The 144179-nt window shown below is 44.9% G+C and overlaps 1 protein-coding gene across 2 annotated transcripts; it reads right to left on the minus strand.

Moving 5' to 3' along the window:
* Nucleotides 1–16956: 16956 nt before the first annotated feature.
* On the minus strand, nt 16957–89683 carry LOC138492068 (prosaposin-like). 2 transcript variants are annotated; one of them, XM_069619029.1, is made up of 11 exons: nt 89494–89683; nt 78057–78202; nt 61029–61208; nt 59574–59742; nt 56595–56743; nt 47286–47498; nt 27195–27402; nt 24961–25118; nt 23016–23096; nt 19664–19783; nt 16957–17122 (listed from the first exon to the last, which is right to left on the minus strand). In XM_069619029.1, the coding sequence occupies exons 1-11, from the start codon at nt 89549–89551 to the stop codon at nt 17087–17089; spliced, it is 1518 nt and encodes a 505-aa protein (XP_069475130.1). In that variant the 5' UTR covers nt 89552–89683; the 3' UTR covers nt 16957–17086. The 2 variants fall into 2 exon arrangements, with proteins under 2 accessions (XP_069475130.1, XP_069475131.1); XM_069619030.1 differs by having other exon boundaries at nt 56595–56740; nt 89494–89682.
* Between the last annotated feature and the right edge of the window lie 54496 nt (nt 89684–144179).

Raw genomic sequence — 144179 nt, forward strand, 5'->3', positions numbered from 1 at the left:
TCTGTTGTTAAGGAAGGACTGGATCCCGGTGTTCACTTGGTCTGAATAAAAATGTGCAGCAGATGTAAGGTGTTTGCAAAGAAATGTATGGTTCACACAATCGAATGCTGCTGATAAGTCGAAAAGAAGAAGCAGGGCCAATTTGCCTTTGTGTTTGAGGGTTTGGATTTGAGTCTTGAGGTCGATCAGCACGGTTTCAGTACCATGTCTGGGTCTGAATCCTGACTGTCTGAAACCTAGCAGGTAATTAGATTCAAGGTAATGTTGTATCTACAGATAGGCCGCTCGGTCCAGGATTTTCAGCAGAAAAGGTACCGTGGTAATAGGTCTATAGTTTGATGGATTATTTGGGTCTAAGGTTGGCTTTTTTAGGAGCGGAAGTACCCAGGCGTCTTTTAGGTTATTGGGTACTGTACTAGATTTAAATGAAGCATTAATAAAGGATGTGATGAATGGGACCAGTTCCTTCACAGTCTCCTAGATAATAGGAGTGGGACAAGTATTTCCCTGACCATTTGACGGTTTAAGTTTCATAATGATGGTCTCGACCTCTTTGATAGAGAGGGGAGTGAAGTTAAATTGAGAGTGTGTATTCCTGGTATGAGTAGGTGGGTTTAGATTAGGATCAATATTGGTGATCTGAATTTCTTTGGTTTCAATTTTTGTTTTGGAGCATAGTCATTTTATCTTGAAGTGCATTCTGGATGTTGGTGCACCACTGGATATCTTTAGTACAAGTATCAGGTTGTGGGACAGGGGATTCTAACTCTTTTAAGATGTTAAAAAGTTCCTTAGTGCTGGATTTGGCTTTGGTTATGCAGTCATTATAATTGTCTTTTTTAGCTTGGACAATGGCTTCTTTATAATTACGGGAGGCTAGTGAGAAGTTGTCGTTATTGGCTAAAGATGGAGTGCTTTTCCACAGGACCTCTGAAATTCTTTTCAATTTCCTAAGGATTTGAGGTGTGGGGTGTACCATGTATTAAAGTGTGCACATGGTTTAGATTTATGTAGTTTGATTGGGGCTAATGTGTTAATGGCAGGGACATCATTTGGGGGTCGCCAGAGGTCACAAGTGCAACCTCTGAGGTCTCCCTTGCAACCTCTGTGGTCTTCCTTGCAACCTCTAAAAAAAAAGAAATATTGTATTTTTTTTATTTTTATTTTTTGGCAATGCAAGCTCCTGGGCTCTGGCCAGCACCATGTGGCTCTTTAATTCAATTCTGGAGTGGCTAGCTTTCTTGTTCGGGCCCCTTAAAATAGAAGAAAAATAAGAACATGAGGGCCACAAGTCTAACACTTCCAGCACTGAACCTAAATAAGAAAGAATAGGAATGCCAAAAAATGTGTCTTTCTGGTATTCTATACAATAATTGCTAGACTCATTAAAGGTTTATTTCAGGCACACTTCAGGGGGTGAGTCACTGATTTAGTCTGTTCTCAAATGCCTCAACTCAGCCTTTCATCCTTCTGAGGTCGATAAATGGGTACCAACACTGGTTGGGTGATATTGGGTGTATATTTCTTCAATGTAAAGTGCTTAAGCTTAAGTGCTATATAATAACACATCATTTTCATTTGGTCATGGACGTCTGCTTGTAATCACAGTAATTTGGTTAAATGGGCCTATATACACTGATCATAACGATACATATGGCGATCCATTCAGGTATGAAATGTACATCACATTATAGTGATATCGTAGCCATATTTTTTGTAGTGTACAATGCTATGTGATGCCACTTCTTGTTTTGTCAACGGGCGAAAGGTCGTGTTCCATCGCTTCACGTGATATCACTTTGGGGTGAGGTCAAATGACATCACTTCCTGCGATGTCATCAGGGGTCAAGGGTCGTGTGATATCACTTCCGCTACCCCTGGCATTTTGGTGAAATGACGTCCCTGGTTAATGGCCTTAAGGATCATATGATTGTACAGGTCGACTAAGGCGATGGGATCTGAAAGAGTTGTGGTGGTGTCAATGATTGGTTGAAGTAGAGGTATTATTTTCTCAATGGTTATATTGTGTTTATTTCTAGTCATCGTGGCTGGTGCTTGATTTTGTTGAATAGGTGGAGAGAGTTCTTTTATGATGAACGAGATTAAGTGGTGGTCAGACCAAGCACAGGGAGTGTTAGATTGGATATCTATGTTGCAGTTAAAGTCAGCTAACCAATCTAAGGTTCTGTCTTTATTGTGTGTGGGTTCAGTTTTATCTGGTGTGTGAATCCTAGTTCAGTGATGGTGTCTTTAAGGGTGCAAGATTTGAGGTCTTTAGATAGTAAGTGTGAGATATCGTCTTCGAAGGTAGAAGTTGGTCCCGTGGTTGGTAGATTAGGTGGATGTGGGTAGTTTGATGGATAATAATTCAGGGCATGGTTTGGTTGTTGATGCTTCTTAGACCAAGGCAGGTTTTTTAGATGAACCAGTACTCCCCCCAGCCCCTTTTTGGAGAGGTTGGAATCTCTGTCAGATTGGATGATGGAAAAATTGTCAGGGATTGCAAGGGCAAGAGATGGATCTGATGCAGCATGAAGCCAAGTCTGTGTGATGGCTATAAAGTCGAGGTCTTGAGAGGTTATATAGTCAGCGATATCTAATGTGTGAGCAGGTAGTGATCTTGCATTAATGAGGGCAGCTTTGGTTTGTGTTGACGGGTTGTCCTGTTTACCATTAGGTGGTGTAGGGCTGTGCTTAGATGCAAAGGAAGTGGCAGCTAGGTTTACTGGTGAATTGGCTTCTAGAGAGGTGACTTTAGTGATAGGGGCATTATGCAGCAGTGGGAATCTAGAACTTAGTCTATGTACAGTGGACGTGTGCTGAACTTTAGATTCAGTATGGATACATTGAGGTAGGGGCCTTAGTGTGATGTACAAGTGTATAGGGGTAGGTTCAGTAAGTAGGCATGGTGGTAGGAACCTTGATGGAGGTATAAGGTCAGATGGAGGAAGGCTAGATGCCATAGACATACGAATGTGGGGGTCCATAATGGGTAGCAGATGAGGGCTAACAGTTACATTAGCCAATACATATGTTTAGATATACAGGATTAGTTACATAGGTGATAATGCCACACAGGGTTACATATTGAGCTGCATATCATAATTACATATCAATTCCATACGGTTGTTTGTCATCAAACACACAGGAGTCGTTGGGTAAGGGCCTTGATGGCGGTGTGTCTGAGGTTTTTAAGCAAATAATCTGGTTTTGATGGCTTTGCGAAAAGTGAGGTGTGAAGGTTCAGCTCTGAGGGAACATGGGAGAGAGTTCCATTGACTGGGGGCAATGAAGGGGAAGCTAGTACCCCCACCTCAGGCACGCATAACTCTAGGAACAGACAGCAGGTTGTCGTATGGTGTTCTTGTGGGTCTGGAGGCAGGAGGAATGATGACTCTGAGATTTAGAGATACATGGTGAAATTTCATTAATGCCATGTACATGTGGGTTTTATTCCATACCTTTTAGTAATATATGGAATGATGTATACATCTTGCACATGGATAGAATATCTAAAATTGTCAGACTGATGCAAATCTATACATTTCTTGAAATTAAATGTTATTTATGTAAATCAAAGGGAAATAAGTTGTGATTCCAAACTATTTTAGACACATCTTGAAACATTTTCATTATACAGCACACTCCAGCCAGGGACTCCTTCCCCAACAACGAATGTGGCGTATAATAAAGCGCTTTTTATTTTTAATAAACCACAGATTCTTTTTTTTTAGTAGGACTCCAACCGGTCTCGCACCCAACCTCCACAAACACTCCATGTCACAATGGACTAGGAACCTGGCCAGTGTGTTTCAGGCAGCCGACGCGAGGTGAGAAAGGCCATCCGGGCCCTGCACACCTCTATTGGTGGCAACTAGGCCCCCAGACCCCCGGCGCATCCCTCTCCCACCCCGCACCCTCTTCCTGGGTCCCGCTCCCCTCCCGCCTCCCATCCCGCCCATCCCCGCCCTGATTGGGCCGTGAGCCCTGGCTGAAAGGGTCTAGCGACCCTCCTCGCACCGGCCCCTGCATTCACTGCAGGCAGCCGATGCGAGGTGAGAAAGGCCATCCGGGCCCTGCACACCTCTATTGGTGGCAACTAGGCCCCCAGACCCCCGGCGCATCCCTCTCCCACCCTGCACCCTCTTCCTGGGTCCCGCTCCCCTCCCGCCTCCCATCCCGCCCATCCCCGCTCTGATTGGGCCGTGAGCCCTGGCTGAAAGGGTCTAGGGACCCTCCTCGCGCCGGCCCCTGCATTCACTGCAGGCAGCCGACGCGAGGTGAGAAAGGCCATCCGGGCCCTGCACACCTCTATTGGTGGCAACTAGGCCCCCAGACCCCCGGCGCATCCCTCTCCCACCCCGCACCCTCTTCCTGGGTCCCGCTCCCCTCCCGCCTCCCATCCCGCCCATCCCCGCTCTGATTGGGCCGTGAGCCCTTCATCACTGGTCCTCCCAAGGCAGCCCTCTGCCCGGCAGCCCCAGCGGCTAAGGGCCCCATGGCCAAGGGCGGCTCCAACAGAGGCGGCTCCAGGAAGTGTCAGCAGGTGTCCGCAGGGGACGCCAAGGAAGCCAACAACCAACAGACACCACCAAAGCCGTGAGTGTGGTATGGGTAGGGGAGTAGAGCAATCACTCCACTCCAGAAAGCCCATGCCACTCTATCTTACTAGACGGAATTGTGAAAGTTAGCATGTCCACTCCTAGACGGAATTTGCGAAAGTTAGCATGTCCACTCTAGAACTGTGAAAGTTAGCATGTCCACTCTAGAACTGTGAAAGTTAGCATGTCCACTCCTAGACGGAATTTGCGAAAGTTAGCATGTCCACTCTAGAACTGTGAAAGTTAGCATGTCCACTCTAGAACTGTGAAAGTTAGCATGTCCACCCTAGAACTGTGAAAGTTAGCATGTCCACTCCTAGACGGAATTGTGAAAGTTAGCATGTCCACCCTAGAACTGTGTAAGTTAGCATGTCCACTCTAGAACTGTGAAAGTTAGCATGTCCACTCCTAGACGGAATTTGCGAAAGTTAGCATGTCCACTCTAGAACTGTGAAAGTTAGCATGTCCACTCTAGAACTGTGAAAGTTAGCATGTCCACCCTAGAACTGTGAAAGTTAGCATGTCCACTCCTAGACGGAATTGTGAAAGTTAGCATGTCCACCCTAGAACTGTGTAAGTTAGCATGTCCACTCTAGAACTGTGAAAGTTAGCATGTCCACTCCTAGACGGAATTTGCGAAAGTTAGCATGTCCACTCTAGAACTGTGAAAGTTAGCATGTCCACCCTAGAACTGTGAAAGTTAGCATGTCCACTCCTAGACGGAATTGTGAAAGTTAGCATGTCCACTCCTAGACGGAATTGTGAAAGTTAGCATGTCCACTCTAGAACTGTGAAAGTTAGCATGTCCACTCATAGACGGAATTTGCGAAAGTTAGCATGTCCACTCTAGAACTGTGAAAGTTAACATGTCCACCCTAGAACTGTGAAAGTTAGCATGTCCACTCCTAGACGGAATTGTGAAAGTAAGCATGTCCACTCCTAGACGGAATTGTGAAAGTTAGCATGTCCACTCTAGAACTGTGAAAGTTAGCATGTCCACTCCTAGACGGAATTTGCGAAAGTTAGCATGTCCACTCTAGAACTGTGAAAATTAGCATGTCCACCCTGGAACTGTGAAAATTAGCATGTCCACTCCTAGACGGAATTGTGAAAGTTAGCATGTCCACTCCTAGACGGAATTGTGAAAGTTAGCATGTCCACTCTAGAACTGTGAAAGTTAGCATGTCCACTCCTAGACGGAATTGCGAAAGTTAGCATGTCCACTCCTAGACGGAACTGTGAAAGTTAGCATGTCCACTCTAGAACTGTGAAAGTTAGCATGTCCACTCCTAGACGGAATTTGTGAAAGTTAGCATGTCCACTCTAGAACTGTGAAAGTTAGCATGTCCACTCCTAGACGGAATTGTGAAAGTTAGCATGTCCACTCCTAGACGGAACTATGAAAGTTAGCATGTCCACTCTAGAACTGTGAAAGTTAGCATGCCCACTCCTAGACGGAATTGGGAAAGTTAGCATGCCCACTCCTAGACGGAACTGCGAAAGTTAGCATGTCCACTCTTAGATGGAATTGTGAAAGTTAGCATGTGAAAGTTGCATTTAGAAAGTGTGCCCTACAGCCTCTCCGTCAAGCTTAGAAATGTGCCCAATAGCCTCTCTGGTAAATTGAATTTAGATGTGTGCCCAAGATCCTCTGTGAAAGATGCATTTAGAAGTGAGCCCAATAGCCACTCTGTGAAAATTGCATTCAGTAGTGTGCCCAATAGACACTCTGGAAAGCTGCATTTAGAAATGTACCCAATAGACACTCTGGAATGCTCCATTAGAAGTGTGCCCAATAACCTCGCTGTGAATTTAGTAGTGTTCCCAATAACCACTCTGTGAAAGTTGCTTTCAGAAGTGTGCCCAACAACCCCTCTGTGAATTTAGAGGTGTACCCATTAGCCGCAATGAGAGTTACATCTAGAGGTGTGCCCAACAGCCTCTCTGGTAAATTGAATTTAGAAAGTTCCTAATAGCCTCGCTGGAAAACTGAATTCAGAAGTATCCCCAATAGCCTCGCAGGAAAATGAAGTTAATAGTGCGCCCAGTAGCCTCTCAGTGGAAAATTGAATTTAGATATGGGCCCAATATCCTCTGTGAAAGCGGCATTTAGAAATGTGCCCATTAGCCACGCTGTGAAAGCTGCATTTAGAAGTGCTACCAATAGCATCTGTGAAAATTGATTATAGAAGTGCATCCAATAAACACCCTGGAAAGTCTCAAGTAGAAGTTTGCCCAATAGCCTCTCTGGAAAATTGAACTTAGAAATGTAGCCCAGTAGACGCTCTGTGAAAATTTGCATTTAGAAGTGTACCCAATAGCCTCCGCGAATGTTACACTTAGAAGTGTGCCTAATAGCCTCGCTGATAAACTGAATTTAGAAATGTTCCCAATAGCCTCTGTATGGAAAATTGTACTTAGAAGTTCGCCCGGTAGCCTCTCTGGGAAAGTGATTTTAGAAGTTTGCACATTGAAAGAGCATATAACCATTCTTACCACACCCCACGCTTACTCTCTCCTTTACATCACCACTCAACTAGAACACAGAGATACTATGACACCATTCGGTATAACTGTTCCCATACGAACATCCACCGCTTACTCCACATCATTCTATGTAAACACTGCTGGTCTCACACCCCCAGCCAGGCGTTTTCCTCAGGCCTAACGCAGCCACATCCGTTCCGGATAAATCCTGCCAGAACGAACACATTCTCCTGATCTCTCAACCACCACACCTACCAATAAGAATCAGCTATTACATGTGTACCGCACGAGCTGCACACATATCCGGTGCACACACGCACCTTTTGACTCTCCCTACTCTCTCTACTGATCTGAACTTCGGTTCCCAAGGGCGTTCAACCTACCAGCGTCTTCAGACCATACCAATGGTATATAAGGCGCTATATAAGTGCAAAATAACAATAACAATAACAATAACAAGATATTTATTAACGTATCATTTAATGAAAAAGGAAAATTGCCAACAAATAGCATTCACCACAATTGTGGAAACACAAATGCAATATACTATCTATAGCGACCAAGTGGAAATGGGCTGTTACACTCACTTTTGTTATAATGACAAACAGGAAAATACCATCAGGTTGAAATGGGCTGTTGCACTTGCTTTTGTTTTAATGACAAAACAGGAAAATACCATCAGGTTGAAAGTGATAGCGCCACCGTTTTAACACTCCCCCCTGCAACACTCACCCCTAAACATCAGTTAAACTTGATTCCTTTGAATGGAAGGCAGTGGCAAGGAGTAGGAATAGAGAGAGAGAATCGGATTTGTGGTAAATCCCACCACCCCCAGACGAGAAACCAGCAAAGAAAGTGAAAACCCGTTTTTGGAGCAAAATGGCAGAATGGGATTTTGATTCTTACTCACAACTGCTAGGGGACAGAATCAAAGGAAATTCGGATTGCTTACACTTAGGAGATAAGTAAAGCTTACAGAATACTAATCAGCACACCAGGGTAACAATAGAAATGAAGTGGGAAAATCAGCTTTGGGAGAAGGCAAATGCAAAGGGAAGGCACACTGGCAAATGGACATTCATTTACACTGGGTTTACAATGACAGGGAGCAAAGGGAAGGGGTTTATCTTACACTAGGATAATCTGTTTTCAATGACAAGGACAGAGGCACATAACAGGTAGACTTCTAGGCAAAAGGGATTACTCACAATGGAACAATGGTTTGGGTTTTAATAGAACAGATACAACTAGGAATTGGTTGGGTAACGCACACAATACATGGACAAATTTGGTTTTCAGTTACAAGGAGACTAAGTCTTATGAGGCAACACTTTAATGACACCAGGGACAAGATGGTTGGTTTCGAATGGCAACGATCTTGCACCATGAATTTCAAATAGGGAAATTAATTGATTTACTTTAAAACAAATACTAAGGATTTACAGACAACTGAGAGGTTTTTAAAACAGAGATGCTAACATACACAGGCTAACAATATATTCTTCTATGGGAAGGTGACTGAATTACACTAGCAATTTAGGGTTTTCAATGGGGATTCCAATGGGGTTTTCAATGGGGGTTTCAATGGGGGAAATATTGGATGCAATGGTACAAAAATGAAGGACTTATACAATTTAGGGCTGGGGTATATGCTACTTACAAAGCAAGCCTTGATTTAGGATTCAGGACTGCCAGCTGGATCTCATCTCAGCACACTCTGGACAGCTAGGGCAAAGGCTCTGGTCACTGCACTCTCAAAGATAGTAAGGATCAGCCACCTTCTCTCTGTCCTCATTCTCCTGTCTCTGCGGATTTTGGTGTGCCTGTCCCTCTAACTAGTACAGTCCCCCTTATATTGCATGAATGACATCACTAGCTTTACAATCTAGTGCGCTGTAATTATCCCTGCCACTTGTAGAGTACAGTTTACCATTCCTCTCTCCGCACCTTGGCATGATTGGTTCAAGGGAAGAGAGCACCATCTGTCTGTTTGCATTTATTACACTGCTTTGTTCTCATGACCATGTTTTGGCAAAAACCAGTTATGTCTCATAACTTCATACTTCTATTAGCCCTGGCCATATGAAACAGATATGCGGTTTCAGTTGCTCATAGGGAATTAGGTAAGCCGATCGCCAACTCCGTACGAGGTAACATGGCCCTTTGGCACATTTTTGGTCATTTCCATAAAATGTATAACAGCTATGACTCTGCAAATCCAGCATGTTCCTAATTTCATCTTCCATCTTTTCATCCACTGTCATATTTGTCACCTGTTCATTTCAGCCAGAAACTAGTCTTAAATGGCCATTTCAGTCCCCAAAGTCCTAGGGAAATGCGATTAGTCTCTTTAAAACCACCTGGAAATTACATGAAAAAATAGCATAAAATAAAATTGATTCTTATTCTGATTGCTGCGAAAATGCCTAAAATAAAATCAGTCTTTTAATGTAACTTGGGAGTGTCTTGTTCCTCCTTGTGGTGGGCCGCTTCCTGCCCCGACAGCCATCTGTCTCCCTGGACTCAGCCTGTAACCAGAGTGTTTTATAAGTCTCTTTGAAGTGATATGGGTTCCTTTGAAGGGGGTGCAACAAGGAGCTCACACCTCCTGGTCAGGCTCTAGCCACAGTTTGCCTCCTTTGAAATCTTTGGGCTCCTGAATTCATGAATGCAGAGCAGTGAATGATGACACCCTCTCCAGCATCACATTTTAAGGCGGAATGGTTATAGGATACATGTGATATTCAGTGTGAGGTGGGGCTTTGTCATTTGAATCTCCTGCCTCAGCCCAAACTGTTTTTTCCGGCAGTAAGTGTCTCTGCAGAGGTGACTGGAGGTTTGTGGGTTGGAACATAATGTACATTGGCACTGTCAATCCCTCACATCATTTTTCCTTGCCATTTTCTGCGTGAGCAGTGCCATCTTTTCACTGTGGCTTTTTAAAGCCGTTTTTCTTTTCACGCTTGTGCAGGCTTTCTGCTTATAATGGTTAAAATCCTGTCTTGTAGGTCCCAGGATTCTTTGATTGATTTCTCCTTTTTGCGTAAGTTTGCATTTGCTGTTAGTCCATTGATAATGATAGATAGGCCCCCTTCCACATGGTTATTTAATTTGATGTGAACAAAAGAAAAAGACAGTCCGTTTTTTGTTTGCAGTGTTTAAAGGGCTGCTGTTCATGTGAAAGGGAAAACAAAAGCTGTTTTTCTTTGTAGTGTTGAAATTCCTGCCCCTCAAGTGAAATAACAGTAAAGCAGGGCTGTTATTGGTTGCAGTGTATAACTTCTCGTCATTCAGGTGAAAAGAAAGTAAAGCAAGGGTGGTTTTTTGGTTGCAATGTAGAACTTCTTGTTATTCAAAGGAAATAAAAGCAAAACAGGGCCGACTTTGGTTGCAATGTAGAAATTCGTGTCATTCAGATGAAAAAAAGCAAAACAAGGCCGTTTTTGGTGGCAGTGTTTAAATGCTGCATTCAGGTGAGGGGCTTCTGTCTAGGGCATTTAAATGCACCACACAATCTACTGTGGGAGTTCACCATTTTTTAGAATGTAAGGGATAATGTATGTGCATTTTAGACAATCATGGGGTGCCTTCAATACATTTCAATTTGATGGAGGGCATTTTTATGGATTTTAAGTGGATTATGGAGATAATTGAAATAGATTGTTATGTTGATATTACCTCATTTGTCGTTTGCTGAGATATGACATAGTGTAAGGACATGTTTCAGCCTTTCTATAGATTTGTAGGGGCTTTTAGGGTATTGATATATTCTGTTAAGTTATTGGTTTTATCCAGAGCACTGCTACCATTTTAATCGACCCATGGGTCTACGGGAATTGGTGGAAATGGGTTGACTTTGGTGAGTAGAAGTAGAAGGAGCAGTACACGATTGCTTTGATATTCGCTTGATGTATGCAGATTGGAAGGTCCTGGGCATTGCGTGCTGCTATGTGTCGAGGTGGGTTCTGGTTGAGGGCACTTGTGACATGCATCAAGAAGGAAGGTCCAGGTGTAGGAATCCTGATTGGTTTGCTACTAACAAGGTTTGTCTTAAGGGCAAAAATGGGTAGAAGACTGTTGGAGGAGGGCTTTGTGTGCCAAGCTGATAGCGGAGGTTTTCAACGTTAGATGTCGTTAGTGTGTGCAGGGAAGGAGAAAGGGGTAGCTGGTGTTCACCTGCAGTGTGTTAGTGGTTAGACGATGTGCATCCTATACAGTGAAAAGTAATGCGTGGTTGGTTGATGGACCTTTCAGCAGTTCTGATTCTGTCTAAGGTAGTCAGTTATCTGGTAATAACGTTTGTGGAGGTACTTGGTGCCGCAGATTGCAGGGATGGGTAACATTCAACCATGTGTTACTTTAGCAATAGGTAGGGTTAAAGGTGGGTACACCCCTATGCAAGCGCTCCAGGAAAAAAGTAACTAGTTGCATATACAGTTAGGTTACAGTTTATTAGAGCAACATAAACTGAACTATTCTTTTGTAATTAACAAAACCACATGAATCATATCTTAGGAGATTTGTGTTAGTAAGTAATTACATTTCAACATAATGTTGTAGACTCCAGTTTGTGGTGATAAAACATGAGAAGCAATTGCCAATTGCGTGGCCAACAGTTTCGCCCATCCAGGATTTGTAAAGGAAGTTTTGGTCAAGTATTGTAATTTGTACAGTATTTTGGAGTCACACGCATCATAGATATGGATGCTTGAGGTGGACTAGGTGGTACATTTAATGTATTGAATTAATTCCTGCCATTAGTCTGGCTTTTCGGGGTTATCAAAACAGTTAGGAAGGCTATGCGTCATGCCGATGGCCATAACCTGTTGGTATGCTCTCTTTTGGACGTCTCGGTGCTCCAGTGTGCCAAGACATCCAAGAGCAGGTAGAAATTAATTCAATACATTACATGGACCACTTAGTCCACCTCAAGCATCCATATCTACCATTCATGTGAGGCAACTTTGACGTACTCATTGACTAAATGTAATGTGATACTATATTGTGAATTCATGTGATAGTACAGAAATATGTACACATGTGTGACTACAAAATACTGTACAAATTATAATACTTGACCAAAACTGCCTTGACAAATCCTGGATCGGCGAAAATTTTTGGCCACGCAGTTGGGAATTGCTCCTCATGTAGTATTGCCACAAACTGTATACAACATTGGGCCTCATCAAGAGTTGATCGCTTACTCCGGCGGTATTACCGCCGGGGCTATTAGCCCTACCGCCAAACCCCCTGGTGCTATTAGCACCGGATCATGGGTTTGGCGGGAACGGTTGGCTCCCATTCCCCATTGGGCCCATTCAGGAATTTCCCATTCCCCATTGGGCCCAATGGGGAATTTTGCGCTATTACCACCGGTGGTATTAGCGCTGGTGGTAATAGTGCCAAAAATCGGCAAAATTGGAGCGGATTTGCCCCCAGCTCAGAGCTGGGGGCAAATCTGCCAAGCCCATGGTCTGGAGACCCTTAAATGCAGTGGTAATAGCGCTACCACCGCATTTAAGGGTTACAGCCAGACTCGTGATGAGGCCCATTATATTGAAATAGTACTTTATACTTGTCACTTACAAACACAAATCTCACAGGATATGATATGTATGGCTTTGTTAATTACAAAAGAGTAGTTCCGTTTATGTTGCTCCAATAAACTAGATACCTAAATGTATACGCAACTAGTTCCTTTTTCTTGGAGTGCTTGCATAGAGATGTACCCACCTTTAACTCGAGAGTGAAAAGTAGAATGATAGAATGGTAAGCAGGTGTGCAGGTTAGTAAGCAGTGCAAACCACACACAGCAAGGCATAAGATGGCATAGCAAGACATGGCAAGACATGGAAGGCATAAGAATGTTTTAAACAGGTTAAACAGGTGTAAACATGGTGTCCTCCACATACTCCTACCACTGGACTCTGCTGACAGCTCGATTTTCACACTCTCACTTTGCCATTCTCTCTCCCTAATAGATACATTGCCGTGGTCTCCAAACTGTGGGGCTGCCCCCATTTTTGGAGGCCCAGAAGATATTTAGGGGGTGGGGTGGCTGACGATCTTCCAAATTGAAAGTCAGTAACTGAGTTTAATAGAAAATATCAACTGTTCTGTTGTTTGAGGAGCCCAACAACAGTATGTTTGATCATCCACAAGACTGTCTGGGGCCTGGGACCTCTTTACATCCAGATCTCACTCCCTAAATAACTCCCTGCAAGAGTCTGTTGGTCCTCTGGCTCCAACTCTCTGCAGGTCAAACGTTTCTTCAAGCAGAGAGTGGGGGGGGAGCAGATCCTTTTCCTCAGCTGGCTCCTCCCTCGGGAACGGCCTCCCTCTCCCCCTGAGACTTGATCCTGATCTTCTTAAGTTCCAGAAACTTCTCAAGACTTTCCTTTCCTCCTCTTCATTCCCTCTCCTCCTCCTGTGCTTACTCTCCCTCTGCTGCTGCGGCTGGCGCCTGGACCCTTCAGAGTCATACAAGTGACAGACCACCCCCTGCCAGTCCCCCAAGCATCCTCTGCCAGCAATTGCCTTCAGGTTCCCTTTCCAGGACTAGCCAAACTTGGTCCTCCGTGTCCACCGCACTCATCCTTTCTTCCCCCCTCTTCCCCTGGTACTTGCCGCCTTAGCCCGGCCAGCACTTGCCCGCTCCCACGCTTGGGGGGGCACCCCACTCCTGCAGTTCTCCCTCTACCCCGTCCCCCGTGCACTTACCACCTTGTCATGTACTACACAGTAGGATTCTTCTTGTCTTGTAGCGCCTGGAAAAACTTGTGTTTAGGCTCCATACAAACGTCCAATACATAAATAAAATAAATAAAGGAGGCGTTCAGCATAGAAAAGTTTGGAAACCATTGAGACAGTGTAATCAATATGTAAACAGGACTGGCGAGTGGCAGACGAGTGGAGGGGCCTAGTGGGACCCATTTCCTTACCTTAAGTGAGGTGCTAAGCGTTTCTGGGAAACAGGACCTCTTTGGTTCAGATGCCTATTCACCTTCCTCATTGTGCTGGTTGGTAAGTTAAGAGACATCTCAAACCTCACTCTAATTTGTTGAGAGGCTGTACCCACTGTGATCCACTGGCACATTTCCTGATGAGGCAAAGAATGTTTTTTTTGGGGAGTTCGTCAGGTGATTGGGACAGGGGACAGCCAGCGCCACTGGTCTCTTTTCCGAGAAGTCCATACTGTCTTCAAGAGGTGTCAAACACCTCACACACAGCACACACAAATAAAGGCCTCAGGGGCCATCTTGCCTTTCTTTTCATCTGCACTCACCTGGTGTTGGAGCATTTCCTTGGTGGTCAGTTTGCATCCACTGGGCCTTCAGTTTTGTGTGAGATGGGTCAGACAGGACAGATGTAGGAAGTGGGAATCTCAAGGGTAAGATTTGGCAAACTGGGTCTGTTTGTGCTGGGTTTTGAATGGCACCAACCTAGAGGTGAGTAAAAGTAGTGCTGCACAACAATGTGAATTCAGTAACAGGGTATATGGATATAGTCAGGCAATAAAGGGCCCATATGGATGGACTTTAGATAAAGGGGCTTTCTAGGTGTAGGTTAGAGAAGAAAGGGCGGACCGCGTGTATACATTGCGGGAAGCTATGGATTAATTTCCATTGTAGATTTCAAGATGATAGTACGCCTTTTCTATACAGGTTGGAGAAATGTTGACGTTTCCTAACATTTCTACAGACTTCTTTAGTTAGGAATGGTTAAAATGAGTACAGACGATGAATTGGCTTGTGTTCTAAAAACGCGACAGCAAGATTTTTAACGTGCAACTTCGTTAAATACCTTGGCGTAGTGTTGCAACAGACAAGCTATGTATGTGCTCGTGTGTGCTAATTTCAACGATTCCTAACTTATTTTGGACGACATGTGAATTGCACATTGTTTGTGCTAATTTCTTTGAATTTCAGGGAGTTGTGATTATAAATATATTTCAGGGAGCTCTGAGCTCATTGATAAATTTCCAGTTAAATTCATGGTGATTTCTAATTATGTCAGTAACATATGGGTGTTAGCTGTATATTTTGGTGTGATTTGCGGCTGTTCACATATTTCAATCCAGTTTGGGTGATTGCTGTGCATTTCAGTGTGATAGAGTGAGTGATGGGAGCGACGTGGCAAAGTTCAAACATTTCTGGTGGACAAAGGCTAATATCTATAAGCTGAGCTGTAGAAACTTCTGATCCACATGCGCAAACTTCTTTATTAATCTTTATTAATTATTCTTTAGTAATCTGTAGTGCAAAACCCATGTCACCCACCCAAAATCATGCGCCATATACTCTGTAGTTTATCTCCACCTAAGTTCTTGAGCTTCAGAGCGCACAGTCAAGACTAATCGAGGACTTTTACAACAAACATCGTTGCCTTGATAAAGCACTGGAGTACGAAACATGGGTGGGCAGGTTTCAGATTGCCATTGGCCATGTCTTAAACCCCATCTCAAAAGGAGCACATGTTTGTTAAAATCCTTCTCGCCACTAATTTGACTGCAAATAAAGAGTATATTTTGCTTTTTGCAAGTTGCAGTTATAGCATGTTTATCTGCTGATACATATGGTGATCCATTCTTGTATAAATGTATATCATGTTACAGTAATATTGTAACCATATTTTTCATAGTGTACTTAGAATCAATGCTATGTGATGCCAATTCCTGTTTTGTCAAGGTCATGTGCTTCCTGTGATGTCACTTTGGGGTGGGGTCAAATGTTATCACTTCTGGTGATGTCATCAGAGGTCAAGGGCCATGTGATGTCACTTCCGCTACTCCTGGCATTTTGTTGAAATGACGTCCCTGCATGTGTTTTGGAATTTTCCACAGCCCAGTGATTTTGCCAAAGCCGAGTCGCATTTGCCGAGCAGCAGTGCACTTATGCACAGTAGAAACAAGCTCAGCCACCACCTGAAGGAACTTATAAATACTTAGGGCCTGATTCATGGAATATTTTGCACAGTGAAAAGTTCTTTTAAATGTGGACTGCCAACAAACACCTTGATTCATGGAACAGTGCAAAGTGTATTTTTGCCACGCAAAGTGCCTTTGCACGGCAAAAATACACGTTGCACTGTTGCATGAATCAGGGTGTTTGTTGGCAGTGCAAAGTCACTTTGCACCAGTGAAAAGGACTTTGCACCATGCAAAATATTCCATGAATGAGGTCCACAATTTCGATTAACATAGATGCAGTCAGATAGATGTGTATGCATTTCTGGGACAATCTGGGAAGGTTATTTTAAAGCCACGGGTCAATGCGCTCACTATCAAAGTCAGGGGTAATATTATGGTGTTCATGGAACCTAGACTACCCTAGCTGCTTCTGTAACGTTTAACTTGTAGTCTGTTATCTCATTCTAATACATCAGGTATTACGTCCCAGTACGAGAGTTTATTTTGTGGGTCAAAAGCACTGTACCCGTCCACAAGTGGTCAAAGTTGGCGGGAGTGGTTGGAAGCAGTGCTCCTCTATTTGTTTTTAAAAAAAAAGTTTTACTGTTCCTTTACTTTTTCTTTTTTTAAAAAAACATTCTGGAATAGCTTAATTTTAAAATAAAAGTGTACAAAGAAGTTGAAACTTGCACTTGAGTGCAGCGCACTGAATATTCCTGTAAACGGCAGGTGTGTTTGTTTGGGGGTGGAGGGGTTGAATTGTGCATGGGAAGGGGCGTGGCGGTGGGGTTTGTGGGGAGAAAGCGCAGGCCAGCCGGGAACATAGTTCCACTACTTCTCTTCCTACACTTTGGCCACTTCCCTCCACACACATTCTGTCCCCTTTCCCAGTACCTTCCCTCACGTGCCTTCCCTTCCTATTCCCCTGACTGATGCAAAAAGAAAAAACTAAACACAGAATTCAGGAGGTGCAGAAATAAAGTTTAATTCTTTCCAGTGCAACAGCTGCATCTGAGTTCGTGGCAATATTGCGCCAAGTGAGTAGCGAAGCTTCAGTGCAGGTGTTCAGGCAGGACTCACAAGCGACAGGTCACTTATTCCAGTCCTTGATGCAGAAGGACAGTGCCTAAGGGAAGAGCAACAGTATGTGGCCGTCAGTGTGAGGCGAGTCATAACATCTTTTATGGTTCCCCGAAGAGGCGCAAATAGCAATGCAAAATAATGCGGCAAAGCGTGAGCCAATGAGAGATGCTCTGGTGTTGCAGTCAACATGTGCACAATTACCAATTTGGGCCAGTCATTGTACATGCATTTCCTCTCCCTTTCAATCTTGGACCACAAATCTGTAAACCTCCTTGACTATTTACCTCTCACTCTAAAAGTGATATGTCGCATTGGGACACGCTGAGAAAACTCCCAACAACATTGGGAAATTTCATACTGCTGAAGCCGTGCCACAAACCCATGACTACTTTACAGAGGCTTACTTGAACATATGTCAGGTCCATCACGCAACCACACACCAGCTCTGCCTGGTACCATGCATTGTCTGGTCTAGATGTTACCATCACAGTAGAGCCCGTGCTTTAAACCAGGCTTTACTTTCCTGAAATGTTCTCTCATGCTGACTGATAACTAATCACAATTAAGAAGCTCACTTCAACTGGCGTATTACCCTCATCCTGCAGACCTTTGCCTTTCTTGGCTTGCTCGTCCGGTGGCTAACTCCCTTTCTTATCTCCATCCCAAATCCAACCCTCCTCTTTATTTCCCACAGACTATGGTCTGGCGACACCCTGCCGAGGTCACAATACGCTATCTCTAGAACCGTAAGACCACTACGGTGGTGATGAGCGCAGTATAAATATTCGATAACATAAGATTTACAAAGAAATTGTAAATGTTGGTTCAAAACGAATAGGGGAACATTTTGGAATTCCACAAAGTGTGACCGAAGGTGCAAAAGGCAGATGTAAAGTTGTGATGCTTGTTTGAATGCCTCCATTTACTCTCCACTGCATTTTCATTGTTTTTAAAGGCGGAAGGTGGGGTGGATGAGGCATTACCTTTCTGCCCCCCTTTTACCCTCCGCCTTCAAAATTAATGTGAAAATCTCATGCTGGTGTAAAACCAATGATTTCCTATATAATCTGACCGCTTTTAACACCACCAAAAAGCAGGCCGTTTTTACAGAAATCATTGTAAACGCTGTCTGACCAGCATACATGGCAGGCAGTGTTTACTCATTTTGCACTGCAGAGTGCAAAAAACGGTGTAAAGATGCTTCTGCTGTCACTTTATCCCTCTTTTGCTCTCCGCAATGCAAATGACGAAAATTGCCCAGAGAGGACTTCTTTGATATAAGTGCAAACGTAAGTGGTCCCCATTTAGCAATGTCCACTCATTTGTAAAATGAGCGCCACAGTGAAGTGTTTTGCGAAAATTGGCGCTTACATAGCAGGAAAAGAGGTGGTAGAACAGGTGAAATCGGCATAACACCTTTTTTTAACACTCTTTTTTAGCAAAAAGTGTAAATGCGCCCTGCCATTTATGATTGGCAGACAGCATTTACAATGGATTCCGATGGAATCCGCTTGTTTTTACCAGGCACAAAAAAACGGTGGATTCCATAGGAATCCATTGTTTTGAGCGATCTTGAAAATCTCCTGCTGGCATAAAACCAGGTGGCTTTGCTTACGGAAAAGGTCATTTCAGTCTGGGCCTCCACTCCACTTGCAAAATCTTGCTAAAAGAGTGTAAATCAGGTGTTAAACCTGAAGTAAACCTTTTATGTTAGGATTTTACACCTGCTCTTGCACTCTACATACTTGGAAAATTTGCACTGCTACGATCCTGAGGAAAACATGTTTTCCCAAAGGAATTTTGTTATTTTTCTTGGAAGATTTTGGATAGGAAATGTCCCCCACCACTAATCCTCTCCAAAATAAGACAGTTTCAGCTCCCAAATCAAAGCAGACTCGTGTTTTGTGATTGGTCCAGGTTTCTCCAGTACACATTTGTCATTGTATGGGAAGGCAGGGAGCAAAGAACCATGTTTCTTTAGTGGCATCTGTTGGTTGGAGCTGGGAGTGATGCTAAGTTTGCACAGCCTGGGGGTGACGCCTTCAAATAAAAGCTCTAACAGTGACACCTGCTGGCCAGGGCTACACATGCTGCTGTAGCTTGAGCAGAGGTGCACTGCCCTTGACAACAAATGGCTCAGCATGGGGAGGCTGCAGTACCAAAGGGATGGTCAATTGGAGGAAACACCAAGTGACATTGTTACACTGACACCTGCTGGTCATGAATGGGATTGCTGATGAAGAAGAGCTGCTTAGGTAGTGAGTGCTAACTAATGATCTTATAGCTGCGTAGGTAGGTGAAGGCTGAGAGGAGTTCTGTTAAATAACATTGTCTTGGGTACAAGGGAAAAGAAGCTGGTGGTACTCAGGCACGGCTCTTAGTGACACCTTATGGCCAAGTTTGGAAGTTCAAATCTTAAAGTGAGGGAATTTGGTGACTCACAGGTAAAAAGAGCTGCATCCTGTACTTTATCACTCTGATACACGAATGCACCTGGTAGGTTCAAGTAGTCAAGGTTTCTGAGTATTCTGCCAACCTCATCCTAAGTTATGATATCACGGCAATAGGTCGCCCAGATACTCACGTTGCAGTGCAGAGCGGTCTCCATGCTTTGGCACCAGGCTGCTGGACCCTCCTGGCATTTCAATGCATCCGTTTTTTCAGCAACCTCTGCAATAGCCCCCGCCTTGCACGCAGAAACCTCCTGTCAGAGAAAACATCTGCCATGGTGAGGTTATTCATTTTCATAAAGTGCAAAAGACTCAGAGGTATCAGAGCGCTAGGTGACTTAAAAATCAAACTGGAAGACCAATTCCTCACTAGCAGTGAATAAAAACACGAGAAAGCTATTGACACCCGAATGGGCTTGCACCAGGGGTGGACTGGCCTATAGGGAACTCTGGAGATTTCCCGGCAGGCCTCTGCACCCTGGGCCTCTTTTGTGTGGTATTTTCAAATTTTCTCATAGGAAAAGCATTGGGCTTGCTGAAAATGTGTAATTTGGGGCCACTTTGAACTTTATTTCCAGGGCCTCTTTTGGTCCCCAGTAATTATTTCCAGGGCCTATTTTAGTTCCCAGTCCAGCCCTGGCTTGCACAACCAATCAGATTGCTCAAAACATGGGTTTTACCTGCCAATAGGCCTCTTCTTTCTGATCAATCGGATGCCAGCTCACACCTGGACGCCTGCCCTCTGCATCCTGCCCCTCGCCCACCTCTGCATTCGCTTTTCCTGGCCCCTATTTCAAAGTACAAAAAAAGCACCCGATTGCCTGCCCGTCCCTCCACTCCGTCACTGCCAGCTCTTCCATTCCCTGTTTTTTTTGGAAATGGAAGAGGGTCTCCGGCTGGTGCCTCAGCCTCCCTTTCTATGGCAGCCATCTTAAATGTACCTTTGTTTAATTTATTAGGACAAAAAAAGGGACACAGAGTCCCCACAGAAATTGCCCCCTGGTCCGCCAGATAGTTTAGCCTGGGAAGCTAATGGCAAGGTGGGCTGTTCCGTCCAGTAATGGCTTACCATTCCGCAGTGTAGCGCCATCATAATCTAAAGTTGCACCGACAGCTGGACTAGTGACTCCCGAGTCGAATGGATCATGTTGCTGTGCATGTTTAATTGGACTATAGCCCCGACTTTCTTTGTTATTATCACTGGAATACAAGTAGATTCTTTCCATATATACAATGAACTTTGTATTTAGAAGACCTCTACAGCAGAGAGGTAACTTGTCGCTGTTTAGCCATCGGACAGCCCCTTCCTTGGCAAACCTGTGGCTTCCATTCAGCATTGGGCAAAAGAGTGAGATACCAGCGAAATTTCACGGAGTCTGATGTTCCTGGAGGCTCTTGGTTGCAAGTCCGCACACTGAGCGAACAAGGCTTTTCACATGGAGACTCGCCTGACCATCCGTGATCGATATGCTTGTGCGGTCTGCCCTGTAACTTGACACTGGGGCATTAAAGTCAGAATTCCTCAGTAAAAATATATCCAGAGTGGGCCACCAACGTAGTCCAGTCTTGCCGCGTAGTAACAAAATGGCCACCAAGAGCAAAGCAAACATGAATCATGCCATGCCACAGTAGCAACATATATACAGGCTGGCCCACCGACGCAGGCCAGTCTTGCCACATAATAACACTTAAAAACACTCATTAAAACACGTATCATGTTTGCTTTCCTCTTGATGCCTATTGTTAATGAGCATGAAGGGAAAAAGCAACAGGTTCAGCGATCATGTTTGCTGTTAGCACAGACAGGGCCCTGTCTCTGTATAACAGAACATGACTGAGCCCTTGTGGAGAGTCAGCCAAGACAGTGACAGACGAATCTTAAACTGTGAAAGACTCTGCAGGACTTTGGGGCACTGTGTTGGGTGGGATAGAGGCTGTAGGGAAAAACTGAGGATAAGGGGTGGATAGGCGGAAGAATGAATGGTGTGTAGGACAGACGAGCACGAGAGGGCTGCCCCTTAGTATTACTCTCCCCAGACAGTTTTCTGCAGTCCTTGAGCTCTGGCGCATATGTGTTGCACGGATTTCCTACACAGACTTCAAGCAGTTAGAGCATGAAACAGATCTGTATGTGACAGTGTAACCTGTCTCTGAACTGTTTTTAAGGACAGCCCATCCAATGCTCCTTAATTAGACCCCAAACCAACCCATGTCTGCCCCTGAGCACAACTGCTTGCTTAGCCTTCATCCCTCAGCACACGGGTTGCAGTGTGTGTGATGTTTTCTTCCATAAGCAATCGGGGGGTCCTCAGCTCGCGGTGAAACGATGGACATATGCTTAATGGGAATGTTAGATAAAGACCTGGACTGGGTAATTGACAAGAGCTGAGAAATAAAGACTGTACACCTGGCTTGATGGTTTCAGTGTTTTTGTATTGGTGGCAGTACTTGTTTCTGGATTTAGCGTGTTGATGTACTGCATTTACCCCTATGGGCTGGTGAGCCTGTTCGCCCTATAGGGATAGATGTAGGCACTATAGCGCTAGCTCTGAGCTCATAGCACATTTTATATTTGAGACGTTAGTGCTGAGTTGGGGGGGCACTAGGGTGAGGTGTTGAGATTTCCAGGGGGCATTAGTGGTCAGTGTCATGCACAGACATACAGGTAGCACAAAGACACGCTGCTGAGTAGGTCTACAAATGTTAATCCTGAAATGTCTGTATAATTCCTAGGACCACTTTATGATGCATTTACCTCTGTGCTGTTCACTTTTAGTCCCAATATGTATTGTAGCTCCTGTAGTGGGCCTCATCGGTGGTTGGGCGGAGCGGCAAAAATGTTATGCTAATGCTATTAACGCCACATTACTGCTCCGCCCAATCACGATTTTGGGCGGAAAGCTTTCTGCATATTTTCGGGGCAATTACAGCCGGCGCTATTACCATCAGCGCTATTACTGCCAGCGGCAATAGCCCTGAAAAACCCCATAGAGTCCTATGAATTCTTTAAAAATGGGGACTTACAGCCATAACGCAACTCAGGATCTAGCGCTAATAGCAACCCGAGTTGCGGTAACGCAATTTGTGTTGGCGATATACCGGTGCAATTACCGCCGAGATACTGCCAAGGCTGTGATGAAGCCATTGTCACACTGCAACACATACTCCTGAATAAGGTGCTTGTTCTTGTAAGAATGTATACCTTTATGGTGTCTTGATTCTTAAACAGTACGTCCTACTCAACATAGCACATTGTGTGGGCAAGTTAAACCATAACCTTGCATTATCTGCATCTGCACATACCTTCATATACAGGTGTGATAGGACTATCACACCCTTTTGAAAATGTGTTTCATGCTTCTAAACACTCGCTTGCGGGAAATCCTGAAATCTACAAAAAAGTCACAGTGCTGCGACTGCAGCCTCTGTTACAAGGGGGGTTTCGGATACTCTGTTGCTGTGCTCATGAAGGGCCCAGTCTCTTACCAGGCAGGTGGTGACATAGTCCCAGTGCTTCATCAGGACATGTTCCATTTTCTCTCCATAGGTCAAGAGGAACTCCTTACACTGTAAGGAAACATAATAGTCAGACAGCGATACATAGGCAAGTAGGAATGGGGGAGCATTTGAGCAGATCAAATAACTAGAGTTTCCATGAGAACTTCAAGCAAATAGTTTGACCACACTTCTCCAGGTCCAGGGCTCTAGAGGGCGATGACATACCCTCAGTGACCTTTAGTCTAACCACACTGTCTCAGATCCCCTTACCATGACCTCATCCTTAACTCTCGCCAGAAAACATCCTCCCCATCAGACGTGTTTATGTTTGCCAGTGGTAGAAGTCAGCACCACAATCACACGGCCCCAGGCAGAGAGGCCCTCAGGATGACCCGCATTTGCCTGATCCGCCCATCAGTCTGGAATCCTTGTCTGGTCTAAGAGCATCTTGACCACAGTTGCTTGGTCTCCAATCATCTCAGCTCAGGCACATTCTCTCATCTATTAACCCTCTGTTTAGAACACTCCTCAATCTCATTGGTCCTCATACAGTCTCCGATTCCTTTTGTCCAACCACATTCCTATGCTATATAGCCCTTAATCGTGCCTCAAATCGTAGAAATTAACCCTATTATCCTTTCCCTGCATGATTTTCCTTTCCTATGAAAACATTAGCCCAGTCTCTGAGCATCTATAATAGACTACATCCCGCTGCCTTGGCGCCTACCATCTTTAGGTTTCTGTGTCCTTTATTCTGATCATGTTCCCTCAATCCCTGGGTCCTTTATTCTCATCATATTCCCTCAATCCCTGTGTCCTTTATTCTGATCATGTTCCCTCAATCCCTGTATCTTTTATTGTGACAATGTTCCCTCAATCTCTGTGTCCTTCATTTATTCTAAGCACTTTTTCTCAGTTTGAGCACTTCAGGTTGACTCCCCATGTCTTTTCAGAGCACATTACCCTTACCGCATTCCCATGATCGCAGAGTTCTCCACATAGTCCTTCATGCTATCAATACTCCCCCAGCACTACAACTCCTCAGCCTGACCACTCATCCCCAGTCTTTACCCTTCTGACCAGCTCAGTCAGTCTCAGCACCGTCCCCTGCCTCCAACTACACTTATTCAGTCTGAGTTCCCTAATCTGGCCACATACTCATAATCGCATAGCCCCCAACCAGACCACACGTACCCAGACTCAGTCCCAGAGCATCACAGCTTCATACACTACCAGAGTATCACAGCCTTCAATCCCAATCCAAGACCCTAAACCCACATGTCTCGAGCCTATGACCTCAATCTCAGAGCCCCTCTGACGATCAGATTACTCACATCTTTAAAAAGACCCCCTAATATACGAGCCCTTCAGTCTAACCACACATCCCTGGTCTGAGCCCCTTAGCCTGTCCACATTCCAAACTCTAAGTGCCCCTTAAGCCCCACAGTGTTCGGGACCCTCACTCTGGCCTCTATACCCCAGTCTGAGCACACTGCCCAGTTTCAGAGCCTCCCCTCTGGGTTCCAAACCATAGTGTCACAAACAGAGGCGACAGTCGGACTGTATTCCAATGCTCTTAGTGTCCAACAGCCAGATCCCACTCTTCCAATATAAGCCCCTCAGCCTAGACCCCCTCTCCTTGGCAGAGACCCATTCATCTAAACCACAGAGCAGACTCAGAGCTTCAGCGATCTTATGTAGTCATTCTAGTTGCATGGTCCGTGTTTCTGCGGTTTTTTTGCTCTGTTTGTTGGTTTGAGTTCTCTAGGAGGCCAAGCCATGAAGGGTCATGGGGAATTAACTCACGTCCCGGGGTGAGTCCCGTTCTGAGTGGTATGTTAAGCTTCCATGTCAAGCATTGTCAGCCCAGTTCTTTCCTACAATCATATCTATGTGAAGTACTGAATGGGAGCATTTCCCCAGGAATACTCACTACAGTGGAGTTGCCAAAGAGGTCCACGCAAGACTCTGCCAGCAGACGCCCAACGTTCTTCTCCGGGTCTTTATCAGCCAGCAGCGGTTTCACCAGGCTGGTGAATGACTGGCAAATGGTACACCACTTGCCAACACTTGGATCAGGGACAAAGGCACCTGGGGCAAACACAAAGAAAGGTAAGCTTACAGATGTGCCTACCTAGCTGGACCCTAGAACCTGTGAGCTCTATGACAGAGAGAAGCCTGTACCTGAATGATATGAGATATGATGGGTTATTCATAACACGCTTAATACCCAGAGGTTTCTAAGCGCGGACCCGGGGGATCGAACCTGTGTTGCTTCATGTCGTCTTGCTTCCAAGGCGAGCGCGTTGCCGCTGAGCTATCATCCAGTAGTTCATAGCGGGGAGTGGCTGCTTGAAGATAGACGAGGATTCAGTGGCACAAGTGGGGCTGGGATCTGAATAGGGCAGAGGGGTGGCCCAGCTCTTACCAAGGGCACTCCTGTAGATGTGAGGCTGTGAATATCCGAGACTCTATGGGTCTGATTCACAGAGTGCTTTCCTGTGGGATTGCGCCATTATAAAAGGCTTCTGTGAATCAGGCCCTACTGCTAGAGGAATTATTTGAATTGGGTGCATTTTCAATTCCTGTTCTGTGAGAATTCCCCTGGAAAAGGTGGGATCCAACATCAGGAAATGTGAGGCAGACTGATTCTGCTACAAAGTCATACATTATCAAATATCGACACACTCACGCTGTGATATTTTGGGAAACAGAGTGAGCTGCTGGTTATTTGTTTAGAAATAATGCCAAAAATGTGCAATACAGGTACTGAGAAAAACGTGAAGTTAAGAATCTTTCAAATGAGCGCAAACAGCAAAGTGGCTTGTGAGCTGCGCTGCCACGCTATAGGACCTGGAACCAGGCTGCAGCCTAGACCTGGGGTCGCAGCTCACACATTCTTAGAAGGCCCTAAATAACTAAATAGGCCTGTTACGGTGGTGAATAAGTTACGGTGGTTCGTTGAGCATTTATATATATTTTGAAAAAAGCGAATATGCTTTCCCTAACAAATAATAGTAGTATGAACAGGACTAGCAAGTGCGACTTTATAAACAGTGCGACTTTTTAAGCGGCGCGGCAAGGGGATTCAGTACTTAATGACGCTGCTAAAAGGAACATTCATTGTAAGGGAAAACAGTGTGTACACGGAAAACCCGAAACCCCGTGGCAAACATTGACAAGATTGCCAGTTTTCACAGTTGGAAGGAACCGTTTCCCCATCGGCTGGCTGCTACCACTCTTGGACCTTGTGACAGTATCGCAGTCTTGCTATCTGGCAATCTCTCACAATCACTTCTCTCTTGCTGCACTTTTCTTTATAGAATGAATGCATTCTCAGAATTGCAATCCAAAAGAACATTTCAGGGCTGAATAATTGGTGATTCCAATGACAAGGAGTCAGCTGGTCACCCTAACAACAGTGCCGTTCCCATGGGAGCCATGATTGGGCTACAGAATTCAAAAGAATTCCAGCCCTGAAGCCCACAAGAGCAACTAACTCACAGAGGAGGCCTCCATCTTGAGTGAGCCATAGTAACAAAACTGAAAGCACCCGTAACAAAAAAAGGGGCAGATCCCAGACAAGGCCTGATCCTGAGGTTAATGAGATCAGACAGCCCAGCCGCATTCATAGTGGTCAGGCTGGTATGTAAAGATCATGAGAGCACCATCCCAAGAGAAGAAATAATAGACCATGCTGCCAGTCATGAGGTCCACCAGGACAAGTCCCCACAAGAAGAGAGATCAGAAGCCATGATGGCAAGTATGAAGTCTGTGAATCAGATGGAACTTGTTGCGAAAACGCGCTTTATAAAAGTCACTTAGCACAACGCTCCTAAGATCAGAGAGAGTACCTCACTCTGGGAGCAAGGCAGACCGCAATATTCACCCTTCCAGACCTGAAAGCACCCTACTCATAGGGCAGGATTGAAAGCCCAGAAGCAAGGAAGCCAAGTTAAGCATTTCATAGGGGTTGTTGCTGACCAACTTTTAGGTTAGTGGCATTGAATGGGCATTAGAGCTTGTTTTATTTTCTGGGGGAATGAGCAGTCCTGAAACATTTGCATACCTGGCAACCGTACCCAGGATTGCTGAGACACATTTCCTAACTCAAGTGGTGACACCGAAACCTTGAAGTGTTGTGGGGGGCTGAAAAGAGTTACTTGCCTGCACCCCGCTGTATGATGTTACTCGGCCTCTCCTGTAGGTCTCCGTCCCCACACATCTGCAGCTCTGTGCAAACGTCTTTGGGATCAGCAGCACTCTTCACCGCCTCTATGAGGGCGTCCCTGTTCTCCTGCATCTTCGTGCACGTTTGGCTGCTGCTACCATCCACGTCATCACACATCGAATCGAGCGCTGCGTCAATGGCATCCTGCGACAATGCAGTCAATATACAGAAAATGTTGCATTGGGTGTCTCCTTTCGCATAAAAAGCATACAAACCATGACAAACTATCCAATGTTCCTTCACAGTAACCTTTTCATGGACAGACTTACAGCCTGCCTCCCTACCACCGCAGAACATTTCCACATTACCAAGAAATAGGAGTCTACGCCTTTGCTTAGTATTTCCTTGGTGATATATAGCATATGTGTGCCGTGTTTTTATCGAGGTCACTTACCTCGTTTACACATTACATCAGTGGCAGAGTGAGGTGGTGGGGGATGGATTAGATGGGGGTTGGGTGGGGAACCCCATTAAAAAAAGAAATGGACAAAAACGACCACGTGGAAAAATGAACTACTAATTTGCAAACGAGGAAAGATACCTTGTTAATAATAAGTACAACCGTAGCATAAAAAACAGATTCAATGCTGTTCCATGGCTCAATAAAGACCAAGGTAACTGCAGGTGTCCTGATATCCCCAAAGATGGGGAACAAAAGTTACAATGAACAGAAAATAGTCTGGTAGATGATTAATACAAAAAAACATTATTTTATTTATTCAATAAAGCAGAAGAAATCTGTAAACAAATCACAATGAATAATGAAAGCAAAACGACAGTGAATTAGACAAGACCTAACAAAAAGATCTAAAATAAATCACAAGCCAAATAACCAATCACACTCCAACAGCCAAACTAATATCAATGGCAACCAAATGACCACAGAACAAATGAAAACGACTGAACAATACCCACTTTATGGTGGGGTCAAATGACATCACTTCCGGTGATGTCATCAGAGGTCGAGGGTCGTGAGGCGAGGGGTGGGCCACTTTTTCTTTGGGTGACCAGGCCGACCCTGGTTTGATGTAGGCAGACTGGAACACTGGCAGTACTCTCCCACTTGAAAGTGATAGATTGAGAGGTTTAGGTAGCATTCCGATGTACCCTGTGTAAAGATTGATTTGTATATGTCTGGTGGACAGGGGTCCAAGGGAAAGCCTGCCTTTTTGCTTTTTTTCACCAAGCTGAGGTTTCGCCCAATTGACAAGAGAAAAATTCCTCAGCTTGGTAAAAAAAAGCAAAAAGGCAGGCTTTTGCTGACATCACCGGAAGTGATGTCATTTGACCCCACCATAAAGTGACATCCAGGGAAGCGATGAAACACGACCTTTTACCCCTTGACAAAACAGGAAGTGGCATCAAAAAGCATTGTGTTCCGAAGTACACTAATTACTGTGAAACCAAGCAAACGTCCAAGGCCAAAAGATAATATGTTATTATATAGCACTTATGCTTAAGCGCTTTTTTATAGAACAAATATGCATACAATATCACCCAACCTGTGTTGGTACTCATTTGACCTAATAAAGATGAAAGGCTTTTTGGAAAAACATTTTTTTTTTAAAACGCATTTTTTTCCAGTTTCTTTTCTTCCAAACCGGCCCAGGCATGGCCAGAAACCGGCCCCCACTCTCCAGGGACGATTTCAGCCTGGCCACGGGCCGAAAGGCCGCGGGGCTAATCCGACCCTGCATCAGACTGTTTCTCAAGGATACAACAGGAAATGTGGAAGAGCTCTCAAACTACAGACCGATCTCAAACGTTCCTTACCTGGCAACATTATTAGAGACCTATGTCTACAAACAAATAATAGAACAAGTAGAAAATACCCAACAATTGTACCAGGCACAAGTAGGCTTCAGACCCATGAGAAGAGAGGAGACGGCACTACTCTCTATATGGGACGACCTAAAGACCAACGTAGACACCAACACGAACTGGGCACTGATTCTATTCAACCTCTCTGCAGTATTCAACACAGTCAACCACATCATCCTCATCAAGAGACTGAAAGTAATATGGATTGTCAACATGACACTGCTCTGGATTCAATCTTTCTTGGCCGAAAGATCAGAAACAGTATGGATGAAACCATTCAAATCTGCATCGCAGGACAACACCTGTGGAGTACCATAAGGCACTTTGTTATCCCCACTACTCTTCAAAATCTATAGAACACCACTAATCAATCCCATTCTAAAGAAACAGCTTTGCATGCTACAACTATGCAGATGATATCCAAATCATCTACAAAATTGGCAATAAACAAGAGTAGAACACAACACTGATAGACTGTCTCAAAAAACTCTACCAATGGATGAACACCAATAACCTCAAAATCAACCTGGACAAGACAGAAATCATGATTACAACCAACAACCAAGGAAACAACAAGTACATCCCGTGGCCCACAGAACTGGAAAAGCCACCTGCACCATCCAAAGCAGTCAAAAACCTTGGAATACTAATGGACAAAAGTTAACTCTAGAAATGCAATTAAATGTGATAGTTAAGAAATGCTTCTTCCATCTATACATGATCAAAAAGATTCTACCATTCCTCTGCTTCATGCACAAAGCACCGACCATCATATCCCTCATCATTTCCAGGCTAGACTACAACAACAGCATATACCTCAGAACTCCAAACTATTTACTGAGGAAACTGCGACAAACACAGAATGCAGCTGCCAGACTTCTCCTCAAAATCTCATGAAGGGACCACATCACACCAGCGCTAAGGATGCTACGTTGGCTCCCAGTCAAAAAACAAATCACCTTCAAAACAATGTACATAACACACAGAGAAATCCACGGCCAAGGAGCAGAATTCATACAAAGGAAAATCATCTACAAGCCAACTAGAGCACTTAGATCCAGTGACAACATTCACTTAGAGCCTAAAACATACATCATGGATCAGCATTCTCCTGCATAGCTGTAAAACTTTGGAACTCTGTCCCCAGAGAAATACGAACTGTAAAGGACCATCTAAAGTCCAGAAAACCTCTAAAAAAAACTGGCTCTTCAGCTCTGAAGAGGATGAAAACGACTGAACAATATCCACACACCATGAAACGAACACACAACAGAAAGGGAGTGTGGAGTAGGCCTGACCAGAGTGGAGGACAGGGGAGAAGAGAGGCATCTGACTGGGAAGTGTGGGAGAGAGATGTGTCCCACTTAATCGGACGACCAATGGTGTGAAACTCGTCACACATAAAGCAATAGGGCTGGACGCAGAAACCAGGCAACCCACGGGGTGACCACAGGGCACAGGGAGCACAGTACCCCTGGAGGAACTCATCGGGGCAGCAATTGATACACGCTAGAATGATCGACAGAGGAAGGGATATGGATGGCATTTAGTCAGAACAGCAGGGGTAGGAAATGTACTGCCACTAACAAACCGTACTAAAAGCTCACCCATCTGTATACACCTAGCAAACTCTGAACTAAACACAACCCTACCTCTACAGCACCACAAACCACATGTACTTCACAACACCACATTGACGAAGCAAACCACATATAACCTTGCCCAACACCATATGGTAGTCACCAACCGAAAATCACACCTACACTCAGTGAACGGTCTATCCGAACTGAACCTGCCAACAGCACAACACAGCTGTCTTGCTCTTTTCCTGCTCATTCCTACTAACCAGCCCCCACCCTCCTTGCGTTACAGATCCGCCGGAGCCCCAAGAGACCATGCAGGTGCCAACAGTGCATGGTATAAGAGCCTTTAACATAACACAACAGATCAAACCAAACATACAGCTTACTAAAATCAACGCAAACACTGAAAATACAACATAATCATGACAAATCATAGTGGCCAAAACAAAGGAGATGGCTCTAAACATGGGAACAGCTGTGTAGTGCAATACTTAACAATCCATAGAGCCGATTCACAAAGAATGTTTCAATGGGACTTTCCCATTGAAAAACGCTTTGTTAATCGGGCCCATAGAAAGCTAAGAACTGTGAGTATTTCGAATGTTTCAGCACATTTTGTGTGAAATTTGGCAAATGCACCAAACCTCCATTCAGAAGAACAAGGAGACTTTCTCAAAGAGTGCAGTAGGACTTGTGGTGCACATGCATGCCATGTTGCTTAGTACATATGGAATAGGCAGAAACAAGTGGGATACTCTGCATCTTCAGGTAATGTTTAGCCTCAATTTCTAAATGGACGAAAACCCCCATAAAAGTCAGGTGGCTCAGCATCAAAGTAAGACTTCACCCTTACGTTGGTACAAAGATCATTGCCAGGTTACAGTCACAGGCGGAGTAGAGGACCTTATTCAGAGAGTGTTTTCCAATGGAATTGCGCCATTTTAACAATGCTTCTGTGAATGAGGCCCAGAGTGTTGCCAAAAGAACACATGGGCACAGCATTAATTTACAGGGTATGTTATTATATTTTATGTTAAGCGCATTTATAGAGCACACGTTCGCCGTGAGGCATCATGGCACTAGGATACTAAGTCAGCTACTGGCTCATCTTAAAAAAAGAGCGTTTTTAACAGGTGACGGTATTGCAGATGATTTTCGATGCTGCGAAGCCCTGCAGGGAGATCATTCCAGATCGACCCTTGCACCACAGAAAAAAAACCTGCCTCCCACCCTAGCTCTCTGAAAACCTAGAACATCCACCAAATTGGCCGTAGCCGAGCGCAGCTGGCAGGTGGGGATGTAGGATCGAAACTTTGCTTGCAAAAATTCAGTGCCTTGACCATAGAAGGCCCTATGCACCAGGCAAAGTGCCTTAAAGTTAATTATTTTGGCCACTGGGAGCCAGTGCAGGGCCCGAAGCACTGGGCAGATGTGAGCTCCATAGGGAGACCCCGTATCCACCCTGGCTACCATGTTCTGCAGCTGTTGCAGCCTCAAAATGAGGCATTTCGGCTTAGCCAGGTAGAGGGCATTACAATAGTCAATGCAGCTGGTGATTAGGGATGCCACTACCTGAGGGCGCAGATTAGTTGGAAGGAACGGCAGACCTTTCCGAAGCACCCTCAGGGTGAAAAAGCCCATCTTACAGACCACAATCACCTGAGTGACTCATTTACTCTTATGAACGCTAATTGATTGTTACTGTTTATAAACACTGATTGACTGATTACTCCCAGGAATGCTAATTGATTGTTACTATTTGTGAACACAATTTGAATGTTACTGTTTATGAACGCTGATTTGCATTCTGATTCATTATATTGTTGACTGTCCTATGTAAAGCGCTTTGGACAAAGGCGCAATATAAAACACAATAAATACAATTAATACAAATAAATACAAGCAAGATGGACACCCAGATTCTTGACTGAAGGCACTGCCCTTGGAAGGTCCCCAAGAGTCGGCGGCCAACAGGAGGCATCGCAAGGAGTGACCTTAGGGCAGGCCTTAGGGGAGCCCACCACCAGTACCTCTGTCTTATCCCCGTTCATTTTTAACCAGTTGCAATCCATCCAGCTCCTCACGGCCAACAGACACTTACCCAACCGAGCCAACACCCCCGCTTGGTCCTGGTCAAGTCTTACTAAGATTTGAGTGTCGTCAGCTTAGGCATAGCATCTGAAACCGGAGGAGCGGATGAGGGCCACTGGTGGCTGAACGTAAAGATTAAATAGCATGGGACAAGGCTGATCCCTGGGGGACACCATACGATACAGAGTGAGAACCAGAGAGGAAAGGTGCCAGAGAGAGTATCTGGGAGCGATCCGATAGAAAAGAAGAAAACCAGGCCAAAACAGTGCCTAAAATGCACATCTGAAAGGACTAAAAACATTGTTCTCTGGTCTGTGCAATGCTCTTATGCGTGAGAAAAATCACTTAAAACATAAAAGCAGAGCACATATTAAAGAATGCTCTTTTGATGCACAGGAGGAGTAGATGATGTGGTATTCTCTGTCCTTGTATTGTATTGAGTGCACGAAGTGTATGCAGGGTTGGAATGCCTGATGGAACTTGGAATGGAGGAGTCCTGAGATTCTACGAGTGAGGGTTGGGTGACTTCAGGATAAGAGATGAGACATGATGGATGCACTTACCCTGCCCCCCTGCTAATCCATCTTTTTGTAACCTGCAAAAAATAAAGCGCTTTTCCTTTTGTACTCACTTGGTCCTCTGTGGTTCCTGCATGCTGGCTGATTTACCACGTGACCCAGATGCTATACAGGACTGCAATAAGTATCTTGGCCTAAACAAACACGTCACCTTCCTTTTTTAAAACATCCACTTATAAGTATTTTTCATAATTTCAGAATAAGACAGAGGTTATCTTTTATGCACAGTTCCACTGCTTTGATCACATTTTGCCACTCTTAACTTGTCGTGTGCTGTGCTCTGATACGTTGCCTATTTTTTTCCCATTAGATCATGCAGGATGTAGACTTCAGAGTCTGAACTGCTAAAATCGTATTGTTAGTTCTTATAAAAGTCTTGTTGGCTTCCATTAACCAGGGTGCATGCTTTAATGCCCCCATGTACTGGATACCATAGCAGAGAAATTTGACAACGGGGACCTTCCTTTCTAAATCTGGAGGGGACAGGGAAACCGTTGAGTTACTGGAAAAGAGCAACCATTGTCATTCGGGTCTGAAATCTTTGGTCCAGATGGAGAGATATCTATCCTGGATCCCTTCCCCACCTGCCAGGAAATGGCTACCTAGATTTAGGTTTCAGTTATTCAGGCTATCTACCACGCATTCGTGACAGCTGGTTCACTGATCGCTGACGAACGCAGCAACAGCTCGGCAGATAGTAAGACAGCTTTAACGCTCTGCAGCTACGATCGTGCAGTAGGGCAGCTCTTATGAATCCCTGGTAACGAGACAATCCTGGAACTCCATTGAACTGTGGCAACTCCAACCGCCTTCGGTGGACCTGGTCAAAATAACTGTCCCAGATGTCCTACATACAAGGATCCAACCTATCTCTGCCAGTATTAAGAACAGGCTGAATATATTCATTTCAAGTTCTCCCAACGACATTACAAAGGTTTTCACATCGTTTGGTCCGCCAGTGACCACGTCCTGATGACAGTTCGGACCCTTCTGCACATCTGCTATCTCTTAGTATTTTCCGAAGGCCACTATCATCCCGAACCAGAAACACCAACCTGTTTATGTGTCGACAACAAAAGCATGCTACTAATCAAAAGTAGTACATGAATCTGCACAAATATCTATGCTACTAAGCCTCACTTTAATGTGGAGTGTAAATATTTGACTTTGTTGCCCTCCTGGTCTTACTTGTTTTTTCAGGTCCAATCTTGTGTATTTGGGCCTACATTTTTAGATGTGTGTCAGATTTTCCAATTTAATTAAAGTGTCTCCTTGAACTCTCCAGCCTATTCTGTGACCACTCTCAGCTAGTATTTGTTAATCCTAGCCTGCTGCCTTTCATAAGTAACTCCAATGCGTGGTTGAACAGGGGTAGATGTTGACTCCTCTCTTCTCTCTCTCCCTTCCGCACCTGCCAGGAAATGGCTACCTAAATTTAGGTTTCAGGCGAACACTTGGGGGCGGGACTAGCTCAGAAGAGCCTTTTACTCTTTGTCCCTTAGGGTAGAAGAAGGGAGTGGCCCTAATTAGTTTTATGTTTTTGTCTCCTGAACATTCTCCAGTCCCCTTTGTGCCCCATTTTCAGAGCCCGTGGCTTTAGGCAAATCATGGCCGCCTTAATTTATCTTAAATGGATCTTAGATCATGAAGTGGCTCAGGGCTTTAGAATTATACCTTTGCCCGATGCTAAAGTGAGAGAACAACATGAACTTGGAACAGATAATACATTTTTCTTTAAATTTTCTGAGCTTCGACTAATTAACTTTTTTGTAAGCGTTTTATACCCAATGCACTAAACGCATTGTGGTGCATTTAACTGTTTGACTCATTTCCTCTTTGATGCTATTTACAGTCTAGGGCATGTGTCTTTAAAGCAAAGACGTGAGATTTCTCCTTCCTTTTCAATTAATTCCTTCCAGAATAAATACTCATAATCAGGTGTATCTAAGGATAAAGAAACCACGGGTTTGGTCCTGTCGAAGGCGCTAAGCTCATAAGGGCAGTGGAGGTTTATGCAGGGTAGGAGGCTGCAAAATTGATACCCTAAAGGCCACCCGTAAGGCCAAAGAAGGTGAGCAGTCAAATGTAATGGAAGGGTATCTGATGTTAGCACTCTTCCTAGTTAATCAAAAGTATCATAGGAATGATCTCCACAGTTTACAACATGAACAGACCAAATCTAAATGAAAGTCAAATCAAAAATGTTCAGTTTAATCTGTGTTGAGTCAGCCGACACGTGTTTTGACCCTCTCTGGGTCGTCCTCAAGGCTGATAAAGAGCATAATGTTACACATCAAACAGAACATAGCCAAAAGTGACATATTAATCCAACCAAACATAGTTTTTTGACATGACCAAAATAACAAAGTCATTTGAAAAGGTAACAAATGATAACAATGAATATGAAATGTACATACCAAATTATTTTCATTATGCACAAGGAAAGTCATGGGGAACAGGCAAGAGTGAGCATGCACAAGTATTATCTATGAAATGCTTCATGGTAATGTATTTACTTAGTTAAACAGGATCAGGGTTGGCAAGAAGGCCAGGTAGGTGCAACCCATGGAGTGAGCCAAACATCACCCTCAAAACAGTAAGGAGCCTGGAGTCCAGGAGAAAAAAACTGGAAGAGCATAATGGATGAGGTCAAAGTAAAGAATGAATCCGTATGGTGTAAGGATGGACCAGAAGATAAGTATAGATATAAATCAATAAGGTGGAGATATGTATAGAGAATGAAGGCTCAAGTTACATCAGTTAAAGACGAAAGTGATTGAGAGTCAGCAAAGTGGAAGGATTGCATAGGCTTACCGAGAGATATGGTCAAAATAAGGAAACACCTGTAAGAATATGTATAAAAAGCATAGTATTGTCGTCATAAGTCCCCATATGACAACTTGTACAGATTAATTATAGCAATAACAGCTAAGGGCCACGTACCCTTATAATTGTGCAGTATCGAGTTGTCATCGGTTATGGTCTGTTGTGCGGATGAAAATATCAAAAGGTATTGGCTTATGATCTCAGGTGATCAACAAGTTGTCATCTGAAACGGATAGAATCCCATATCGTGAATAGATATAGTAAAAAATCCCTAAATTGGAAGTAATTATATAACAGGAACCATTTGAAGTGAAAGAAATACTGGTCTATCTTAGCGGGTGAAAGCCCTATGGAGAGAATAGGAACCATTTGAAGTGAAAGAAATACTGGTCTATCTTAGCGCCATGGTAAGTATAAGGGTTATCAAATAACTAATCTTGAAATTGACAGAATCGTAAAGGGCAAAGTGTCTTACCAGGAACGTAATATCAGAGGACCCCTATTCGGGACAGCCTTGTGCACGATAGAGGAATGCACGGTTAGCACCGTTCTGAAAATATACGTATGCGGACGTCATTGATTTATGACGTCACACGTTCAACGTCATGAGCTGTGTGATGCGGGCAGGTTATTCGGGTGATGTGCTTTATTTACTTTAGATAAGTGTGCTCGCGTGTTGATGCGAAAAAAGTAAATGTGACATTTAATTTAAAAAGCAAAGGAAAAGAAAGGTGCACGTTATTCGGGTGACGTGCTTTGTTTACTTAAGATAAGTATGCTAGTGTGTTAACGCAAAAGGATGTGAATGTAATATTTAAATTAAAAAGCAAAGGAAAAGAATGGGGGTTAACTGGTCCTTTAAAAGTAGGAATGAGGATCCAAAAGTGAGACTACTATAGAGATAGCGCGATGTGCTAAGCATAAAGTAGAAACAGCAGGTAAAATTGAGAAGAAGCAAAGAAAAGAAGGATAAGAAGCAAGCAGATGTGCAGTGATGAGAAAAAATGCTCCCTTTACAGATAGAGGGAGAGAATCAGACAAGTGAGGGTATGGATGGCAAACGCTTGGCTGCTACGATTAGTAACATGTGACCATTGAAAAGCCAAGTGGCTGCAACATTCTGCTAATGAGTCTATCACAGGTATATCAGACGCACTAACAGAGATCATATTTTATCATCAGATAAAAACACCCATTCCATGGTCCGTATTAAGACCTCTCTCTGTACAGCATAGAAAGCAAATGCATCTGCTTTCCATTTGTCTCAATTTGAGTCGAAGGTCACCACCTCATTTGGGCTTAGTTGCCTGCATTAGTCCTATAAATCTGATCTCCAATTTATTAGCCAGTTGATGGTTCTGTTGCCAATGGACTGCCAATGGTACCAATTGGTCCTGACTGTTAAGACTGGAAATATGTTCCCTGATTCGAATGCGTAACTGCTGTATCGTGCTACCCACGTACATCCTGCTGCAAACGCAGATTAGTGCATAAACGACATGGGTAGTTCTTCAGTTGATGAAGTCTTCAATAGTGATCGTCGTACCATAAGTATCAGTGAAACTTGTGCAATCAGAATGAGCAAAATTGCACATGGTGCAGGTTCCACATTTATGAAAGACATCTTTAGGTTTCAGCCAGGTAAGTGTATTGGATTACTTATTTTTTGTAATGTCAAAATGTGATGGACATAAATGATTTTTAATTGTACGTGCTCTGGTGTACACAAACTTCAGATGTTCTGTCAGGAAAGGGGATAAGTCCTTATCCAAATGTAGTATGTGCCAATGTTTAGAGACCAACTTGTGCATGTAATGCACATCTGATGAGTATTTTGTAATTATACTAAGTTTCTGTGCTGGTTTTTGAACTTTTTCCAAAACGGACATCAAACTGGTTCTGTCTAAGGTCCTGTATCCATGTAAGGCTTTATTAATGGTGGTAGGCTGATAGCCCCTGTTCTGAAATCTTTCAGACAGTAAGACACATTCATGCTCTATAGAATTCACCACTTGGTATATTATTGATTGTGGACGTAAGTGGCAGCTATTGGCATGAAAAACAGAGTTAACCTCGGTGGCTTTAAGATGGGTTTTAGTCTCAATCTTACCATTTTGTATGAAAATACATAAGTGCAAGAAGTTAATACTGCAATGATTGCAGGAACCTGTGAGTTGGATTCCAAAGGTATTATCATTGATGTATGTTTTGAAGTCATTAAATGAGTTTGCAGTACCATGCCAAATCACAAACACATCATCTATGTAACGTTTCCATGCTACTAGATTCCTTTGAAAAAATACATTACTTATAACACGAGTTTCTTTAAAAAAAACACATGGCCTGGGAGGGTGCGAATTTAGCTCCCATCGCAACCCCCCTCATTTGCAGATAGTATGTGTCATTAAAAGTACAAACATTATTATTGAGAGTAAAATTGTGGAAATCATTCCTATGATACTTTTGATTAACTAGGAAGAGCGCTAACATCATAATCAGGTGTACTTGAGCATTTGCTTTTTTAATCTATGCTTATATTACCCTTCCGACTAGATTATGGGCCTCATTCCGAGTTCGGAGGTAACCACGCCGCTATTTGCAGCATGGCTGCCTCCGAACTCGTCCAAAGTCCGGCATGGTGAATGGAGTAATTACCGCTCCATTCTGAGGTCGGAGGGACCAGTAATTCCCCATTCACCAGGGCCATTCCCCATTCCCATTTGAGGCCCCATAGGGCTCAATGGGAAGGGGGAAGGTGGCAATAACGGTACCGTAAATTACGGTACCGTTCTTGACCCCGGAGTCCCTTTGCGGGTCCCGTCCTTAACGCCTGCTAGAAGCAGGCGGTAAGGAAGGACCCGCAGAGGGAACTCGTAGTTGTCACGATGCCCGCTCCCGGGGATCCGGCTCAGGCTCTGCGTCCCCGAAAGCGGACATCAAGTCCCCGGGGAAGGTCCCAGCAACCCCTTATAGGGGCCCTTTGGACAGCGTCCTGGCGCCTATGGCGCCAGGCTCATAGAAAACGTCAGTCCTGGCGCCATAGGCGCCAGGCTCATTATGAAAGTGTTTGGGTGCACTTACCTGATGCAGACCATGCTGCAGAACCACCGGCCTCCTTGAGGCTTGAAAGGAACTACTTTACCTGTGGGACTCATTTACCACCCAGGCGTGGTCGGGGAAGGATACATACCTGATTGGAGGAAGGACACATTCTAGGAACTTCTTCCAAGGCTATTTAAACCACACCCGATCAGCCACACGTGCTTCGCGTTGTTCTGCATCTAGCAGCTGGACGCTCACCGTGTCTGCTCCTGCATCATGACTTCTGTCACACCTGCCAGCATCCTGAATCACCTGCAAAGGAAGGGAACAAGAGAACAGAAGAAGGAAAAGGCCTCACCTGCTAAATCTGCATCCCAGAGACATTTCGCCGACAATCCTGAAAAGGAAGACATTTATTTTTAAAAGCACATCGCATCGATCGCTGCAGCGCCGCATTCTACTCACCTTTACAGGGCGCCTCCATGTTCAGCAGCGACCATCCGGATTCGCAGTCGCGCCCCCGCGCCTAGGGAGAAAAAGACAAGAACAAAGGTGAGAGAAAGAAGGGAAAAGGGAAGCTAAAACTCCATGTCAGGATTTACCTGTTGGGTCATTCCCTTTTCATTTCGGGTCCGCGCCGCATCCAGGCATTTTCGGACCCCGGCCCCTAAGGGGAAAAAGACATCAGCGTTAATGAGTGAATGAAAAGACATTACCAAAACACTCATTAAAGACTTACCTGATTTCCACAAGGATTTCACCGCTCACCTCGGGTCGGTGCCTGTTCCCCGGCATTCCGTACCCCGGCCCCTATGGGGAAAAAGACACTAGCATTAGAACATTAATGCATGGACACAAGGGGAACCACTTATAGAAAAACTTACCTGGAAGCCAAGCAAGTTTGGTTCTCACCCATCCGAAAATCCAGTGACGTAACTGGATACCAACGCGCCCCTGCATCAGAAGCAGGATGGAGAGCTCGTCCTTCCAGACCCTAAGGTGAGACGCTACGGGGAAGCACAGAAGGGTTTTGAGGAGGGTGAGAGGGGTAAGTGGGAGGCCGATTGCATTACCCCGCAGACAGTTAACCCCCTATTCTCACCTACAGAAGGATACTTCTGCGAGTCAGACAAGCCAGATCTGGGGCCCGGTCCAGTCCGTCTTCCGAACCCTGCGCATCACCTTAGACGAGTTCACAGCAGCGCGAACCAGGCCAGCGCCCCCGTGGGACTCAGGTGAGCGTTACAGTAGTAGGGCGGTAAGGGTTTAACGGCCCCGGTCTCATTACCGGTGACCGTTAACCCTTACCGCCCTACTCGGAATGAGGCCCAATGTGTTTATATCTCGTATCACTGTAACCAAGTCAATAGCTCCTACGGTATTAGTATAATTGACCTAAAAACATTTGACCTAAAACATTGAATCAAATTATTTTGACCTTCTTTTCGATCACATTTATTTAAATATATATACACAAGACTTGCAGAAAGGCCTGTGGCGAAAATGCTCTTTCTGTGAAGGAGCAAAATGTACAAGTTATTTAAGGAAAAGTATGAACATTTGCAAAAACAAATGTAAATTACACATTGAAGAACGTATTCATTGTTCTTTGAGTATTTTCCTGAACAGTATACCTAATCTTTTGTGAATGAGTCCTTAAGTGTTGCGTGGAGTCACTTTTTTATATCTAAAAACAGACCCCTATAGCTACAATACCACACTTTCTGCTTACACTTCAGCCTAACAGATCTAGACTTCTGCTTATACGCTCACAACTTTGGATGAGAGTGATGTACAAAGCTGGATGCTGATCCACATACTCAACAGAAGCCTGTGTTTCCCGTCTGACTCTGGAGGATTTGATCATCATGCTCTACAAAGGCAATTAGGGGGACTGACCAGTTTAGCTTTACTTCTGATCTTTCGAGTGACAAGCAGGGACTAGATGGCTCAAACAAATTTATGTCTTACTGGAAGGCGTTTGTCGCTGGTCCCAAAAAAGACAATTAACAAGAACTTATGGCAACTAAAAAAGGGCTCGGAAACACAATATGTGTTTCAAATCATCCTAGAAGGCATGTATGTTACAGTTTTAGATATTGCTTAGATATTGATTGTCATTTTCCTGATATTTAAGGTACTTGCACTTCCCCGATAACACTTTGCCTGCTTATAAGGTGGTCCTAACTTACAGACGTGTTCTTAAATTGCAGTTTTTCAGCTGAGCTGCACATCCAGGTAAAATGTGGTGTTGTTTCCTGCTCCAGTCACAACTTTATTCTAAATCAGACGGTTGCCGACTAGGACCGAGATGAAGTTGGGCGATTGTAACAGGTTGTGGCATTCTGACCTTGGTCTCAACAAAGGCAATTTAACTTCTGTATCGAAGAGCCTTCGGTGTCTGGAATAATGCTGGTTGGGGATCCAGTCAGGGCAATAACCCACTCCCCTGGCTGAGGGGAAAGTGAAGGATTGGGGTTCGTGACCGACATTCCAGTGAAAAATGACAATAGTCCATGACCAGCACCACTCCTGGAGCCAATGATTTCAGCCCCCATGCTTGATCCCATTGGTGATCTGACTGAGAAAAGTTCTGGTTGAAGGTATTGTTTCTCACAAACTAGTTCACAAACCTGCAGATCACAGCATAGAGGTTTTCATTGCAGAGACGAGCGTGGACGTAAGATCCCTCTCGGAGATCCGAGGGTATATCTGGCCAGTTCCGGGATCATCCAGACCCAAAGAAAGGCAGATAGCCCTGCACAATTCCATGCAAAGTCCTCCCTCTCTCCTCACTCCGTCCACCTTTAAAGTGAGGATTTTATGGAAATTTGATGCCTTTGGAAATTCCCCTGAGAACTCTAAACCTCATCTAAAAGACAGTGGGGCTTATTCATGAAGAAATTACTCTGGCTTACTAGTGACCTAAACCTGGAGAGTACTACGAGTAATTCACACTTACTCCTAACTCACCCCTAGATGACTAGGAGCAAGGCAAGCGTAAGTCAGAGTTACTCTTTGCGAATCAGTGAATCCGGATTGTCATGTGGTTTTTGGCTTGAACAGAAAGTGTGATATTTTTGGCTTCTGCTGAAGAGAAACGGCTTCCGTTTTGTATTTGTAATTTTTGTCCAAAAACAATGTGAGTGACTGCCCTCCTTTTGATTTTGAGAGGGATTGCCCTCCTTTCGGCTGGCGTTTTTTTTTTAACCAAAAAGAAATGCTTCTGTTTGAGTGAAGATAAAAAATGCAAATTTTTTCAAAAAGAAAAATACTACTCCGAGTATTAAAGATAAATGTAGAGCAGCATCTATAATAAGATACACCAGCCAATTTCCAAAGCCACGTTGGCACTGGATGCCTTGCTGAAAGAATGCATTCTTCATGCACATTGCATGGTAAAACCAGAAATCATTGCCCCTATGCAGTGCAGGGGAAGGAACCGGCTGCAGGTCGTGCATGCCTACATGCCGGGTGCATTAGCAAAGGCTAGTTATGGATTGGCAGACTTATGCCACTTTGGCAAGGGGCTGCAACATCTCCTGCCCCCTACCAATGTGGGTGGTAAGCACATTTGCAGGAACAGGCCTTGAAGGGTGTCACTACAAATGCTATTTTCATTCTCCACCACTGTATTACAAGTAGAATAAATAGAAATGATCATGAAAATAAAGCATTCTATTTGGAGCGCACAGATGCTGGCAGGGGTTAGAAAAGACCCCTAGAAGCAGTGCACTTGCTTTCGAGGGTTCGTTTTGGAAGGCAATACTAGGACTACTTTGCAGAATTCGAACAACGATAATTAGGTATGAATTGGGTCTGATATCTCTATCAGCAGGAGTGACTTGGAAAATTCCAGCTCTTTATCACAAATGCATTATGCCGGCCTCCCCTTTCCCGTACCAGATTCTGAGTGAGGAATTGGTTAGGGGTAATAGGAGTTTAATGTCTCATTGGAAAACAATCTATCTCATCTCAGAGTACTTGGGAGCGGGCCAAGATACTCCAGTCACAAATACAGAAAGAGTAAAAAAAAAAATATAGGGCACCAGGATTGGGTGTTGCCGCTAGAGGCTAAAAGCAATTTGCGATTATACAATTTTTTGTAGTCCAAAACAAAGGCTTATAATAATCTCCCCAGGTACCTCATTAAGTAGATATAGATCCAACTTTTTGAGATCTCGGATAAATTCGTACCAAACCGAACAAATTCCACAGCTCTATATACAATCAAAGACAGCGCTTGTAGATTTTGTGGTATAAAGGGAGAGACCGAATCTCTAAAACATGTGGCCTTGTTCTCAACTAGCCTGAGGGCTTGCAGGACCCGATACATAGGGAGATTCATAGAAATGAAAAAACATATACCGCTGAGCAATGGTGGTCGCTCATGCTTTTTGGAGAAAACCTTCCATTGACCTTTGCCCTGATTATATTTCTAAAGGAATTGTTTTTATGTTTCTGGTCTAATTGAGGATTTGGCAGGGAGCAAACACTTGACTTTTCATGATTGACGGGATGCGCATTTATTTGTCTTTTCAACTCGCTGTGAGGGATGGTTCCTTTTCTTGCTCTTCCTTCTTTCTTTCTTCTGTGCAATGGCTGCAGTTCATGGATTCATTCTGTATTGTTTTAAAATGGAAATGAAACACGTTTTTTATAATTTTTCTTCTCTTCCCTCTTGAATATGCATTTTATGAGGTATAACGTGGATAAAGGTTTGTATTAAACCATATGCCTAATAAAAAAAGAAAAAAGAAAAATGTACCCCCGTTTTACATTTTTTTCTTTTTCCTCCGCCAGCCCGCTCCCTTCTAGCCCGATGTTTATTTATTTAATGTTCCCTCCTGCTCCCCCTATTGCCTATTTTATTATTTATTCCCCCCCACATCTCCCATTTCCAACAGATGTGTTATACTTTAAGGAATGTACCAAGCAGACTGTTGCAATATGCACTTAGTTATGTAGGCCAGCCTATATCTGTGCATTCTTACATTTGCTTCTTTAGGCCTCGCCCATCAAATCTTTGACCACAGCCATCATGTAAGCCACACCCCCAAATAAGGGCCCCCTCAATTTCTTACCCCACTTGATGCACTGGTGGCAGCCGCTCCTGAGTCGTGCAGGGGATGCTTTGCACAAGTGAATCTGGTGTACAAAGCACTTTGCCTGGGCAGATCCAGTGTCGTGAATCAGCCTGCTTGCAAAACCTGTATGTTTTCTTCCATGACAAAATTTTATTAGGTTTTACATATAGACATGACATCAACAACATCACAATGATCATTGATTGCTACAGTTCAGTAACATAGGTTCATAGGAATGACGAGGGATCGACTGATGATAGCCTGCACTCTATTTTCCGATACTCTGCCCACTCTTGGTGATTATGTAGGTATCCGTGAGTTGAGCTTCTATGATTTAAGTCTGTGGGTTGGTTAGTAGAGAGGGTTGCTTTGTAGCCATCTACTGATTGGTGGCCTTCTAGACAGTGCCGGGAATCTAGTTGCATAGTCCATCAATGTATCCCAAGTGTTCATGGTCTTATTGAAGGTATTAGTTCGGATTGCAGTAACCTTTTCCGCAACTGCGATGTCCCAACACTTGGACCACCATAGTGCTACTGAGGGTCCGTCTTCGTTTTTCCATAATCGGGCCATAGTAATTTTTGCTGCAAGGAGTAAGTGCGTACATAGACGAGCAATGTGCCCTGAGATTGGTAGTGCTCCCCCCCGTTTCACCCAGGAGAATGTAGGTTTCTTCACTTGTTCATCCGCAGTGCACACACACACACACACACACACACACGCAGAGAAACCTTTTCCGTGAATAGGGCCAAGAGTGAACATCTTTAACCAAAAAAAACAGTAAAACAGCAAAAAAACACCAACAGAAGTAATTCAGCAGCTTTCGAAATAACAGCATCCTGAGTATGCATCAAGAAACTGTGCATTTCTGCAAAACACTGGTTTCTGACTAGTACAGAAGCCAAATAGTTACACGGAGACCACACACGTGGAAATTTGGCAACAATAACAAAGTATTTTACTGAAGGCTACTCTTAATCACTTTTTCAACCACAGATTGAGGTGACAACCTGTTCCCTTCTGAAACTGTAATAACCGGTGCTGACTTTGAAATACATTGCCTTGGTTATCCAGTGGGGTACAAAAGTTATGTTCAACTCTATAAAATTGCTTTACGGGCTCATCTAAGCCCAGCTAATGTCTTGCTAGGCCAAACCAGGCCAAAGCATGTGCTTGCGTAGCTCAATAAGGCCAGACCAAGTCCTTGCCTCACTCAGCCATACAGAATGATTGTTTCCTTGGCTCAGGGAGGCCAGGCCATTTCGTATTACTTGCCTGGCTCCGTTAGACCAGACCCATTGCATGCCTGGCTCTGTTAGGCCGGGCACATTGCCTGCCTGGCTGAGTGAAGCTGACCGACTGTTTGCAAGGCTCTGCCAGGCTCCACGCAATGCATGCCTGGCTCAGTGAGTCTGCAGCCATTGCTAGCATGGCTAAGTGAGGCCAGACCCATTGTTTGCCTAGCCCAGTGTGGCCAGATGCAACGCATGCCTGTCTTGGTGCGGCCAGGCCCATTGCTTGCCTGGGTGACAGTTGGCAGACCCATTGAGTGCCTGGCTGGGCGAAGCCAGACCCACTGCGTGCCTGGTAGGGTGAAACCAGACTCATTGCTTTCATGGCTCAGTGAGGGCAGATCAGCTGCTTGCCTGCCTCAATAAGGCAAGCGAGGAGTTCAGAGTAAATGATAACTTCGGTAGTTTATTTATAGCTTTCATTCACAGCCCTGAAAACGAAGACATGACATTCTGTGATCAGCTGCAGATTTTGCTGCTCGCCATGTTGGACCTTTGCAGCACATTAGCCCTTTCTGCTTGCTCACCCCATCACAAATTGTGCCTCTTGAAAAGTGCCTTGGTACACACCTAGCATGTAGGAAGCAGAAGTAGATGTGTGTGGGGCAGGGAAAGGATCCCAGGGTAACACTAAAGTGAGAGTAGTTGGAATAAAGATGAGTAGCTGGGGAGTCTCAATTAACAAGGAGATGGGCCTCATTACACGGATGGCGGTAAGGATTTACCGGTAATGGTAAAATACCGGTACCGGTAAATCCTTACTGCCTTACTACGAGGTCCCTTTGCGGGTTGGGGGATTTAACGCCTGCTTTTCGCAGGCGTTAAAAACCAACCCGCAAAGGGACACAGGGAGCTAATTACGGTACCGCAATTTGCGGTACCATAATTAGCGCCTTCCCCATTTCCATTGAGACCTATGGGGCAAAAATAGGAATGGGGAAGGGCAATGATGGAAGGGGGAATTACCGCCCCGCCAACCTTGGAATGGGGCGGTAATTTCTCTTTCCGCCAAGGCGGTGCCGATATTTTACCGGCATGAACCATGGCGCTAATAGCGCCATGGTTCTCCGCCATCCGTGTAATGAGGCCCAATGTCAGAAGTGCATATTGTGTCCAGGGGTTGGAGGTTGTCCCCAACACTGAGGAGAGAGATGCAGAAGTGAAGTAAGGATTGGGTGCCCTCGAAAGCTGCCCAGCACTGAAGGACAGTCATAAAATGGTGGGGTGAGCCTGGTAGTTTAACAAGGAGAGAGTGGTAGAAGTAGGGGGCTGGGACTCGGGTGTCACAGAGCACTGATGGAATGATGGGAGGAGTGATCTGTGCCCAAGGGTTAGGCCAAGTGCTTAGAGCACTGTGGTAGAAATTGAGGGGAGTGCCTTGGTAGCTCAAAGCACTGAAGAGACAACAGTGGAAGTGAAAGGAGGTGTTTTGCGAGTCGCCACAGAGTATTGGGCTGGTGGCAGAAGCAAAATGTTGCACACAGAGCGTTGCCCATCACTGAGGACATGATAGAAGTGGTGGAAGGATGCAAATGGGGGTTCGCCAATCACTCAGAGGACCAGGGTAGAAATGAAAGGAAGTGCCAGAGTAGCCCCACACCCCCAGGTAGAGTATGGTTAAATGAAGGGGCTACCTGTATCCCATATATTAAGCTCAGATATCTCCAACATACAGATATAGCCAGCATCAAGGTTAGTTGGGCTCACCTCATCCGGATTCTCCCCGAGGGAGTCCTGCAGGTTCTGTACGATCCGGGTGCAGTCTGTGCATGTCTGGTCTTCTTTCCCTCTCTTCTTCTTCTTGTCCTTCTTCCCTTTCTTACCCTTCTTCTGCTTCTTGCTCTTATTTTTCTTCTTCTTCTTTTTCTTTTTCTCCTCTTCGGTGGAATCCTCCAGCTCACTCTGCCCAGAGGATTCGAGCTATGGGGATGAAGGGAGACAGATGGAAATCAGTGAAACAGAGAAGCTCGGGAGGAGGATTCATGGACTCCACTCAATCTTCAGGTGCTTCTAGGTTTTTGACCATGCATGTCCCCTTAGAGACACTTCCTGGAACAATAAACTATCGCAATCAGTTGTCTCGGCTTTCAGATTACTGAGTCCCCGATGGCCCAGGCTTTGTTCACACTAAGGCGGAGCATCACAATATGGGAGTGATTACATTAACTAACTTCTATTCTGGGGATCACTAGCCTTTGGATCACGACCACGTCAAGTGCTGTATAAGGATAGACATTTCTGTGACTATAGGCAGAACAGTTTTGTGCTAATGTATCCTTGTTGTTGATTTTATGTAATCAGGATTGTTGATGTCTATGTTTGATCAATAACGCTTTTGTGGAGCATTGTAATGTCACACTATTTTATTGAAATTGTTTGTCACTCTACAAACTGATCAATCTGTATAATTGTTGTTTTGATTAAATATTACTATCTACACGTGCACACCGTTTTGTATGGTACACGTATTCCATTGATTTGTGTGACATCTACAAGCAGAATGTTGCTATAAGTAGGGAGCAACTTCTCTGAACACCTCTAAAGGCTTTTCACAACATTGGTTGTTTTGCTCTACTTTTTTTGTTTTAAGTGTTTACCTATTTTGTATTTAGAACTTTGATGCTTGATAACACTTGTAATGGTGTGAACTTTATTACTGTCCTTTAGTCATAGCAAGGAGTTTACTCCCTTTTATTTGTTTACCTAAATGCTATCTTTGAATGGCCTTTCTTGAGGCCATTGAAAGTTAAGTGGCGTAGGATGTGCTTATATTATGAGTTAACTTGGTGTGAAATGTAATACTTGCTGTTGGTAGTATTTTATAATTATGCCTTTTTATTAGTGACCAGAAAACATTCAATCAATACAAAGCTTAATTGTAGTCATATTTAGTGGCTGTAGCAGGATTTTGCTGGCATTGTTGGGGCATTTGAGAGTGACTGAGGCTCATGTTGACAGCACCTGGACAGCGGGGCTACGCCTTACAGATGGTCACTATGCCATGCTCCTGGTGGCATTGGTGTGGCATTTCATGGCGCATTTGGCATAAGATGGCAGCACCTGCGTGGTTATACCTTGCATATGGTAATTTACAAGGCATATAAGTATAATTCTTGCAGCGCTTAAGGCTGCATTTCATATATGATGGCAGCACATTCATGTGTGTGGATGTACTTTTGCATATGGCCCACACTAGGCATGTTGTGGCAGTACTGGGTAATTGAGGCTGCACTTCACCTATGAAAGTAAAACAAAATTGTCTTTGCCAATGCTTTTTGAGGTTCTGATGAGGCGTAGATCCTCCCCCTCTGTCTGGTGATAGGCAGGTGAAAATATCATTTAGGGCATGTGCCCCACCCTCCTGTCCAACATTGTAAAAGTCAGAAGCATTGCCCCTTGAGGCAGCCAGGCTGTCCTTATTATAGACAGGTATAAATCAAAACAATTGAACCGTGATGGTGTGGATGGATTACCACATTACTCATATGATTTTATCAAAAATATTTATTCAATGCAATAGCTTTTCAAAATCATATAAAATACACCATACCATACAGGCTATTGTAACTCATATTACCAGAAACCATCACGGTTCAATTGTTTTGATTTATATATTCTTTTTGCCTGAAGAACCGTTTGATGTACAGGCATCCTTATTAATGACTTCTTATTATAGACAGGTACATTATAAAATAGGTGAAATTGTGCACATTTATTTAGGCCAACATATAAACATAAAGGAATGGGTATATTGCACACAACGTACAAAACATAGAACATAGCTCCCTGACGTAAGAAATATCTCCCACCCTCAGTAGACATTAGAGAAACATATCAGAATAAGGCTCATAACAATAGCAACGGGATCTATTATTTTCAAAATGTATGCCACATCATGCATTTCAAATAAACTTCAGGCCTTAAATCTCCTGGAAATTTAAAAGCGTTGAACAAATAAAAAATATTGGGCTGTGTGCAGTTCAGAAAGGGAGGGCTTGGACAAAAGCCAATGTGTAGTGATTCAGCAGTTTAAGTGGTAGGAATATAAGTTTTTTAACAGTGGTGTTCAACTTTTATTTATAAATAACATTTGGCAGTATGCTGAAGCAGACAATCTAGGAGAAAGTAGCCAATTAAAACTAGACAGCTAATCTATGACCTTGACAGATTGTGCTAGAAGTGTGGAGCAATGTTTCATCTGCAGAACTGTTCTTTTCCAGTTTTCAAGTTGCAAAAACATGTTTTATGATTTAGTAAATGTGGAAAAACAGCCACTCATGCTAATTAGCATAAAATTAGGACAATGAATTATTATGCCATGTTTTGCTTTGATAAAAGTGTGTTCAAAATGGGCAGCGTCTGAGTCTTTGCCGTGCTAACTGACATCTGTGGCATGGGTGACTGCTCCCAGCCGGCTGAAAAATAAAGGTGTTTGCTGCCTGCACAGTTCCGCCTCTGTGTATCTTTCGTTGAGTTATGACTAAGAAGAGACCTCCTCAACAGTGGTGTGCAGCATTTCCTGTTAGAAAAATTTGTATCCTCACCAAGCCTGTAACCATGCATCTGGGCTCAGTTGAGCACATACAGGCCTCTTTGTACTTTGACATAACCCCTTACTTTCTGTGCTGCTTTGAAGAATTATTGATACATGGAATTGGTCTTTCTCTTAAGTCAAATCTAGCTCGCATTTCTATGACACCGTTCAGGTAGAGTGAATGTTGGCAAGTTGCCGTCTCTCTGGAAAGGTCCCTCTGGGTCATGAGTAAGTAACATGTCCAGGGACAGTGGGGCGATGAGCGTTAGTGCATGTGGCAGCATCTTTTGCGCACGTGCTTATGGGAGTATTGCATTTTATAGGATAGCCTATTTAGAGACAGTCCCTGGATGCAAGCAATGGAACTCCACCCATGTTGTCCTCAGAGTAGCTTTAGGACCATAATATGGATGATAAGTGGGATATGCGGGGGCACCATCACTAATAGGTGCCTTCTATCAAAAGACCATGCCCATGCAAGACTTTAGAGCGAGGCAGAGTCCTATCATGGCTCAGTTGTACCAGCCAATAGAACTACTGCTTTAACATCACTGATTTCCAGGGCAGATTCACGGGAGGATTAGCGCAGCCGCCTTCTGGATGAACCCCTAGTAACCAGTATGTAACCAGGAAGTATGACCTTGTCACTCCATCTTTCTCCACCAATTTCTTCAAGAAGCTACTGTGGCATAAATGCCAACATTATCTACTCAATTTGGGAGAAGCTAGACCAGTCCTGATTTGCAGGATTTGAAGTTCCTGGATGTATACTGGGCAAATCCAAGACAACAAGTCCCAGAATGCAAAGTTAAAACCAGGACTGGGCTTGCATCTCCCGAATGGGATGAATAATGTTTGCATGAATGCTGTGGCGCCCCTCCAACAACACTTGCCTGCCGATTACTCCAGAGACACCACTTGTGCTTGTGAAGTGTACCATTAATCGCTTAGTTCGATAGGGTCTCTAAGAAAGATTGCAGGGTTCTTGATGCAATAGCCAGAGCCTTGAAGAGAAAACGTGTTTCAATCGTATTAAGCTATATCGTGGAGACAAAGTTCAATTATTGCGCCCATTTACTTTTTGTCCATCTCCTCATGGGTGCAATGACAATGAGTTAACTGCCTGCAGACAGACTCCTGTAATCAGGAAATGCCTGGCTGTCCCCAGCCAATAGCAGCCTGCAAAGAGGCATCATTTCAGAGACTTGCTTCGTGTTGCCCTATTGAGGTGTGTACCAATGTGTATGTTCTCTTGTACAACGTACTCACTGAGAAAAGTGCCAAACTTGTCTTAAACAGCATATATTGCATGCAGCCTGGAAAAGCCACAGGGACAGCAAAGACACAAAGGGTTACATGTACGTGCTTAGTTGTGTTTAAGTTCAAAACTGTGCCGGCCGCTGTGCCCTGACAACATGAGCTATGCTCCATTCTCTTTTCTTTGTGTATTTGGAATTAAATGTACAACCTTGCCACTTTTGTGTAGCACGCAGATCTTTGCCGGAAAGCTGTATAATTCCATTTGGAAAAGTTAATGTCCTTCCCAATATGGATTTTTAAGAGTTTAACAAATAGTACCCTTTTATAGCCGGACATTAAAGTAGACGTTGTACGCCGGTATGTCTAAAAAATCAATTTCTACACAGATGACACCAAACCTCCATCCGCCAGATGCCTACTTCGAGGAAGGCCGGCAAGATGCTGGTTGCCCTGTTGTCTGTGGGTATTGTCCTTCAGATGCCAGCATCGGACCACTTGCCTGGCTTGGGTAAAGGTTGTTCAAGGATTTTTATGCAAAGATTGTTTTCCTGCTGGATGTCAGGGCAGGTGTGTTTTGAAGTAAAAGGTGGCTACCAGCTTAAATGAAGGTTATGATGTGTGCCATTCAGGCATCCCTTTCCTCTTAATGCCATTCGGGGTGCCACAGTCCTTGTTGGATGTTGGAGGTCGTGTTGTTTCACTCACAAGGAAAGAGAAAATCTTGGTCATTTGTCAAGAGCCCTTGCCTAGACCAGTGGTCTTCAAAGTGTTGGGCTGGCCCTCCTCGTGGTCCTGAAGTGTGTCCAGGGAGGGTGCAAGCCTCTTCAAAGATTGGTTACAGTGATTACTTTTAATAGAAACTATAAGCATTTAACAGAACATATAATGAGTTATAACTTGTGAGGGGCATGGAAGTAATATTTGTATTCAAGGAGGCAAGTTGTAAAAACGTTTGAACACCATTGCCCTTGACTGATGAGTGGCAGCCAGGTTGGGTAAGCCAACTCTTTGGCATCACCTCCTGACATGGTGGGACTCTGTCTTGCAATGATGGCCTTCATCTGCCCTGCTGCTAGACTGGCCATACATACATCTAGAATCCTGACAGTGGAGCTGTGGAAATACAGGACAGAAGGAGACCACTATAGCAGCCAAGATGTCCGTGTGAGGACGAACACTTGAGCAGATTTTCGAAGCTGGCCATTGCGGCTCCGAACCCTGTGCACAGCTGGAACCGGAAGAGCTGGACTGACATGTTAATGTGAGTGGTCTGCCAGTAAAAGCCACGAGAAATTCCAGGAGGTACAACATTGACTCATGCATGCTTCATTCACCATAAGCTCTGAATGCATCTTCCTCAGCGTTCAACCTAGGAAGTATTTTGTTGCTAACCCCTGCAAGAGCAGAACAAGTTCTTTGCCCAGGAACTGAATAAATCAATCCCAAGGGAACCCTTGTTAGCAGTCAGTAACTGCTGCCAGGTTCCGCTCCCTTACTTCGGACCTGTGTTTGGAGCATACCTCGGTTAGGCCCTCTGGTGGACATTTGAACGCAAAGTTTTGATGAGATGTCTTCCTTTTCAGCTTTTACAGCTTTTTTTGTGGAACAGGTGAGTGGTTCTTTTATACCAAATAGGTACTTTTTGAAACCTTATGATATTTATGCATTTGCTAAAGATGTATTTTTTATTCTGATTCCTCCCAATTCATCATTAAGCTTTTTACTTTGCTAAAAAAAAAGTACACTATTTGATAAAAGCTCCTGTTTGGACAATTCAGGAGAAATTCACTAAAGTTTTGTCAACTTGCGTTTGCCAAGCCTGCATGCAACTGGATGATTCTCTCCTGAAGTATCTTCCTACTCGAGCCCTTCGCTCCTCCACTTTCAACTCCTTGAGGGTCAGGCGCTTTTCCAAGCAACAAGCTTGAGGCAGATCTCTCTCTTCGGTGGGGGGACCTCCCCCTGGAACAGCCTCCATGCGTCTCTGAAGCTTGAGCAGAACCACCTAAGGTTTCCGGAGCAACTCAAGACATTCCTCTTTGCTCCTGCCTTCTCTCTTCCTCTCCCCTGCTGATCTCCTGTTGGATACTGCACTGGTTACCTGGCCACTCTCTGAACCATGGGCCCAGTCCCCCGTCTTCCCAGTTGCACACCTGCACTTCCCTCAGGCAACCCTGCACTTGGGACTGTATCTGAAACCCTACAGTCTCCCCAGCTGCACTATCTATCACATGCTGTTCTGCACTTAACCTTGCACTACCACCGTCTGACCGCCCATCTTGTTTCTTATTTTAATCCTACGTCCTGCACTTCCCCTCCTCCCCTTCCTTCTGCACTTTTCCCCTTTCCCCTCCCCTGCACCTGCACAATCTCAATGTCACTGGGCCTAGTAAGATTGTTGTCTTGTCCCCTTTTGTTCCCCTCTCCTGCCTCTTCGCGTTCTGAAACACTTGTGTATGGACACGCTATAAATAAAATATCGATCATATATCCTATTAGTACCCCAGCAAGGGTCAACCAGAATGTAACACACATTCTGATTGGCCCTCGCTGGGGCATTACCTGGCCGGGAATCCCTCGGCCGGGATTCCATTCCTTTGACCCCGGCTTGGGGGTGTGGCAGCCCCTAAACCAATGAGGAGGCTCGAAGCGGGGCCATCCCCGCTCCGAGCCTCAACACAGCTGGAGGCCGCCACGTCCCCCGCTGGGGATTCAGGTATGTGTTTTTTTTCCCTCCCCCCTCTCCACCCTCTCCTCTCTCCCAACCCCACTTACCTTCTGATTTCTTCTTTTTTTCAGGAATGAATGCGCTGGGAACACTTCTGTTCCCAACGCGTCCGCTCCTGTTGGCTGCCATGTAGAGGGAAAACGGACTCCATTTTCCCTTTCCCGGTGGCCATTTCCCTGGACATTTTTTTTTCTTTTCTGTAACGCTGCAGTGTTTCGGAACAGAAAATAATGCTATTAGTACCCAGGTCTAGCGGGCTGCGATACTAATAGTGCTTAATAAAACATCCCATTCTTAGAGTAGTGACATTGACAAAAGAGAATCTACCTTTGCACCGGATGGATCATCTCACCTCCCACATTGTCGGTATGAGGCAATGTTACAGTAGGGGCTGACACATCTAACATTTCTCCACAGATTCACAAAAGAATGTGATGTGGCAGACCCTCCTAAATTTCCCCCTTCACAGGCTTCTTTGTGCCGCAGGCCGAGCACAGGGGAAAGCATATAGCTGCCAAAGGTCTGAACAGATCACAAATATTTTAGACCATAAATTAAATAAATCTGTTGTACAACAAAGCAAACCCACTTAGCACATGATCATTATTTTACATCATGGATAGTTATCGTATTCTATTATGCTCCCTTAGCAGATCATTGCCAGTTTCCCTTATCCCCAGAAGACGCGTCATGGACAGTTTCCCGTACATCCTTGTCTCACGTCATTGATGATTTACATTGTCTCTACATTGCACGTAGTTACCACTTTCCATTATGACCCATTAACATCTCATGACTAGTTTCCATTATGTTCAGTTAACTCACCACCGCCTAGCCCTAACTATCCTCCCCCATCATGTTTTAGCTTCTGCTGTTGATACCAGAAAGAAGATGCACCATTCCTTCTCACATGGCCTAGAGGACAGATGGGTAGCAAAGCTGCATCCTATGAGGGCCTCAAGCCAGGTTGTTTTTCTATTGGCTGGCGTGATGGCTGGACCGGCAGGTCTGGCACATCCTAGCCATCCATTAGCAGACAGGTTTGGTGAGGCCCCCAGCAATCCTACTCAATGGGCAATCTCCCAATTAGCACTAGAAAGTGCCTAGATTTCTGCTGGTCACTGCTTGTGAAATGATTACATTTGGGTGGCACCTGTGGTGGCAGAATATCGTGATATGCTCAAGTGGAAGCACTCGTACAATGGCCCAATATGTTCTTTTGTTAGCATTGCCCCTGATAACAACAACACAGCTATTCACTGTGCTGGCCTTAGCATCCACTAAGATCCCCTCTTTGTGCCAACCTTGAGAGCACATTTTGCCAGGAAACCTCCAATGTGCAAGCACTGCATGGAGGCTGCAAAACATTTTAAGACTCTACATGAGGAAAATGCAATACTGACCTGGTTTCCTAATCATGTGTTTTCAAACCTCACACTTCAGTTCGTCTTTGAAAATGACTTCAGTAATTTTAGGAAACCTGCGTGCCAGCCTTAAGACTGCCAGGGCCTAACTAAACCCTTACATGTGGCATGGATTTGCTTTTTCTCTTATTTTTTAAATACAACTCTCAGAATGTGCACTGTCATTATGTGTTCCCTGCTTCCAGGAGTTTTGATGGCCTTTTAGATAAGACAGCAATTCCAGAGACCCATATTCAGTCAATGAAGTTTAAAATGTTCATTTTATTTCTTTGTTTTAGTAAAGGTCTGTATCGTGATTTTCTTTTACTAATCATTTCACTCTGCAACATCTTAGGAAGAAGTCTCTGGGAGTTCGAAAGCTAATGCTTTCTTTCCATCTTTGCATAGCATTTTCAGTTAATCCAATACATGTTATCAAAACCTGCATCTTGGGCGACTTAGAAACTGGACTAACACAGTGTCAAATTGTTCTTTGCCAGCACTGAGAAAGCATGTATTGGATGGGAGCACAGCCAGTGCCATTTATTGCTTTAGTAAAACGGCCTAATGTTTATGGGTGAAGCCCTGGGGCCATGGCCATATTGGCTGCAGTTTAAGCACCTGAACTAAGAGCAGTAACACCCATGCAGATCTGGTCGCTCCACCAGCACTGAGAGCAGCAGAACACTGCTGCTACATCAAGTCATTTAGGCATGTGCTCTAAAAGTCGACTTGGGAGCCTACTTCTGCAAAGCTTGCCAATTTGCACAATCGCAGCATATCTCAGATTGACAATATCAGTAGACTACCAGTCAGAAAACTCGAGTAAACAACTACTTTGACAGTCCCAGTGGTCGCACTCCTAGGATATTCCTAGGGTGACCCTCCATGTATGGTTCTGATTGATCCAACCCTGGTATGGGCTTATTCAGAAGTGTGATTCAATTCCTAGATTGACCATCTCATTACATTCTGGTTAGTCTGAGGGTGACAACCTCGGAATGATTTCAGTTTGTGCACCTGAAAATACTCTCTCAGGTTGGACATAAGTCTATTTCCAGTCCCAGAGCCCGCTTGATCCTTTTTCTCACCTCCACTGCAGAGTTCGTCTGCAATTCAGTGCAGTAATCTTCTTTCGCGCACAGGACGGCCGTCTCCTTACTCTGACACCAGAACCCGGGACCCTCGTGGCACCGATCGTGGAGTTCTAGAGAGTCCAACTCCTCACGCGTCTCACCTGCTGCAAAAAAACATATAGTGGGAGGAGCACTTCACAGACAACAGCATCCCAAGAGCCCAAGAGACAAAGGCATCCCGCAGACCTAAAATAGGCAGCGTCCTCCATGGGCCCAACACAGGCAGCGTCATCAAAGGAATCTAACACAGGCAGCGTCATCAAAGGAATCTAACACAGGCAGTGTCATCAAACGAATCTAACACAGGCAGCGTCAGCCCGAAGAATATTACTCAGGCAGTATCAGCCTAAGGAATATAATACAGACAACGTCAGTATAAGGAATGTAACACAGGCAGCGTCATCAAAGGAATCTAACACAGGCAGCGTCAAGGCAGCGTCAGGCCAAGGAATCTAACACAGGCAGTGTCATCAAACGAATCTAACACAGGCAGCGTCAGAGAAATCTAACACAGGCAGCGTCAGCCCAAGAACCCTAGCACAGGCAGCATCCGCTCAAGTGATCTAACCCAGGCAATGTCATTCCACGGAATCTAACCCAGGCAGTGCTAGCCCAAGAAACCTAACACAGGCAGCAACATCCCAAGGAGCCTAACACAGGCAGCATCGGCCCAATGAAGTTAACACAGGCAGCCTGAGCCCAAGGAATTTAATGCAGGCAGCCAACGGAATCTAGCCTGGGCAATGACAGCCCAAGGAATCCAACCCAGGCAATGTCATTCCAAGGAATCTAAAAGAGGCAGCGTCAACCCAAGGAATTGAACACAGGCAGTATCAGTCCAAGGTATCTAACAGGCAGCATTCGCTCAAGTTTTCTAACCCAGGCAATGTCAGGAATCTAACAAGAAATCTAACCTGGGCAATAACAGTTCAAGGACACTAACACAGGCAGCACCAGTCCAAGGAATTTAGCACAGGCAGCGTGAGCCCAAGGAATATAACACAGACAGCATCCGCTCAAGTAATCTAACCTAGGCAATGACAGTCCAAGGAATCTAACACAGTCAGTGTCATCCCAGGGTATCTAACAGGCAGCGTTATCCAGGGGCCTAACACAAGCAGCACCATCAAGGGAACCTAACACAGGCAGCATCCACTCAAGTAGTCTAACCCAGGCAATGTCAGTCCAAGCAATCTAACACAGGCAGCATCGGCCCAAGGAATCTAACAGGCAGCATCTAAAAAGAAATCTAACCTAGGCAATAACAGTCCAAGGACACTAACACAGGCAGTGTCATCCCAAGGAGCCAAACACAGGCAGCATCAACCCAAGGAACCTAACACAGGGCGCATCAGCACAAGGAATTTAGCACAGGCAGCTTGAGCCTAAGGAATATAATACAGGCAGCAAAAGCCAAAGGATTCTAAAACAGGCAGCATCCACTCAAGTAATCTAACCCAAGCAATGTCAGTCCAAGGAATCAAACACAGGCAGTATCCACCCAGGGCCCTAACACAGGCAGCGCCATCACAGGAATCTAACAGAGGCAGTGTCTTCCCAAGGAATCAAACACAGGCAGCATCATCCCAAGGAACCTAACGCAGGCAGTGTCATCCCAAGGAACCTAACGCAGGCAGTGTCATCCCAAGGAACCTAACGCAGGCAGTGTCATCCCAAGGAACCTAACGCAGGCAGTGTCATCCCAAGGAACCTAACGCAGGCAGTGTCATCCCAAGGAACCTAACGCAGGCAGTGTCATCCCAAGGAACCTAACATAGGCAGTGTCATCCCAAGGAACCTAACGCAGGCAGTGTCATCCGAAGGAACCTAACGCAGGCAGTGTCATCCCAAGGAACCTAACGCAGGCAGGGTCATCCCAAGGAACCTAACGCAGGCAGTGTCATCCCAAGGAACCTAACGCAGGCAGTGTCATCCCAAGGAACCTAACATAGGCAGTGTCATCCCAAGGAACCTAACGCAGGCAGTGTCATCCCAAGGAACCTAACGCAGGCAGTGTCATCCCAAGGAACCTAACGCAGGCAGTGTCATCCCAAGGAACCTAACGCAGGCAGGGTCATCCCAAGGAACCTAACGCAGGCAGTGTCATCCCAAGGAACCTAACGCAGGCAGGGTCATCCCAAGGAACCTAATGCAGGCAGGGTCATCCCAAGGAACCTAACGCAGGCAGTGTCATCCCAAGGAACCTAACATAGGCAGTGTCATCCCAAGGAACCTAACGCAGGCAGTGTCATCCCAAGGAACCTAACGCAGGCAGTGTCATCCCAAGGAACCTAACACAGACAGCATCGGTCCAAGGAATTTAACACAGGGAGTGTCAGTCGAAGGAATCTAACACAGGCAGCGTCATCCTAAGGATTTAACACGGGCACTGCACAGGCACTGCATCCCAAGGAGCCAACGTGGGCATCATCATCCCAGAAGCCTAACTCAGGCATGAGCATCCCAGGGTGCATTCTAGGGCCCCAACAGACCTAAGTGTCCCTGGGACCAAACACGATCAGCTGCACCCAAGTTACACAAGCAGGAACATTGCAAGTACCCAGAACAGATATGAGCACCCTCTGGGTGTGACATGGATAGTTCCATGTTACGCAGCACCCCCGAATCAGTGGATTCACAGCAATGGAATTACAGGGACATAATGGCATCAGGAACATCACAGGATTTTCCGCAGGGACCCAACACACCCAAGAGCATCCAACGCATTGAACATTGACATTGAACTCACTGTTGAAAACAGCATCTAGCTGAAGCCTTTGAATTAAGGCGAGCGATGGTAACACCTATTGCTTATGTGATAAAAGATAACTCAGTATGTGTTATATAATTATATAAATGGTCAATATTCGGCATGAAGCCCCCTTACCACTGCGTAAGGAGATGCCACTTCCAGAATGCCGGAAGACATCTCACCTGTTGCGGCGCACAGGTTGACCTGTGTGCATAAGGTGGCTTCATCCGCATTATCCTGGATTCCCTGCACAATCTCTTCTCTGAATTCACTGACCACACGTTTGCAGGTCCCTCTGAGGAAGGATGTGATCTTATCGCACAACACCTCTAACGCGCTATTGATGTCCTCCTACGTTGGAGAAAAAGAGATTGGAAAGAAAAGAAAGAACCAAATGGGGATATGGCATCAGTTACTTTGGAATTCCAGGCTAAGAGCTTGAGAGAAACAGAGGGATGCAGAGCTGATCACTGATGGTTATCTGCGGGAAAGGGGCCTGCAAAGGGGCTACAGGGTATATCCTCTACCTATTGATGGCCTATTGGTTTGTGGTATTAACTGGCCATTGATGGAGAAGGTGCAACATGGTGCTAGTAGTTGGGGATCTAATAGCACTGCCTGCCAAATGCCTAATACGTATGCACAGGCTAAAACTGTTGGCTTTGCCAATGCTTGTTTTTAACAGGACTCGCGTGAAGGACTTGCATAGTGCTTGTAAAATTAGTTGCTGAAGGCAGACCCGGTGAAGACTTTTTTATTACACCAGTAGCACCTTTACAACTCCAATTAAGCCATAAACTCTCCGAAGACGGCTTTGACAAAACACTGGCAGGAACTTGAGTGAAACATTTGTTGGTAAGACTTGATTAAAGCGTGTTCAAAGAGTTCCCATGAGGAGGTGCTTTGCGTAGGGGGGAATGCAACTTGGTTGAAATGGCCACATGGTTTAGCATGGCCATGGGCAGCCAATGGGTGAGCAAATAACCAAAAAACTCCTACAAGCTGGCTGTCCCTCCTCAGATGCCATTTCTCTCTATCTGTACTCTAATGCAAGAGTTTTAGCCTATATGTGGGGCAAGAGCCACCTTAAAGTCTGAACTAATAATAAAGGGCACAGCCTCTGTATTCCTGTACCAAGCTCCTGAGCACATACAGTCCTTGGGGTGAGTAGCTCTGTATCCCAGTGGTAATTACCACGGCCTTTCACCCCTAGAGCTTTACGGACCCAGGTGATTAATACAGATAGCACGTTACCTCTCGGCCAGGATGAGTTTAGGGGGATTGGCAGAGGGATACAGAGGCTGTCAGCTGTGAGAATTGGGGTTCAGCAGATTACACCAGGTGTACAGAGGAGCCTGGGCCCACCAAGGCTGGATTGACTATGGAGGTGGGCATATGGGTTATCTCGAGAAGTTGCAGTTCGGGGGCTTTGCACAGGAGTAGAGAGCCTGCTGCCTGTGGGGCTGGATGGGCTCAGATGGATGACGCATAGACACAGTGCGTCACACTGTGCATTTGACGTTGTTGGGGTGTGGCTAAAGAGTATGGAACCCGTCACCGCCGCGGGCACGGGGGATCTGCGGCTGGTGGCACTGAGGGGATCTTTTACTTACTCTTTCACATCTCAGGACACTTACTTCACTCGTATCGCCGCCTAGAGATTCCATGAGTTTTTTCATGATCATTTTACAGGCCCTGCATTTGATGTATCTGACACTTTTTTTTATTTTGCTTTTTTTCCTCTTCCTTTTCGCTCCGTCGTCACCGGAGGGAAGTTCTCGGCTCCCGTCATTGTCTTGAACACCGGAGTCAAAGATCTAAAGAGAGCAAGAAGAGGTCAGTGCCAGGTCGCTCTTCCGGATCCGGTCAGTTGAGAGCATATCTGCTGTTCCCAGTGGAGACATATATAGGCCACACCCCTCGCCGTGTCCCCAAAATACTCCCGGCCTGATCTTCAGACATACCAAGGGTTCTCGGCTGACTTTGGTAGCAGTGGGATAATCTAAACTCCCGGTGGTGGCACTCTCCGTTTAAAGTTGTACCCATGCTCGTCGCCATTTTTATAAAACACCCCATTTCCTTGTTTTCAACATTCATTTGAAACACCCCTTATTCCCGAAATCAAGGAGTCCATTAACAATTACAACACCTTAATGCTTGACATTTTCTAACCTGAACAACTAGACATCTCTGTGTATTGCCCTACTTGTCTTCACATCACCGAATTGTTTAACAGAAGCATCTTCGGAATAGAATGTACAAGTGTACATGCATTACTCTGTTTCAGGCTTATTTGCTGCAGGCATTTACTGTGCAGTATACAGAGGAGGAGGGGCTTTGGGGTGCTAATGGCCCCTTCCCAGTGAGCTGTGACTTGTCAGGGAAAGAGGCCATTAGGACTCTCCATTTCACACTTGTGTCTGCCCCAGCCCAATAATAAAAGATAAGACATCAAAGAAACGGACTTGGGGAATGAACTGGGTCCTGTTAAACCCAGCTATGGCTTTAACCATCAGTGCCAACCTGCAGTATGCAAAAAAAGCAACCCTTTTGTTAGGATTTTAGGAGGCATACCTCTGTGTTTGAACTTTAAATAAGCACCCTTCTCCGTGTTTTTGCTGACGACGATGCGTACCCCAGAGCATTTGAGGGCCACCACCGGGTCTAAGCTTAGCTGTTTATGGGCTCATTTTGCTCATATGTACAGACGGAGACAAGCACTCTGCCTGTGGATTACATTCCAGGATATTTGGCTGTATTTTCCACGAAAGCGACAAAGCCAAAAAGCAGCTCTGCTTCTTACCCATACTCCAACCCGGAAGTACAAAAACATATCGGCTGCATCTAATTTTGATGAGGGAAGGGCTTAAATCGCTGTGGATTCTGCCTGTTTTATACCTGTGAAAGCCAAACAGATTCCTCATGCCGACTACCGTGCATGCACATGGCGGCCGCCATTACCGCTTAGTTCATATTGGTGGTGTAAAAATGCATGGGAACCTGTGCGGCCAGGATTGCCATGCCTCTTCACACCCACAGCATGAACAATCAAAATGACATGTAGTGTACTACAGGCATTTAAGTGTTAGTGGCCATGGTCCTTTCCATTGCATTTAGCCTTTTTGTACTAAAAAGGAGAGCTCCTTAGAAGGGTGTCCTGTTGAATAAGGACATACTCAGCCCTATCGACTTACCTGTAGTTTGTAGCTGTCGCCATCATTCAACCCTCGCCCATTCCCACCCGCTTCTTTTCACCCCCAACTGAAATCCAGTCTGTGCTAGGTGTAATCGAGGGGACTTCAGCACCCATTCTTTTAGGATCGGAGCTGCCATGTCTGCAGCACTGGTAGGCATGCCCTTGGAAACCATTAAGGGACTAGGGGGTTGGAAATAAAACTGTTTAAAGAGATTTGTGAGGCCGGAGAAAATGTGACAGGACAGAGTTCATCGTTATACCCCTAACCCCCTTTCCCCAAAACACAGGAGCGAGAAGAAACCGAAGAACAGTGTGGGTAGTTGGCCACTCATTTGTGATGAGGGCCAAGGCAAGGTGCACAATCCAATGGGAGCAAATGACTGCAAGACACTTCAAGGTCGAATGATGGGGAATTCCAGGTAGGAGATGGGCACAGCTTGTAGAGTATTTTGAAAGGCTATTACAGAAATACCCCAAACCCGAGAAATAATGGGAACCCTGCATAGTTTTGGGGCCCGCCTGGGAGACACGGAAATTATACAGTCAGAGATTATACCAAGGAAGATATGGAGAGGGGCTGAATCACATCAGGCGATTGAGGAGTTTCTAAGGAGGTTGAACGGAGCAATGGCAATGTTTTGCAAGGGCATGGGGGTCACACAGATCCACCATAGGTTCATCAATTTAAAGTCACCAATATTTTCGATGGGGTGCACCTGTCAGACAGCAGCATACATCTTTGCTTTTGGAACATAAGCACAAAATAGATGGAATTATGATATGTCACAACAGGGGGAGCCATAAATGGGTGTATACCCCTGTTTGGCGTGGTGGTAAGGGGCCAGTTGGACTCTAAAGACTATAAAGTGACCATGGCATGAATCAGGAGGGGTTACCGCTCCTTCTGTGCTCAGCCCTGCTCTGAGGCCCAGCAGCAAGGGGGCTTGAGGAAAAGAAGAGAGCTCAGCTTCCCCAGTCATGAATGGCACTCCTCCAGCCCAGTATCTCCTGCGAAGGAAGGCGGATTGAAGACTTTTTTTGGTTGGCAGAGCTTTGGCAGAACAAATAAAGGGGATTTGGTGGAAATAAGGGGGAAGCAAGAAATTTGTGATTTAGCGGGCTGGTCGCCGCACAAGAATAACAATTTTGCCAAAGTGTGTTTTGCAGTGAAGGCAATCATGAAGTGATTTGAATTAGTCTGACTGCTGTGTAAATGTAATAAACCTGCAGCCTTTTAAGCCACAAAGAATCAACTGTCTCTGACAATTTTGTATAGCGCTTTAATGAAGGTGCAGGTATGGGAGGCATATAAAGTAGGGGTTATGGTCCAGGAAGTGGCCAAGTGCCCATGTTATGGAGGGCAAGGAGCTGAGGGATAGGTTATGCCACCTGGCTACTGGTTGTAACTCTCTTCTTGAAGAGAGGCAATATAGCAGACCACAGAAATGGGAGAAGGACGAGATGGTGAAGAGGAAAAGAAAACAGGTTGGGTACACAGAGATACTGATGGCGGCAGAGGGACCTGGAGATTTAGCTATACAGACATGGGTGAGGGTAGGGCACAAATCGAGGGTTCACATGGGTGGACGGTTTCCGTATACTTTTTCGAATTGTGGACGCGTCCAAATATCTCTTTTTGGCATTTTGCTCATCAGGGACTATTTTGAGAGATTCTTGGATTTAAAATAATATCTCCTCTCTTGGTTATTTTTCGGGTATTGAGTTTCTGAAAGGCAAATGTGCATTTGTCCCATGCACTTTCTTCAACTAGAAAAGGCCAGTTGAATGAAATTTGACTATTTACCCTTGAAATGTACACTTCCTGTGACATCACTTCCTATTGCATACATTAATGAAGTCCCTGCTATGTTTTCCCAGGATTATGCCCTGGGTGGGTGAAAGTGTATGGAATGGAACAGAGAAAAGTGAGAGAAAGAAAAGGAGCGTTGAAGATACAGTGGTAGTAGAAAGGGAGAATGGGAGTGGTGCAGAGAGTGCCATGAGAGCAAAGAAAGAATGACAGACGGGAAAAGTGAGAGTGAGGGGAAGAGAAGTAAGCACATGTGAAAGGGGGGTGGAGAGGAGAGACGAAAGATCTAGAGATCAAGAGTAATGCAAAAACAATACTAATTGGAGGTTCACAGAGGGACAAAAGAACAAGTGAGAGGGCTAGGTGCAACGAGAAAAGGGGGCGGGAAGGAAGGCAGAGAGAGTGAGAGAGAAAGAGAGAACCTGAGAGGGGTAAGTAAAATAGATAAAGCAAAGAAGAGAGCTGGAATAAAGACAAAGCATGAGAGAAAGGGGGAACATGAAAGGGGTAAGAAAAATAGAGAAGAAGCGAGCAAGTGAATTAGCCAGAAAGGAGAGAAAGATGGAAGAGGGAGAACGTTTCATAGAGAGAGAACAAGGACAAAGAAGGGGGCAAATAAGAGTGCTATAAACTCTTGGAAATAGGAAGAGGGGAGAAGGGCCTAATGAGAGATGCAAATATCAACATTTTGTTTTTATATAGAGTGCGTCATGCAGGATTGATGGTGTGAGTGAGAGGAGCACTGGACGAAGAATTCACGCCTAATGTCTTTCATTAGGAAGATGTTTTAAGGGCCGTGACCATTTTAAATATGGATGAGGTTGTGGTGTTTGCTTTTCTTGTAAGCAAAGGGGGCACGTCTAGTTCCCGAGCAAGCCTTGGAAGCTTTAGCATAACAGCACCACCCGGGAAGAAGGTACCCCCTCATCTGGCAGCTACGAGTAAGACCTGCTTGAGGCAAGATAAGAAGGAAGATCAGGCAGTTGTTTGATATTTTGGCATAATAAATACGTGTTCCATGTCATTTGGGAGTTGCTTACACAGTTCTATATTTTCTTTACATTTTAGAACTTGTAGTTTGTCTTTTCTCACTATAAATCAATTACTACATGCCCAGGAATGCAAACAAAAAAACAGGACTGGATTAGCATCTCCTAGGTGACATGGAATATTTTGGAAAATATACTAATGTAGAGGAGGAGCTGCATGCCTCTGCGGGAAACCCTGTTCCCTTACCTCCCATATGTTGGAAGCCTGAGATCGTGCTCTGTAATGACACCAGTAGTTATGCCAATACCGCAGAGTATATTCGAAAGGAAATACCCTTTGAGACGACCCTATAGAATGTATCCCCGAACGAATGACAATATGAGGGAGGAACTCCATGAAGGAATATAAAAAAGAGCAAAGAAAGAAGCCTGTGACGTCATATGAGAGTATGAAAGACGTCTCATGATACTGGCTGAAGAGAATGTATGGATATTACAGAAACTAATGACGAAGTAAGGAAACAAGTGACATTTTTAATATGAAAAAGAAGATTACACGTGCACAAAGAGAATCAACTGTTCAACAATTGTACAGATGCTGAAACGCAAGGTAGACTAAGTCATCATACAAGCTGGCTATACATAATGAATAGAATGCAGGCAAAGCTGCCATTATATAGAAGCTGGACATCATTATCATGAATTTAGTAAGCCAGGACCCATGAGGGGGAAAGGGAAAATTGTGTTTTAGCAAGAATAAGCTGAATCTTGGAGCTGCATGGCGATGTTGTCTGGTCTGGAGACAAGATTGAAGCAGCCAAGGCAGCTATCTATTATGGAAAGGAGTGAATGTGCAAAGGATGCATCATCACTTATTAAGGTGCAAAGAAAGAACACCAAAAGTGCCACATGTTATTCATTTAGAGCATTTAAAACCTAGAAAATAGACCAAATCATGCTCTCCTGTCACATGGGCCAAGGATTGAACTAGAGCCCCGGAACATGATAATGAGTGTTCACACTCCCATATATTCTACAGACAAGGATACTCTTGCAAGGCCAAGTTCAAAGCCAATCTTCATGACAGAACGCTTGGGTGATGGGAGATGATGGGCTAATTGGGTGGGGAGGTAGTGTCATGCCCCATCTCCCTGCACCTGGGTCTGGGTTTACGTGCCACTAAGTGAACCGAATGTTCCAGAAATGGCACAAGCGTGCCAACCAATTGTAGTGGTCCATATAACGAAAGGACCTTATAGTTTGAAGACCATTGAGAAACTGTGTATCTAATGTTTCTGAAGATGACATGTTTTGGGAGGTACGCATATATTGTCCTCCTGACAGTGGGCAGTCAATCACAATCCTAGTTCCTTTAGATAATATACTAAGATGTTCCCCTTAAGCCTAACCCAAACCTTAGTAGGTTTTTCATTATTTGCCATGTAGTATGACATCACCTCTGGTGTATTTTACCATACATAACTCTTGCTTTGTGAAAAGATCGCTGAGAGAAATTGAGCATACGTCTGTTGATGTTCACTGTAACTCCCTGGTTTGGATAATAGTTAATAAAACAGTACGTTGCCATCTTCCTGAGTTGGTTCAGTTATTTGGATTTGGAGTTATATTGTGAACCCATCCATTGCATGCACGTTCCTAAAGGGCCATAAACTCACGAAAGACAGATTTTATCTTTTTTTTTAAATTAAATAAACTTTCAACATCCCAAGCTGTAGGGGGTTTTGTCTTACTGTCAAACGGGAAATTATATTGTACCTCCTATTTCAACGAATATATGTATATTGGCCTACGCCAAGCTGCTTATAAGCCACTTGCGAAGAAATCCGTGTTGCAAGGTCCTGATCTTAGAATCAATGTAAGCCGCCATTTTAGGTCAAATCCGCCATTTTAGGTTCTCTCTGTAAAGTCACCCTGTGAGTTAAAATGGTGGACGATGTCATTCCAAAATACAACATGGCCGTCTTGACCTCTGTGTGTAATTAATATGTAACTTGCCTGCAGGCCACTTATTGGGGTCGTGAACTGAGACCTTGTCCTTCGCTGACCTGTGTATAAAGGATTACTCGTGCCAATGAAACTAATCCGCGAGCATATGTAAAGAACAATGTATCCAAATACTGAACTAAGAACACTTGTTTAACTACATTGTATTAATGTTTGAGAAGACCTTTATGAGAAATCCTAAAATACACTGTTACCATGTAGAATTGCTGGCAAATGTATTAAAGGCAATCCCTATGCATATAGTTGTGTGAGCTCGGCATGAACCCTAGATCAGTAATGTATTACAGGAATATTAACCCGTAGTAGGGTTGGACATCATGTTCGCAAATGGTATAAAAGAGCAACGAATTCTAATGTACAGCCCCACTCACTGAGCACACTGAACCACACTGGGGTTCGTTGTGTTATACTGAGGGCTGATAGCTATCCGTTAACTTTTCTTTGTAACTGTTCAGTATCAAATAAAGATCTTTGTATGTTCCTTTGTAACCCGTGTTCGGTGTATTTCCTTTTGGGGTACTCAGCCTCGATATTTTTATTTTGTTTTTAACAGTTGGCACCCATATAGGGACCCTCAAAATTGATGCCGGATTGTCGAAGGTTGACACACGCTATCGGACCGGGATCGAACGGTGTGACAAAATAAGGGGCCCCTTCTAAACGAGACGCGGCAGCTAAGCAGCGCTGCACGACCCGATCCCTGGACGATTAACATCTTGACGAGGTTCCACTTATGGAGGCGGGCAGATTTGCCGATATCACCAAACACGAGGTAAGATTAGTTAGGTAAGATTCTTTGTAATCCGATCGGACCTCCTTAGAATTTATCAGGTGAGTCGTGACCCGATTCTTAAATATGCTGATAATTTGATTTTGGCGTATTGTATCTGCAGACATAATTATTGACCAGGTAACACCAATAATTTGATATGCCTGGGAAATTGTCTACCTGCTTCAGGGTGTTATTCCGCAGCGATAGACAATCTTTGGAATTTAGCCATCCAGCACCACAGGCGGGGTCGCCGGCGTGTACTATGTACTGTAAACATGGCATTGAAAGTATAGTGTTTAATGATATTTGGCACAGACAACCCAGACATGCCTCCGAACTTCAGTGGCCAATCAATGGGAGTAATGGACTGTACCTATTCTGTGCTTAATGGGTATAATATTTCATGGACATTCTATGCTCCAACTTTTCATTAAGATTATTATGTCACTCAAAAGACTGCACGCCCCAGGCCCAGATGGCTTGTGCAATGCCTTAATTTAACTCAACCCTCATTGGCAGGGTAGGCTACTGCACGTTCTTTTTATGATCATCAGCATTAGTGGTAAACATCCTACATCTTGGCTGTGTAGTATAATTTGTCTGGCGCACAAAAAGGGCACATGACATAATCCAAAAAAACGACTGCACCATGGCAATGCTTGACGCTCCCTCTAACATCTTTGCACAAATCTTACTAATTATAACATTGTTCCCATGATCCAAACTAGTACCTTTACTAATGTGTTGGCACTTATTTCCACTATTGAATACTCATGGCGGGTCCTAAAACAAAGTGTCTACATGGCTCTGATTGGCTTCAGTGCTGCTTTTGACACAGTACACTGCAACATACTCTGAGAATTCCTCAGAGCCTACTCAGAATGATCATGCTTCTGCACAGCCATACCACGGTTAAAATCAGAATATCGGCACCTGGCAAGGTTACGGGGTTAATGACACCATACCTACGTTTGTCGCCTTAAAGCAGGGGTGTATCCTTGCCCCTATGTTTATATAAATTATAATTGTTCTTTTATAATGCGCTTAATACCGGAGTGAACCAGTTTCTAAGCATGGGCCCGAAATTCAAACCTGTGTTGCTCTGCATCGTCTTGCTTCCAAGATGAGCATGTTGCCTTATATCCGGCTGACTTACCTCTCGCTCTCAATGACTCTCGAATTTCTCTGCTGAGGTCAGGGATGAATCGGCTATAGTGACTTGGTTATGCTGATGATGATCTCATTTTACATGACTGCACAGCAAAAGGTCTACAAATCCAACTTGATAGACTCACGGTATCAACAATGGACTGTGTATAAAAACTAGTAAAACCAAAGACATGATATTTAACCCTGACAACAATGGCAACCAGAAAAACCTAAGGTGGAAATTAGAGAATAACCAGCAGGATATACTTTCGACCAATAAGTATCTAGGGATTACAATTGATAGCAAGTTGACCTGAGTTGAGAAACTTGAGATAAAGTCTTGTCAACAACTTGGTGTGGTTCTTCAGTTTGCTTCGGAACACAGTGGGTACTCTTTAGACTCTAGTCCACAGGTCTGCAAAGCCAAAATGTGATCATTGATATTGCATGGCTCTAAGTTTTGAAGCAGGAAACATCTACTCAAATAAAAAAAGATTGAAGGAATGTGCCTCAAAGTGAACACAAAATGCACAAGCAAACATCAGCAGAATGCATAAGAGCGGACTGTTGGCTGCCTAGAATTGGTGGTGATATCACAGTGAGGAGAACCCTATTTCAATGGAAATTGATAAACAGTCCGGAGAATATATTACTTAACATCAGCTAGCTGATCGCATTTTTGTCCATGTATTGGGTGGTACATGCCTAAAATCAATAATGGATGAAGGCCGACAGTAGGGTGCTTGCCTCCATATTAACCCCTCTTGCACTGCTTATCTTCACTCCAGGTGTGGTATCAAAATGGCCTGCCATGCCATTGAACTGGAACAGACCAGAGTCCATTGAGCCACTAAATCAGATAACAGTGAATTTATTTTACAGCTAAATTAATTCCATTGAACTTTTGTTCCGTGTTTTATAATGATTGGTTTAATATTGCCATTATTTGCTGATGTCTTTCTTTAATTGTTCCTTTTCTTTCGTTTTGAAAGCCTTATTGGCTGATGAATACTATATTAAAAAGATAATAAATAAATAATGGTTGTTGACCTGCATGTGCTAACTTGACATTATGGAATCTGTCCATCATGTGCTAGCTGGGCATAATTAAATCTAACAAAAACGAAGTTACTATGCATTATGTATTCTAGCCATGAAGTGCTGACTGAACATAATGGTTTCTGGTCACGAAGAGTTAGTTGGACATAATACAGTCTCGGCACAATGTACTAATGATGCATAATGGATTCTGGCCATCTTGTACTAACGGGCATAGGGTAATCCGGTAACGGTGTAATAAATTAACAAAATTAAAACTAGCCATTATGTAGCAAACTAGATGTCATGGATACTGAAATCAATGTGCAAATTGGAAATGATGAATTCTGCCTGTGATGTACTAACTAAGCATAAAGGGAACTGGCTACAATATGGGTATAATGGAATCTATGCATGATTTCCTTACTTTCCCTAACTGACATTGGCAATGATGTGCTGACTGACCATTCATCGTAGAAACTGACATTTATGTGCTATATGGTTCAATGAAACTGGTAATTATGCATTAACTTGGTTCTGTTATGTTATGTTATCTGGTCTTGAATTGTGCACTACTGCCACCTGCAGGGTCTCTTGGGACCCTGTTGGATTGGCAATGGAAGGATGTTTTGGGGGGTTTGTTAGTGGAATTGCGAGGGAAAAGACCAAGAGAGCTTTGATGTGCTGTTGGCAGCTTCAGTTCAGAGAAACTGGTCACTGAGCGTTGGTGCGTTTTTGGTTGGTAGACCTAGGGTGTTGTTGACCTGTGATTGTGCATGGGTGCTTCGCGTGTACTTGTGTTTGGTTTCCAGTTGGGTATTGTGGAGTGTGTGCAGTTTGTGGTGCAGTGGAGGTAGGGGCGTGTTTGTATATAGTTTGATGGTGGGCATGCAGAATAGTGAGTTCTTAGTAGGGCTAGTTGACATTTGCATCACATTCGGCTAGGCTCTTTACCCTGGCCACATTCAGGATGTGCCAACTTCGTGCATGTCGGGTTCGCCTTTGGTTTCAGGATGTCTCTTTCCATGGGTCACCATGAGGTGGGTGAATTTTGGCACTTAGCTGTTTCCTTCAGCTTGAGTGTTAAAGAGACAGGTTTTTAACAGCTTCCTAAAATGTAGGTTGTCCTCTGCTGTACGTATTTCCTTAGGGAGGGAGTTTGAGAGTGTTACAGCTACGCAGGAGAATGCTGAGCCTCCAAGTTTTTGTTTTTAGTATTTATTAAGGTCGATGTCATTGCTGGATCTAAGCACTCATGCTGGTTTGTGGATGGTGATTTTCTCCTGTATAAATTAAGCAGCTTGGCCGTGGATTGCTCTGTGAGTTGTTCAGGGTTTTGAAGGTGATTTTCTTTTTGACTGGCAGCCAGTGTAGCGTGCTCAAGGCTGGTGTGATGTGAATCTTCGGGTGAGGTTAAGGAGAAGTCTAGCAGCTGTGTTCTGTATTCGTTGTAGTTTCCTAGACATGTACTCTGGCATTCTGAGGTAGATGCTGTTGGAATAATCTATTCTTGACAGGAAGAGAGACATGACAGCTAGTGTTCTGTGTGTGAAGGAGAAGAAGGGAAGTATCTTTTTGACTGTGTGCAGATGGAAGAAGCATTTCCTAATTATTGTGTTGACTTGTGGCTCCAGTGTTAGCTCATTGTCCTTTAGGATTCCAAGATGTTTGACCACTTTGCCTGGTTCTGGTGGGTTCCCCAGTTCAGTGGGCCATGGGATGTGGTGGCTGTTCACCCGGTTATTGGCTGTAATCAAGATTTCTGTTTTGTCCAGGTTGAGTTTAAGGTTGTTGGTGCTCATACATTGGTTTAGTTCTTTGAGAAAGTTGGTTAGTGAGGGATTATCTTCTTCACCGGCGCTGATTTTGTAGATTATTTGGGTCTCATCTGCATAATTGTAGCAGGTGAGGCCATGCATTTTGATGAGGCTGATTAGGGGCGTCATGTGGATGTTGAACCTTAGCGGGGACAGTGATGAGCCCTCTGGGTCTCCACATGTTGTATTCCGAGGTGTAGAATTGAATGGTGCTAGCCTCTGTTCTTTCTATCAGGAATGATTATAGCCAGAGAAGGTCTGTGTTGCCAGTTCCTATGTTTTCTAGTCTTTTCATGAGGGTGTTGTGGTTGACCGTGTCGAAGGCTACAGAGAGATTGAGTATTAATGCTGAGTTTGTGTTGGAGTCTGCGTTGGTCTTTAGATCATCCCATATGGATAGCAGTGCAGTCTCTGCTCATCTCATGGGTCTGAAGCCTACTTGAGCCTGATCTAGTAGCTTGTTGTTTTCAATGCATTCTGGCATTTCTTCATATACAAAGGTTTTTAATAGCTTTGCCGAGCATGGCATGTTTGAGATATGGCTGTTATTGGAGAGGTCTTGCATGTTTCCTGGCTATTTTTAAGGAGCAGTTTGATGTAGGCTGATTCGAAGGCTTGTGGCACTGATCCAGTATTTAGTGAGATATTGAAAAGGCTAAAGGTAGTATTGTACCGGTGTTCTCTTTGCTAGTATGGATTTGTAGATGTCTGGTGGGTAGGGATCTGCTGGGGAACTTGCCCTGTTGCTTTTGTTCATCAGACTGTCTAATTTCTCCCTTGAGATTTGGGGAAGGGGGGTGTTAAGTCTGGTATGCAGTCGGGTGTCAGTTGGTTGGGGTGGGTGGTTGGGGTAGTTTGGTTCTGAAAAAATATTACAGGTCAACTATGCTTTATAATGAAATATTTCACATTACATTGTCCTAATATGTCTTGTGGGAGAACCCCAAAATCCTCCGGGTATTGATTTTTAAAACCAGTCACCGACCAATGTTACTGCTGAAAGGAACTAAAAAAATGGCCAATTTGATCCTACTTTTCAGAAATATTCCTTTGAAGAGAGACTGCTAAATTTACACTTTAATGAGGTCCCATGATCCGGTAAATGTATCAATGATAATTGGATGAATATATTTTAAAGATCAACATTTGGCCCTAGATTTTCCAAACATTGCATGGGGAGAACCTACAACTTTGCTATAAGGTTAACATTGATTAATGTTGCTTGCTCAAATGTGTTTTTAAATATAGCAAAGGTCCAAAATGGGAAAACTCTCTGACCCATCAATTTATGGTCCAGTAGAGAGGTGAATATCACCCTCATTTTGATTTAAACTAATTGACAGGTATGCCTATTATAGCAGAGCACCGAAGTTAAATACTGAAGCCAACCAATAGCCAGTAAGGCCCTGATTCTTGGAATTATTTGCGTGTAAAACGGGGATTTGCATGCCATTCTGCCCGCTAATCCCCATTCGTCAAACAGGGATGTATGTTCAGAATGGCACGCAAATCCTCACTTTACACGCAAATAATTCCATGAATCAGATCCTCTGTTTTTATTTATAACCTTGGTCAATGATTTAAGAATTATATGTATGTAGTAAATGGGCATAATGGGTTAATCAGGGTTGCTGTGATGAGGTGAAATGCATGCAGGTTGCGTGCTCTCGCTTTCTGAAGGGCAGGCCAAAAGCAAGGGCTCGATCCAAAACAAAATGACTCAATATCTTAGAATTGTGGGTGTATACAGTGCACCCATCTTGTTCGCTTCAGTTCTTCACGTTTGGTAGATGACCTGTTTATTGGTGCAGGTGTTTATTGAAGGCAGCAGATGGCTCCAGACTTGCAAGAGGCAGAGCTAGTCAATAACTTCAAACTCCAGCAGTTTGGTAGACCATGTGGCAGGCAAGTCGCTTCATCGGTCTTGAGGTAAAAGGGTAGCAACTAGTCCTGCTTGAAAGGGAGAGGGCACCAGGGTGTCTGTCTGGATGATTCATGCTCTGCAGTGAAGTCCAGTGATGATCAAGGAGACTGGATCTGACCAATATTCTTATGGGTTATGGGGGGCATACAAACTCTCTCACCCACTGTTCCCTCTCTATCTCATTAATAGGCACAGCAGCAAAGCTACCGTTATTCCAGTGGGATACCACAAGGTGAGGTGCTTGACCTTATGTTCATTACCCTTTACATCTCTTAGTAAATTCATCCCCTCATTTGGTTCCTCCTCCCACCTTTTTGCTGAAGACACACAGGTTTTCTTTCCCTCACTCCTGAATATTCCACACGCATTCCCACTTGATGGCACGTTGTTGCCACATGCTGAACTCCTTCAAAACCAAATTATTTACCTCCCTGTTTCTAAAACCCCACCAATCAATCCCTCCCCCTATCCTTTTCCCTAACCTCCTTACACCTGCCATGAAGGCTCATTACATCTGGGTCCTTAGATAGCGAACACATAATTCACCACTTCATTACTCCTCCACCACATCTGCAAGACTGAAGCAAAAGAGCACAAGGAAGATCTTCCCCTCCCCACCGACCACTTGGTGAAAACTCTTATCACTATTCTAGTTTTAAGCAGACTGGACTGCTCATCCTGTCTCCTCCTGGGCTTCCCTCGCTACTCCTTTTCCTCCTAAACAAAGTTATCTTTTCAACCCTTTGTCTTTAAAACCTCGACCCACACTCTCCTCCCACCTGTGCTCACCATCTTCACAGTGGCCGCCCCCCTATGCATCACTGATCCCTAATTACATTTGACCTTTTTGCATTCAAATACTTCCAAGGACATCGTCCCCTGTCTGGCTACCTCTTGCGACTGGTTCTATGAAAACGGTGAAGTAAAACAAGCCTAAAAATGTTCACTCCCCACTAGCCAATGATGAGTGATAATTCCAGGGGCTGAGTGACTTTTTATAGCTGGCTAGTACTTCTAACTTGAAACTGTTACCCATGAAGTAAACATGTATGTATTAAAGATTATATATTTGTAATGCTTTTCTCAAAGAGGATCAGGTGGTTTAGCACTCGAATATTCAGAGTTAATGTATCACCAGCCTTCTTCACTCTGTCTTTCAGTGACTGCTCATTCACAAAGGGAGAAGGGCGCTCAGCCAATCATATGGCTGGAAATGTGGATAATTACACAGTATACTTTCTGTGTTTCTCCAGCCACACGAGTCACTTCCAGGGTGCCGCCATCTTGATTGAGGGACGGCAACTGGGAACCTCTCCCATTTGCGACTCCCACGCCCACCAAGATATCCCGTCTTCTTCCACCTTCTTCTGCGCCTCCCAACTTATCTGCCTGCTGGACCGTAGCTTACTTTGAGGTCAAGAATCTGATGTGGCGAGCGACCATTGATGCAGGGCTTGTAGCACCATCAAGCAGGTGGTTCAGAGAAAGGCAGGGAGAGCAGGAAGGATGAAGGGGTAGGCGGCACGGCACTCCAGCCACGGTCGGACAAGCCAGACAGAGAGCACAAGGGCCTTAAGCGTGGGCCTTAGGCAGGGGGCCGGCTTTGCCTGTCGGCTCCCCGGATTGGCTTTTAGCCTTGAGGGGTGCGTTGAGACCCTCTCTGGGATCTCAAGGCACCCCTTCCTGGGTTTGTTAAAATGCTGGAATATCCCCAGTAATGAAAACGAGCCCTAATACCAAGCATATGTGACACAAGTCTATCAGGCCTCATTTTTTCTTTTTTAAATAAGACCACAGACCAAGGTCTGGAGACACGCTGGCGGGGTCGCAATGCGCCACTTCTTTGCTAAAGTCAGGCGCCATAAAACCACTAGGGTTGTGAAGGGCTCAGTATAAATGCTTAATATCATAACATAGCATAAGGGGGGCAGGAGTCAGCTCGAAAGAGGCAGCATCCTTGCTCACAAATGAAAATGATCTGCTCCAGATCCTGTTAATCTCAAATGCATTTCTACCCACTGAGCTGCTCCAGATAACAGGCAGAAAGGGTCTGTCCGCAGGGAACTATGATGTCCAGAGGTTTGTAACCATAAGTCTTGAAATTCTTCGGGAAACCTGGCTTCCTACATCTCGAAGTATGCCAAGCATGCCAGTTCTGCTTCTGGTACACTTGGGCAGCCAAGGAATAAGAAAACAAAGCCCAAGCATTACCCAGGACATGCAAAATCTAGAACCTTATAAAAAAAAAAAGTGAGGGGGAGATCTTTCTGCAATCCCAAGGATGAGGGGGACCTTCCTATAATTACAAAACCCCAACTGGGCACCGGAAGCGGACTGGCCTCAGGGGGAAATCAGGAGCTGTACCAACAGACCTGCATCTCTGTATAACTCGTAGAGCTTGGACAGTGTATTTGGTGTATCTATTCCGCAACACTGGCATCTCCGACAGATTTCTAAGGCAGGGTTAAATTCAGTAGACCAGGGCATGTCAACCAAGCACATAGAAAATCGAATCAGTATTTCAGGCTATCCATAACATGTATGTATGGTAAACATGTACATTTAATCAGTTGGTACTGTGTGTACTTATAGAAACCCACCTGATGGGCATCAGATGGTGATCGGCAAAATTAAACTGCCTGCTATGATCAGTTGGTCACCATGCAAGGTTGCCACGTTCGGGGGTACGAGGGTGATGATGAAGGTGGGTGAGATGTGGCGAAGTTCACGGATCCAGGCAAAAACCATTAACAAAGGAAACAGTGAGAGGAAGAAGGCAGGTCAGGGGGTAAGGCATCGACATTGAAAGGTAGACGGAAAAGGGGGTGGTTGAGGAGTTGGGCATGGAATGGGGGGTTCAGGATGGGATCCCTGAAAAAGGCAATTCAAAGAGGAAGGTGAGGAGGAGGGTGCAGTGGTAGGGCAAGGTGGCGTTCCTCTATGTGGGCAGGTTTGTTTATTTAGACAAGCAATTTACATTTTGAGAAGCACGTCAAGCTATTGCCAGGGCTTTAATTGGGCCAGTGCTAGCTGGGGCTGAGCGCCAGCAGGTTCAGAAATCTTGTTCTAAGGTGGGGCCCTGCTGGGGCTCACTAATCTCACCAGGCAGCCCAGGCCGCTACAGGGCAAGGCTTTTTTTCTAAAGCCTGAAGCTCTTGCTCATGTACGAGAGCTTCAGAAGAAAATGCCTTTAATCCATAATGGTGGCACTGCACCTGTGAGGCATCCCTTCAAGAAACAGATGCCCGTGGGTCGGCTCCACCATTATGGAAGAAAGGTGAGGCCGCTGGAAGCAGAGACCTTTTTTTTCTAAAACCTGAAGCTCCCGCTCATTTGAGCGAGTTTCAAACTTTAGAAAAAAAGGCCTCGACTTCCAGTGGCCTCACCTTTTCAGCCTTAATGGGCCACTGCCCCGGTATGATACCTGGCGATGGGCAGCGCCACCATTAAGGCTGAAATGGCGATGCCCCCTGCCAGACAAGCCTTTAGCAAATAAATGCAGATCAGCACCCTCTCCCCCAGTGCTGATCTTTACAAAACGATGCCTGGCAGGGGTGCCTGTAGCCCATTGAGCTAAGCAAGGGGGCGTGGTCTAACGAGCCTGCAGGAACCCAGCCCCTTCACCCCCCTCGATGGGCTTGGCTCATTTTCCAGTGCCACTTAGATTTGAGCAAATCTCGAAAACGTCGCAATGGGGATCACTTGATTTATCGATCCTTTTTTGAGGATCACTACGCATACAGATGATTAATGTTAGTACCTTATATGCTTGGATCGTTCGGAAAACCCGGTTGGATTTTGTTATTTGGTGGATCAGAACACCCACCCCTAAGATGAAGTGGCATATATCTGACGTTGCCCCAGTCCTGTCATCTTTCGGAGGCTCTGCCCTGCATCGTGGCAGTCGGCCTCTCAGCTCTAGTCTTTGCACCAGGGACCACTTACCTCTGCAGGGGCGTTACCCCAGAGCGTTGCACAGTAGTCTCCCTTCATGCAGAGCAAGGCGGTCTCCTCGCTTCCGCACCAATAGTCTGGCCCCCGCAGGCAGGGATCAGGTCTCTCCGGGAGTGGCTGCTGCACATTGGCCCTCGCTGTGCAAAAACACAAAGAGGAAGGCGGAATCAGTAGTCATCGATCAATTACGATCTACCAATACCATCACTCGCTTCAGCGGTGCTCATTTTAGCATTTTCAACCGGGTGAAAGGCAGCGTTACTAGGGTTCAGTAGGGAAAGGTTTAATTGTTTTCTGTATTCAATCTCAGAGTGCTCAGAGTACAAATGGCTGCAGGGGCGAGAAACTTTCTGCTGCCAACAGAGAGATCTGCCATAGCGGGTGCATGCTTAGTACTCTGTACCTACCACTTGTTGGCCACTCACCTTTGATTGCTGGAGAGAAGACAGCAGCTGGAGGATTAAACAGTTGAGCAGAGTGTGCATGTATAGCTGCTGCCATACCGACAGTCTGAAACTGCAGGCTGTCTAACAGCTCGATTCACTGATTTCTGACTTGCACACCATTGGCTGGGGAAACTAAACTCCCACGGAATTTGTAAAGCTTAGGCAGCAGCAGAGGTCTAAGTGTGCAGCAACTCACGGGTACCATGGTCTTCTACTTTTGCAGGAAATCGTGGATTGTTCCCTTACTTTTTGTCACTCAGACCACTGAAGCTTGCAGCCAAAAGATACTTTGATTTTTGAAAACTGCCCTACAGGGGATTCGAACCTGGGCTCTGCTGGTACTGTTTTGTGTTACAACTTGTTGACCTACCTTGCAGTCACTGCACTGTGTTTATATTAATAGCAAGCAGTCCTCCCACAGAACAGGTCCATCACAGACAGTAGTGGTGAAAGCCTCCCTCCCACAGAACAGATTCAGCACATGCACCTGTAGTACAAGCTTCCCTTCCACAGAACAAAGCACCTGAATACTCCACCCCACGGACAGAGCAGGCCCCATTTTAGACAGAAGCCGTGCAAACTCCACCCCGCCAAGAGAACAGGCCTCACACAGGCAGCAGTAGTGCAAGCTCCACCATACAAAGAGAGCAGAGCATGCACAGGCCATAGCTGTGCAAGATCTCCTCCCACATCACTGACAGTAGCTGTGCAAACTCCACCTACAAAGAGAGCAGAGCCTGCACAGGCCATAGCTGTGCAAGATCTCCTCCCACATCACTGACAGTAGCCGTGCAAACTCCACCTACAAAGATAGCAGAACCACACACAGGCCATAGAGGTGCAAGATCCCCTCCCACAGTACAGGTCCATCACTGACAGTAGCCGTGCAAACTCCACCTACAAAGAGAGCAGAACACACAGTCTGTAGCTGTGCAAGATCTCCTCCCACAGTACAGGTTCTGACAGTAGCTGTGCAAACTCCACCCTATAAATAGAGCAGGCCCCACACAGTCTGTAGCTGTGCTAGCTCTCCTCACACAGAACATATCCATCACTGACAGTAGCCATGCGATCTCCACCCACAAAGAGAGCAGAACCACACACAGGCCATAGATGTGCAAGATCCCCTCCCACAGAACAGGTCCATCACAGACAGTAGCCGTGCAAACTCCACCTACAAAGAGAGCAGAACACACAGTCTGTAGCTGTGCAAGATCCCCTCCCACAGTACAGGTCCATCACTGGCAGTAGCCGTGCAAACTCCACCTACAAAGAGAGCAGAACACACAGTCTGTAGCTGTGCAAGATCTCCTCCCACAGTACAGGTTCTGAGAGTAGCTGTGCAAACTCCACCCTATAAATAGAGCAGGCCCCACACAGGCTGTAGCTGTACAAACTCTCCTCACACAGAACATGTCCATCACTGACAGTAGCCATGCGATCTCCACCCACAAAGAGAGCAGAACCACACACAGGCCATAGATGTGCAAGATCCCCTCCCACAGAACAGGTCCATCACAGACAGTAGCCGTGCAAACTCCACCTACAAAGAGAGCAGAACACACACTCTGTAGCTGTGCAAGCTCTCCTCACACAGAACATGTCCATCACTGACAGTAGCCATGCAATCTCCACCCCACAAAGAGAACAGATCCCTCACAGGCCGCCGCTGTGCAAGCTCCACCCTACAAGTAGAGCAGGCCCCACACAGGCTGTAGCTGTGCAAGCTGTCCTCACACAGAACAGGTCCATCACAAACAGCAGTCATGCAACCTCCATCCCACAAAGAGAAGAGATCCCAAACAGGCAGCAGCTGTGCAACCTCCACCCCACAAAGAGAGCAAGTCCCACACAGGCAGCCAGTGCAAGATCTCCTACACTGACTTCTGTCAGGATGTTTTCCATGAGGAATACATTGACTTGCTTTGGGGCATCGTTCATTGACAATTTATTTCAGGACCTGTTCATAGTGCAATCAATGCTGCAAAATGAAATGCGTGATTGGCAATAATGGGTTTGGAAGGTGAACAAACTGCGGTGTCTTACGTTAAGATGATCAAGTTACGGTGCAGGTGGGGATATGCTATCTCGCTAGCTGCCAAGTGAGCCCATGCCATTCCTGACACCTTGAGTCATTCCTAGATTTTCCCTTTGCTTGCTGGGATATTTAGTTGTGTTTTTCCTATTGGAGCTATGGAACTGCAAGTCCCAGCATGAAAATGGTAAAGCCAGAATTTGCCCAAGATGCAACGCATGCCATGTCAGCTGTTGCCTTGTGTGTGGTTCAGGTATGCCCGTTCCTTCTTTCTTTCGGGAGAGGTCTGTTGGGTTAAGTAGGGAACAAGGGAGAGGTGGGAGAGAGGTGCTCGTGTTTTTTGGGGGTGGTGGTGGTAATGTGGGTCCCAGAGTATCTCCCATTTCACACGCCCCTTATGCCCCCATTTTGAAGAAAGTGTTAATATCAGTAGCTGGTGGTGGAAATGGGAAGATTTGCAGGTGGCGATTATGCTTTTAAATCTAAAAAGCTTGTGCTTTTAATGCCCCATCATTCATGTTAACTTTTCCTATGAGTTGCATGCGTAAGGAAAGTTAATCTGTGATTTATGGTAATTCACTATTGCTTTTTTGTGCAACTACTAAAGTAGAAAAGGACCAAGGAAACAAACTCAAACAAATGCTTCTTTGAAGGTAATAATAATAAATCATGTTCTAATTTAGCGCCTCACGGGCGATTCCTCCAGCTTCTAAGCACTGTAATAGCAAATGTTATTATTACCCCATTAAATGGTACTCGGACAGATAAAAGGCTAAATCTGCCCTACTTTGGGATACAAGCCTGATAGTGCGGGATCACTGCCTTGTGAGATTCAAGAGCTTAACTCGTGACCCATCTACCCGGTCCTAATGTATGCTGACTCTAGCAGAGCTTGCAGTAGATGAATTAACATATGTTCAGAGGACCAGCATGTGCAGTAGCAGTGAACCGCAGTGCCCTACAGAATAGGCATTGGAGTCTCAACATTGGCCAATAGCCCGCGCAAAGCTACATTGGTGACTCACGGGTGCAGTACATGTTGCTACTCCTAGGCCAGAGGCATCTGCCAGCTTTTTGGTGCCAATAGGACCTTCAGTCCCATCAGCCCCCCCAGGATGTACAACTAATGACATCACACAGGATGCCACATATAACATCTCCAATAACATGATTATAAAACACAACGCCCAAACAAGTACAACTGATATCCTTAGTACTATACATTGGCATTACTATAAGAAACAGAAACGGATCACTGCCGTCACTGGTATGACTTTGTAGCACTGTATATCAGCAGCCTTGGATCAGGTCTCTCTTGCCACCAGCAATGATATTACATGCATCCCATCTAACATTACCTGAAATATATCTCGTACAAACTGATCATTAGTTCTACTGAACAGGCAAATCATGGTATCTTGATTGATTGGTTGATTTTCACGGGTCTGACAAAGTTATGGATATTCTTTCCAACTTTCTTAAACAGATTTCAAATATTTACCTTTCTTCACCATCAGGTATCTACTTCCAAGAGCCTTTATTGACTTTGAGACCGATATAGAATGAAAACAAGTGTTTCAAATATTCACTATCTATGTCCTTAATGAAGGTAACTGGTGATAAGCCTTTAATATAAGCCTTTGGTGTAAAGGGCTCTATAAATGTAATAAATACAAATACAAATAATACCGACCAGCTAACCTATTCAATACTAGTGCAAAATACTGATGGTTCTTACTTGTCTTGTGTCTTGTAGTCTTACAGCATTATTAGTCCCCTAATGATTCATGCATAGGCAGACTAACAAATGGCTTTCCCTGATACAAAGTACTTTTATTTCATACAGTTAGCAAGGGTATTAATTGTATAATTTACATATGTAATTACCTGCTTTGCTGTACCTGCCGTCAGCTGCCACCATACCTGTGGCCTGGGGCTCTGCGGAATGCTTGAGAAAAGCTTGGTATGGGCGGAACAAACTCCTCTTCTCTGCAAACTGATTAAGTATTTATAAAGTCAAGCACAGTGGATCCAACCTTTTCACTGTGATTTGTTTGATAACATGTTTCTTTTTTAACCCTGTTTTTAACCTGTTTTCTTCTCTCATTGATCAAATTGATGCTGATGTCTTAAACAAATTGATTGTACTTTGTATTGATTGTGTATATATATCATGTTTTTTCTCTCTTGTATGTTGTAATGGGGTTTATGGTTATTTTTATTCAGAATAAACTTATTTGATGATGATGACATATGTATTACAAACAATCTGCCACTCAATATTTACATATTCTTATCCTAAAGCTACTTAGAAAATGGTAACACATTACACCAAAATACATGATTAAAATGAATTTCTGGAGCCTGTGACTCATGGGTGTACAACCTCTCCAAGGGCACATTTAATACCACTCTTCCCTGTTGGAGTCCTAAGCTTACCCAAATATTGTGTTATCCTTTATGTGTTGGTCCTTTAGTAATCCCACTGAAGCATATTTCTGACAATGTTCCTCTGCTCTACCATACATGTGTCTGTCTTTCCCGTACTATTTATGCAAGGACATTCTTAAGAGCTATTAAAAAGTATTGCAAAAATAATCCAGTCTCCAGTTTTTAAAAACAATCCCCAAATGTAACTCATGACACCCAGATATAAGAGACAAACAGGATTTAACACCTGGCTTTGACTGACAGCTCTTGGATGTGACCAGAGATGTCCAAATATGACTCACGACATCAGGACGTAACTGATATTGTTCAGATAGCACTGAAAATGCCCTAGTATAACTTTGTCAAATGTTTGAGAATGGATCCAATGGATTCTTGTCTACATTTTACAAACAGTGATTGAAGTTTATGGAGCTTGCTGACATTTCAAGTCTGGATTCACAGTTAGCTGTTAAACTGAAAATCAAAAGATGAGACAGGACTTCAGATCTGAATGACTTGCAAAGATTAAAATTGTACAGAAACAGTGGTCTCTTCTACACCGTAACAGTTGATCTCAGATCCTACATTTCTAAATGTCCCTCAAAAACATTATGGAGTTGGTTTCTAAAATTTAGGTTAAAGTGTTTACCAACACTCGAGGTGATTGGACCGAAATTGGGATTCCAAAAGAGTTAAGAACTTGTAGACTTTGTAAGAATGAGTCGTTGGAGTCCTTACACCTTGTTGTATTGGAATACCCTAACCTTAGAAAACTCAGGCTTCAATTTCTGGGTCCCTATGTGAACTGAACGTCAGAGATTCTGCTCATCAGTTTCTGGATCACGCTTATAATGGGCACTCATACATCCATCCCCTTGGCTCTGTCAAAGTTTCTGGTACGAATTTTAAGATTTGCAGGCAGTAGTAGAGCAAGGACACTCTCTTTTAGTTTTATAGAATCCAAATGTATGGTTTTCTGGTTTTTACATACTATGGATCATGTACTTTTATGTAATTGTGTGAAAGTTTTATTTTAGATGATTGAACATTTTAAACTTAGATTGTGTATCTTGATTATTTAACTGGAGAACAGAATGACATTTGTGTTATGTAACCGAGAATCCCCATACTTGAATGATGGCGTGCAGATGTAGTGAAGCATCATGATAGAACTAGTGGCTCCCAGGTACAACTGAAAAACCCCTACATAAATGCAGATACCAATGACAGATAATTACACTAGGAATGCATACACATGTCTATATATTTTAGATGACCCCGGATATAGTCAATGAGTTCTGGGTGATCACGACCACACATGTTTTATACAGTGGTCGAAGTGGGTGGGAGCGGTCGGGAGCAGTGCTCCTCTACTTCTTTTAATTACGTTTTACCGTTCCTCTACTTCTATTTTAAAAAGAAACCGTTCCGGAATGGTTTAATTTTCAAATAAAAGTGTAGGAATAAGTTGAAGCTTGCACTTTCAGTGCAATGCCTTGGATGTTCCCTTAAACAACAGGCACATGTGTTTTGGGGTTTGTATTGTTCATGGGAGGGGGCGTGGTGATGGTATTTGTGGGGAGCGGTGCAGGCCAGTAGGGAACATAGTTCCACTACTTCTTTTCGTACACTTCGACCACTGGTTTTATAAGAGACCCTTGTGCCCAAAGATACCCAGATTTAAAGGACAACACTAAGGAATGACTAACACTTAGAACAGACATTGCACAGATATACAAGACAATGCCCACGTCTAACTGACAGTGACCGGAAGGAAGGGAAGCAGAAAGTACTAACAACTCCCAATATAATCAAAGACAGTTGCACACACCATCATATCCTGCAGAACTCAAGATGTCAAATATATATAGGAATATGCTTCAATGTGACCTACGGTGTCCACCTGTAACCAACAACACCCAAAGACACACCACGTTACCAAACATAACTTAAGTTGCCCTGACTAAAGTGACTCTGAAGAGATAGACGTGATAATGAAGGCACACGTGATGGCCACTGCTGTGGATCATTGCACTGTATGCCGCTCTATAGTGAAAGGTGGCACCTATCCGAGTTTCCAGTAGAGACTAGTCTGATTTGGCAGACATAAAGACAGAGCAAATGCAACATTAAGAGGCAGCCCAGGACCTGCCTTGGCAATAAAGCGATCGACTATGAGGGCTCGCTTCCCATGGGGTCGTGATGTTTTGTGTGTGGCTAACATCAGTAAGCAGTGTTGGTTGTGTCAGGGGTTTGGAATGGTTTGTCAAATCCGCTGAGAAGTTAGGTGACATTGCACCTGTAAGCAAGCAATTAGTAAGCAGGTGGCAGTGTGCTTGACATCCAACATTTGGTACAAACGATGGGCTGCGAAGTCTTCCCAAATGATGACACATAATGCAACATTGGATGCCCAGAGGTGAATCATGTGCTCGTTAATATGCAGCATAGGGGCTGATGGTGACTTTTTTACATGAAAGTAAAACAATGAAATGTCAGGGTTTAGACACAGCTGATTACATCCAGATGCAAATAACACTACACGTTAAGTACGATTCGCATTGGCTACTAATGAAGGCCAGATCTCACGGCCAATCCCGGATTCAAGAGGCAACAACCAGACACAGCTGAAGCTGCTGCTAAGGACTCCCAGATAAAACGGGCAGGGCCCAGAGATATAGCGGACAAAGTCCAGATGCAGCAGCAATCCCCAGACATAACTATTGACACCAGGATATGAGCAAAGCCAAGATTTTACCGAAGACGCACAAATGAAACTCAGAACTTTCAGATGCAACTGACAACACCTAGATTTCACTAAAGATGCCCTGACGTCACTTTAAATCTGCATTTGCAGGCCGACCACAGACCTCTACCAAAAGTGCTCAACCACCACCAACATGTTTCACCTTGGTTTTAACCTTTTGGTGTGGGTCAGACAGGGAATACGCTAGGAGGGAAAATGATACAACCAGGCAAACCACCCATTGCAGTGCCCATTAGGCAGCAGATTGCCCAGTATCATCTATGCGCCAAACAGCTGCCTCCTCCAGTGGAAGACCTTCATCTACCTTGCAATGAGTTCATTCTTCCCATTCCTTATAATGTATTATTGATTGTGTGATCAGGTGTCTGCTATAGGGATATAAACCTGCAGCAGATGTGCCCAAAAAAAGCTATTTACCGTTTTCCACTGCCCTTTTTCCTTAAACTACACCAGATCAATGCCTTTCTGTTCTTGACATATACATGCAAGTTTTCCCAGCTGTAGGAAAGGGGACCCCAAGCACCATTTAGATATGCGCCCGGCGTATGTTCCCCTGCTCAGCACCCACTCCCCTCCCAACGCACCCCCAGATGGTCTCACCCTAAGATGTCCCCATTTACTAAGGAGTCTCTGGGCAGTGCACAGCCCCTTCTCCAGGGAGAGTGCTGCTCCTAGGTGCTTCCTGCTATAGGTCCATTCCCAGCCCCAGCATCCCACTCCCTATGGAAATAACTCCTCTTAGTAACTGCTTAAATGGGCAAAAAGCTTATTTCACAGGGATGTTGCAGTGTCCACAGTCCTTCCTGTATTAGGGCTTCAAAAGGCCAGTGCCATATGGCCACATTGAAGAATATCAAACATATTAAACTCAATATGTCCAGGCACCACCTTGCAGGCACGGTGACCGTATCAGGCACTACAACAAAATCAACGCTACACCAGGCAGAGTTCCTCACTAGCCTAAAAAGGCAGGCTTTTAAAGCGGCCAACGTTACGAAATGGTTTTGCAGGACATCACAAAAAATACCATTACAAGGTGGGCCATCAGACTTTGCTACTCTATCGCACCGTAGTTAGTTAAAAGAATCCAAGAGCCAAATAACAATGTTGTGTGCAATATATAAATGGTCACTATAATTGGACATGTAGCAGCTCTATAAGAGCATATTTTTGGGAGATAAAAAAGATGCAATATGGATTACTTTCAGGATCTCCCAATTTTGGCAAGGCAGTGAGATTAAAAATGTGCCCAGGATCACAAACTTTAAGTGGTCAAATCGGGAGGATTTCGGTCCAGTGTGTTATAATAGTGCGGCAGTCACTGCATACTGAGTAGCAAGAGAAATCAAATCTACACATTGCTAATAACCTTTGACTCTTATGATGGATCTGGCTTACATTGTGTAGTAAAAAATCTGTTAATTATAAAAAATAAAAGAATTATTGAGAAAACAAAAAAACACACGTTCGGCCTAGTACCCGTTCATTTTCTCACAGACAAAAAAGGCACATTTTTGCCAGAAAGCAGAGTGAAAGCCACTGGATGGATTTGGACCATGTACAAAACAACTTGGACACAAAGCATTGACTCGATTTCCGAGGGGAGGGTCTGGGGTTATGACGTCCATTACTTTCAAAAATATTTGACGGAGAAAGGGATGCCCCCTTCTCCCAAAATTAAAGAGATATCTCCCATGATGTTTTTCAGCAGAGAGGCTTTTCAGAAATGTAAAAGCTGAAATCTTTTTTTTCTGATGCAAGAGATAGTCGCAAACATTCCAGGTAATATTTGAGAGTATCCGAAAATGAAAAGTTGAAAAAAGTAAAAAGGATGAAATGTCATCAGGCTAGAGTTGGGGAGGGAGAAAGAGGACACCATGTGAAATTGGGGGTTTCGGGGGGCTGGGAACCAAGTTCAGAGCTCAAACGTTTTCACCAATTCAAGGTTATTTTTTTCATATTCAAGGTTATTTTCCATATCTCTGGTTATTTTTTCATATTCAAGGCTATTTTTGAAAGTGCGCCACATGTAAAATGACCGTGCATATTTTTTAAATGTTCAGGGTTATTTGTGGTTCATTGCTGAAATAACCAAAGTTTTGTGAGATGAAGTGAAGTGTGGGGTAACCTTTTGGGGCAACATGTCAAGGGGTGCAATAAGGCCCTGGCCAGTGAGCTCAAATGCCATACAAGAAAGGGCTGAATTCACGGATGGAGTCTGGACCCTGTCCATTACCCGGAGGGATCTGGGTTAGAAGAGTGGTGTGGGTTAAGGTATTTTTTGAGTCATGCTACCCCTTTCAGTCTTTTTTAGAATACAATGATATTTCAGATGTGATGTTTTAGTGTTTTTAGGTTTGTGATGTTGTGTAATGACATAGTAATAAAATGTATATAATTTTATACTAACAAGTACGTTTTTGTTATTTGAGGCTCCTCCACCTCTACTAGACATTGCGTAAAAGCCGGGTTCCTGACTACTGCAAATACTAAATAACAACAGTCCTCCCTCATGGCTAGTGGGCCCAAAAGACATGTACAGTGACCACGGGCCACCTAGTGGGCCAAAAGAAACATGGTGGGTGAACATATACAGTGAACACTCTCTTTGGCCATGGTTGGTGGCCCGATAGTGTTTTAAAATATAAGGTGGACACGGCTGAAGGCCGTGGCCACTGGTCATGGCTGTAGGCCATGCCTAGTAGGCCGTAAAAAAACGAGGATATAACACAACCCTTGAAATTCAGTGAAAAAAAACCTTAGTTAAGGTGCAGTTAAGTTATGCAGATTTAACACAACAAAACCCTTGAAAATCAGTGGATGTGGGTATCATGACCAGCTTAACTCGGCGCGCTTGCGTTGCAAAGCCCATCAGCACATACATATTCACAGTGACATACAAAATGGCATTATGGGGGCATTATAGGAGACATCAATGAGAATGCGCTGGTCATGGCTTCCCACATCCTCTGAATTTCAAGGGTTTTGTTGCGTTAAATCTGCATAACTTAACTGCACCTTAACTAAGGTTTTTTCAGTGAAAAAAATATATATATTTATAGTCTCTTCTTTTTTCTCAGTATTTCTCCATTCCGGATGATGACAATTAAAGCCATAACCGCATTATATTTTGTTAAACACGTTTCTCTTAGATTAGTTTCTTATGTCAATTCTGTACTTTTCTAGGCATTGCAATAAAATGCATTTTATTTAAGCTTTTGCACGCCCAATACTTAACAAATATACATTGTTTTACATAGGCGGACTAACACATGGCTTCCTCATTATTCCATACAGTTAATAATCATATCCAATATATAATGCACAGACTTATTAAAAAAAACGAACTATTACTTAAGCTTTTGAACCCCCAACCTTATTTGTTAAGGTTCGCGGTTCAAAAGCTTAAATAATAATGGATTTAATTGCAATGACTTGAAAAGTACACACGTGACATAAGAAAGAGTCAGACACATGTTCAGCAAATACATTGTGATTAGAGCTTTAATTTTCCTCAGCCTAAATGGAAAATTACAGAGAGAGAGAGAGAGAGAGAGAGAGAGAGAGAGAGAAAGAAAAAGAGGAGGGGGGACAGTGAAACATGGAAGTCGAGGGAGAGAGGAGAAGGGGGGGAAATCGGGAGAGAGAAGGGAAGCATCCGACAGGAGCAGAGTAGCGGTGGGGTGGGGGTGGGATGAAAGGAGCTAACAGGGCGGAGCCAAGCTGCTCCCCTAAAATGTCTCTTGTTACCTGTTTCCATGCGGAGCACCAGCGGTAAAATGAGGAGAGCAGCCATCGCTCCAGCCATTCTCCACACCTCTCTTCCACACGTTCCGGCTCCACTGCTCTTTATACACTAGCTTGCAAAGGGGGTTGGCCAATCAGATGCGCTGCTGGCAGACTTGTGCCCTTATGTGATAAGTCCACGTCCCGCCATGCCTGCAAGTTAAGCTATGCCACAAACCGAGGCGCGCTGAGTGCTCCACACTGTCGTCATAACGTCACCACCAAGTCCGAATGCATTGCAACGTTAGTACAGTGGGCGGATGCGCTTGCTGCCTACATCTCTGTGTAACCTGCGAGTCAAACAAACCAATCCCTGCTTGATAGCTGGGCCACAATAACGTTTTCACTGAGATCTGTGTGTGTGACCTGTTAGCCACAATTTCAGATCCCAGTGAGACAGCTCATGGGGTTCATGTGCTTGTTGAAGAGAACTGTACGTAAACTGTAGGTGAAACGTACCAATCCCGTTAAAAAAGCCTCGCGGGTTATTGTGCCTCCACTCCACTAGCAAGCTGTCGGTAATGTGCAGCTTGGTGGTTCCAATCCAAGTGAGCCAATTCAGTGGACTTCTGCGGGGATGTGTGAGTATCGTGCAGGTCTAAGGTTAAAAATAAGAAACTAGCATCAGTGAAAAGGTCATCCGAGGTCAACAATTTAATTGCATTAAGTTGGAAAATATTCAATTCTCTTTTTTTTAAGTGCCAAGAGGCACCCGAGCGTCTAGCGTGAGCTTGAGTATGCATGCACAACGCAGTCGTAAACTACACATCCCACACCCGGGTTGTCTCTGCAAAGTAATGGACAGTTGCCTCGCCCCACTCGCGACACGGCTGTGCTGTTTTTCAGAGTTTCTATGTGAATTGTCACTCTCCGACCTCAGGACATCCTGTTAACGCGGTGAGCTGTACGCTGAGGGCCCACTGAAACTAACACGTTGTTGTGTGGGTTTGGGCTGCTCAGTTGTGTTTATTCAGAAATTAGAGGGGGGTGCGCGGTTCGAGAAGAAAGCTCTGACTCGGTAAAGGTGCGTGAGAGAGTAAAGACTAATGCGCAGTGCTCTGGCCTCTAAGCACCAGGGTTCCGGCCTAGGGGAACCGCAGCCCCCCTCAAGGAGTCCGTGGCTCTTCCCCTGGCGGCTCGAGCGGCCTCAAAGCTTGAAGCTGCACGTTCGATGCAAACTCAATGCAACAAATGTGCAGTGGCATGGGAGTAACAACGCCCACAAGTAAAGGATTAACAAGACATTCAGATTGCATGAACTAGAGGGGACCAGGTGTATTGTATTGTATTTGGTTATTTATATAGCGCCCTTTCCCCACTTGTGTGGCCTCAATGCGCTTTTTCCTCAGTTGGAACGCCCTTAGTGACCGTAGTTGATGTGGTTGGAAATTCTAGGGAGTTTAGCTTAGGAGATGCATGTGTGCATGCTGCCGTTCTAGGACTTGGGTGGGTTGCAAAGCTCGACTGAGCAGCCCAAGGGAGGTCAGACACATGGGTGGGTGCTGTTGAGGGTTAGAGATAGATTGCTATTGTTGAGAGAGTCTATGTGAGGCCAGCTATACTGGTTTCCTTTCGGGCGGTGGTCGCTGTATGCTAGTGGCAGAGGTGTTGTGGTACGTCAGGTGTTTCACTCTGGATGGATTTGTGTGAGCTAGACCCAATGTGCTTGGCCATAGTCGTATTCTATCGTGCATGGATGCTTGGCCGTGCCTGCGGCCTGTGTCCACATTAGTGGTGTGAAGATATACGTACCGGAGGCTGTGAGCTTGCTCGGCTGGGGCAATATATGTCTAAGTCTAGAGTTAAGAGTCCTATACCAATGGGCCTAACTTTCATATTATAGCAGGCATCCACATATATTAAAGAGATCTTGAGGCTACACCTAGATCTGAGAATCCTGTATAGTGGGAGAAAGGCCTCTGTTTCACAGTGTAGTAGGTTTAGGCACATGGTAAACAGAGAGGGGGGCTACGCCTAGATCTGAGAACCCTGTATAGTGGGAGAGAGGCCTCGGTATCACAATGCAGTAGGTTTAATCATACAGTAAACAAAGATGGAGGCTGCACCTATATTTGAGAATCCTGTATAGTGTGCGAGAGGCCCAGGTCTCAAAATGCAATAGGTCTCATCATATAATAGACAAAGGAGGAGGCTACACCTAGATAAGAGAATCCTGCCTGGTGGGGGTGGCAGGGCCTAGGCTTCCCAGTGCCGTAGGTTTCAGCCTATAGCACAGTAAGCTTCCATAGTGTAACAGACATTTGATGGTTTGTTGTACCTGGATATGGCAATACCTTTGTGGTGGGAGATTGCTAGTGTTGGGAGCTTCCATGAAGGAGCGATGCGGGGTAACAGTGGCAGTGGATTACTTAGTGATGGGCGTGTGCTACCATGGGCTACTTATTTTGATGTTAGTTGTCTCTCATGTGGGCCGGCGGGCGGGGCACAGTGAGAATGTTGTGGGTCTGCGAGGGTGCCAAAGCGAAAGCTGCTGGCTTACCTGGAGTGCCTGTCCGGTTGGAGTGTTGCTGTGGGTGGGTTGATGGTAGATCAGGTGTGCCACAATGAAAGCTGCAGGCTTACCTGGAGTGCCTGTCCGGTTGGAGTGTTGCTGTGGGTGGGTTGATGGTAGATCAGGTGTGCCACAATGAAAGCTGCTGGCTTACCTGGAGTGCCTGTCCGGTTGGAGTGTTGCTAAGCAATATGTGGTGGTGTGTCAGGTGAAACCGCTGCAAGAGCTATGAGAGTTGTGATTGATGCAGGGGGCGTGTATTAGTGGTGAATTCAGGGTGAGCAGTGGCTTAGGAGAGTATTGGGAAGAGCCAGGTTTTAAGGGCCTTCCTGAATTTCAAGTGGTTTTCCGTGTTGTAAATGTGTAATGGAAAGAAATTCCAGATGATTAGCGCTTGGACGGAGAGGGAGGAACCGCTACGTTGAATGGTGCTGTGGGGTGGTATCACTAGACGAAATGCAGTTCGAAATTTGAGGTTCCTAGAGGGTTGGTAGGGACAATTTTGTCTCAGTGGAATTCAGGGCCGGTGTTGTGTACTGCACGATGGGTGATACACATGGCTTTGAAGGTGATGCGTCGAGCAATAGGGAACCAGTGGAGGACTCTCAGGGTAGGGCAGATGTGTTCTCTGGCAGACAGGTTAATGAGCAGGCGTGCTGCAGCATTTTGGATTCTTTAGAGTTTCCTTAGTTGGGATGCTGGGGCTCCTAGGTAGAGGCAGTTTGGGTAGTCTAGGCGGAAAAGGATGATGAAATTGATGGCCGAGAAATGATGGGGATATGTAAGGTAGGAGAAAATCCGCCTGAGGATACTTAGGTGGAAGAAACAGGTTTTGGATACGCTGGTGGTGTGTTGGGTGAGGGATAAATCAGAGTCAAATTTGCATCCCAGGTTTTTAACCACTTTGGAGGGTGTCGGTGCTTGTCCTAGTGAGTTGGGCCACAGGATTGGTTGGGGGATGAGTAATGTTTTCCTGGACACTAGGATTTCAGTTTTCCCAGGGTTGAGGATGAGGTGGTTGGTGATCAATGTCAGAGAGGTATGATGACAGGTCCGGGCTGCCAGAGCCTTCGGAGTTTGGGATTTTGAGGATGATCTGGGTATCGTCTGCATAGTTGTAGCAGGTAAGGTTGCACGAGCGGATGATTCCGGGAATGGGTTGCATGTAGAAGTTGAAAATTAGTGATGACACAGATGCTCCTTGGGGGACTCCTTTACAAACTGGACGTGATATGAATGTGAACTGGTCGAGGTGCATGATTTGCGACGGGTTAGAGATAAATGAGGAGATCCACGAAAGCACTGTGCTTTTGATTCCTAGTGTTTGTACTCTGACTAATAGAATCAAGTGATCAGTGGTATCGAAGGCTGCGGAAAGATCTAGCAGGATGAGAACCGTGCAACCGTCTGCTCGGCTGTTCTTTTTAGGTCAACCCATATGGAGACTAGGGAGGAATCTGTTCCCCTTAGTGGTCTGAAACCTGATTGCTCTGGGTCTAGGAGGTTGTTGGCTTAGGCAAAAAGGCCAAGCTGTTTTTAGGCACTTTAGTACAACACAACAATGAAACAAACCACACATAGCCTCACCCAACAGCACCAACCGAAAAACACACCTGCGCTCAGTGAACGGTGTCAACCGAACTGAAACTGCCAACAGCACATCACAGAACTCTTGCTCTTTTCTCCCGTTCAGTCCTACTAACATCCCCCCTGCCCTCCCTCCTACTTTGCAGATCCGCCAGAGAGCCAAGGGGCCAAGGGGCAACGCTAGTGGTGACAGTGCATGGTATAAGGATCTTTAACATAACATATTGTGTAATAAAAACTCACATGCTATTGAACCGTAAGGTCCTTTTTCAATGAGGAAGCGCCTCATTACATGGATGGGGGTGCAGAATAGCTCTCACACCAATAACTCGACTGACTCAGGAAGTTGGCAAATAACAACTGTTTTATTTTCAGTTGTCTAAACAGGGAGTACCACAGACATCAACCGACGTCTCACAGCATAATCTCAAAGCATCATAAGAAAAATCTTTTTATAGAAAAAAACTCTTCATAAGTGACGTCACAGTACGTGGCAACCTAAGAAAACTTACTTGGGATTATGGTAGGTCTATGGGGAACATCTAAGTATACTTTCTATATGGGATAGGATTGTGATTGGGTCTATATTGTCAGGTGGACAACTTATGCCCACCCCTTGTGCAAGTCATCCTCAATATTTGTTAGATACACGACACATCATTGGCTCTTCAACTATAGGGCTCTTCAATACATGGCCTTCTATAATTGGTTGGCAAACCTGTATCCTTCTGGAACATTTGACTCACTAGCAGCACACAAGCTGGTACCCTAGGTGCTTGTGGGTGGACTTGCCCATGCCTCCCCAGCCAATTAGCACACCTTCCATCATCACTCATGCCATCTACCATTCAAATTGTCTTCGCACTTGACCTTGCAGAGTATCGCTGCACCTGAGAATAAGGGAGTGTGAGCACGTTCTTAAATTCAGTTCTCGAGCAGTGGAAATTGGAATGCATGGCCTTCTCTCTCTTCTCTCATTGTTTTTCTATCTATTGCAGGAGTAATATTCCTGCATCGCCGCCTTCCTGGCAATGTCCTTAACCGGCTCACATAGGGTGGTGGAGACACCCCCCTCTGATGGTAAGATACTTCTTCGCGTCAGTCTGATTGTGTGGCTGACTCTGATGCCCTCAGTGCAGACCCACTAGAATCTGACCATCTTATCCCTTTCCCTCCTGAGAATCGTTTTTCACATCTCCTCTCTTCTTCCTTTTCCTCATGCTCCTCTCTTTTGGTGTCTGACATTGTCTGTGCCCAACTTGTGCAACTTCTCGCATCCTCTTTGTTTTTACTAATTTCTAGCCTCTCTAGGGACAGTTCTCTGTTTCTACTACTTCCTCAGCATCGTAAAGCTGAGTGCTCTCCAGGCGTTCATCCTCCCCCTGCCATTGAGGTACTTGTTCTAGCCCCATTTCATCATATATCCTATTGAGCGTCTCTCCGATGCTTCTGGTGAAGAAGTCATCCTCAATATTTGTTCTAGACGTGCCTGTACAGAATAGTACTCAGGAAAGAATTCTTCTATGTCTTCCCAATCTACTACTGGATCAGGTTTCTCAACCTCTCTTTCCAGATATTCAAGATCGCATGCTCTCTGTCTTCGCTTACGTTCTATGGCGTCATCGAATTCTGTGCACTTCCTCGCTTCCTCTCTGACTCTATCTTCCTCCTATTCTTTGCATCTCTGCATTCATTTGTCCTTTGAATTTCCTGATCTCTTCATCTCTTTATTTTTTTCTCCCGTATCCTTTGTTCTTCTTCTATTCTCTGTTGCTCCTGTCTGTCCTGATCATTAGCTGCTCTCTGCTTATGATCGTGTTGTCTTTCTTGCTTTTCGCGATATAACTGCTCTTGTCTCTGACTGTCTTTTTTCCTGATTCTTTCGTCTTTCAATCCTTTTTTCCTTTTCTTTCTCCTTCCTCTGTAAATCATCTAGCCTCCCTTGTTGTTTCGCGTCATCAATGCCTTTACCATCGAGTTTCAATAAAATCTGACCCCCCATGCATTCTTTCTGTGTGAATGCTATCTCATCAGTTCTATCCTCATTTCCTTTCCATCTTTTGCCCTCTCTCTCCATATCGAGAGATGTACTTGCTTGTGCCTGGTCTCCTTTCTCTTTCTCGCGCCTCTCTTTGTCCCTCGGGACTTTGGAGGTGATATCTCTATCTCGGTTCTTGTCTGGGTTTTCGTCACTACTTTGTGTAGGTGACTCATATGCCGGGTTGCTATACCCTGTACCTGCTTGAAGTTCTCTTAATGGGTATAATCCTTCGTCCTTACCAACTTCATTTTTTGTTTCAGATGGGGCGGTTGGCACGGAAGGCGTCTCACCCCCCTCTGTGCATATGTTAATTATCCAATCGAGCAGCGGCTCCTCTTCCTTATCCTCTTGGTACATCTTCCAAAGCTCTAAACTAGCTAGGCATTTGTCTAATTTTTTTTCCTGTGTATGTGGCGTGCAAATATGTTGTCATGTGCTGTAGGACCATTTTAGATAACAATCCACCCTGGGGCCATGGCATAAACATTTTGTTTGCAGTTCATTTAACCCAATCTGCAGTGTACTTTTTCAGCTTAGGTGCATGTTTTGGCAACTGTTTGCACAGAAGTACTAATCGAGTCACATCTTCCATGTTTATCTCTGTTTACTTTCTTCTTATAGAACAGTCGTTATATCTTTTGTTTTTTAAACAACTTCAACAATATGAGTGAGCACCAATTGTCGTAAGCTCCAATCCAGTTATTTTCTCACAAAAATGTATAGCTAATTTTTCAATAAAAAAAAACATCAATTCGTATTCTACAATATCTCAATCGCGTAATTTGTATGCTAGTTCCTTGAAGGAAAAATGTCATCCTATGATGTCACAACAAACAAGACGTAAAACAGATGTTAACAGACTAGACAAACTCCAGCTGGCTACACATATTTCTGCACCTAATGTTACCCCGACATGGGGTGTAAACCCATCCCTTTCATCTTTAATCATTGTGGTTTTCTATTTGTTCCTATTTTATTCAGGACTATGGATGCAGGCTTCTTCTAACCGCTATATTAAGCGTAGGAATTTGGGCGTATCCTCTCTTCTCGGGTGTCCCCCCGGTATCCTCTCTCTTCTCAGGTGTCCTCCCTGGTATTCTTCTCTTCTCGGGTGTCCTCCTCGGTATTCTTCTCTACTACACAGGTATCCTATGAGTCACTATTCCCTTCCATATATATATATATATATATATATATATATATATATATATATATATATATATATATATATATATATATATATATATAATATATATATACATTCTACTCTACTTGTGACTATATTTTTGTTTTCCCGCCTCCGTTCGTTACCTTCCCTTACTTGTTCTATGGCATGCACTTTTTGCCAAATCATTTAGTCTTTTTCACTCACCGTTGCATGTTTCCTCTCTGGATGCTCTGGATCACCGCCTTCGTCACTGCCTCCCCTGCCATTCACCCACTCAGCTGCTCATAGAAGTGGGAAGGGGTTTTGTGGGGGAAACACAGGTCCCTTCAGACCTTTACCTGCAGGCTTTGCTTTTTACTCTAACCACTATCTACGGGGAGCTTCACGGTCTACTTGGCTGGATGGAAAAGGACTTGTGATATTGCCAAGGACCTAGAGTTACTTTATGTCGACGGTCAATGGTTGTCTTATCTAATCGATAATCGAAAAACCATCCTCTGCTACCAAGTGTGCACCAGGACCCCCAACCGGCCCACAGTGATGGGTTTGCCCAATAGCACTTTAAGATGGAATAGCAGCACCTGTGAGATGGATGGGGATGCAGATTAATACTCAAGCATCAAATTAATAATGACAACTCAATGGTTTGGCAAAGGGAGTCCATTTAATGATAAGTACAAAAAACGGGGAGTTTCATCAATATCAGCAGATGCGTGATCGTCCCTCTTGATTCACAACTCCAACAAACTTCATAAAAAACACAGCATTTATACAAAAAACTCATCATCACTGATGTTTAATGCTTAAAGTTGGCATGCAATTCTATTGGTTCTAAGAAGGTAACTTTACTATGGGTACTATATCTGTATATGATAACGGAGTAGGGGGATTGGGTAAACACTGTCAGGTAGGGCATCTAAGCCCTTCCTTCAAAATGGCTACTGTAGACGTCACTAGAAGTACGACGTCCCATTAGTTCTACTAACTATAGGACCCTAGATTACTTGGTCCATTATGATGGAGTTGGCACCAGTCCCATTCATACTTTTCCACTTTGCCTAGCAGCATGCAGAATGATTGGCCAGGTGCAGGGTGCCCACCAGCTTCCCTGGCCTTCCTCCAGGTATTGTTACAATCAATCATCACTTTAGTGGCCATATGTCAATTATTTCACTTTGGTTGGCCTCGAGACTGCATCTCCTGTCAGGAAAAGTTCTGATACCTTGGCCTGACCCACTGCCATGCATAGGTGTGAAAGTCTCACTTCTTCTTGCTCAGCTGGTGACGTAATTCAGACACCGTGAAATCACCTTCTTCTCCATGTAATTCCTATATTTGATTTACATTTTGCCCACCACCTGCCTTCGGTTTCTTATCTTGACCTTTCTGAAAAGGATATTCTGTTCTTTGCTTCATTAATTGTATCTACTGTTCATCTATTTTAGCTGATACGACCTTGGCTTTTCTGGCACGATTTACCTCTGCTGAGTTTCGGTTCTGCCTTTTATTCTTGATTTGTTAAATATGAAGCTCTCCTCGTGTGGCCTTTAGTAACCTTTGGTTGATTCTGCTTCTTGTGCATAGTGTAGGTATACTTATATAATGTGCTTCTTTGAGGAAGATATGTATAGGTTGCGCTTGCCGTAATCTATCTTACTACTAAGCATAGCAAGCCACACAATTTTCTTGGCTTTCTTGCGGTTCCGAGCATATGTACATGCGTAAACAAGTCAAATATCTTCATCATGCTCATGGCATAAGCTTCTTACATTTGACATCGTCCTTTCATTTTAGGCTCACGATGTCCCTTGTCCATGGTGTTCCGCCTCTTTACATCATTCTCAGGTCATCATCTCTTCTATATGTGAGTCAGTCAGGGTTCTTGTGACATCACCATTCATCTTCCATTAAGACCTTTTTGGCTTCTTCAGGGATTGTACTCAGACGATCTTCATTTTGTTTCATTTTTGATATAGTTTTCTCAATGGGTACCTTACTGTCTATGTTTTCCTTGGTGTCGGTACTTCATTAGGTGCTGTTCTTCTGATAGGTACTGGACAGAGCCCCACTGCAGCTCTCTGCTGGTTTATTTGCTCATCATACGTCACATATTTCGGCATGAACATTCCTGGTACTTCAAAATGGAGGTTGGAATGCGGGCCGTACTTGGGACCTCCTCTACACTAGTGCCCTCTCACCTGTGGACCACAAGCCCCCATGATGTAGGGCTATTGAGGGAAGTGACCCCTGTAAAGATTACTTACTACCCAGGGTCAAGCAGTACCCGCTGTCCAGAGAGGTGGAGGAAGGGATTCAAGAAACACTGTGTGCACTGCTTCAGCAACGGATAATTGTCCCCTCAAATTCACCATGCAACACGGCTGTGTACCCAATAAATAAAACGACAGAGGGGTAGTGGCGTATGATACAGGACCTCCGCCCACTTAACAATATTGTCCAAAAGGAGTTCCCTCTTGTTCCAAATCCTACGTCCATTTTGTGTAGCATCCCGAAACAGGCCACTCACTTTACTGTAGTGGATTTGAAAAATGGGTTTTTCTCAGTGCCCTTTGATCCAGACTCCCAATACCTCCCAGCATTTACACTGGGTGAGAGGAGGTATGCACACCGCCAGTTGCCCCATGGATACTGCGAGAGAACCAGCATATTTAACAGGATATTGCACGAAAACCTTGGTAATATTCAAGTTCTGAGTACCATTATTCAGTATGTAGATGACCTCCTATTCTCCTAGTGAAAGTAAAGAAAGTTGCCGTACTGTCTGACTGAGGTCCTGTACTTGGGCCAATTGATTACAAAAGATGGTAAATGAATAATACCTGAAAGGGCGGCAACAGTGCATGCTTCAGCCAGACTCAATACAGTTAAGGATATGCAGAAGTTCCTTGGGATCTGCAATTACATTAGGGCCTGGATACTAGACTATTCAGCATACACAAGGCTCCTTTTGCAAGGTCTAAAAGAAGCACAGAAAGAGAAGACACACATAAAATGGACAGCAGAAATGCAGACAACATTTGAAAGCTTAAAGGAATTGATCAGCACAGCCTCAGTCCTAGCCATGCCAGATTATTACCGGGAATTATACTTATTCTCCCACTCCAATGGAACACTATTGACAGCTGTATTGACACAGAAAACATCTATGGGCCACAAACCACTGGCATACTACAGTGGCACACTGGACTCGGTAATGCAAGGGCACTTTGCTTGCGAACAGGCTCTTGCAGCTGCCACCTTTGGGATTGAAAAAAGCTCAACGATTGTAATGGGATGATCTGTTAACCTGTATGTCGAGCACTCCTTGTTCGCAATTCTTGAAAGGTCAAAATCCACCCTCACCACACAAAGGGCATCAGCCTATGAAATAATTCTATCCAGCCCCAATATTCATGTGGTGCGTTGCAAAACAGTGAACCCAGCCACATTCCTTACAGAGCCATGCACTGTGGAAGATATGCAACTGTGGAAGCATGATTGTGCAACGTATGAGGGAGAAGGAGATGATATTCCTAAAGCTAGAGAAAATGCATTTCATGAAGGAAAAGTGTTCTTCGTAGATGAATCAGCGTCCATTTGCCACGAAACAGGTGAAAAACATGTCAGAGCCACAGTAGTGAGTTTGGAAGATGGGGAATACGATGTATTGGTCAAGAAACGTTTGCCCATGCACTATTCCGCCAAAGCCAACAAGCTAGAGGCATTGATTGAATCACTCCATACAGCAAAGGGGTGTGCAGTAACTATATATTTGGATTTGGCATATGTAACCAGTGTGGTACATGCTGAACTATCCAGATGGAGAAGAAGAGGGTTCAGGAGAGCAGTTGGGTCCCCAGTACAACATGCAGAATTATTGAATACATTTATAGAGGCACTTGCAGAACCCTCTGTAGTGGCTTAAGTGAAATGCCAAGCACACACACAATGATGATATATCTTTAGGAAATGCAGCCGCGGATGCAGCTGTCAAAGAAGCAGCATATCTGCCCATACCAATGGGCTCAGAGTGCATATTGATAAACTGACAAGGAGAATCCAAGGCAGAAGGATAGAACTCATTACCCATTGCCCAAATCATAGAATTACAGAAGAGCGCCCCACCTACAGAGCAAGAATTATGGGCCAAACAAGGGTGCACACAGTCGCCAACTGATATACTGTGGTGACAGGAGACAACGGGGAAAGTAGTTATGCCCGTAAATTATTGGGTGTGGCATTCAAACAGTTACACTTCCCAGCACACACTGTAACGCTCACCTGGTATCCACGGGGACGTCACTCAGCCTGTTCTGACCTCTTACGACCTCGAACCCTTCCCTGGAGTCTACTCGACTGGAGACTGGGCCTGAAACACAGGATTGGTAGAGTTTAACTCCCTATTGTCTCTGTGTGCTTGAACCCCTTCTTCCCCGGGGTCGAACCCTTCCCTTTGATCCACAGCTCACCTTGTTTTCTTGGAAAGTGTGCTCTCTGTCCTGCTTTCAGAGCAGGGGCGCGTTGATTGATGCAGGCTCGTTGCTGCCTAGTTACTTCACTGGCAAATGTCCGACAGGTAAGTATAATGAGTCTTTTGAACAGTTCTGTAACTTCGTTCCTTTCCTTCCTTAGATGATAGCTGTCATCCGGGGATGGCGACGTGCTGCTGAGATGAGTAGCGCTGAAGGTGAGTGAGAGTGCGATGCAACCCTTTCGTATTTGTATTGAACTGGGTTCTTTTTCTGTGTCTTTTAGGTGCTGCGACATTTTCAGCGTGGATGCCGGTTATGAAGAAGAAATGCAGTGAGTAAGCGCGGTATGCGGCACCTCTAGATGTTTCCCCACTAACCTGGAGTGTCTTTTCCCTCTTGCAGATGGATGAGAAGTTCCAGAGACAGAGTTCCCCCAGAGCGGCTGGGATTCAGGTAAGCGTTTGAAGCTCATACAGTCTTTAAAAATAAGCAAATATTTGCTGAATGCTTACTAATGCCATTTTTCTGTTCTTTTCCCTTTTCCTTAGGAAGCGGCGTGCCGGGATGGGAATGACACCACCGAAGATGCCCACAGAACAGAAGGAGCGATGAATGATGGGCAGAAGTGCCGCAAGGTAAGGCTGTTCCTAATGGTGTCCTTGTTCTTGTAGGAGCTGAGCGCAGAAGAAAGATGCAGGCCTACTGGAGACCAATCCGAACACGGTGTGTGTCACGCTGCAGGTGCAGAAAACACAAATCATGTTTCTCAGCCTGGTTGTGGCTTAAATAGTCTTGGGTATCCCAGGTGTCTCTGGGCTGAACCACACCCAAAAGACTAGACTGCACATGCAGTTCTGGGAACCAAAATATGTGGGGGCATCCATCTTGTCCCCATCAATGCACTACAAGTCCAATCCCCAATGTTATCCTATGGGAGTAAGTGAGTCTGGTGCCACAAGCGTCAAGTCTGACTCCAAGTGGGTCTTTGGAGGGATGGAGAGGCCCTTGAGGGCCATGTAGATGATCGTGGCCTGGCTCCAGCCTGACATCTTGGAGGGCTGGGGACATGAGGGACAGGAATCATGACACATACTTCCAAGCAGCACATTGCCGCCTATCTCCAGGAAGATTGGTTTATCCCAAACCTCCAGGAATATCTTAACAAGATCTTAATAGAATGTACAACTTGCCAGGTATTCAGTTCAGGGATGACTCTCAGAACACTCAGGGGGACATTACCCCGCCCTGTAGGACCCTTCCATCAGCTGCACATTGACTATGCAGACATGGGAAAAAAAGGCAGTGGAGCAAGATATTTAATTGTGGTGGTGTGCCCCTTTTCACGATGGGTGGAAGCAGGGCCCTGTACCCACCTGAACACAAAGGGTGCTGCTAAATTCCTCATAAGAGAGGTGTTCCCTGTTGGGGAATATGTGATGTCATACGTTCCAACAACAGAACCCATTTTGTAAATGATTTGTTCAAAGAAGTGACCTCACTATTGGGAATAAAAAGCAAAATGTACTCAATTTACCACCAGTAAGCAAATGGAGCTGCCGAGAAACTCAATGGCCCCCTTAAAAATAAGCTATCCAAACTGTGCCACTCCTTCAAAAAGAACTGGCTATACTGCCTGCCCTTGGTCCTTTTCCAACTGCGCACACAACCAAGCAAGGACCATCACCTGTCTCCCCACGAAATAGTGACCAGTCGATGCATGCAAACACCTTTGTCACCAGTGAGGAGAATGTCTGATGCACATAGGACAGCAATTGTCTTAGGTGAAGAATTTAAAGAATATCTCACCCAGCTCACACGGGCAATAAGATGTAGTGCCAAACAAATTGCACCACAATTTACAAGAGAAAGCAAAAGTGACACAACAGCATCAGATAGCCCAGCACAACCCTAATGCCTGGAGAATTGGTTTAGGTGCAGAGCTTTGTGAGGAAATTGAACTCCCCAAGATTCCATGGACCTTACGAGATGATCTGCTGTACCCCCTGGCTATAAAAGTGAAGGGGCTACGATACTGGATACACATCTCAGATGTCAGAAAATCACATGACAGCGTAGCACCTGAAACACTGGATAACAATCCAACAAACATTGCAGTACCATAGAGGGATACTGGACGCAAAGAAAAATATGTTCAAATGTGAGTTATAAGAGTGATAAATGACATAAAAACAACAAAAATAGTATACATGTGTAATGTAGTGCTCTCTCTCCCTCTCTCTCATTTTATTTCTCACTTGCACTTTCTCGATCTCACAAAAGCTTAACTTATCTCCTACTCGTCCCATCTATAACTCTATTAACACCCACCCCATTTTTATTATCTCTTTAAGTGCCATGATGCTAGAGTCAGCACCAACCACTAATGCACAGTCAGATAGGAGTAGGAGTGGGATAAGTGTTACACGCACATATAACTATGAATGTGGCATTCATTTTGTTGCAATAGTGTTCACAATAACTATATTGGTTTTGGGAACGTACTGGGTGGCATCTTTTATCTGGGTGCCCCATATACAAGAAGTGGGGTGAGGGGGCGATATGGACAGGTGGCAGCAATATATCCCTGAATATCACCACTGTATATGAGAATGTTACTAAACTAACCTCACAAATTTAATTGTTTTTGGACAATGAAATGAAAAGCACGTTGAAGGTCTTCAATGTTACGCTGCCACCACCCACCATGTTTACAGTGTCACAAGCTACCTCAAAACCTACTATAGAATCTACCTCATTGCTTAGTAAAATCTATTATATGTTCTATACCCACGTCTTTAATACAAAATCTGTTTCCTCTTCTCCCCCTGTGGTGTACAGAGAAGGCACTGCAGATATTAATATGAATGTAAATGTTGGTATTTTCCCAATGTACAGTCAGCAACCCGCAAACGTCCAAAGGTCACTATGTACCACTGATAGAATGTGTTAAATATTTACTGGGCAACAACAATCTCTCTTACACAATGAAAGGAGGAAAAGACAGGTACGTCAACATAGATACGATGCCTACCATGGGTTGAGACTGGACACGGTTGAGGATCTTTGCCACCCTGGGCAGTCCAACAGTTGGTACTGTGATATGAGTGCAACTGGAAAAACAGAAACAAATGGTAGTTGCTTCGTGTGTTCCTTGATACTCTATGCCTCTGGTACAATTAAGGTTTTAGTGCCCCAAGAAGTCCTCTTAGTAGAAGCCCAATGTCTCGTCCACTTCGCACTATGCAGAATAAAAAGCTCCTTCCAGGCATGCAAAGTAAAATTGAAACTCCTCCAACCAGACGAAAAGCTCTGCAAAGAAGGATCACAAGGTCCAAACTGCCTAAAGCACCATTCCTGATAATAGAGGGCACAAGCTTTGCGGAAAACAAATGGCTAGAGTCGACCTACATGTGCAAAGCGGAAGCACTTTGTGGCTTGTCAGATCAAAGGCTGGAATGGATGGACCAAACATGTGCACAAATATGGACAGAGCATATCACAAAACGGACATGGGTTACAGCCTTCGAAAAACCAATCAAGGTCCGACAGGAAGAAAATTACGAACTTTGTTTCTATGGAGAAGGTAAGGTATCCATGGGTTCCAACACATGCTGCAACAGAACCCTCATCATTCCTGATCTTCAAAAAAGCACTGCTTACTTAATGGACTAATACTGGGTGTGCAGTAAACAGGCATACTCGCATCTTCCGCAATCATGTAGGGGTTATTCTATGCTTGCAACATTGCACTCCGCACTGCTGGTGATACCAGAAGAGCATGTAAAGGGGGGAGTGGTGCCTCAAGAGCAACTCAGGGCACCTCGACTGACTGAAGTGCAACCCCCCATCTTTCAAATATTTCCTGAGGAAGAGCAGCATGATCCCTGTCCCGCAAGAAGCGTGCATCTAACTACTTGTCTCAAGAAACATCTGACCTCCTTGCTCAAATCCCTGATGAGTACAAAGTCTTTAGCTCATCAAAGACATTCTTTGCATCACTTATGCCCAGTGCCTAGACAAGAGCAAACGCAAAAGGGCTCCAGATTGTTCGGTGGGAGCTCATCCAGCTTGCAAATGACACTGAAGAGGGGTTTAATGTCATCAAGGTGGAAATACGAGCACTCCGACTCATGACGATGCAGAATCGTTATGTGTTGGACCTTCTCACATCTATGCAAGGTGGTGTTTGCAAGAAAATCAGGAGTTCATGTTGCACATTCGTACCTTCTTCAGGTGCCAAAAATTGGACATTAGCACATGTGATTGCAGCAGTACATGAACTGGGTGAGAAAATGAGAAAAGAAGGAGGAATACAAAAAAATTACTGGTTCCGTATGGCATTCATCTGGGTACCCCTGTGGCTTGGAACTATCATGAAGATGTTGGTACCCATCATCGTGTTTTTCCTGTTGAACTTCTCTCTGTGTGCCAGTTAGGACTCAGGTGCTGCACAAAAGCAGTTCCAAATAGTGCAATGATGATGGTGACAATTGGCAACAGAAATGTAAATAATAAGGTGCCTCATGATACTAGGAAAGCCCAAGTCCAAATACTGCATGGTGGTGATATACCAGACAGGAGATGAGGTAGACAACTATTATCAAAGTACTATCAAACAGTCCCAAGAATTTGAGAATTATAAGGAGGTGTGGGTTGACCTGGATGGAGATGGGGGATGTATTTACATGGCATGCACTCCTGAAGAATATGCGCGGCGTGGGGAGAGTTTGAAAATTGTGTGTAGAGCATGGATGCCCATTAAAGGTCCCCCTCATCGGATGAAGCAGTAAAACGGGCTGAGGAACGTAGAAATACTGGGGGAGGGTATTAGTTACTTTAGGAGTAACGAAACGGGGGAATGTTGGAAAGGAGATGGTCCAATCCCACCCCCCTAGATCTCCCCTCAGTAAATAGATGACATGTAAGCCAAGGGGGGGACAACCATGGTACTTCCCCTTTTGATATAATACAGAGAGTTATACAAATAATGTTGGTTACAATCCCGCGAACAAATGCCATTTTGCATTGACATAAATGCCATATTTTTGCTAGTCCCAAAAACAATCCCTCGGCAGAACTCAGCTCTCCCATCCTCAGAGAGTCCCAGACACCGCCCGAGCCTTGTTTTCAAAGAAGTCCAATCATTTATTGTTGAGATTTCTTTGCATCACTTCCCCAGAATGTACTTTCAGCCGAGCGTGAGACCGAAGCAGGCCCCTGCACCAATGCCCATCTATCTCCACAAAACTGTTTATGCCCTTTCCACCCCCACATTGACGATTCCAGAGCACCCACCATAGACTTAATCCTGCGTTGAAATATATTATCTCAAAACCAAAACATGTCTGTTAGTTTTGTGAGGCATCGGGGGAACATAAATAATAGTTCAAACCCACAGGGGGGAGACACCTTGGAGCAAGACCCCGGTATCAATGAAGGTCTAAAATGCTGAGGTCGGAATGGCAATATATTAACCCCCATTCATGGAAGGATTTCATGGTTGCCATTATTCTTGTATTATCAGTTCCTGTTGTTTAGCTTAGACAGTTAGAGATGTTTCATATTTTATCCTGACATTCACCGCAGAGATGAGCCCAGCTGACTCACGTGCATCATGATCGACTGAGAAGCAACAGCCAATGGAGCCCAGGCATCCCATATGGACTAGGTTTAGTATATGTCTCCAACCACCCAAAGATGCTGAAATGTTACCTATGTATGATGTCATCCATGACGCTGGGTACCTTTTTAATGTGCTGCCCGTATACCTTTTGGCAGAGCACTCTCGGGCAACAGAGTTCTTTGCTTTTATAGTTTATTGTATATGAAATGTGCTACCCTTGCAACCTATTTCCTGGTCTCATTCCCTAACAGGGTGTATTGTCCTTATTTTTGCATTTTATGAGGAAGCGTGTTTGGGTGCTCTCCTTCACCTGCCCAGATCAGTAAAATGGGTATGTGCTTGTTCAACGCTTTGCTAATCAAGGTCCTCTTGGGAGGCCTTTTGTAAGCCTGATTATTGGAGTGGGGTGTAACTTGAACATCAAGGAGTCTTTACCATCAAGACCCAATAATTATCTGTTGGCAGTGGAGCTAACTATGAAATGTGAGTCTCCCTATCAGCAGATCTCAATCATTAATGTATATGACCTTCCCGGTGGTTTAGAAACTTCTGATATCTTAAACCATATATGATTATTGATGAATGGCTTTTTATTCATACTCAGTTCCATCATATTCTTGCAGGTGACTTTAACTTTAACTTAACCAGCAACAATTTTGTAATAACTATGAGTTTCAGTCCAATATGTTTTACGGCCCAACCAATGGAAATGACCCCGTGATTGCTCTTGCGGCTGACTCATTTGTAAGCTAAAGTAATCAATCTGTTTGCAATTGGAGTTCCTTATTGAAAGGTCTGGGACTTGTCCAGCTGTTCTTGTATAATGATTCTACTCCAGAACTATATTATACCTTTTCTAACTTCTTTTGGATCAATTAGTTTTTTATGTCCCGCACATTATTACAAAGGGGGAACGACTTCAAATTGTTGTTTAATAATTTGAGTGACCATTTAGTTCTGAAATGTTCCTTTTCATTCCAAGATAAGGAGCAGATTAAAGGGCACATATAGGGTGGCACCTAGGATTGTCTGATATGAGAAGAATATGATTCCTTCAATTTAGTCATGACCCAAATGTTTAGCAAGGAAAATATCCAGTCCCTGTATGAATGCATGAATCTACAATGAAGCTGATAAAATCTTTGTGAATATTCTAAAATTACAGAAGAAATATAATTGCTCCAAACAAATGGTAGGGAAAATCTATGATACAATTATTGCACAAAAAAAGAGCTCAAGATCAACTTGTGGAATGTAAAGAAACAAGCAAAGACTAGCGTGGCATCTTTGGAAGAATCTACAAGATTAAAAACAAGATACATAAGGGCTCAATTGCCACAGGGTAAAGACAAATAATTTTTGGGGCGATGCTATCGCATGACTACCGCAAGTTTTGGGCTATTTATAATCGACATATATCCACAATTATTGGTAAATGTGATGAAAAGTCTGAAAAGGGCTGGTTTAATTATGTCCATAAAATATACTTCTGGGAAAATATCACCTGAGATAAGATTAGTGGACAAAGAATATTATATAACAACAAATGTCTGGATTTCACCATTGACAATATTCGCTTGATAAATAAACTTAAACCTTGTGCGGGCACCAGGCACTGATGGGCTTGCCAAAATGGTCATTAAAAAGGCTCTTTTTTTGTGGGCTGAGCTGATGTATCGTTTTTTCCAGTGGATTGTTATGATATGATATGGCATATATAACATGTCTATACACAAATGTTTCAGGGCTCGACGAGTCAAGGGAGGTGAAACAGAGGGAAGACAGAGACAGCTATCGCACTAGGCCAGGTGACATTGAGATAGTGCAAATGCAGGGGAGGAGGGAAGGGGAAAAGTGCAGGGGGAAAGCGAAGGGGGCAGTGCACTACATAGGATGACAGTGAAATAAATATAGAAAAATAAATAGAATAAATAGAAGTGCAGCCAGCTGGAGGCAAGTGCAAGGGTAAGTGCAGACCATCAGGTGTCAAGTGCTAGTATGGGCTTTCGGGATACAGAAATAGTCCCCGATTGCAGGGGTTGCCAGGGGGGGCAGTGCAGGTGTGCAACTGGCGGGGGGGATGTGGGCCCTAGATCAGAGAGTAGCCAGGAAAACCAGTGCAGTTTCAGATTCAGCCAGGAGATCAGCAGGGGAGAGGAGGAGAGAAAGCATAAGAAAAGAGGAAGATCTTGAGGTGCTTCCTGAACCAGAGATGGTTCTCCTCAAGTTTCAGAGAGGCAGGGAGGCTGTTCCAGAGGGAGGCCTTAGCAGAAGAAAGAGATCTATCACCAACATGCTGCTTGGAGAAACAACTAACCCTAATGGAGTTGGAGGCGGATGAGCGAAGAGCTCGAGCAGGAAGATATTTAGGAAGAGAGAGTTGAGGGTATTGAGGCCCCAGGCCACAGAAGTCCTTGTGGACAATGCAGGTGGTTTGAACTTAATCCTCACCACCACTGGGAGCCATTGCAGAGATTTCAGTCCTGGGGAGATATGATTGCAGTCCTGTTTTGGATGAGTTGCAGAGGGCGGAGAGTAGAGACAGGCAGATTTAGAAAGAGGCTGTTGCAGTAGTCCAGCCTAGAGAGAACCAGAGCTCAGGAGACAGTGAGCTTCTGGGGGAAGGAGAGGAAAGGAAGAATACCTCTGAGGAGGTGCCGCTGGTAGTGTGACTTCTTAGAGACATCAGAGATGTGAGGAGAGAAGGAAAGTGTGAAGTCAAAGATGACCCTGAGGTTTTTAACCTCACTGGTGGGAGCAGAAAGAGGGCGAAGAGAGGCCCACCAGAGAGTGACAAGAAAGGAGGGAGCAGGTGTGCAGATGAGGAGATTGTTTCCAAGGGTGTTGTGCCAGACTCTTGCAAAAAATATTTTAAAATTCTGATTAATAAAAAAGGCCCTCATAATTTCCCTGGAATCCACCATTTGTTGAACATAGCTGACTTTCTTTCGCAGATCTTTTCAAACCTCCAACTAGATAAAGTGAATGCTTGCATTAAAGAGCATAATATTATTAAAAACCAGCAAACCGGCTTCCGAAAAGGAGTAAATACTATGACGAATTTATGGTGTTTGCTTTATCTTAGAAAGAAAACATTGCGGTTTTTATTTAACTGCTTTGTGGATTATGCGGGAACATTTAAAACAGTAAATAGAACTATTTTATGTGACAACGTAGATAGCCGGGGCATAGACACATTGATACTACATTTAATTAAAGCACTTTACTCAGATACCTTTTCTATCCTTAGACTAAATCAAGAAGGCCTCATTTCATCACCTATTCCCAGGAAGTTTGGGTTCTAATAAGGGTGTGGCCTTGCTATCGCCCTATACAATGTATATGTGTGAAATCTATATGAAACTTTACAACAATGCCATAATATTCATCCTATAATTGCCCAACAGGTTGTAAACTGGCTTTTGTATGCCGACAATACACTCCTTTTAGATTGTGCCCCTATTTGTCTGCAACACAGTGTATTGGCGTTGCAGTAATTTTCTATAAAAAATAATCTGAAAATTAATCTTAACAAGACCAACATATTGGCTATTAAGCCAGGTAAGAAAACTATGCTAGGTTTTGTGTGGAAAATTGATAATGTTCCACTTGGAATTGTTTGAAAATACATTTATTTAGGGATACCTATATATGATTCTTTAAGTGTAACTTTGCTATTGAATGATATATTTGTGAACACATATAACTATTTATGGCACTAAGACCTTTTTTTCTAAAGGAGGTGGATGCTCAATAGAAGGCCTTTTAAAAATATACAAAACTAGTATTGTTCCCTGAACAATTTACTGTCTAGAGGCTTTTCAGAGTAAAGAGGTATGCTGGCTGAAAGTTTTGGAGGTGAAATTATGGAGATCTTCATTGGGACTCTCAAGTTCAACCCCAAATGAGGCCATTTGTATTGAACTGGGTTTGACCTCATTGTTTATTAGATGGAGGTCTGCTTGTGGCTTATTGTTGTTAAAAATTGTATCTGAAGAGAATGAACCAATATCATTATACTCCAATTTTAGTCAACTCTTTTAGGAGGATATGAAGAAACCTAACCTGGGAGGATGGGTAAACGAAGTAAAATAGTTTATGATGAAATTGGTTTTAAAATAAGCTTTCAGATAATTTTAGGATTGGCCAGTAAGGAGATGAAACATAAGGCCTCTGATTGGGACAGAAGTAATAACATCTGTCAATTATCTCACAAACCATCCTTTAAGGAATACGTCCTGCAAAGCCCTACTATAAATCAGCCTTTTAATTATATTGTCCAAATGAGAAATTCGCAAATACAATGCTTTATTATGCGCTTATGTGTAGAACATCTCCCCACCAATGTTAGATTGGGGGAATGGTAAAATATTCAATGCCATTTGAGAATGTGTAGGATTTGCCGATTGCAAGTGGAAACAACTTGTCACCTTCGCACCTTGTGCCATGTTTTAGAAGTAGAGTATACAAAAGAGAGCCCTTGCCGATGCATTTCGGACAAAGTCCTTCCTCAGGGCGGGCTCCAAGGTCCAAACCCTCTTTGTTCAAGGTCCCATCATGCATCAAGACTACAACCCACTGCATGTTTAAGGGATCCCTTCAGTCTGCCTACAAACACACTGACTATACCACCTTGTATAGAATTCAGATACAAAGGCATTCTTCTGCAAGTTTACCAAAAACTGGAGCACTGTGATTGGCTCCCAAAAGGGCATTTGACTGACTGGAGATGTATTTGCATTTTTCTTCTTGGCCACATCCTGCCTTGCCAGTAGACCCTGTTCACCAATTGAGGGTTCAGCCTTCCTGAGCCTACAACACCCAGAACCCTGACTGTAATTCGGGAAGCCATATGGAACATTTGTATTGGCTCCCAGAAGGTCATGTGACTGACAGGAGGTTAATTTCAATGTTGTTCCCTTGGCCACACATTGCCTTGCCAGAGGACCCAAAGAACCATCTGAGCATCCAGCCTGCAAAACAAAGCTTTCTGGGCTTACAACACCCTGGACCCTGCCTGCAAGTCTTGAGGTCATGTGGAGAGTTCTGATTGGCTCTTAGAGGGTCATGTGACACACTGGCTCATGTATGCAGTCTCCCCCAGATGTCCAGCCTGGGCATATGCTGATAAAGGCAAAAGTAGCAAAGGGCAACTCCCTGTTGGGGAAGTTAGGGTTAAAAGGGTCAAGGGCCAGAACCCCTACTCAAGCCAGGACTTCATTGGGCTCACCCTTTACCTCACTCCTGTTTACACTCATTGGGATCGTCACTGAAGAGCTTCTGTTACTTCACAGGATGAAGGAATATTCCTGTTTTGGGCCTGTGAATTGTCTTCTGGCTACCCATAACCCCATTCTAGCCCAACCCAGAACTTACACCTGTCCCTTCTCTGCCAACCATCCATCCCTTCCCTTTCCACTCGCCCCCCTACCCTCTTTTTTTGGCCTGCACCCTTTCTTCATTGTATTCGTTTGCCTATTTCATCTTCCCTTCATCATGCATCTTGATATCGCTCAATTCTGCCTTCGACTCACTCTTCTCCTTCCCTTCTTTCACAGCCCTTAGTCTCAACATGGTATAACTTCTGCCTCACTGTTCAGACTTCGTATCACCCTTCTTCCCCCCGGCACCCACAACCCACAAACAAGTTGCTTTCCTTCTCCCAGAAATTACAACCTCACCCATCCCCATGCCTATCTCACAACATTTGCTCTTCTCCCCCATCTCCTATCACTCTTTCACTTGACCTCTGGAATGCACAATCACTCTGCAACAATTCTGCCAACATCACTGGCCACTTCAACTCTTATCACCATTACATTTCACTTTTTTTCTAACACAGAAGCATGAATCCTCCTTCAGCAACTCTCCACATTGAGTCTCCCACCTTCTCCCAATCTCCCATAACCTGTTGGGAAGGGTAGTAGTAAGGGGTTTCTAATGAATAAGGCCCTCAACACTGCCCTGCTTGCCCCGTCTGACATAATCTCTTCCTCTTTTGAATATGCAACAAATCAACTCCCACCTCGTACTCCCACCTCCTACTCCCCAGACTGTATTGGGTCTCTATCACCCCCCAACCCCCACCCGCCCTGGTGCTCTCAGCTCCTTCCGCCTTGATCTGAACCTTTTTCAAGAGTCACTTACTATCAGTATCCCCATTGATATGCTGGAGACTTTAACCCTCTCAAGCCCTCTGCAGCCACCTGCCTTGAACTTAACTCCTTTGCATCTGACCACTTGCTCTACCCCCTCCATGACCAGCCTACCCACTCTATTGGGAACTCTCTTCACAATGTCTTTCTCTCTAATTCACTCTCCTTCTCTAACTCCTCCTTTGACCCCTCTCCAACCGGTCACTCTGTTGTTCATGTTAACAGCTCGGCCCCTCTACCTTCTACTTCTCCTCTCCCCTCCTCAATGACTAAGAGTATATATAGACAGGACTCTCTTGCCTCTTACCCTGATGATGTGAGGGCCTCTCTCCTGTCACTCTACCCCTAGTCATGCCTCTTTAATTGACCATGGGTTTCCTGACTTTCACTATGCACTTATGACTCTATTTGACCAACCCTATCCTCATCCTTGGATCACCTCTCAAATTCAGACCCTCAAAATAAACATGCGCTGTGAAGTATGATGCTGGTGCAAATGACAGTCCCCCACCCTACTCCTAGCACACAAGCATTCTCTTGCTGCTCTCAGCTCTGCATTGGACTCTGTCAAATGCTCCTACTTTACAAATCTCCTTGCAAACTTTAATTTACCCTTTGCTCACACCTCCCAATTCAAAAACCATCACCTCCTTCCTTTCTGCTAATGACTCACTACAGTTCATCTAAAATCTCTAAAATATGTGAAACTCGCAGCCTTCCTCCCTCTCCCTCCCAATCCCCCCTTCTGTCCACCTCCCTTCTCCCCTACCTCTTCTGCTCTCGGCTACTTCTTCCTTGCCTCTCCTACTGAATAAGCACTCCTCCCTCATAGCTTCAACCCATCTTGTGCTCCTATCGACTCTTTTGCTCCCCAAATAACCAAAGACTTAGACTCAAACACCTGCTCGTATTTCTCTGAGCTCGTTAATTTCTATCTCTCCCTGCTGGACTCTCCTGCCTCCTTTAAATCTTCAACATTTTACCCCTATTGAAGAAATCCTCTGCTGAACAAAACGTTCCAGTAACCTATTGCCCCATTTCCCTACTTCCCAACTATTCAAGGGCCCTTGAGCAGGTGGTGTTCAACTGGATCACTAATTACCCCGAGGGTAATGGCCTTAGAGATACACATCAATCTGACTTCTGTAGTAAACACTCCCGGGAGAAACATTCATGTATGTCTCCAACTTCCTCTCCAATGCACACTACTTTAAATTCTCTTCTATACTCCTCCTTTTGGACCTCTCTGACACTTTCAACTCTGCCAACCACTTCTCTCTCCTCCTCATTCTCCAGGAACTTGGGTTTCGCAAATCTGCTCTTGCCTAAATCACCTCCTATCTGGAAGGACGGTCCTTTAAAATCTCATGCAACTCTCAAGCCTCTGACCCCACCACTCTCCCTGTCGGTATTCCCCAGGGATCAGTCCTTGGACCTCTGCTCTTTACCCTCTATACCTTTGCCCTAGGAAGACATCCTTTGGCTTTCACTATCACCTTTTTGCTGAAGAGACTCACATTTTTTTCTCCTTTCCCTGCTTCACCCCAGGGATCTAGAAATGGATTACAAACTCTCTCACTGCAATTTATCACTGGACGTCTCTCCGCTACCTCATGCTGAACTCTTCAAAAAACGTAAATCATATTCGACCAGGCTTCCAATGCCATCCCTACTCTGTCATATCTCCTTCCCGCCTGACCTCCGTCTCCTTCTACCAAGACTCGCAATCTTGGGATCCTCTTTGATAGTGACCTCTGACTGCAACACTTCATCACCACAACTGCCTCTGCCGCCGCTTGTATTACCTCCTCAACATTAAAAAATGTGTCCTCTTAATACTTAATTATTCTCCACCCTCGTGCTCAGCAAACTTGACTTCTGCTCAAGCCTACTCCTTGGCCATCCTCTCTACTACTTTCCCCCTCTAGACAAAGACCTCCATCTTGCTACTCACACTCTCTACAATCTACCCAGATCCTCCCCCATTTCTACTTATCGACAGCATGCTAATTGGAATTCCATGCTCAATCGCTCCCTTTTCAAGTTTCTTCTCCTAGTCTATAAAGCTATCAATTGTCTTGCTTCTCAATAGCTGCATGATTGTATCTCTACTTACTCATCATCTCGTTCCCTCTGATTCTCCACGTATTCATTTTGACTAGCCTGTGCTCTTTCTGTGCCTCCTCTCGCTTACGCTCTTTCTCTCTTCTCACCCCACTCAACTGGAACCCGCTGCCCATCACAATAAAAGTCAGCCCAACTGTGGATCTCTTCAAAGCTCAGCTTAAAAGTCACTTACATGTAAAAGTGGGAGCACCTTCTGCCCTCTCCCCATCCTCTCTACCTGACCTCATCATTCCCTCACTCACTCAGTGATGCTTAATAATGTAGTTTTGCATATTTGTACAGAACTTTAGTTTGAAGAACGTGCCCCCCTAGGTTAATGTTACCATTTTAAATCACTCGTTTGGTGTTTTTAACTATTTTTATGCTTTTTAATTTGATTGTTGTAATTGCAAAGGAAGTTTAGCAAATAGTAAATAGTTTCAAGGTGGTGGCTAGTAGAAGTAATGATAGGGTCTCCATGCAAGGCTCCAACTCCTAGGACAGTCAAAACGGCCAAAAGATCTCATTCTCAATGATGGTGCTGAACCAGGTAAAACATCATAAACATTTTCAGGCACATTCTTCTGTGCAGAAAGATGGATAGTAGGACAAATCCTAAGCTCTGGAACAAATGGCAGAGGACAGCTTTGTTCGTTACCCAGTATTTCTGCATTTGAGCATGATGGACTTGTGTCATTTCCAGGTCACTTCCTCAGTCTGTGTCCTGAATTGTGAAGCTGTGGTTTCTGTACAGTTTACCCACAGGATTTACAATTAGAGAGAAACCCTCTCACAGATGTGTTTCACAGTATGCTCACTGGAGGAGCTGTTGACGTCTAGCTGGTACTACGGATGAATAGCCCAGGTGCTATCAGTGCCTTCTTACTTGGATTACCAATTGCTGGATTTTGCTTAAAAGAGTTGGAGATGATGACAGATGAGAATGTTCTCACCATAGCTTGCATATTAGAGCCCAGCAGGAAGTGTTTTTCCAATTTCTTTGACGAAACAGGCCACCTTATAGCAGAAAGGTTTTTTAGTTTTGTTTCACCAATAAAGATTACAGCCCTCACACTTTCTTTTTCTTTCTGCTTCTGAAGAGAAAGTTGAGGAGAACCAGCATTACTCAGACTGTAAATATGTAAAACACAGGTGAAATGCCAGTGTCCAGACTCAAAAGGAAGTCTAGTATGCTTGAACCCACATTGAAGACATGATGTGTGATGCAATCTGTGGCTGTTCCTAGATCCAAAGTGACTCCAAACAAAGTAAATCTTTTCAGAACTGTGCTCACTTCACCTGAAGAGGTTTGAGTGCATTTGTGGATGGATTTGGTAAGGCACTTTGCTTTCTCAGCTGCTCCTTAACATTACTCAGTTGTGTTGACAATTGTTATTTTGAAGTTCTTGCGGTGTGCAAACCTCAGCGACAGCAGCGGAAATTGCAAATGCCTGAGTTTGGGCCCCAGAACATTGCATCTCCAGGCCTTATTAGCCCGCTTCTGGTGGCTCCAGCCACAAAGGCCCCTGTGTGTCATCAATGGCCAAATAATCCTGACAGGCGGTGCAGTAATGCAGCGGTAACAGTGTGCTTAATGCCCTTGGGACATGCATTTATTGATGCATGGGATTAAACCAGAATAATTCTGAGTCCAAATAAACAGACAAACTCAAGAAGTGGGCAAGTTACTGTTTTATTAAGAATTACACAAAACAAGGAGGTTACAACGAACATCAACTGACGTACGCTCAGTCTCTCAATGATTTCCACAAACAATACAATTCATATACTTCATTATACGTCAGAGTGACAGCATACTATGTGGCAATAATGAAAAACCTATTAAGGGTTAGGATTGGGTAAGGGAAACATCTAGATATACAATCATATAGGAGCTAGGATTGTAATTGGCTGTCCTTTATCAGGTGGACAACTTATGCCCACCTCTTCAAACATGACATTTAAGAAAAAATAGTTACACCATATTTAATTGTTCTTTTAAGCTATAAGGTCCTTCATTATATGGACCAATACAATTGGTTGGCATGCTTGTGCCATGTCTGGAACATTCGGTCCATTTAGCAGCACATAAGCCAAGACCCAGGTGCAGGGTGATAGGACATGAAGCTACCTCACAACCCAATTAGCCCAGCATCTCTCATCACCAATGCCTTCTGCCATGGAATTGTCTTTTGTACTTGGCTTTGCATAGTATTCTCATCTTGTGAATGCACAGAGTGAGGGCACTCACTATTGTGTCTGGAACTCCAAATTCGAACTCTACTTGCATCCTTGGCTCACATGACAAGAGACCATGATTTGGTCCATTTGGAAGCTTTTAAATGTCTTAAATGAATTGAAATTTGGCATCCTTTGTATTTTCTCTTGCACCTTTACGTGAGAGAATTCATCCCCCGCACACTAGTTCTTCTTCAGAGTAGAAAGCGGACCTCGAATTCTATGATATTGATTTCAGGCCAGACTGCCTGGCCACACAGCTCCACTAGCCTGCTATTCTGCCGCGATACAGCTTTGAATTCATTCTTAATAATTCCTTGGCTTACTATTTCATGATACCAATGTCCATTTCCTGTACAATGGCTGTTTCTCCTGCATTCTATTCACTACTCATATCTAGCCTATATGATGACTTGATCTATCTTGCGTTTCAGCGCCTGTACTTCCATTGAACTTCTGTTGTCTGCAGCACTTTGTTAACACGTAATCTTCTTCTTTTCCACTGGGATAGATCACCTGATTCTTTACTTTGTCATTTGTTCTCTAGGATCCAATCCTCGTCTTCATTCAATATCTCGGTATGTCGTGCATGCCTTCTTATGAAGTCATCAGTTCATTTTCCTATCTCTTTTTCATATTCCTACCGAGAGTTCTTCTTGTAGGTTGTGATCAACCCTAACATTCAATAGGGTTGTGTCAATGGATTTCTTCTTCCAAATACTCTCTGTGGTATTGGCATGATAGCTTGTGTCAGGCAAGACACAGTCTCATGTCTCCAATACAAAGGAGGTAGGGGTGGGATCTCCTGCGGATGTATACATCTGCTCCTCTACAATGGTATTACAGCCACATTTGTACCACACTGTCCAAATTATAAAGCAGCCATCTATTTTTTCTTGGTATTCATGATCACGCCCCTTGTCTGTATTGAATCCTACCTGGTATCTCACATGTTCTCCATCTCCTGGAGCACCACCACCTCTAAACTGATTTCTCTATCTGTTGTTCCACAAGGCTCTGTCTTGGGTCATCTCCTCTTTACACTCTACACCTCTGCTCTTGGCGCACTAATTTCATCCTTTGGGTTCTTGTACCAACTCTTGATGGACGACACTCAAATCTTCTTCCCTTTTCCTGAACTTTGTTCTGATCTCTCTATCAAAATATCCAACTATCTCTCTGTCATTAAATATTGGATAGCTTGGCACTCTCTGATGTTATACTCTACGAAAACTGTGAAATAATCTCTGTCATCTCTTCCCCTGCCTACCCAGTTCACACCTGACACTCTCCCCAACTTTTCTTCAGCTACAAACTTTTGTGTCTATGACACTTTTCACACCTTTTCTACACCTTTTCTACTTTCATCTCCAAAGCACCAATGGCTGCTCACCTCAACCTACTAATTATTAGGAATATCAGGCACCTCCTTCTTTTCAACAAAGCCAAGCAACTCTTAGCCACTTGTGTCTTCTCTAAACCGGACTACTGGGCCAGCATCCTGTTTGGGTGCCCGACTATGTTTTTGTCCTCTCCGCAAGATCATGAGTTTCACTACCAAGACTCTCTTTGAATTCTCTGACGATGCAAAACTGGGCCAGATAAATTTGCCTTCTCCTGGTTAACAAATGTATCCATTGGAAAGCACCACTGTATACATTCTCCTCTATTCAACTCTACAGGCCTTCTCGTAATCTCTGCAATGCCTCCTCTTCTACCCTTGTGGCGCTTCGCCCTCCCTGTGCTTCCTCTCGCTTCCACTCTTTCTTTCTGCTTCGCTTGCAAGGAATTCTATTCCCTTGGACATCGGAGAAAAATGCCACATCTATTTGTTCAAAACCAAACTAAAATCCTACCTCCTTACCTCTGAGTTGCCCTCTTAACCTACCTCTCATCTGCGTTCTAGCTTACGTTTGTCGGTTGCCTCTAACGTGCCTCTGTCCCTCACGTTCTCTGCCTCCACTCTAGCACTTCATCCATCACGGTCACATCCCTAACACAGCTCACTGTACCACCTACCTGCACTTAATGGTGGTTGTCTTTAATCTTTGTGTGTCCACCCATATATTGTCAACAGTGAATGTTCCATTTACTCCCCTCTACAACCCGGTCAGAATGTTATTCAAACTCACCCCATTGTAAGAAGCTTGATGCTTCCCGTCAAATCTGATTTCTTATCTATTGTACGCTCTTTTGTGATCAAAAGAGCATTGTTCCTCCCTATACATAAAATAAATAGACAAATAAATAAAAGCTCTGATAGGTGCGGGCTCTGTTGTGGAGCATGGTAATGTCCCTTCCTTCGTCTTCCTCTGATGAATGCACACCAACACCCAGCGCAAATTCTTTAACTTCCTGACCTTGTTTGGTATACCACGAGATCGCACAAGATTTGGTAGCTTGCACAATATCAAGATACCACAACAGGCTTACATAAAGGGCAGGCAACAGCAGAACAATTAGCGAGGGGGAACATGGAAGAGCATGAAGTTGGGAGTACGGGATTGGGGAGTGATAGAACAAGTTGGAGGTTCTGATGCTAGAAATAAAGGAAAGACGATGAATGCACTTTAGACTACTTTGTTATTCAATATCCTGTGTTTTCACTGTTGTCAGCACACTCCACAGAACCTCTTGCAAGAAGCTTAATGGTACCCAAGCAGTTTTTCAAGGACCCACAGCACCCTTACGACCCCACACTCTAATGGGGAATGCAGCGTTCACTCTACCCCCATATGAGCGACTGGCTCTTCATCTATCTGGGATTCCAGACTAGCTGGGATCCCAGATAATAAGAAATTGAAGCAATCCCTTAGTTTCGAGAAAATGCGAGCAGGGCCTTCCTCCACTGTGGCCCCTTTCATTTCTCCCTTAATCCGATGACTTGCATAACTATCTTTGCTCATGCCTGTATTGTGGGGAGTTTGCACCTTCACTATAAGATGCTTGTTTTGGACTGGGCGCTGATTTCTGCTACAACCCAGGGGTGCACTGGCCTATAGGGGACTCTGGAGATTTCCCCATAGGCTTCTGCACCCTGGGCCTCTTTTGTGTGGTATTTCCACATTTTCTCATAGGAAAATCCTTGGGCTTGTTGAAAATGTGTCATATGGGGCCACTTTGAAAATTATTTCCAGGGCCTCTTTTGGTCCCCAGTAATTATTTCCAGGGCCCCTTTTGGTCCACGGTAATTATTTCCAGGCACTCTTTTAGTTCCCAGTCCACCCCTGCTACATCCTGGGTCTTTCTTGCAAACCCCATCAGATCTGTAGTGAGTTTGCAGATGTGTGATATTTCCACATTTGCACTCAGCTTTTGTGTGATATTTCCATTTCCTGCCGTTTGACACGTTGCGTGTGAGCCAAAAAGAGTCTTCATGTAGATGTAATTTTGCTTCTTTTTTACAGTGCCTGGATCTAGGGCTGGGGTGGCACTGGCAGACTACCTAGGTCATTACTGGAGTGGTAGAAAACAAACATGTTAGCTAAAGCTTTGTTTATTTAGTAACCCAGCCCCCAACTCCGCAGCATACTTCCTGCTGAGGGCTCATAGAAAACGAAGCTCCATTTGATGTTTCATTTCCTCATAAAAACGGTGCTGGGAGTTGTTTATTTCTCAGAAATGGGCCGTTTGCTGTGAGTTAGTATGAAACTATTTCATTTTTTGGAAACGTGTCGATTTCTTAAATTGCCTGTCTTGTGTTTATTTCTATGCATTCTAGAAACACATTGTCAGCCTTAACAAAGTGGGGGCATTCTGAAATGTCAAATTATATAAGAAAGCCACATTTAACATGAGTGCAAGAGCTCTTAAAGGTGAAGTGCTCTCGGAAATTGCATTGGCCAAATGGATAGGCCATGAATATTTGAGCATAAGTCGATTGATCACATTTTCTTTTTCTGATACATCTTACCTTTGATTTTCTGACATTTACAATGCAAACTGCTCGACGTAGAAACTGCCATCTTGTGAGAATCTTAGACGTTGATAAATCGTCCTAGGTTTAAGTGCCTTGGCGGCAGTGAATAATAACACACACCGCTCAAGCTGAGATTGCCATGTCAAATCGATATGCTACACCCCTTGTCATGACGTTGGTGCACAGCGTAGTCAAACGTCCGCTGTCAGAAACTATGCCATCACGTTACCTAACGCAAAACGCCGAAGGTACACATACACATACACTCGCTTTTTACAAAAGGAAGATAATGTGCCCTAACACCTTGAAGCATCTGCGGAGCTAGGTGAATTACAATAAAAAATCTCATACCAAATAACAGGACAGACTCAAAGGAGATGGTAAAATACTGCTTTTATCTCAATGAAGTAAAGCATTGCGAATCATAATTCATCAAATCGATTCATGCAAGATCACAATGTCTTTTTGATTATGCTTAGCTTATATAATGCTAGATGCGTCATCTATGACGTCATCCTACATGGCATATTACAAAAACCTATCAAGGGGTGGAATTGGATTAGGGGAACATGTCTACATATAGACAGTGCACGTGTTAATCCCTCATTGGTAGCCTCTTGTCTGTAAGACAAGCCCTGAGCTACTTCTAAACACGTGGTCTAACATACTCATCACAGCAGGGAATATGGCAGCAAAATAATACTTTGCAACATTTCATAAAAAAGTGCATGGCAGGACTTTCTGATTGGTTGGCAACCAAAATCCAACCCTGGGCAGTCGGCTTGCTACCAGCACGTACATGGAAACGAAACTAGTTGCTCTGAAATACGTCAGCTCGCCCCTTGTTTTCCCAATTAATCTTCCCTGTCTCATCGGTAGGCCTCATGCCAGTGTCTCCTGTTTGAAGAGTGGCCTTGCCAGTCAGCACTGTCTCGGAACTTTCAAGGGAGGGTAGGCAGACCATTATCTTAGATTCAAGCCTAATGAATAGCCCTTGTGCAGGGTGCAGTTGCTCCTCTCGGTCTTTAGAGACTTGCTCACTCTATCCCATATACAATTCATGCACTTTTAATTGTCCAGTACTTGGCCTCTGTAAATGTTCTTTTTCCTCCTAATCTTTGAGAAATATGTCTTTGCACGTGTTCTGCTCATTGGACTCTGTTCGTAATTTGTCTTCATCTCTCGAAATAGCATCCTTGGTTCCAAGCCAATGTACTCCTTAGTTTCACGCACAAAGACTATGGGCCTCATTACGACCCAGGCGGTAATTAATGGACATTACTGGCATGGCGCAACTAACGTGTCCGTGCTGGCCAGAAACTGTTAAAAGCGGTACATTACGACCTCTTGGGCACAAGCATTAAGCCATGCCGGTAATGTAATCTGCGCCATGCCGGTAACATCCCAAAAACGGCACCTACCGGCATCGTATGCCGTGCAAGGTGCACTACCGCCACCCTACCAACCGATATTAGCGATCACCGCAAATAGCGGTGACCGCTATTAGCGGTGACCGTAAAGAAGCGGATCCGGACGTTGCGCCATCGCACCGGAACGGGAAAGAGCACGGCGGCCATCTTTAAAAACACAATCCATTGCCATCCTCCACAACCATTGCACATCTGACCCCAAGACCCGCCACAAACCTTCACCCACATCCACCCTTTGTCAGAATGCCGGAAGTTGTTAAAAACAAGTTGCGATCGGCTGCGGCAGGAGCGCTTCCCTCGGGAAGAGCTCACCATGTTGGCAGAAACCCTACAGGAAAACGCAGACGTTGTATTCTCAACAGAAATGACCAGACCGGCAATAGCACGGAAGAAGGCCATATGGGACCTAGTTGCACAGTGGGTCAGTGCAGTTGGAACAACACCCCGCACCACAAGACAGTGCCGGAAAAGGTAGGACGACCTCCGGCTCGGTGTAAGGAGTATACTGTCTGCCAACAGAAACCTGGGCATGGCAACTGGTGGAGGAGCAGACTCACCGATAGAATTGCAGCCGTGGGAGGAGACATGTGCCACAACCATTGGCATCGAGAGCATCGAGGGGGTCGGAGAAATGGAGAGAGGAGACCCCACATCAGGTGACGCAGGTAGGTGCCTCAAATCAAGCCATGCAAAACTCTCTGAAGTCTAGTTTCATGGGAAGCACAATGTTGCCTAATAGGGTTAACGCGACACATCAGCAGAAGACTTCCTACAGGCATTATTGACCTAAACCCTGTACACATGCAGTATGCACACTCTCACTGTAGGCACCCACATTCCTGTATGCTTCTCCCACCCAAAAGGGAGACAACCTGTATGTCACTGCCTCCAATGTGCACCATCTAGTTATCAAAATGATGGCAGTCATAACAATGCCTGCTCAATGTCCGCAGACCCATCAATAACACTTTCCCTCCTTTGCTCCACCACAGGCTCCCATTCGGACCTTGGCGAGGAAGACACTGGCACCACGCCTGCCAAGAAGGCCAGGCCCGAAGTGACACCACACCAACCCTCCACCTCTGCTGGACCAAACAAACCCCCACAACAGCCAAAATCGACAGCCACAACACAGGCCAGGGCACCGATAAGCACCAAGGCAAGCAGCACGGTACCACCAGCAACAGACATTTAACAACTGGTGGCCACTGAAGGGACTGTGTCTGCAGGAAGCAGAACGATTGGGGAGACTGCTACCATTGCAGCTTGCTCGGATAGTGATGTGGGGAATGATGATGATGTCGTAGAATGTCCCCCCACTGCCCACCCTCATTCCCCCTACCTGTCCCCATGTAGCCTGCATGATGATGGCACACAGGGACAATCGCCTGATGACTCCTGGCCAGCCACTCCATGCCCAGTGGAAGGTATGGAGGAGGGGAGCAGCCCAATGACCACGCCACTGGCATTATCCAATGCCCAAAAAAACCAAGAGTCGCTGGACCAAATCTTAACACGCCAACACCAACTGTCCTCACTCCTGACTCAGCATGTGGCTAAATGTGGAGGTGCAAGTGCGGAAATGCTAAAATGTGCCGAGACTGTGAAGGCAACCATACAATCCTCCACCAAGGATATCTGTGCCGAACTTGCCGCGGTGCGGCACGTGTTCTCGGAGCTTGTACAAACAATGAGGGACATGCGTCCTAGTGAGCAGCCGAGTACCTCCTCCGCTGCCAGTTCTGCCCCAAGCAGCCCCGTCCACAGGTCGGTCAAAAACCTGCGGAGTACAGGCAGGGGTGCCCCGGGGGCCGGCAGAGGGGGCTGCCAATAGAGGCCACCCAGTGGAACAATCCCACATTAGGCACTTCACCACAGGCATCCACGCACTTTTGCGGGGAGTTGAGGGGGGAGAGGGGAGTGGGTGCGTTGGGAGGTTGAGGGGGGAGAGGGGAGTGGGTGTGTTGGGGAGTTGAGGGGGGAGAGGGGAGTGGGTGTGTTGGGGAGTTGAGGGGGGAGGGGGGATTAGGTGTGTTAATTGAATTCACATTTACAATACAATTTTTGCTTGAGCACAAATCACATGTGTGGACATTGCTCATTGCGTATGTGTGCTTTATTGGTGAACAGTCCACAGTGTGCATATCCCAGACACACACAGTGCCCCAATTGCCATCTCCATGTGACACCCCATCCGTGTGTGCTAGAAACATTGGTTGATCAGAGTCCGACGCATGTCACGTCCCTCCTGTGCATCGCTGCCTCCCTGAGGTGCTGCCCCATCCCCACCCTCCTCATCCTCATCGTCAGGTGGTTGCAGTTCAGCATCAGGGGGCAGGGGCACATTCCGTCTGATGCACATATTGTGTAGCATGACACAGGCCATGACGATCTTTGCCACCTTCTCATGGCGGTACAGGAGTGCCCCATCAGACCTGCTGAGGCAGCGAAACCGTGCCTTCAATAGGCCAAATGTCTGCTCAATCACCACACGGGTTCGTGTATGCGCACGATTGAAGTCCTCCTCATGCTGGGTCTGTGGGTTCCGGACTGGGGTAAGGAGCCACCTCTTCAGGGGATAGCCTGCATCACCTGTATGTGGGCAACAATGTATGTGTCAGTCATGACATCAAATCTCAAATCATGACGTGCCACCATGGCATGCATTCATCTCTTACTTTGTACCACATTTACATGCACAAATGGAGTCACATTATGTGACCGGTATGAAGTGGGAGAATGGAAGAACAGGCTCCCGCCCTTCCCCTCTCGCGCTTGGCCTAGAGGATCACGGCCTAAACACCCGCCACGAGAGGAGTTTGCCTATCTACCAGACGACCAAATACCCTGGTACAGGAACATACGGATGTGCCCACCTACCTGCCAGCAGCTCGCCCTGCCCATGCCGACACCTGCGGCATGGATCAACTCGACTAAACCTACACGTCGTTAGAGATGCCATGACGACCTAGCCAACGGTCAGCACACCTGTGCAAACATGCACACCGAACACTCCCACACCAATCCACACGAAGAACATACTCAGTGCTATGACGTAGGCGACAGACATACCCACGGACGTGCATCTTTATTATTTTTCCACATAGGCACTCAAAATGCAGAAACGCAAGACGCATAATGAACTTATCTAAAAAGGCTTGCTCACGCTTCTTCTAAGAACTATGTACCATAATGAAGAATATAACGGAGACACGATACTGAGGATAGAGCAATATGATACCGTAACCTAAAGCGTTCTGCATCAAATGGTTCCACCTATGCACCAGGCCCAAGTAGGTCGCAAGCAAAAGCTTCCATGAACATTGAATGAGCAAGAGCTTGGTTGCTGACCCTGCAGAATGAGCCCGGCGAAAGCACACCGCCAAGGGCACGATGTTGCAATCTCACACGCCGCAAGCCGACGCCAAGGTCGCACCTGCAAGATAAACCGGGCACACAGTGGGAAAAACAATATTAATTGTGCTGAATTCTGCCTCAAACACGGTCCCACCTCACGTGACAAAGCCAAACCTGACAGGATGCCAAGCCCAGGAGGAAGGAGACGCCTGAATCTAACGTTTCAAGACACAGGCAGATAGAATTAAAAGACTCATTGGACATCTGTAGCAGTGGCAGTAGTCGACCTCCCAACATATGAATAAATCCTCACATTGTTTACACCTACCCATAGTAAAACATTGTTGCAAATGACAGGTGCACCGCGAGCTGGGAACAGCGATAGTCCCAGACTGGGAGACTCGCGAGCGGACCAATCAGAACATGGGGCTCTTATCACTTACGCCATTAACATTGACCAATCCTCAGAGGTCTTCATGTAACAATTTTCATGTATCAAATTGAAGGGACAGCCCAAGTATATCACCTGACTAACCCTCAACCACTAACACCGTTCTCTATATGTATGCTATACTAACCCTACCACTCGAGTAACCAATCCAGAGCGGAAATAGGTTTTTTGCTAAACTTTCTAAGGTGACGCTAGTAGCGCGTCATACTAAGGTAAAAAGGGCCTGCGAGCCGCACGATTGTGTGTGTGTCAGGACGGACGCGTACGATCCTTGACCCATCCCTGCCGTTTTGTCTAATAAACAGCAGAGTCACCTTGCTTCTTGCGTGTGTCTCATACTCTATCTCTTTTGGGATATACGGGAGGAGTTGGGGCCTCCCTGCCCGGAGGTCTATGGATGGCCCGGCCGACCCCGGCAGAATTTCCCCCCGACAAGTTGGAGGCACTGCTGAGATCTGTTTAAGATCTGCTTTTTTTATTTTTATTTTTTCCAGGTACTACTGTTGCGGGGAGGCCCGGCGGCGCAGCCCCCTCTGCCGTTGCCCCCTTCTGAGGACTACAGGACCATCGCGGAACTGCGAGAAGACCGGACAGCGCAATCCGGATATTGGCTTTCGGGAGCCGGTTGAGAAGTATCCCGCCCGCGGTTGGCGAGTGTCCAGACGTGGTCCAGACGAGGGGAGGTGGCGAGCCGCTTGGAGGGGTGCACGCAGTCGAGCGGCCCCGCATCAAGAGAACTTGGCGAGCATGCCATGCACAACAAGCAATGTGAAATTGTGAGGGAGGGGGGAGGAATTAAATACGGGAGGTGGGAGGTGTTGCACAGGTGCGCGGCGAAGGTTTGACAATTTAGTGTTGGCAATGAAATGAACGGTAGCCGAACGAGTGCAAGAGCAGTCGGCTACGTTACGCGAGAGAGGGAGGTGGAGCACGAAAACATCACGTGCGGCCGCTCGTAGACACTGATTGGCCTAGGTCGCGACTACGTGTAAGGGTGTGTGTGTGGTTTCCTACGATTTGGCATTTATTGATCAATGAGTAGATGAGCATCCCTATTGTTCGAGCAAGAAACTCGATAGGTAGATGACGTTTCCCTGTAGGCGGTAGCTAGTTAGTTGCCCAATACGGAAGATAATTGGCTGGTTAAGCCCTCCTGTCGAGGGGCGTATCACACGCGAGGTGACGCAGTGTGCGCAGTCCGATTATATTATTGATTACCTTGTTCCAGGAGTGACAGGAAGACAGCTGTGAGGTTAACAGGGGTAGATTGCAAGTGTATTTTGGACTTAAAGAATATATGAAGAACTTAGCAGTAGCTCGAAGAGATCGGTGACGTCACCAGTAGAGCTTTCATAGGATATCCCGAGCACAAGGCATCTTTCTTTCTGAGAGTGGTGGGAAAGAGAACTGTGGTAAGGGAGTGGCAACGGAGATAAACGGTAATGAGTTGATCGGGGAAAGGCGAAACGGGGGACGTGGCTGCGCACGGAGAACGCCGGCCACGGCAAGTGTAGAAGAAGGAGGAGGAGCAAATGAAAATAGGACGACTGTATAAGAACGTCACAAGGGGTACGCAGCCGCAGGGGGCTACGTGTGCCTCGGCCGCAGGGGGCCGTAAGGGTGTTGTGTAAAGGAAGAAAGAAAGAAGAAAATATACAAATGTAAATACTATATTTTAATAATTTTCCTTAGCGGACTATCGCAAGTCCCCAAATTTACGGGGCCAGGTAAAGGTATAAGGCTGTGTATTGTAAGTGTTAGTAAGATAATAGCTACCAAATAGGGGAAGGATAACAAGTGAGGCGCTACTATGTCATACGGGACAGGATCGGGAGGGTGGGGGAACACCCTCACTACCCCACTACAACACATATGTACAACACTGTCACCCCATAGGGAGAAACTGATCAAGTATAGCATAGAATGGACACAGGGGACGGACAACAAAATGATAACACCATGGCCGCCTAATGGTAGCTTCGATCCATATACCCAACATTCACTATTAAACCATCTGCATAATACATACAAAGGGAAGAAGTTGACACACCACGTGGAGGTGTTTAACTTATGGTGGATGTTCCAAGGGTCCCGACCAGGACCAAATGGAATGTTCACTGTGGGGGAAATACCGGAAGAAAAAGAGATCAGGGAGGAAGGAGAGAATGGGAAAAAGGGGAGTGAAGACCCAAAGAACACGGGGAATGGACAAGAGGGAGGAGAACCGAATAATAACTCAAAAGAAAGTGAAATAAAAAAGGAACAGAGCAACGATATACCCCTAGCAAAGGTAGTGAAAACAGAGGGAGGGGGGTTGTACCCTTTAAGAGAATTAGGAGAAATAGAAAGAGGACAGTTAAGGGCGGCTGAGGGGTACTCGAACCCGGCATACAGCCCGCCACCATATGTGGCTCATAGGAAGATGCCAGCAGGGGAGGGGAGGACTGGAGAAGAACATACTGTGGAAATAGGACATGATGAGTGGGTAGCTGCGCAGATACTATTAAAATTACGAGGTTCATTAACAGGAGAAGAGAAGGAGGTAGTAAGGAAAATAGACAAGGATAATACCAGGGAGAGTGGAATGAGAGGGGAAGAGCTGTTACGACAAAAGGAAGAGATTTTGGAGGAACGACTAGCAGAGTTAAGGGATGAGCAGAATGAACTGATCAAACAGCTCGAGAGGGAGGAAAGAGAGAGAGTGAGGGACAGGAAAGAAGGTAAGAACGAATTGGAAAAAATAAGGGAACGAACTGAGGAGCAAAGGAGAGAAGCTGAAAGGGTAAAAGCAGCAGCAGAAAGGGTATCAAGAGCAGTGCTACGAGAGAGGAAAAGGGAAGAAGAAGAGAAAGAAAAAGAAATGGCAATGTGGAAGAAGAGATTAATATCAGAAACGACTAAGAAATACGAGGAAGGGAGGGTGATAGAGAGTATATTAGAAAGGGAGAGGGTGAGATGGGAAAGGAAGAAAGAGGATGAAAGGATATTGGAAAAGATGAGTAGTGAAGTAATGGAGGAATTAAAAAGGAAGAGGGAGGAAATTGGTAGAGAGATGGAGGAGAGAAATGAAGGGGAAAGAGAAGATAGGAGAAGGGAGAGTGAAGTAAGGGGGTATGTGTATAGGGACGCAGAAGTAGCAACAACATCAGCACAAAGGGGAGCGGTTGGTAAAGGAGAAAAGGGAGAACCGGACCTAATAGACTTAATAGACTTAAAAACAGTAACAATCAAGGGGAAAAAGACAGAGTGGGGGCTGCCGTTTGTGAATGACTTTTGCAGTGAGGAAGAAGAAGGAATGGAGAACGAAGGAAGAAACAGTGAAAGGGAAAGTCTAGATAAACTATACACCACCCGGACCAATACAGACTCACCATGGATCTGTAGGAGAAAGGATGAACTGGAGAGAGGTGAGGAGGAAGAGCAAGGGATAGCGGAAAGACAGGCACATGAAGCCACACCGTCACCATCACACCCTCTCCCTTCCCACCCTACATGCTCAACTACCTCACGCTCATTAAGTACAATCAAACTTGCGCCCTTCACAAACGAATTGACACCCTATGCAGGTCGGCTTAGAGACCTCCCTAGACGCAGGCAGGAAGGACGAATACACACGCCCACATTAAATGATGAAAGAAGGGGAAAAGATGTGGAGAAGAAAGAGTTACGAGCAGGGGAAATACGGACGAAATTGACGATGTAGGAGAGAGGGAAGAAGAGGAGGGGTGTGAGGACTCGATTTTATGGAACCCAAGGGGTAAAACGAGACACAACTTAATGCCACTTCTGGAGAGGGGAGGGGTTAGACCACAGTACGTCCCTTGGAAGCATACAGACAAAGAAAATATAAAGTGCAGGCTCCCATCATTAAGTGGAGGTGCGGGTAAATGGATATATGAAATGGAAAAACACACCGCAGGACAGAAACTGGCAGTGGGAGATGTAAAGGGCCTTCTAATATCGATATTAGGGGATGCAGCGGATGACATTTGGAAGAGAGCGGGATTCCCTGGGGTAACAATAGCAAACACATCGCACGATGGGGCACCATTCGCAAACTGCAGACATGCACTATGGCAGGCACTGAGGGTACAGTACCCAGACACATCAGACATAGGAGCAATTACCTCACGCAAGATGCGTGAGAACGAAGATCCTGTTGATTATATCCAGGAAATCCAAGAGAAGTGGCGCATGGAAACTAGAGAACAATGGGACAAAACACCAGCAATATTTTATCATATACTAGTACAAGGGCTCCCAGAAGGAGTTCAGAAATAACTAAAGAAAGTAGTGGGAATGGAAGCAAAAGCATGGCCAGAAATACAACTGACAATAGTGCATCATTGCAGGACATGGCAAGGAAAAATGAAACAAAAGGAAGAGGACAGGAAAACGGAAGAGGCTAAACTAGTACAGAAAAAACTTACTAAATACACAATGGAAGGGGCACTAATAACTACACCTACAACAATGACCCAAAGCCCCACACAAGTAGTGGCCGCACAGGATCCCTCCCAAATACCACCCTCACAGATTATAACACAACAGGTGCTGCCACTCCAACCATACACGACCAACATGGGAGGAGGATACTCAATGCCAGGAGCTGGGTATTATAATTACAACAGGGGAAGAGGAGGAATTATGAGAGGGAGAGGATACGGATATAACACACAACAGCAGGTGGGAGGACTTAGAAATTCCTACCCACTGGGCAACCAGTTTACCAGGACAACACAGGAAGCTTTCCATGGCAGAGTAGGGAACCACCGGTGTGTTGGAGTTGTGGATTAGTAGGGCACATGTCACGCACGTGTAGAGTAAGACCAGGAACACCATCATGGATCGAACAGGGACAACCAAGGCCCACACAGGAACAGCAGGGCATACAGCAACAGCAGACGTTGCAACAGGGAAATGAACAGCAACAACTAATAACACAACAACAGCCACAGACATATTTACTGCCACAACAACAGGTAGCGATAACACAACAACCCCAAGCACAACAAACACAACTGGGTAGGGTGATGGTCCTGGGACACAACCCTTACACAGGAAATGGTCAATCGTTGTACCCTCAATAGGACAGCCCACAGACGGCCTTGGTGTGTCCCATCCTGTCGGTAACACCTAATAGTGCGGAGGAACCACGCATAGAGGTAACGATAGGTGACAAAAAATTGTCATTCCTTGTTGACACCGGGGCGACCCGGTCTTGCATAAGGGAAGGTAAATTTAAGATGTCGGGCGAAGCCATGAACACCCAAGGATTCTCTGGGGCTAGAGGGTTGGTTCCTTTTACTGATAACATTCCCTTATCTATAGGAGATTATGACATGTCAGTCCCACTTTTATATTATAGTGCCTCACCAGTAAATATACTGGGGAGAGACATCATGAACAGGTTGAATATGACGATCTCCTTTACGGAGGACGGCATAATTTGCTCTACTCCAGGAATTAACATGCTCACAGCACGACAGATTATGCAAGCATACTGCGGACAGACAGCGATTAGGGCTGAGCCAGTAGATGGCGAATTATTCCAGTACGGGACAGACATGGCATTTTCATGGATGCCAGGGATAGAGGGAAATATCTGGAGGAGGCCAGCAGCCTATTTGTTCAGACCAGAAACACCAGTCAATGAACCAGAAGGAAAGGTGGTTCCAGTGGACATTGAGAGCATTATAGCAACAGCTGATTACATTGCGGTACATGCCCAAGACAGAGAAGGAAGAGCATGGAGGGCAGTGATAGCACTAGCAGAAGGATGTAGACTCACCCAGGTGTCAGATGAGGAGCTGTTCTCAGAAGAAAAGGAGGAAGGTGAAATGGTGTTTATGATGAGTGTGGAAATATGGCTAAGAGTGGCGTACAAACAAGTGGCACAGAAAATTGCAATGGCACTTAAGGCACCCACATCCACCCCAGTTCCCTTCTTTGAGGAGGATATGACAAAAGTACCCACATCATTATGGACTACTAGCCCCTATGACGTGGGGTGCATAAAAAGTATAGGGGGAGTAAGGATAAAATTGAAAAAAGGTGCAATACTCCCCAGAGTGAAACAGTACCCACTATCAAAAGAGGCAGATGAGGGCATATATGAAACCATAACGGCCCTTATAGATAATGGCATATTGGTCCCCTCAGAATCACCATGTAACACGGCTGTATACCCAGTGCGCAAGGCTAGAGGGGGGTCTTGGCGCTTCATACAGGATCTCAGGCCCTTGAACAACATAGTAGAAGCAGAATACCCCATAGCCGCAAACCCGGCCACAATATTGTGTGGCATACCAGCAGAAGCATCACGATTTACAGTGATCGACCTTAAAAATGCTTTTTTCTCAATACCATTGCACCCAGACTCACAAGATCTGACAAGCTTCACTTACATAAACACAAAGTGGAAACACACCAGATTGCCACAAGGGTACTGCGAATCACCCTCAATATTCAACAGAGTAATACAGATGGATTTGGGTAACATTGAAGTGGAAAGCACAGTGTTGCAGTATGTCGACGACATAATAATTTGCAGTATAAACGAAAGAACATGCAGAGAGGACTCATTAAAGATGCTGACAATATTGGCTGAAAAAGGTTACAAGGTAGACATGGAAAAGTTACAGTACTGTCAAGAACAGGTACTTTACATTGGTCAGCTCATATCCCAACATGGAAGAAAGATTGCACCACAAAGAGCACAGGCCATTTCAAAAACGCCAGTGCCACAAACAGTGAGGGAACTGCAGCAGTTCCTGGGTCTGTGCAACTACTGTAGAGCATGGGTATTTGATTACAGCTCATACATAGGACCCCTGCTTGAGGCGTTAAAGGAAGCTAATAAAGGGGAGAAAAAGTTGGGGTGGACAATGGAAATGAAAGAGGCTTTTGATGAACTGAAAGATGCAATATCAACTGCTCCGGTACTGGCAACCCCAGACTATGAGCGACAATTCTTTATATTTTCACATTGTGACTCAGCAGTAATGAAAGCAGTGTTGGCTCAAAAAACAAGCATGGGATACAAACCAGTAGCATTTTACAGTGGCCACTTAGATCCTGTGATGTTAGGTCATTTCCCTTGCGAACAAGGTCTCGCCGCAGCTGCCTTTGCGGTAGAGAAAGCATCAGCAATCACCCTGGGGTGCCCAACTACACTGTTTGTGGAACATGCACTATTTGCAATATTGAATAAACCTAAGTCCACCCTAACCAAGCAAAGGGCATCAGGTTATGAGATCATCTTATCCAGAGCTGAACTATCAATTGTTAGATGTAGCACGGTCAACCCTGCAAGGTTCCTAGCAGAAGTAATTGAGGAAGGAGATTATGCCCACGATTGTACGCAAATAACTGAAATGTACTCATGTACTAGAAAGATTGAAGAGAACGCACTAGAGGGAGGTGAGCTCCTGTTCATTGATGGGTCATCAACTATCGATCAAAGGGATGGTATAAGGAGGACTGGGGCAGCAGTGGTAAAAATGATGGAGGTACCGGTGTGTGTGGCAATGAAATGTGTACAACTACCACAGCATTATTCTGCTAAAGCAGCAGAATTAATTGCACTAATCTTGGCGTTGAAGGAAAGCTTTGACAAACGAGTGACCATATATTCTGACAGCGCATATGTTACGTCCACTGTCCACTCAGGGCTGTCGAAATGGAGAAGAAGAGGGTTTAGGAGAGCTGATGGCACTCCAGTGCAACATGCCCTCCTATTGGCTGAACTAATTGAAGCAATAAATGACCCCCAAGAATTAGCTTTGGTCAAATGCACCGCACACACCAATGGTGAAGACCACATTTCAAAAGGGAATGCAGCAGCAGACGCACATGCGAAGTATGCTGCATATTTTGGTGAGATATGGAACCCCCAGAGTCAAAGAGAGGGAGAGGGAGGGGAATGGCTAAGGAGATGTTGATAAGAGAAGGGTACACCCATCTCCCAGCCACACAGATAATGGAGCTACAAGCGGCTGCACCAATGGCAGAAAAAGAAATATGGGTAAAAAGAGGATGCACAATGTCACCAACTGACGCACTATGGCGCCAGGGTGACACTGGAAAGATTGTAATGCCACTGGCACTATTGAACACCGCCCTGAGCCAACTACACCACCCAGCCCACACAGGCAAGGAAGTAATTGCAGCACGAATTAGGGAAGACTGGTTCTGCCCCGAGTTAAATTCTCATGTGTCAAATTTTATCAGCAATTGTCTCACATGTCAACAGTTTATGGCCGGTCACACTCTGAAGGTGATAAGAGGTACTATGCCCCGGCCAGAGGGACCCTTCCGACATCTCCATATTGACTATGTTGATATGATCAACATATGTGAAGGAAATAGGTATATGATTGTAGTAGTATGCCCATTCTCGAGGTGGTTTGAAGCAGGGCCCTGTTCACACCCAGATGCATTCAGAGCAGCTAAATTCCTAGTGAGGGAGGTCTTCCCCAGGTGGGGAGTGTGCGAGGTACTGCGGTCAGATAATGGCCCACATTTCGCAAACGAAATGTTCCAGCACATCACATTCTTACTGAACATCAAGCATAAATTTGCATGTGCATACCACCCACAGGCCAACGGTATATGTGAACGCCTGAATGGCCTATTAAAGGAGGCAATTGCAAAAATACAACAAAAAACAAAGAAGAGTTGGTTGTATTGCCTTCCACTAGCCCTATTTGAGCTAAGGAATAGACCAGGTTCTGACCACCACCTCACCCCTCACGAGGTGGTTACCAGACGTCAAATCCGCCTTCCCCTAACGCCAAAATCAAGAGCATTTACCGATCACGAGAGTACTGCAAATGTCCTTGGTGATGAAATGTACCAATATGTGTCTTCTTTGATTACTAGTGTAGCTCGAGCGCACGCGGGGCGGGTCTAACAGCGATCAACAAGAAGACGCGGATAAAGATTTGGAAAAGGAAAGACTGTGCAAAATTGCTAAAGGTGACCACATACTACTTCACAATTTCAACAGAAAGTGGAACAGCCCAAGCTTCACTGGCCCCCATCTGGTAGAAGAGGTATCAACGAGAGCAGTAAAGCTACAGGACAAACGTGCCTGGAACCACCTACACGACATAAAGATCTACAAACTCCAGACCCGCCCCAGCGCCACCGACAGGGCCACTGGAAGAACAACAACAGCGTCACCAACGGAGGAAGAGACTTCTACCACAACTAACGGCCTAAGTGTCCCCATACCCTGCCACCCCTCAGATCCTCCAGAGACAACTACTAGAAAAGAAAGGGGTGATCCCCATACCGCCCACCTCATGGTTACACGATTAAAGAGTAAAGAGACTTCCGCCAGTTGAGCCCCAAACCCTCTGCCCGTTGACCCCCTACCCATTGTAGTAATAACTGAACTGAAGGACATTGTCTCGCACATATACACATGTAAACACCTGAATGTTCTCTTTCTTTTCTCTCGCACATGCAGGTACAGCGTATTATTGTACTACTAAGAAAGTAGATAACTAACCAATTCACTGCCCAGGAGTAGATGGTACCCTCAGACGATAATTACCTGGAAGAATTGTCACACCAATTTGTATATGAAATAAAAAGACCAACGTACCTGAAAAGAAGGAGGGTACGTGTCTACTACACAGCATTCCCCTTGGCCATAGAACATTCAATGCCCCACCTCCAACCATACTTGCCTACCCTAAGAGATAGATCGCTTAGATTGGCGTGGGAACAGCTCTTCGCCTGGGCACTGAATGACTACTTGATAGGGAGAGCTTAAAAACGATAACTAACACTAATAACAAGCATATTAAGAATTTTCAGGAGGGCAACTGTAACGTCGCAAGAATAAGCTGCCGGACTGCAGCAAGGTAAGAGCAAAATTCCGGTGAAATTAGCATTTGTAATAAAATTGATAGGGATTTTAATGATCACCGGATTCTTGGCTGCCTCTGTATGGCAGTACAGCTATGCTATCAATATTATTGCTGTACCCAAACCTAATACACCCCCACCCCCAGCTGCAACAGGTGTTACGTCAGGTGGTACTAGTAAAATCCCACACAAGGAAAATAGAGTTAAACGCAGCACATACTCAGATAATAAAGGTATTGACAACTACATACAAGATTCAGCACACATCTCAAACAACATAAGGTACCAACACATGACCCACATAGGTAAGCAGAAAACAGAAGGCAGCTGCTACGTTTGCTCATTAATCCCATACGCCATGAGCGCTTCTCGAACATTTGTTGCCACGGAGATAGATGGAAAAATAGCACGATGTATAATATACCTGGCACTGTTCCAGACGAAAGGAAGATTTCAAGGGACAGTGGTGCAACTGGTGTGGAAAACACGAGATACATATCCATATGAAAACAACTTCCTCAAGACTTATTTGAGTTACCACAAGAGCAGTTTACATGCTGAAGGATTCAGATACATAACAAGTGGTCCTGAAAAAGGAGAAACAAAGAAAGTAACACTACAGTACCTACCATGTGATTGGTACGCCACTGAAGTCCCTGGTAAAAACGGATGTTGGGAAAGACCACTGGTGATAATAACAGGAAAGGTGTACATGAACAACACATGGGACATAGGAGTGGTTGGCAGCAACATGGTAACAAGAGAAAATATTTCAACTATTGATGGACACAACCATAGATGTTGGACGACTTGGGTCAAGTACGTACCCATGCTCACGTGGATGGAGAAGGATGAAGACCCAATAACAATACTGCCGCTAACTGCGCCTAAGGTATGCTACCAACATAAAGGGGAGGTGGACGTAGGATACAACACCAACTGTGAAAGCGTGATGGAGTTAACTGAGGGGGGAGCAGGAACAGCAGTAGTAATGGACCATTACTGGGCCTGTGGAGAAAAAGCATACCACACACTGCCCCCTCTGTGGAATGGTATATGCACAATGGTGCACGTTAATGTACCATCATTAGTGGTACCCCAGAAACATGTCAAGATGGCGAACTTCCCCAAAATGGATGAAGGGAACAAGAGGAAGAAGAGATCTGTACAACCTCAGAAGGGGCCAGAGAGCAAAATCGACGGCAATAATACTGTCCTGAATAGAAAGAAAAGACAAGGAGAACCTCTGACAGGAAATTACCTATGGGGAAGGTCGGAAACAGCACTCACTTCAATTCCACCAGAACACAGACTATTCAGCAGAGCAGCAATGTTCTTCTCCTCGATAATACATCCAGGACTACAGGCTTACGCAAACGCAAAATGGCTCCAGATAACTTGATGGGAACTAATGATGACTATTAATTCTACGGTAAATGGATTCAACGCAATAAAAGAGGAACTGCGAGCTGTGAGGATGGTAGCACTTCAGCACAGATATGTACTGGACCTCCTCACAGCAATGGAAGGAGGAGTTTGCGCTAAGATAGGACAATCATGCTGCACATTTATCCCTGCCAACGATGCTGACAATGGTACACTGACAGAAGCAGTTTTACAATTGGCCCAGATGCACTCAAAAATGATGGATGAAAGTAAAGGTGTGAAAAAGGATGAGAGCTGGTTTTCAATATTATGGTCATGGATGCCATCTTGGCTGTCAGATGGACTGAAGATTATAGTTGGATGTACTATTTTGGCTGGAGCTACACTGATCATAATAAGATTTTGGAAGGCCCGGAAGGCACGCACCACAGACGAGATGATCGAAATGGTTGGCATGCACCTCTTGTTGCCAACAGATGATGGCCAACACACAGGCACAATCATAAAAGAGAGAGAGAAGTTGCGCAACCAGATCATCACCAACCACCTGGACCCACCATCTGTGAAACTCGAAAACCCAAGAAACCCAAGGAGCTACATAGGGAAATGGGTATACTGCACTCCTGGAGGGACCTGTGCATATATGTATTGGTCATTTGAAGACCATGTTAACCACTATGGACATTTGGGAGGAATAACTAAAATATGGAGAGTAAGAGGAGATAAAGAAAAGGATATGTTTGTGGACGACAAGTCGACCAGAGGGGGGACTGAAGTGGAAGAATGGAAGAACAGGCTCCCGCCCTTCCCCTCTCGCGCTTGGCCTAGAGGATCACGGCCTAGACACCTGCCATGAGAGGAGTTTGTCTATCTACCAGACGACCAAATACCCTGGTACAGGAACATACGGATGTGCCCACCTACCTGCCCAGCAGCTCGCCCTGCCCATGCCGACACCTGCGGCATGGATCAACTCGACTAAACCTACACGTCGTTAGAGATGCCATGACGACCTAGCCAACGGTCAGCACACCTGTGCAAACATGCACACCGAACACTCCCACACCAATCCACACGAAGAACATACTCAGTGCTATGACGTAGGCGACAGACATACCCACGGACGTGCATCTTTATTATTTTTCCACATAGGCACTCAAAATGCAGAAACGCAAGACGCATAATGAACTTATCTAAAAAGGCTTGCTCACGCTTCTTCGAAGAACCATGTACCATAATGAAGAATATAACGGAGACACGATACTAAGGATAGAGCAATATGATACCGTAACCTAAAGCGTTCTGCATCAAATGGTTCCACCTATGCACCAGGCCCAAGTAGGCTGCAAGCAAAAGCTTCCATGAACATTGAATGAGCAAGAGCTCGGTTGCTGACCCTGCAGAATGAGCCCGGCGAAAGCACACCGCCAAGGGCACGATGTTGCAATCTCGCACGCCGCAAGCCGACGCCAAGGTCGCACCTGCAAGATAAACCGGGCACACAGTGGGAAAAACAATATTAATTGTGCTGAATTCTGCCTCAAACACGGTCCCACCTCACGTGACAAAGCCAAACCTGACAGGATGCCAAGCCTAGGAGGAAGGAGACGCCTGAATCCCACGTTTCAAGACACAGGCAGATACAATTAAAAGACTCATTGGACATCTGCAGCAGTGGGAGTAGTCGACCTCCCAACATATGAATAAATCCTCACATTGTTTACACCTACCCATAGTAAAACATTGTTGCAAATGACAGGTGCACCGCGAGCTGGGAACAGCGACAGTCCCAGACTGGGAGGCTCGCGAGCGGACCAATCAGAACATGGGGCTCTTATCACTTACGCCATTAACATTGACCAATCCTCAGAAGTCTTCATGTAACAATTTTCATGTATCAAATTGAAGGGACAGCCCAAGTATATCACCTGACTAACCCTCAACCACTAACACCGTTCTCTATATGTATGCTATACTAACCCTACCACTCGAGTAACCAATCCAGAGCGGAAATAGGTTTTTGCTAAACTTTCTAAGGTGACGCTAGTAGCGCGTCATACTAAGGTAAAAAGGGCCTGCGAGCCCCACGATTGTGTGTGTGTCAGGACGGACGCGTACGATCCTTGAACCATCCCTGCCGTTTTGTCTAATAAACAGCAGAGTCACCTTGCTTCTTGCGTGTGTCTCATACTCTATCTCTTTTGGGATATACGGGAGGAGTTGGGGCCTCCCTGCCCGGAGGTCTACGGACGGCCCGGCCGACCCCGGCAGAATTTCCCCCCGACAGGTATATGTGTATTCCTCTCATGGACTGTTTTGCATGCCATCAACCAGTGTATGCAGGGGGGTCCAGTGCCTTGTGAGTGCCCATCCACTGTGTTAGTCCATGGCGTTTGTTTTGTTGACCTGGCAGGTGTCCATTGATATCAATGCTCTCATCATGGCAACATTGCTGTCAGCCTCATGATGACCCCACTGAGCACTACTAATGTTACTAGGCAATTTTTTGGGGCCTTGGTGTCTGTGTAGTGGTGTATTGATGTTATTGCCCGTCATGTGCCTCCTTTGTGCGCAGTTATGGGGGACTGGCCTTTCAGTTGATGGTGTTTGGTGCCGTGTATTGGCTGAAGTCATTGCATGTAGGTGCATTTCGTTGAGGTCGGTGTGGTCCGATTCGGTACAGTGCACTTGTAGATGGTTGTGTCATGGTTGGGACACACCTTCATTCACATTGTAGGGCTGCTTACATCGGGCATTATGTGTTCAGGTGTCAGTTGATGTTTGGGCTGCTTTAGGGTATGAGCTGGCTCCATTGCATCTGGTACTCGCAGCCAGGTAAGGTATGCATCACCCCCCCCCTTTCAGCCAGGTAAAATTTGCATCTCTCCCCCCCTTTCAGCCAGGTAAAGTATGCATCTCCGCCCCCCCCTTTCAGCCAGGTAAAGTATGCATCTCTCCCCCTCCCCCTTTCAGCCAGGTAAAGTATGCATCTCTCCCCCCCCTTTCAGCTAGGTAAAGTATGCATCTCTCCCCCCCCCCTTTCAGCCAGGTAAAGTATGCATTGATACATCAATCACCTACCCACTTCACATTTCCATGGCAATGACATGAGACTCACCGAGTAGCCAGGATCTTGGCCCTGCATGTCGCTCCATGTAGCGTGGTATTGTGGAGTTACGCAGGACCATTGAATCATGGTTGATCCGGGGAATCAGGCATAACAATGTGTGATGATGCTGTTGGAGTCACATACCATTTGCACGTTGATTGAGTGGAATAGTTTACGGTTGCGGTACGCTATCTCAATGGCATGTGGGACCACCAATTCCACATGGGTGCAATCGATGGCACCAATGCAACCAGGTATGCCGGCTAGTGCATGGAAACCCACTTTGGTGTTTGCGATCTCCTGGGCAGACCGTAGTAAGGAAATGTGATTGTCTGTGTGCTTGAGGAGGGCATCGAGTACTTGGATCAGCGTACGTGAGAATAATGGCTGTGAAATGCCATGCAAGTGCCCCACTGTGTGCTGGTAGGTGCCTGTGGCCAGGAAGTGGAGCACGTACACTACCTTCAGGAGTGGGTGGGGGGATGGCGGTGGGTGTTTCAATCATGCTGACGATGTTGTTGTGTATCATGTCCACGATGGTGGTGATGGTGTCCCGGTCCAAACGGTACAAGGTGTGGATCTGCTCAGCAGTGAGGTTGAATGGACTGGCTCTGATGCGTGGGATTGGGGGCTGCCTGCGTGGTGGCATTGGCTGTGCTGGTGGGGCTTGCTGGCCCTGCCTTGCCCTCCTTCTCTCCTGCGTCTCCTCGGTGCTGCCTGTTGTTGTTGTTGTTGTTGTTGTTGTAGCACTTGCATTGCAATCAGGTCCTCCAGCCCCAACATTGCTAGTCCTATTGGAATCATTGTGGAGTGTGACTGGGTGTGGGAAGGGGTGGGGTGTGCTCTTTTGTACTTGGTGAGTCTGTATTGCCTCCACCTGTGCTGATTGTGTGCACCTGCGGCAGCTGGGAACACTGCACATGGCCATTTACGGTTGGTCTGAGATGGTGGTATTTGCACCATGGCGGTAAGGTACTTTACGGCCTTCGCAAGGGCGTTAAGAGCATGTCCGCTTGACTCGTGATGTTCCCAATTTTGCGCCATGCCGCTATTTCCGGCATGGGGGGTCGTGTGCCGCGTCCTTGGTGCTGTTGGTGGCACTGTTAACTACAGTGCCGCTAATTGCACTTACTCAGATCGTAATCGGACCTAGCGGTAAGCGATGCCGGTAATCCTTTACCGGCATCGTTTTCCACTTACCGCCAGGGTCCTAATGAGGCCCTATATCTTGATTGAGTCTTCATCTCATCACCCTGAGCTTGAATTCTGAGGTAGCTGGGTTGAATTTGATCTTGAATCATCGTCCATTCTCTTCTAATGGCCATCCTAAACGTTGAATATGTACCACTTTAGCAAGCTTCTATAGGTTTACTTCCTACCTTGCGTTACTGCATATTTACAGTTATTGACCAGTAAGTTAGTTCATCTTTATTTCATCCACGATTACACCGTCTTTAGGTGCTTGTTTCGCTTACTGCTTCAGTTACATTGTCATCTTTAAGTATTTTCATATCGTTTCAGCATAGGTTCTTAAATCTTCTTTATGACATTCTTTTGCTGTCATCAGACTTTGTTTAACCCTAATTCATTCTATTCATGGCTGCATTTTGACAGTTTGGCAAAGTATATCTTTTTTTGTAACTTTCCTCCACTATGTCAGCTTGTGGATACACTCTAAATGGTTGTCTGAGTGCATATCATCTCCCATACACTCGACAAGACCCCGGAACATTGCAAGGATTCATCTGTCATCCTATTGTGATGGTGGCAAGGGGCGGGGCCTATGGAGAAGGCGTCTACCTCATCCTCTACATTAACAAGTTACACTTTTCAGTAATTACTCTTGGATGCATGCTGCCTTCAACATCATGCTGAGGCCGATCTGGCAGGCGATCACTGGCTCTCTTCCTGGCCTAGTACTTAAGTTCCCTTTGTGCCCCGATGGATTCTTTCCCCTCTTTCCTCTACAACCAAATGTAAGTTCAAATATGTTGAAGATATCAGTTGCGCGTGCATTGCAATTTATTCTCTGTTTAAGAATTATATTTTCTACACATTATCTTCTGTTAGTTTGTTTTCTTATACAATTCCACACTGTTCCGCCAGTCTGCACCACATTTTGCATAGTTACTTGTTAGGACCCTCCGGACATTACTGGCTACATGACATTTAGACACCTCACCCCTTTCCTAAGATTTCAGCCCCTTCACACATGAGACAGTTGCCTGAAATCGGCAAAACATCAATGTGGTCAGAGAAGGACCAGATAGAGCTCATTTTAAGCGTCTTGATACAAGGAACAACACTCAGAGGTCCCCATGTGACCTTGAGACCTACATTTCAAAGCCCTAGGATGCACCGTTTCCGGGATATTAGCACTGCTCTGTGCCAGGGTGAGACGACAGGTGGGAGAGAGCACAGAAGATCCCAGTATGCTGCAGAATGCCAACTCTCGCCTCTCCTCCACGTCTGCTGTGTGGTATGTCAGCAGGCCACACGCACCCCTTCTTAGCGCAGTTTACTTCAGAGTGCAAAGCACATCAAGTGATAAGTGACTTGGAACAGCGACCTGCAGGATCATTGATTTTCAGCAATTAATGGCAGTGTTATCATGTCTGTTTTACAGAACACGAGCGAGGAATGTGTACTTTTTGCTAGTATTATAATTTTAAAAATTTTAAAATAAAAGTGTTTGCGTCAAGTCGAAGAGAAATGTACATTGGTTCGCTTCAAGCACACAGTCATTATAATAATTATGAAAACAATACTTATATGAATTGCTGGCTGTCCATTCTTCCAATGGAAAATGTCGGTCATTCTCTTTTGAGAATTATTCATAATTTATAAATGAAACTAGAATTTTGGCCGATCTGTTGTTTTGAAGTTCATGTTATCTAATTTCTTTCTGCTTAATGACGAAATGTTATCACTGGAATTTGTTTCTCTGGCCATTTCAGGGACGCCTTACAATGAGACTCCTATTTCATGCTTGAAAAATCCAAGGTCCCCTTATGTTTCAGTTTAGTTTTTAAAGCAGAAATGAAAAATATCATGTTCCTATATCTATTTAGACATTGAGCCAAACATTAAGACAATTGTTTTTAACCTCAACATAAGATAATGTTTTTTCAAATGTTACTATTAATATACATATATTTTTATAAAAACATGTTAAACTATTAATAAATAATGATACAAGACCACATGCAAACGCGCG

The sequence above is a fragment of the Ambystoma mexicanum genome, chromosome 10, assembly GCF_040938575.1.
Source record: "Ambystoma mexicanum isolate Mex_15411 chromosome 10, UKY_AmexF1_1, whole genome shotgun sequence".
Taxonomy (NCBI): domain Eukaryota; kingdom Metazoa; phylum Chordata; class Amphibia; order Caudata; family Ambystomatidae; genus Ambystoma; species Ambystoma mexicanum.

Coding starts and splice junctions, on each gene's coding strand:
- LOC138492068 (XM_069619029.1), bottom strand. CDS start 89,551: ATGGCTGGAGCGATGGCTGCTCTCCTCATTTTACCGCTGGTGCTCCGC. Junction 61,209..78,056: donor GGGGTAACGCCCCTGCAGAG/GTAAGTGGTCCC, acceptor TGCTCTCTTTAG/ATCTTTGACTCCGGTGTTCA. Junction 19,784..23,015: donor ACTATGTCACCACCTGCCTG/GTAAGAGACTGG, acceptor TTTCTCTGACAG/GAGGTTTCTGCGTGCAAGGC.